The sequence below is a fragment of the Perna viridis genome, chromosome 12, assembly GCF_037379345.1.
Source record: "Perna viridis isolate PV_CMFRI_1.1 ecotype Kerala chromosome 12, ASM3737934v1, whole genome shotgun sequence".
Lineage (NCBI taxonomy): Eukaryota > Metazoa > Mollusca > Bivalvia > Mytilida > Mytilidae > Perna > Perna viridis.
The window spans coordinates 27,963,690-28,077,201 of NC_142456.1; the positions used below are offsets into that span (position 1 = coordinate 27,963,690).

The window sequence follows — 113,512 nt, forward strand, 5'->3', positions numbered from 1 at the left end:
TTTGACAGTATTTCCTGCAGAGTAACATTTATTATTATTTCTTTTGTGCTGTACCAGTAGGTTATCCACATCAAAACTCAAAACATGCTTATTTTCATTAATATAGCCCCTTTGAGAAATACCTTAGCGTATTTGTTTTTTTTGGGGGGGATTTATATCATATTATCAAGCCCTAGCTAGCCCTTAATGACCATACTTCTGTATCAACTAAAGAAATGCTTTTTCAATGCAATTTCAAAAATCATTTTTTAAGACAAAGATGCCATAGGGAGTATATGACAAGGAATTTCCTACAATTTTTTGTCATCTTAGTCCATTATTACAAAATTAAGTATTAAACATAATTTTATAACTCTGTTCAAATATCTTGATGTGTGGCTTACACTAATCCTTTATGAGAAAGTTAGTGAAAATTTTCAATTCATTGACTCCACAAGGAATTTTCACATAGCTAATATGAAAATAATCTAAGAAAATCATTCCACATCTTAGTTTTTTATTTCCATAGGCAATATCTAATAAAACATTACTACTGACAAAAAATGCCTTTTAAGCATATCCAGGTCTTTCCAACTGTAAAAAGTTTATTGATTTAAAAATTAATATGAATGAAATGACATCGTATTATAAGATGGCAAAATATACTGTTTAGAGGGTTATTTTCATGGAGTGCCAATTTTGGTGCATTTAAGTGGTCCTTCTAGAAACACGAAATATTTACTCTGAGTTTATACATACATTGAGCACAACTTAGCATCTGCCAAAAATAAAGAATCTCAAAACTTTTAGCTTATTTTGCCTTAAAATCACCAAGTTTTACATCCATCAAAATAACCCACTATACTCTATAAGTTTAAACATTTGAAGATGACTACAGAAATAGACAATGAATTTTGAAAAACCACTATTCAATCATTCTTTCTCATTAAAAATCTTTCGAATGTATGCAAGTAATTCACAATACCAGTTTCTGTAAAGCAACCAGTTACCCTTTCTATGGGACATGGTTTTCAGTAAAAAAGGAAAACTGTCCATGAGATATTGACTTAGTAAAAAAGGAAAACTGTCCATGAGATTGAAGTATAAAAGTGAAACTTTCTATAAGACACTAAACCAGCAGCAAAAAAGAAAAAATATCCATACAACGACTCAAGCAAATATTATGAAAACTGTCCATGAGATATTTACTTCATTAATTAAAGACAATGACTCCAGCAAAAAGGAGAAATTGTCAAAAGACAAAAAAAAAAGGAAACTGTCCATGAGACAATGACCCAAGCAAAAAAAGGGAAACTTTCTGTAACACAATGACTCCTGCAAAAATCTGTTCACAAGGTAATAGGAAAAAAACTGTTCAGAAGGCAATGACTCCAGCAGGAAAAAAACTGTTCACAAGGCAATGACTCTAGCAGGAAAAGAAACTGTTAACAAGACAATGACTCTAGCAGGAAAAGAAACTGTTCACAAGGCAATGAATCTAGCAGGAAACAAAACTGTCCATGAGACAATGACTACACCAAAAAGGGAAAGTGTCCATGCAACAATGACTCAAACTATATAATTGTAATCAAAATACAACTTGACAAATGTAGGATAAAAAGAAATTCTCAAACTAGAGGGCACAGAATTTCAGATCATTCTTTCTTACAGTAAACCTTAAACAAATGTTTCTTATAAATGTTGGGGTCTGGATTGTCGGTCTTGTCAGCCTTAAAAGGTATGGCATTTTGTGGCACAATTTCAAAGAGATCTATTCACCTATAGTCAAGTCATTGTCAAGATGTAATGAAAATACTTGTTTCAGGCCTTTTTTTGGTCCCTTATTTGTAAGTGGATCAAGTGCCAACCCAAGAAAATCAAATTTAGCCTTCTTTTGTGGTAGGACACCTGGAGGTACGATTTTATGAAGATCCATACAAAACTAAATTGTCTATGGACAACGTCAATGACAGTATGATACCAATATGACCACAACTTTTTGGGGTTGCATCAAAATTACTCACAGTACTGATATGAAACATTCTACTTATAACAAATATAAAACTTTGTTTTACAAACTTTAAAGGGCATTCATGAATGGGTGTTAATATACAGTCAAACATAACATCAACGTGTTTCTTGTACATAAATAAATATAAATTGATCAAACATTGAATTTGAAATAGCCACCCAAGACGCAGCTCATTAGGTTTTCCAAATAATTAAAGCAGTGCAAGTGGTTCAAATTCGCAGAGGTCCATGACCCTCAATTACAGTCATTGAGAATAGGACTAAAAATCAAGAAACATCTGTAGTAGCATGAAACCCAACATTCATATGGTACCAGTATCGCATTGCATATCCCTGAGCGGGTGTACGTCAAAACATGGATGCTATAAAAATATAGTGTATTTTCTTTTTGCCTGACTCTACAAACTAATGTTTTGTCAAAAGATATGAACAATGACTTATAAAATAGAGCAAACATCACACTGTAAGATGAAAAACTTTTTTAAAAGAAAATCTAACATAATAACATAAAAATGTTCCAATGAAAAAGTTTGGTTTGATGAGTACAAACCGAAAGTGAAAGTAGAGAAAATGGCTATTTATAGTTCAAGACTACTTTTCTGTCTGATCTTCGTGGACTCACCCTATTTTCTTTGCGGGAAATTATTTTTTCACATGTCCTTAGAAATGCTACATAAGTGAAAGTTTTATTGAATCAATTTATATATATATATTTTTTTTAAATCCTAAAAATATGCACTTCACTATAGAAGTCTATGGGAAAATTAATATGGTACTGAGACCATATGTTAGCTAATGAGATTCACAATTTAAAAAAAAAAAGAGTTATCTCTCTTTGTCTATTAGTACATGTCCTTGAATATATCATTTTACCCTCCTAACATTAAACAGAAATCTTTTAGTTTTTTCCCCATATTGTATGTATCATGAAAACTTTTCTCAAACAAGAAAATCCTTATCTCAACACCACAAAATCATTTATTTAAATGACTTTTGCACCAGATCATTTTACAACACATTTTTTTCAGAAATATGACATACATGTCCATATATGATGCAATCAACAGACCACTCATAGAAAAATATTTGAAATACATTCAATAACTTAATAATGATTTCAGGTTTTCTACACACTAAAAACTTTATAGGCACAAACTTATCAATGATTAATGGTTAAGGCATAATACAGAAAATTATTACAAATAAAATTAACACATGTAATACTTTGGTACATTATTCAATCAATATGGTAATTGAAACATCATTGATAATATGTATGTATAACTACTGTAAACTCCTAATATTCAAACAGTTTGACATGAAAGAGGAAGTCAATCTGAAAAATTTATATAATTTATGGTTTAATGAAAAATAGAAATATTTACCATATTTCTCTGGTCTATAATGGCAGATATTTTCTCATTAAAAATAACTCTTTGCTCATCAAAAGATTTGCATTTTAGAAGAAAATGTTTCTCATTTTCTATTTCATTTGAGTTCATATGTTGTACATGTACTGCCAGTGATACATTACATTGTTTGCTAGAATTACAACTATCTATCAATAAACACTACAGCCACCAGACGTGTAGCTGAGGCCAAATTGAAGTGTAGGCAAAATTACGTCAGGGGGTCTGGTAGGGGGTCCTGGGGGGTGAAGCCCCCCCAAAGCTCCGCGGAGATAGCATTTTAGAGCATTATTTGTGCCTCTCCTGGATGTATATCTCAAAAAAAAAATTTTTAAAATTGGCAAAATTAAGTGCAGGCAAAAGCTTTTTTGCCTAACGGTAGCTACGTGCCTGGCCGCTGGGTTTTCACAATTCAAGATTTGTTGATAAAGAAATGGTGAAACATCTATGTCTTATTGATTTGGACAGGTTCCTAGTAATTACATTTATTAAGGTTTTGACATATGCTTCACTGTATCTGCATCTAAGTCTTTATATATCTGGCAGAAGGTGATTCATGCATGTCTAAATCCCATCAAATTCACTTTTATTTCTAATCCAAAAACAGTTACAGCCCCACATAACCATTCTTAGGTTGCGAATTATATATACAATACATGAAATTGGTACTATGAAAGAGTTCTTGTTCTTGATGTAGTTAAAATCTGAGATGAATGCATGGTTTTCTCCACAATATAGATCTGTATATAAAGGAGTATAATCATATTAAAATATGACGTTAAGTACAATGTACATGTAGATCAAAAAAGCATTGATTATTCTGAGGATTTTTCTGCACCATGAATCATTTCTACTATTGGCAGTAAATGTATCAGAATTTTATATGGAATGGTACTTAAAATGCTACATTAGTCATGCAAATAATATAAATCATATCATACAGGTATGCTGTTTATATTTCACATGCCACAACAACTGAGATGTCTATATCAACCAGAGAGCTTGTTCCAGGGGGTGTTTTAGCATGTGAAATGGAAAGAGTCCACATCATATCCTGTTTATCATATGTTTCAACCCCTAAACATACAGTGTCAACCATGTAACATTAACCAAGTATTTTTGACAAAACATATGATATAATTACTTCATTAACATGATATGATACAATGTATGTGATCAGAACTACACGTATTAGAGTGGCAATCATACCACATCTTTTCTTACAGTGTTCGTGGTGTTAAAGGGGAAAGGTAAAACCTGTCTTGTAATTCATAAATTCTGAAATATAAGTTGAACAAGTTTGTTTTGGATAACTTGAAGATTCCTCATACAATTATCCAGATCAATAATATGAAATTGATGGTTACAATGTAATGGTATGAGACCTCTGAAGGGGATTTGATAGTCCTGTAATTGTATAAGCCATATACAAAGACATAAATAACAGAATAAGTATCAGTAATATCAAATTTCTTGTTCCTATCTCATCACTAAATTCATGGAAAAAAGTTTTTAAATGTCTATCATCATTATGGTTAGTGGTTCCTTCTTCATACTCTTCAAATTTCTGGATAATATCTTTTGAAACACCTCTTCTAATTGCCATCTCTTTAGGGGTTGCCTCTACACAGTTTCTAAAAATAAATTAAACACCAGATATATTTATCCACTGCTCCTCATTAAGACAGAAAAAACCAAGATTTTTTTTGGTTTTGTAAAAAACTTATGTTAACATATGTTAATAAGGACTTAGAAGAATTTATTCATGAATTTGGTGATAATACATGTATATGTAAATGACAATTTTGGATACATGTACCCACATACAGTGTATATGTTAAAATTCATAGGAGAAACTGATTAGGGTTTAATCCAAATAATAGAACTTGCAGGTGTTTATGAGAAAATTAGTCGATAAGTTATTACTTTGGTTGATAAAGCTAAGATTCTATAGATAAAATGTTCAAAGGGTTGATTTGTATGTAACAAGCAATTGCTTACTTTTAAAGAGAGTCCCTTATTTTGTAGCACATATACAATCCACAGATCTTAAAGAATGGCATATTTCTGAACTAGATTGAATGGAGGAGTGCATCACTTAGCAAGAAAACAAAATGAACACTTTTTACTCATATTATGAAACAGCATTTACAGTGTACGTTCTGTACTTGTAAATAATGGAAAAAAGTAGAAAAAGATTTTAATAAATAAAATGACACATATATGGGTCCATTCAAACTAAATGGATAAATGAAAGATTTGTATCATATATATGGGTCCATTCAAACTAAACGGATAAATGAAAGATTTGTATCATTTTATTTGTTATAAACTTATATTCGTAACTTTTAACAAAAGTTAGAATAAAGAGGAATTCTGAATTCAAAGTGCCTTTCAGCAAAGCATTTCACCAAGGTTTTGAAAACTATAGAAGATGTAATCTCTTAAGACCACATAAAACTGTCATAATATTAGTTACAAAATATAATCCACATTTAAAATGGATAAAAAAAATATGTAACAAAACACTGGCATTTATTACAATTTCATGAAATTTGCAGAGAATTTTTTAAAACCCACCAATTACCACTTACAAAAAGCATAAAACATTGATGACACTATCTGACATCAGCAAAGCTCAAATAAAACTATTCTTGATTTGTAATTGATTGTAAGGCAAAATGAACAACATACTATACAATACACAATTTACATCATAAAGCTATATACTTTTCCAAATGTTACACAATATCTAGCCTTATTCAGACATCAAAGTTAATAAAAAATTCTTGGAGGACCCCTGATGAGAGCAATCCAGAAGATCTTTATTGATAAAACATCTAAATCCATCCCTTTGTACATTTGTTCAATAGGTATACAATTGCCAAAATACTTAATTAGTGTCAGGTCCATTCAAATTTAAGGGATATGTGGATGATTTGTGTCATTTTTTGGTTGAAATCTTCCATTGAGTGACCATCCTGAAAACTCAAGTATTCCTGCTTAAAATATCCTAACATTTCAGGAGATAAATTATATATTTTTTTTCATTTGGTTGATTCTGCTACTGTATTTGATTTCATACCTTACAGTTCAACACCTTTTTAAACTGAAATATTTCCTAAATACTTGTAGATATAAAGTTGATTTTTGTACTTTCAGAGTAAATACATTATATCTTGTATTTATAATGAATTGCATCAAGGATTTCTTACCTGAAACTGCAAGCCTTAGAATTTAAAAAATTTATAAAATACAGCACTTTTGACAGGCTTCTTGTACTCATTGAATTTGGTATTTCAAGTATTCACAATGTATTCACAGTGTGTCATAAACCACTGTTGTGACAATTATAAAATTCAAGTCCACAATATGAGATCTGTCAAGCTTGGATAAAGAAGTTCAAATTAGCATTTGTCCGAGGTCCAGGACCTAAAAATTGTGACCTATGACCTTTCATTTACCCTCACTTGGAACATTCAGCTACATTCATTTATTGGGGAAATTTAATTTTCCTCAAGTTGACCACTGATTTGAAACTTTAAAAAGTCTAGGACCTAGCTTTTTACTCTTGAAAGTAAATTTGGACCCATGTAAAGTCTAAGAATATCAATTTTACTATATTTGATAAGAACTGGTAAATGGTATTGCATTTTAGAAACCATTACTATCCTACATATTGTATACATAAAGAAGAAATAAGCATAAGATGTGTTAAACTGAGATCCATATGAAGTACATTTGTGTACCTATCATTAATATTGGCACCATGTGTAACAAGGAGATCAATAACATCCTCATGACCACACCAATGCAGAGGGGTATTTCCGTTTTTATCTTTAAGATACGGATTTGCTCCTTTTTCTAACAACAGCTGAACAATCTCTACTTTGCTTCTGCATGCTGAGTAGTGAAGTAAAGTTCTTCCCAGTTTATCTCTGGTATTTAGATTTTGATTACCGTTTTCAAGTAAATGTTTGACAAGTTCAGTATCACCATCAAAAACAGCTGCACTTAAATTACTCCCAATTTCCATTACATCAAATATATCAAAGGATTCCATTAAACTGTCTCATGTTTGATGAAATTATTAATTGCGTGTACTTTCACTTTAGCTTACCGCTCATGTCATCAAATATTGGGTCATACTAATATAAGTCCGGAGACGCCCGGAGCCGGAATTTTATATGTACTAGGTTCCACTATATAGATAGGCCACTGCAGAAAACTTTAAGACGATTTTTTAAAATAAAGCTATATTGAGACACTTAAACAAACAAATCCAACATTTGTTTCGGTAAAAAGTATATATTTTTCAAAACCTTACATTATGGAGATCTATAAAAAAGATTTTCTTTTCTATTTTGTCGTGAAAATCTGTAGCCATGGTAACATAGTAAAAAAAGTTATCAGTTTTCATAACAAATTTTGAGTGCCTACCCAAAATTAATTGTTAAGATACAGAATATCAGGCATTTTAAACTTGAACTGCCAGAAAAGTAACCGGGCATGGTTTTATTATATAAAAAAAACAACAAATAAAAAGTGCTCATTTGTTCATGATTTTAATTCTTAAAGTCCGTGCGAAATTTTGCATTCTTATTTTAATTAAAAACAGTCAGTTGGTGCAGGGAAGAGAATCCAATCCGGCGAGGACCTGAATATTTCCAGAAAGCTTAAGGTAGTACAATACAGTTAGGTCATTTCTGAAAATTTGGTCTCATTTTGTTGAAATAAAGCTGTTTTGAGGCAGTCCACACAGAAAATTCTAGCGTTTTGTCATAAAAAATTGCATATTTTTGAAATCTTTGGTGTGTGGACGTTCAAGTCATTTATAATTAATTTAGTGATTATTGTTATAAAATCCAGTAGCCATGGTAACATACTGAAAAAATATGATTTTAGTACAACTCATGGGTGCCTTTCCAAAACTAACAGCCAATTACTATGTTTTATAAAATATCAGGCACTTAGACACTACCACAGGATGAAAGCATGCAAGGAGAAGGTGGAACAAGGGTAAAAATAATAAGACCCTTTTGTACGAATGCTCTACTATCCACAATTAATAATTCCAATAAATTTCACCTTTTATTTTTGAAGCTTTACAAAATCAGACAGGGCCAATATTGTGTACGAAATTGTTGCATCTCAATCCATCTGTATAGTGCAACCTTAAGAGTAAGAATCAGGCAAAATGCGAAAAATCAGAAACATGCATGTCGAAACCCCTCACAATTTGACAATATAATTTCACCCAAGGATGCTTTCTCTTTTTGAAAAGAATGTTATTTGATCTCTGCGTCATTGGATTTTCTCGTAATGTTTTCAAGAGAATGTAAGAAAAGTGAAGTTTTTGATAGAACTATTTGCCCTTTATATTTCCATTTACAGTGCATTTCAATGAAATTATATCTCAGTGCACAAACATGATATGGAAAATCTTGTTTTTGTTTTTGTTTTTTATTGATTCCGATCCTCAATTTATAATAGTTCAATGTACCGTTCGGGATCATCTAAAAATCAATTACTGTAACGTTCAAGACAAGACAAGACAAGACAAGACATTTATTCTCATAAACCAAATATAACAATGGTATAGAGAAAAAAGAAAGGAAAAGGAGAGTGAGAAAAAGAGAGAAAAGTTTATAAAAAGGAAGACAAAGGTTACAAACACACATATACATACACTATTTACAATACATCAGATTATTTAGAGTTCAGCCAAGAGAACAAATTTCTATATTAATTTTACGGATAAATTTACAAACTTTTTTCAAAACAATTTTATTTTCTGATTCCAAAAGGTTTTTGAGTTTTAGCGTATTTGGTCTTTGATATATATTTTGGCTAATATATTTCTTCCTATATTCATTGAAAAAATTACACTCCAGTAGATAGTGATATTCATCCCCAATTGAACCGTTATTACATTTAATACATACATTGTATTCACTACTTGTAAATATTCATAAAACAAATAAACTCCTTATCCTAGGCTGCTTATGGAATACATGTACTTATATTGCCAATTAGTAATGTGTACTAATTACATAAATTCAAGTCATGCATTTCATCTAATTACATTGATTTTATATGGCAAGCCAAAGTGGACAAAAGTCAATATTTTGTAATATTAGAAAATATTTTTTAATATTACAAATTCCTGATTTACTAATATTACAAAATATCACACATTTAGTAATATTACAAAATGAATTTGTAATATTAGAGAATGAATTTATAATATTAGAGAATGAATTTATAATATTAGAAAATGAATTTTAATATTTCAAAATTAGCCACATTTTTTAATATTACAAAATAATTTTCTAATATGAAAAAAAATCGTTATTGAATACAACAAATTCATTTTCTAATATAAGAAAATAAATTTCTAATATTAAAAAGATCATTTTTAATATTAGAAATTCAATTGAATTTTTGTCCCTGAATTACATTCTTTTGATTACCACTATAAACTTGATTTCCTTGATTATTCTTAATATCAAAAAATGATTTTTAATATTAAAAAAGGGTTTTGTAATATTAGAAATCAAATTTGTAATGTTAAAAATGAATTTGTAATATTGAAAATTATTTTTTAATATTAGAAAACACTCATTTTTGTCCACTTTGGCTTGCCATAGATTTAAATCATTATGTGTAATTATAATGTTTGCATATTAACCATGATTATCCAGAATGCTGTCTCATAAATATGTCATTCATACTCGATATAATGTCACAAAACATTCTTTGATCTAAGTTCATATAACGAAGTGTAAAAATAGTTATTCGGGTGCATTTTACCTTCTCCTGGCGTGTATTACATTCCTCCGGTCGTATATTACTTTCTCCTCGCGCAAATTCCCGATCCGGTCATTTGCGGGCGTTTCTAGGCGTTTCCGGGCGTATTTTAGTAAATGCCTAAAATATGCAATTTTACAAGTAAAATTAATCAAAACAAATTCTTACATCACATATTGACTCTTTTGATAAACTGATGCAGAAAATTATATTTTGGTGATATTAAATTCTTTACGAAAATATTGATTTTGTAAGTAACTAAGCGGCATATTTTGATTTTGTAAGTAACTAAGCGGCATATTATGGAGAACCCTGTGGAAATATTTCGTCCTGATTTGTGACAACAACCATACATTTTAATGATGACTGTATAATGAATCTTAAAAACTTTTTCCAGGATTTTAATCCTAGGTCTGGTTTATATTGTAATCGTAAAAAAATTATTTGCTTCTAACTCAATTGAATTGTGTCGTTAATTTTACGACTACGACGTCTACGTGTTTAGTACAAATGTTCATCGTTGTTTCCAACTCAAATGCTTTTATGGCAAAAAAATACTTTCCCTTTCCTTTTTATATTCACACTTGTGTAGAAGTTTAAATGAGATTCCAATCCAGTCCTCTATATAAAAAATCTTTGTCATAGCCATAGGCTAAGCCTTGTATTTGTAATTGTATCATATCAACATGCATTACTATACTACATAATGTTCCCACTAAATGGTGGGTCCCACTGACTGTATCATGGTATGGCTAGATTAATAAGATGCAATGATGCACATTTTCAGTATTTGTTGTGCTTGATCTTTGGACTAAGTGTAAACTATGAAAGCACATATTTGTCAAGTTTTCTCCAGGATAGGTAAGTTAGGGACCAACTCGAAATTTTAATATGATTTTCAGCCATTTTCTAAATTTCAGAGAATTTTCTTTTCATTACAGTCATACCATGGGAACATTTTTTTAAGGACAGAAATTTGCCTATCTTTTTCCAAGCAATTACTGAGTGTTCAAGATGCTGCATCGAAAAAATTGATGTAATGCAATGAAATGTTAGATTTTGTACTAATTTCAGACAAAATAGAAATCCACTTTCAAAGGCCTGTTTTTCCTCAGTGTAGAAAACAGTTAACTACCATGATACAGTGAGCTTGGAATCTTGTGTAATTTAATGCTATTTTAAGTGATTACAACTAAAATCAAAGACAGAAGTCTTCAAAGTCACTAATCATTAAATATTCTCTGTCACTGATTTTGGCGTACATTCAACATCAGAAATGGCACAAATGTGATATGATTGTGTACTCTTTCGTAACCAAGATGACCCAAATGTTTTCAATCACCAGGAACCAGATTAAACAACCGGCAATGGTTATATATAGATATCGGGGTCCTGATAGTATATATGACCTATATATAGTCAATTGTAACAAGCCCCTGTGTTTGAAATGGAAACTGGGTAATATTCCAAAAATTCAATGCTAACCAATCATTACACCTTTTAATGTAAACTTCCTGTTCTCATACAAGTGTAAGCAAAAAAACACACATAGATATTTGTATGATATCTTTAAAAAGAGGTATGTTGTAGCGATCATTTGATCGCTTATGATATTGACTAGGGAACCAGATTAAACAACTCAAAATGAATATTCATAGATATCAGGGCCGTACTAATCTATATGACCTATGTAGTCTTGTAACAAGCACCTGTGCCTGAATCTGAAACTGGATAATGTTCAATGCTAACTGATCATACCATGTAAACTTCCAGTTCTCATACAAGCAAGAAACACATGTATAACATACATGTATGATATTTAAGAGTTTCCTTCTTACATTCCTTCTGACAGAATGATTTTGAGCCATTCATGTTTCAAAGCATCTACAGAAATGATACACCAAGGACATCACTGATACATCAAATTTAAGACTTACCTCTGGGAGGTAGTGATATGTACATAAAGGTTTACACATTTGTACTACACTGAATGTGTCAGCTAGGTCAGTGTGTCCTGGTGTTATGCAATGTCTAAGCTCTCTTTATAAACATGTATATAGAAAGAATCCTTTAGAAAACTATGACTTGATTTACAAATAATAATTGATCATGATTGTACAAAAATGTCATGACACTTTAAAGAGGTAGACCTAGGGTAAGGGAAATAACCCTTAAAAATCATTGGAACGTTTGTATTCAGCATTTTACATCAATCTTAAGTAAGCATCTAATTAACTTGGATTGATTTTACTCTGCTTCAAACAAAAGCTTGAGAGGTTTTGGTGAAATTGAGTATGATGCAAACATATTACAGATTTCATGAGTTATGTCCCTTACCCTAGGTCTACCTCCTTAACAATGTTATTTACCTCGAAAGTTCATAAATGGTGCTACATGTGCATCAAAGAAGAGTACATGCACAGACTGATTCTATGTATCACTGTAGCTCTATATTCCACAAATGACTTCAGTACAGCTCATTATAATGCTACATACTTCTAAGTCTAACTTTAAAAGTCAGTTCCCAATGTCAAGACCTTGTAACGTCATTTAGAATTTTTATGGGTGCCCATGAATTATATTGAAATTAGCAATAAATTATTGAGAAAATCTTTATAATAAAGAGGGTAATCAATTAGTTATTGTGATTAACCAAAATATAGTTACTCATGCCAAAAACTCTTGAAAATTTAACCTGTTAGCTGAGCAAGTTCCTCATACTCTTTGAATCTAGGCGTTCTTCAGCACTAGTGGTTGGTTTTTTTTTTGTTATTCACTCTTTTCAATTTATTATCCTATTATTCCTTTTACTGATACAAACAATTTTGAATAAATGTTACTTGTTATTTTCATTGAAAATGCCTGATTATATGACCTATACATTTTCAAATCCACTGTATTAAGTAACAATAAAAAAAACATCTGAAAATCAATTGCAATTAGTTTTTAGATGTAAAAAAGTGTTTGATTTGAGATATATTTGTGTACAAAATGTATCTAATTCTTATAATTAAGTGATTGCTTTGAAAAAATTATCTTTTTTTCAGTAAATTTCTGGTATTTTCCTGTCTCTTGCTTTTTTCACTGTTATTTGCTCTGCGTCTGGACAATACCATTGAATGGAGCTACTGGGTTATTTTTTTGCCAATATGGATCTGGAAGATTGTTGTTATGGCAGGAGCAGGGGTGGGGAGTTATATCTGGTGGAAAAATCCTCAGTACAGGTGTGTATACTATAAATAATAAAAGTGTGATAAATGTACAGTTTTTTTTTTATTCAAATATACATGTGTCTAGATATGAGAGTAGTAAACATATATACTGGTATACAAGTACACTGTGCTGGATTTTTAGGATACAAACTGACACAGGACATGAAACATACACAGCCAAATGTGCCACATATGATAATCATGGTGCTCGATTCATCATATGATATTTAACATATGATAGTCTTGTGATTATCATATGATTCTCATATGGTAATTTTGGCTTAAAAACATGACAATTATATGTTTGTGAAAAACATATGATTATCATATGATAATCATGCGATAATATATGTACTGAAAGGTATAATTATCATATGGTGCTCAATTTATATGATAATCATATGATGCAAACCATATGATTCTCATGCACAAGCACATTTGCTTGTGTATTGTAAGAACACTGTAGAACATTGTAATCATATAATTTTTGCAGCTGCTAATTTTCATGGATTCTGTCAAATGAACATATTCAGGAGTATCAATTTTCATGGTTTTGATAAATGATTATAAAAATCCTTTTTACAGTTACTATTTTTTGTGCTTATTTGTTCACTGCAAAAATGGAGAAAAACTAGAACACTTAAAAAATTAATACATTAACTGTACTACTTTAAAAATGCAAAACTTCAGCTTTTCATTAGAAGAAGTCATGATAGCTGTTTCAGAAGCATATGAGGATTTCTTTATTGAGATAATCAATGTACTAAGAATGGCTGTTTCAAAAGCTTATTAAGATTTCTGGGATAATCAATGCACTAAGTACATAGATGAAAGTATTCTTCTTCTTACAGCAGTTGGAAATGGTTTAGGTTCATTACTTTACAATGTAATTGTAACAGTACTACTTACATGTACTCGTCTATGGAGTATGAGGAGGGATTTCAGACTCTTGCCCCTCCATTCCCAACCCAGAACTTTTATAGTAATAATTTCATTAAAATGTGTTTATTAACAGGATGGAAGGCAATGGTTATGTACAGTATAAAGCCATGGTGATTTGTACAGGGTTACACTTGTTGTTATTGATGTTTGAGATTTTAGCCTGTGATAATTTAGAATCGGAGCACCATTCATGGATCCTTGTTTTTATACCTTTAATGTTCATGTCAGTTGTGTCGATTGGTATATGTGTGTGGGCTGTGAAAAATGAACGCTCTTTTGAGGTAGGTATTACATTTTGTTAGTTTCATACTGGCTTCATAGAAAGAGGCTCCTTCCATAAGTTTGTCCATTATAACCTTGACTGGCCAACTCACCAAAGGCAAATCAAAACTGCATTTGGCTAGCAAGAATTAGGGTGGCAAGTGATAATTACTGTGTGTACATTTTGTAAATTAAGAAAACAGAATTCAAAGAATTTTCAATACACTTTTTTCCTAACTGCATTGATAGATGTTTATTTTCCAGGTAAAAAAATGTAAAATTTATCTAGTTTTAAAAAATTAAAATCTTACAACCTTACAAAATATTGCATATCTGCACAAAAATTTTTCCTATCATCTTCATTCATGTCAGTGTCGGAAGTGTCATTTTGCAGCTTTATCAAATGCAACATTTACCCATACCTTTTAACCTTCTGGATCATCCTATGTTACAAATTGCAGGAGATTTTGCATGACCACATTTTTGACAGATTATTTGTATATATTACATATGGTGTAACAGTCTTCTTTGTTCATTTGTTATTATGATCATGTGATGCAAAGGATATTCCATTTACGTGAAGCCTTGTTTCTATTTTTAAATATATTGACTCTGTGTTTCTATTTATATGTATATTGACGCTTTACTTCTAAATTTAGATCTGGATATAAATCATTTCGTTCCATAACACCGCAGACGACGCAGACAAAAAGAAAATACATAATCTACATATGCTATATATAAATTGTGGACTTTCACTCAGTCAAAAATTAAATGGACCTGTTCAATTATATTGACCTCAGACTTCGTCCTTGGTCAATATATTCTGAACAGGTCTATATATATCATATTGACTTAGTTAAAAGTCCACAATTGATAAATATTGCATGTGTATTTACAAATCAATATATATCTGTATGAAAAAATGTTTAGTATTTTATGCAGTTTTAACCAGACAAATACAAATACAAATGTGAATCCCAGAAGCATAGCTTGGTAAGAAATTTCTCTTTAATAAAATAAAAATTAGTATCTGGAAACATATTCTACCTTGAGTCCTGTGAAATGAGGGTTAACATGTATACCACAGAAAACTACTTTTTTATAATGTATATTTATGTTATGTTCAAATTTGATATACTGGTCTATTTTATACTTATCTTTTATTAAGGAATTCATGCAGTTCAGGATTTTTTTTCAATTTGTTTTCATGTAACTAGGACAGAATAATTACTGACAATTGATGTTTTTGTTGCAGATGGAGTTGTTTTGTTCAGTCAATATTCTACAGTTTATATTTCTGTCTCTGAGGTTAGATAAAGTCATTCTGTGGAGTTGGGTGGTAAGTATGTCATGCATCACTGAACGAGTGGGTAGTGTATTTGTATCAATTTGTCTGTCGGCCATTCTGTCCCTCTGAATTTCATTGTGATTATCTTGACTTCCATTGCAATTATCTTGACCCCCATTGTGACTATCTTGACTCCCGTTGTGAGGATTTATTTCAAATTTAATTTGTAGCTTGATATAGATGGGACATATGCTGATAATGAGTTGTGTTAATGTCCAGTATCATCTTCATATTTTGTGGGACATTGCTATTTTTATTCTTTTAATAAAATGATTAAGAAAACTTTTGTCACAGAAATTTTGGCTGCGACTTGAGTGACTTGACATATTGATATTAGCTTGGTATGAGACTTTATAAAGATGTTGCATAGGTTGTAAGTGATTTCGGTTATTGTCTGATAGATGTATCAATTTCCTGAGCTATTGCCATTACTTGTCGTCCATCGTCATCGTTAACAATTTTTCAAAACTCTTCTCCTCTGAAACTACTTGATCAATTTAAACCAAACTTAGTATGAATGATTTTTTGGGTATCCTGCATAGAACTGATGTGTGGATTTTTGATCCGTTGAAAAATATGGCTGCTGTTACTAAAAATAGAACATAGGGGTCAGACAATAGTTTTTTGCATATATTTCCTAAACGGTTAGGTTAAGCCCAATCTTGACCAGGTAAAAGTGTTAAGCATGTTATGATATATCTGCGGCTAAATTTTCATTTTAATCTGTTCAGCCATGTTGGAGTTATTGCCCTTTTTCGACATTTTTTTGCTATTTTTAATGTTATTTCTTTCAAAAATCTTCTCCTCTGACACTACTTGACCAATTGGAACCAAACTTGGTATGAATGTTCCTTGGGGTATCCTGCATAGAATTGAACTGGGGTTTTTGATCCATCAAAAAAAATTGCCACTGCTATTTAAAATAGAACATAGGGGTCAGACAATAGTTTTTTGCATATATTTCCTAAACGGTTAGGTTAAGCCCAATCTTGACCAGGTAAAAGTGTTAAGCATGATGAGATCTATCTGTGGCTAAATTTTCATTTTAATCTGTTCAGCCATGTTGGAGTTATTGCCCTTTTTCAACATTTTTTTGCTATTTTTAATGTTATTTCTTTCAAAAATCTTCTCCTCTGACACTACTTGACCAATTGGAACCAAACTTGGTATGAATGTTCCTTGGGGTATCCTGCATAGAATTGAACTGGGGTTTTTGATCTGTCGAAAAAAATTGCCACTGTTATTTAAAATAGAACATAGGGGTCAGACAGTAGTTTTTCGCATATACCTCCAAAACCGTTTGGTTCAGCCAGATTCTTACCAAGCTGAAATGATCCTTATTTTTAGGACTACAAAAGTCTTCAGGCATAAAATTTGTCAGATGCTTATAAGAGTTATTGCCTTTGACGGGAAAATGACAGTTTTTTTGTTTTTTTTTGTTTTTTTTTTTACAGTTTTCAGCCAATGTCTTGAAAACTATGATAGATTTAAACTTTCATTTAATGAAATGATCCTTATGATAAGTCCTATCAAAGTTTTCTTGAGTCAAAATTGTTGGACAACTTCTTGTTTAATTTATTGCCCTTGAAAGGCAAAATTCAACCATTTGAGCAATTCAGGCTCCTGGGAGCCTCTTGTTGGAAAGAATCATATTTCTCAGCTATACATCCCATTTTTAAAGCTATAATTTGAAAGCTTTAGATAAATGTGCTTGTTTTGACTTATTTCTAGTGATTTCAGTAGTAAAATAAGAAAGATAGTTTACACACCAAGTTTTAAATATGAATAGTATGATAGAAAATATTTTGTTTGCATGTTTTTACTGTTATACTTTTCTATCTGTAGCTATACTGTCATAATACCAGAAAATAACTGTAAACACGCAATTCAAATGACAATGTTAGTTCCACTGAAATGGCATCACAAATGAGCATCAAACTCACTGTTTCAAAAACTTTCTCCAAATTTTCATTTTCAAATGATTAGACTGGTCAGTTTCAGTTGAGTAAGAATCAAAGAAATCTCCTACAAAGATATTGTATGAAATAGGGTGATATTGTTGATGTAGAGTGTTACATACTGTATACATTTCAGACCAGTCAGAGTTTCAGTTCAGTAAAAATTGAGGAAATCTCCAATACAGATATTGTATGAAATAGGGTGTTATTGTTGATGTAGAATACTGTATACATTTCAGATCGTCTTCATACCTATATGGATAATGATGTGTACAGCTATGATAGGTGTATTGTATGCCATTATTCTAGCCATAATACTGATCAAATCACCAGATATCATTCCACAACAGAGAAGAGGTAACATCTCCTCGGCAATAGGTTATTCACTTATGGTTGTTCCTCTCCTCGTTTTTGAGGTAGGTATAGATATTTACTACCATTTATAATGAAGATCAGTGTCCAAGAAGAAAATTTTAAGTATCAATATAAAAGAAAGAATATGATTTACACAGAAATTCACCCTATTTCCTATTTGGGTCAATTCCTACTAATCAAGATGAAATTTTGTGTTCAGAAAATCTGAAGTCATTTGATTTTTTTTTAATCCATAGGATATGCTAACTTTCTTTAGACTAGTTAAACTTTTGAATAAAGTTTGAAGTCATATTACACATTCATTTTGTACATTGTATTCTTTAAATATAATGATACATTCCTCTATAGTATCATTGTGTCTTTTCTTCCACTGAATAATAGAAAAAAAAGAAGAGATATTGTGAAATGCTTCCACTGAACAGTATCATACATGCATTAAGTTATCCATTTTTATACATGATTTTGGTCAAGTTCACATGGTGGATATCAAATCATTGAAAACATTCAATTAGAACCATTTTGTTGATTTAGTTTGTGTTTATTTTCAGGTCTTATTAGCCAACCGTTTGGATGGTGATAATCACTTTAAATACACAGCTATAACTGTTCCACTGTTCATTTCCTTAGTCACACTTATCTGTCTCTCGTTTGGTGCCAAGGGAGGAAATCATTGTAAGTCTGGGGTTTATTATGTTTGATGTAAAAGTATGTCATGGATTTGCACCTTATTTTTTTTCTGAAGGTGTAAATGGAAATACAACAGAATTCCAAGCCAGCTTCTTTTTAAATTCCATACATTTATTTTCTTAATAGAATATTGGCAAAAATTAATGACGCGTCAGCAGTGGGATAATTCTAATACATCAAAATCCAACAAACCTGGCCAGAACACAGGAAGACAATTTACATACACAATGCAGTGTACTGAATAAAATATATTACTCATAAAAACTGAAGATAAGGAAAACAAGACATCACACGAAATAAAGCACTAGCTTGGAACACATTCATGACAGCAAGGAAAAAAATTGGTACCTTGGTTAACTGTGTCATTGTAACTTATATGTTTAATTGAGAAATAAAAATCGCCATTGGACTGCAAGATATGAAATAAAGCTATAGTTTACAATACTAGTATAGCGAAAATAAATGATTATGTCAAAGAGAAAATAAAACACCAGGATGAAAAATGTCAGCCCAAGGCTACCCATAGGTCTTCAATGAACGACAAGGAAACCTCATACCACAGGGCAGGCAGCAGCTTGCCCCAAAATATCATTATACACAGGTACAGCCCAAGACCACCCATGGGTCCTCAATGAACGAGGAAACCCTCGCATCACATGGGAGGCTGCAGCTGGCCCCAAAACAATATTATTAGTTGTTAATTTTGTGCATGAATAAAAATCTCTTCATTGTTCACCTTAGAAAATATTTCTGGTGTAAAATATCATTTAGTGTGCATGTTCTTGCCTGATATAATACTTTTGTATTGGGTTATAATTCATATAAAATTCAAACACAGCAAAAAGAAGAGATGATTCATTATGCAGAAAAACCCACTAGACAATGTTTTTGGGGTCTACTTATGCTATACTTTGAAGTAAAGATAGTCTTTTCTGTAGTTTAAAGAAAACCATACATTCATCTCACACTTAAGGAGGTGAACCTGGGGTAAGGGACATAACTCATAAAAATCATTGGAACATTTCTATTCAGCATTTTACATCAATCTTATGTAAGAATCTAATTAACTTGGATTCATTTTATTCCGCTCCAAATGAAAGCTTTGAGAGGCTTTGGTTAAGTTGAATATAATACAAACATATTACTGATTTCGTGAGTTTTGTACCTAACCCTAGGTCTACCTCCTTAACTCAACAAAATCAAGAACAATAACTTGCAAACACAATCTATATAGTTCTCAAAAGTGCAACTTCAAAGTGGTTATGTGGTCTTTTAAGTGTTTCTAAATAAGAAATAAAAGTAAATATGTAAAACATGAATCACCTTCTGTTTGATTTACTTTAAACTTCTAGCATGATATACTGAAATAGTAATTCAGGACAGCTTCAGAAATGTTTTGCTTTGCTTTCAGGGTGGTTTGGGATCAGGAAAGACTTCTGTCAATTTTTATTGGGAGTGTGTCCTTTTCTACAAGAATATGGGAACATTTCATACACCATTCACAATAACTACAGTGAAAATTCACACCAACAGAATTCAGCTCCAAAAGCAGAAAAGCTACCAAAAAAGAAATCACTACACGATGAACAACCCAAACCTGTACTTCCAGTGATCTCCATTGATATGCCTGACTGAGTATTCTACTTGTTATGTGGTCTTGTGTTGAAGCCAGCAATATCAGAAAATGATGAAGTTGCCATGAGAGGAGTAACCTGCTATGTGGATAGTTTCATGTCTACTACTTCTTTGTAGAAATATAACAGTTTTTAATTCCACAAGATTTTGAAATGCTTAGCAATATTTCAAAACTTCAGCTGTTCAGGTTGTGGACAAAATAAATCTTTATTTGACTAAAAAAATCTGCGACTAAAAGCCTGGTCTGTTTTGAAATTAGGAGGAAACACATTTTATAATGATTAACTACTATAAATCATCAGTTTTCATGAACATAACTTATTGTGATTTAGTCATTTAGAATCTGGCTTTAATTTTTGCCATTCTTCTGCATAATATTTGGTATAATGAGTTAAAATTTCATTGAAATGCAATTCAAATGACATTTCCGGGACATATAACTTAAAAAAATATGTATATTTCTAATGACAAATTTCCATTAAAATTATATTGTCTGATTGGTGTTTTTTACATGTACATGTATGTTTAAGATTTTGCCTGATTCTTTCAAAGACATATACAGGTACTTAAACATTTAATCACAATCAAAATTTACAGCTGTAACAAGGTTGAGTTTTGTCTCAACTATTTTGGTAAAGACCTCTTTGGTCATATCAAGTGTTTCCCTGTAAAACAGTTTGATAATGAGTGATCAAAGAATTATTCAGTAATCATTGTATATATCTCATTAAGAGTATTCCTACAGCAGGAAGATGATTTTTCATCCATCTTATGACTTGGTTTAACCTTTAATCAGGAATCATCTATAGCCAGAAAATTTTATTCATATGTTGTATAGCTCTTTGAAATATTCCCAATCTATGACATTAGGAAATATATTTACTAGTATTTTATTTAAATTCTTAAACAGTTTAAATCTGAATAAGTTACAGAACGTTTTTCTGCATGATGTTCTATTCTTCAGCTTTTTCTAGAAATTTCATAATTCCACTTGGCATGGGATACAAAAGTTTTCATTCTTACAATACTACTGTCAATGTTTTAATTTTTTTTGTGTATCAATGGGGAGTCTAGGAGGTAATAGAGGTTAGAACTCCCTCTTTTTGTTAAAATATTTCTATTTTGTGCAAAATTTAGCAAAGATAAACAAATAATATTGCCTTGTATCACCCCTTTCCAAAATCTCTTGGTCTGCACCTGTGTACTTGGTATTGCTATTTTTATGGTGAAGCCCAGGAAAACAGCACTACTGAATAATTTGTATTGTAACTGATAATTTTTTTTCAAACTGAGAATTTGTTCATTCAGCAGATTCAACATATTGTTTATAATAAATAGTTGTAGTGTATATTGTATGTTTACTACTTGTGTTATGTGAATACGTGTAGCATAATGTGAAGGAACAAACCATGTCAATTTTATTATTTATAGATTGTGATTTTGTATGATGCTGGGTAAAATGTGGTAATCATAATTAGATTTGTGATAAAAAGTTTTTCTGTGTTTTTATTTTAGGCCAGTTTAATAAATTTCTTGATCTATGTGTACTAACTATGATCTGTACATGTAGCTATGTATAGTGGATAAGATCTGAATTTCTATAAACTTTGATTAGAAATAAATGGTGTAATTAGGGTTATAAATGATGATTTGATGACATCAATAATTAATCCTTAATATCAGTAATTGGGTTTTTGATCCTTCAATGGACCTTCCCTACTATTTCTGAACACTACACAAAAATATAGTCCGAATGTAATGCATATATATATAATGAAATACAGCTTTTATAACCTGTAAATATGTTTCCTGCAATTGTTCAGCAAGTAATATTATACTATTTCTGCAAATAAAATTCAGATCTAGTCTTCAAATCAACTGAAGATTTGAGGGACTCCTTGTTGGACTTGAAAACCATTTAGTGATAAATTTACATTTATAGAATTTATTTCTTGCAGTAATGTGTCAAGAAGCATAAATGTGTTGAACATGTTCCAGTTCAAATACTCATCCTGTCAGTGATATTTTAGCCTTAATAAACAGGAAGTGAAGATCAGTGATTTTAGCAAAGAAAAATTAGCAGGAAAATTCAAATCGATAAAGGTGTTTTTAGTTTTTGAAAATCTTGTGTTCATCAAGGAAATTATTTTCTGAAGCTGAAATTGGTTTTATTTGAGTATAATCACATTGTAAGATAATACTATGTTAATATAGTTTTTGAATGTAAATGCACATTCTTTTGTACAGGTTTAACAATTTGAGAAAAAAGGTGAAATGGAACAAAATTTGTAAATGTGTGTGAAGTTGGATGGGTAGTATGGATTGACATTCAGTTTATACATATAATTTGGATTAACAAACAGTTCTTGATAACATTTAAAATTTAAATGTATGATTACAATTTTATTTAACACCATGTAATTTTTTAAATTTTGTTCACCTACAATTTTCACAAGAATAAAAAATTGCAGGGCTATCAGCACTTTGATTCATTTATTGATATCAACAAATAGGTAATAAATACCACATCGGCTTGCCATATATCTTTGTTTCAATATAATACAATCAGAGAAAAACTAGGTGTCCGACAAATACTCTCACGTTGTATAGTTTTGTTTTCTGCTTAATTCGTGTCATGTTAGACACTGATAACAGGTCATTTCTTCTCCATTTCGAGAAAGGGATATTAGATGTACCAGTTTCCAACCCTGTTAGTAACTGAAAATTTTAGCTTGTACCCACTGAAAAAATTGTGTTAAAAAGGATGTACGAGCTTTTACAGCATTTTCATGTCAAAAGGATTTCACAGAGTACCCATTTTTTTTTATTTCGTGCTTGCAGGAGGGTTTTAACGTGTTTGCCAAGTGCTCTAACAAACTAAATATTTTGTCATAAGTTGTCTTGATACAAAAGCTCTTTTTTTTTCTTTTTTTTTTTCTTTTTTTTTTTTTTTTAATATTCGAACTGAACTATGATGTTGACAAGGTATAAGTGTTTATTGTTTTTGATAAAATTAGATTAGAAAAAGAAAATGATAATACATGTAGTTTTTATCAAATAAAATGGATGATATTAATTATTCATCTTAAAGATTTCAAATTCTGAATTAAATCATGAATTTGTTGGTATATGTGTGTTCATTGATTTAAAGAATGAGTTTCGAAAATTTAAGATCTTATAATAATAAACAATTAGATGATTGTGAAGTTCGTACGATGTGATGAACACTTTCTATGTTTGTTGATACTCTTACTTAGACCTTAATTGTCAAGTGTTCAACAAATAAAGGTAAATTTCGTGGGTTTTTGACATGCACACCTTCTGTCTGAAATTAAGATGGCTAAATCCCGTTTGTATTATATGGCTCCTGGACTAAAATAGCATTACCAATATTTGTAAGGGTTGCCAACTTTGACCTGTAATACGTGTGCCTCTTTTACTTTTCCTATTTTATAGATATTTTATGCAACAAAGTGAAGCAGTTCCCGGCGAAAGTATGAACGGTGCAATAAATTACATGATGTTTGATTTATTTTATTGCAATCATTACGTAGCATCGTTAGGTAGTTGCCGTTTATTATTACCAAAAATAGTATGATAAATATATATGTCATTCAGATTTTTACTAGTAAACTACACAATTACATTAGGTTTACACATGTACAATTATACCGTCTAATTGAATATGGTATAATGGGTTACATATTACGGCATGAACTATTCACATACATTGTATAATATAAATGTATGATGTTACATGTTGAATGCACCATTAAATATCACTTGTAACGTTTGGACGGAATACAGCCTATAAAAATTAAGCAAATGGCCAAAATAGTCCCAGTTAATATGATAGTTATATAATAAAGTTGTCAACTGATGTATCAGTCTTAGACATTGTTACTGCGGAAGGTGCAGCTGAGAAATGAGACGGTTATCAGACAAGACAAGACATGTGATGAATAGAAAATGGCTTGGGACATATTTTAAAAATAATTCCCAAATTGTCCATTCATGCAATAAGCTCTCTCATCAGGTTTGATTCCGCACTTTTTGTATCTAATTTTAAATATAAGATGAAGAGAACAAGAAAGTAAGCAGGAAATGCACATGGATTACATGTCATAGATTGATACGAACGACTATTGTCTCGAGTTCGGTAATTTTGTGATTAACATTTATGCTTATTGAGTTCGTTTTTAAGAATAGAAAAAAAATTAATTACAAAATTGAGAACACAGAAGTATCAATCTAACAGAAAGAGTAATCAAATGAACCAAGATATTTGACACCTTTATGTTATTGGCTATATTCCCCATACAAAAGACTGGGTTAAGGATATCCTTGTCAAACGCACGTATTATTATTTTTTTAATTGTCTTCTTGTTTTTATTATAGTGAAATTAAAAAAAAGACCGAGACAATTCTGAAAAAAATGGTAAGTCACATCAAAGTCGGTAATACTTCTTAAACATAATTCTGATACAGGAAACCTTTATGTAGACTACGTGTCTTTTTTTCTGTGTGTAGTGAACGATAGATTATGTAAATGGACGAAGCAGAATACAGTTGCAACTCTGATCTATAAATGACTTAAAATGAAGATAACATGATAATAGTAAAACGAAATGGAATTGAAACATTGAGACTCAGAAAGGAAGAACAAATTACCATATCATCACTTGATATACACAAAACAACTGAGTTTTATTGCAAAAATCATAAAAAGTCATAACGTGTATTGTTTCATGTCTTCTGTCAACGCCATTTGTCAATCAATTGTTCTTTTTTGTCACAAAATATCGTCATTTCCACATACGCCGGCTAAGGTCAGGCGCAACACTAAGGTCAAAATCGGTCATTTATTATTTTATCATTGGACCGTGCAGATATACTTTGTGTCAATAATTCTCCTGTCATATTTTCTATTCAAGGTGTTTGCCCTGGAGCAAATATCATCACGACTTAAGCCATCCTCTTGTACTCGCATTATTATAGAAATAGGTACTGAGGAAGCATGTACGAAATCGGAATTTTGATTTTAAGTTTTATACATGTGATATTTGGATATCCCGATGGTGCTCCAGAAAGAGCGTGTTTTTATATGACACCAAGACACACGCATCCACACACAGGACTGCCGTGCTTAAAGCAACCAGGGCCATCCCCATACAGGATAACAGTAGATAACACAACTTTTAGAACTAATAGTCCCATTAGAGGTATGTAATAATGTTTTTTTCTAGAATGAAATCCTTACGTGTTCACAATAGAAGCAGCAGTATTAAATTGGGAGTCTATGTTTGGAAATAAATGGCAAACGACCAGCTCACATAAATAATGTTCTTCGATTTAAAAAAAAGTTAAGGTAATGAGAAATGAATTATGAAATGCTCACATTCAAAGAGTGCATATGCTTCGTGTCAATCTTTTAATGCCCATTTTTATTGGTAACTTAAATTCTACAAAACGAAAACTTGCCGATTCAAAGACATTTTGGGAGAGTACATAATCTTCCCAATTCTACAGATTGTGATATATAATCTATGAGAAATATTTTCTTAATTGCCCAGCATCAAATCAACAATAATTTTTATCTTTGCAAGACTTACATAATGTATAGCGCATTATATATATGTGCGTAGATAAGACAATAGAGGAGAAGGTCATGTCTTTACTACTTTCAATGTTGTAAAAATTGACTAAACATGTTTACACAATTAATTTATTTACTCTTATGTAATATAAAAAAAAAACGTTGTTTCCGTTAATTTATTAATCTTGTTTTTCGTTTTAAAATGTCTCCCATATTTTTTTTTTTTAGAAAAGTCCCCTCGTAAAGTGTCCGAACGAACCTTTTCTCTTCTGTCGATGTTTCTGTGTTTGTTTTGATTATATCACGGAATAACGTTTTATTTTGTATGGTTTTTGTTTTTGTTTTTTTATTATTATTATTTGTTTATTTTTTTATCTCTAACGTGATCTGCACTGCCAACGCGGCCAAAGCCGGTCATGTTTTTAATTTTTTTTCACCCACCATGCACTATCAAATTAGACGATACCTCAAATAAGACGCGTGCACAGTGAGGGTATATCGCTGTTTGAAAGGAACTGGCGCCAACTAGGCATGAGAATGGCTACACATGGAGTGAGAGCACGACTTGCTGTAAAAAGAGAATGACATTGAATGTAGACCAAACGTTCACATAAGTTATTGGCAGACAATGAAAAGATTTACTTGACTGGATTTTATTCCTCACACCGTTGTCCTCTTATTCTTTAGTTCTTTTGGGTAATATCTCTTTTCTCGAAACAAAAACGGGTTGTTCAGGCGTTTTGAAATCTCTTAATGCTGAATCTCCTGAAAATTAAAAAATAATAATGGACAAAAATATTTGCTCATGCACTCATACGGAATGGGTAAATAGTCCCCAGGGTGCTTGGCTTTATATTCTTGTTTCTGTAATTTGACATCGACAGCAATATCATGATGAAGTCTAGGAACCATAATCTGCAATACACATTTATGAGTTCGCTGTAGTTATTTTTTTTGTCAAACAATTCGTTTGGTATATACATGTAGATTTTATATACCTGACACTTTAGACCACATTTACCCTATTATTAAACATGTTAACAGATTTTTTTCCCCTTTATACTGGTTATTAGTTATTGATGAGAATTCTTGGGTTTATTGCCCTATTGTGTGTTATTTCCTTGACGTATAAAATAACGGACCACCATATGTAACGCTAAACAAGCAATCCATTTGTTTAACAATGTAGGTTTACAACAAGGATGTGCTTTCAACGTTCTTTGTTTAAATAGTCTATAAAGTCAATAAAGTCTTGTTACTACATTTTTGGGGTTTTATAATAGAAGATAACAAAATTCACCCATTTAATACTATTTTCTGTAAGAATTGGACAGTAGGTGAATCATGGTCGAAAAAAATCCCTTCAACTTCTTATACACACAACCGCCTATGTTTTCACAAACTAGCTGAATAAGTTTTTGTATTCGACCACTTCGAATTATGTAATGACAGTGAAATTTTAAAGTTCTTAATTCGAATTAAAAAAAAAGACTATCATTTAGTATATGTATTTACAATATAGAAACACATTATTTAACCCTTGCTTTAATTGATTAAAACAAGTACATATGCCATTATTATATCTGACAGAAGTTACTTTTTTTCTTGATAAGCAATTCATTTTTATGATTATGTTTGACTAGTGTAATGACGTGGATGTTATTTATAGTAAAATATTTACTACTTAAACAAGACAAATGAATTATTTTCACTTAACTGATTGCTCTACTGCTTTCTCTGATATTAGGTATTATAGATTTTTTCTAATTACTTGACTTACATCTGTTTATAACCCTATGTCCGCGAATGTGTCAAAACAAAACTTGGTCATTTTTTTTTCGTTTAAATTTGGCCAATATATGTGGTAGCTTGGTCTCCTTTATAAATATCTGGATCGGAAATTTCAAAATAAAATATTTAAGCATATTTCATCTGTAGTATCCTTGTTTCAATATTTTTACCCAAGAAAAAAACGTGTTAGATAATCTTCACTGACAAATGTTATTAACACGCGAATGCGACATAAGAGATAAAATAAGTGCTACACGACCCGGGTTAGACAAGACAAGACAGCATAACCTATCTGTTTTGGCTTTAGGTACGTGATGTATTGTACAATGACTAATTATTTTCAGAAAAAAATGTATGTCTATTTGCCAAAAAACATTGGTCTACTCAACCCAATGTGCTGATATTAATTAAGAATAGAAGGGTCGAGTATATAAGACCACATTTAATGCTTATTGTACTTAGATAGACCACCATTTTTTCGAATTTCATTTATATGTTTATCATTAGAAATGATGTTATGTTTTCCATTTAGTGCCTAGAGCATTTACCCCTTAGCTGCCAAATCGTAGCTACTATCCTTTTTTTGTTGTTGTTGTTTTTTGTTGTTTTTTTTTTTTTTTTTAACATTAACCAGTAAATTTTAAAACAAAATAATCCAGCGACCTCAATGGCTACTCAATCCCTGTCCAAAAACATTCTCGTAGTGTCCAGATCTGTCACTTAAACCTGTTGTGTCTGATTTATTTATGTTTTGTAAAGTAATATACAAATTTGCCTGCCAATTAAATACGAGTATGATATAAAATGTTGTCTTGTCCGTCGTGCGAGACCTGAAATAAAGCCCCCTCAATCAATATTACCATAACATATAACATTTTTTATACGAGATTTACGTTGAACCATATGAACAGGATTGGTCTTAGCCCCCTTCTTTCCGATATATATCTTCATGTTAGACATTAAGAAGAAGAAAAAGAACCGTTTCTATTTCCTAAGTCAAATCGTAGTTCTTAGATTTCAAATATTTGATAAGCTTCAGAAATAATTTTTTTATTAAAAAATTGATGTAGTCAAATCAGCCAACACTGCTTTAATTATTAGTATCATATATTGCAGGCACGTACCAGAAATTTTGGAAAAAGGGGTGTTCCGTGCATCTATTGGACAATTTTGGTCCAAACAATGCACAATATCAAAACGAAAACATGGGGTTTTTCTGATCATCGGAACACCCTCTCCAGACCTCCTTTTGTATTTCGGCAACGTTGGTGGTATTGCGAGTTGAATTCACCGATGAATGGACAAATTATCTTTCGAGTTCTTGCATTTCACCATATTAGGTCTCTTTTCGACCTTTTATCAGAGCCAGACTGGGCTACATTACAATGTCAATAAAAATTATAAAAAAAATATAACTGAACTCATTTATTTGAAATATTTATGCATCTCACCACAAATAACAGCCTCTCGTAAAGCTAAAACAAATTTAACAAAGACCGGTTCTTTATACATTTGTACTTCGTTTGATGGAAGTGCACCGAGAGGTGGCACATATACATTATTTTCATTCCAAATAAATGAGTTGAATTACATTGATGCTAAACAGAGCGAAACAACTTTGTCATTTTATGTAAAGTACACTGTTACTTAATAGTTTCCTTAGACTTGGGAATAATATTTCATATAATAGGTAAGAGGGTTCATACTAATAATCTTCCAAAACATTTTACAAAATAACAGTTCAATTTCCTTAATAAATATTCGTTTTTACACTTTAAAGAAAGTCGATCATTTTAACTTGTCTGTTATTCCCCAAAACAAATATAACTCGCTTTTGGAATGTTGTTTTACTATAGCTAGAGGTCATACTGAAAATATCTTAGTTTTCGTATATGTTATTTATTTACGTCAGAATCTTGTTGTTTGTTTGTGCAGTATCGTTTGTCACTTGCTTCAACAGTTTGGTACAAAAATATGCTAAAATTCTAGGGAATAATACGAACAAGGGAATATCGGTTGTTCCTGGTATACTTTAGCAAAAGCATAGTTTTGCCCTTGATTTTAGATGTTTTCGTGAAATGACAAGAATTATACAGAATATTACCAAAATATTAATTCACATACATACATGTAGAAACATGTCTGAAACACTATATATATATTTGATCATGGCCACTTCATTCCATCAGACTGACTACTGTAGTACTACAAGGATGCCCTGTACAGTCTACCTTACATATTTGTTATAAATTTAGTAATAACCTGGAATACTGACTACATCTAGACGTGCATGAGTAAAAATGAAGTATTGTAAAATTCAAACATTTATATTTTTCAAAATCGTTTCCATTTCAGTTACAATTAGTGGTGCACCTTTTAAGGGATTTTTCATAATAGCAGCAGAAGAAGGATCAAAAGATTGGCCAAGTGGTGTATTTTATGTTGAAGATCCATTTAAAGGAAGAACTGTTTGGTGTTCAGCCAGAAATGATGCAGCAACACATTCAAACGACAGATGGAAGGATTCTGTCACACTACTGTGGTATGGTCCCACCTTCACGCCTGCAGATATGATCAGATTTGTGTATGTATGGCTCAATTTTGGATAATTTTTGATGTTATGAATAATTTGTTACTTGTTCATTTAGATAATGTTTTCGTAAAAAAACTACATGCATGTAGGGCATAGTATTTTACTGTAGATTTTTTTTGGGTACGTCTTACTATTAAGCATTCTACCCTTCTAAGTCAATTGATGATACATCCATAAGAGCGCCCAATTCGTGTTATGAATATCGCATGTTTAAAAGGTATAACTCTGAGTACATTAATTGTTCAATCATATAATTCAATACTGCAGAGCTACGGTAGTCACGAACAGAACAACTTACTGGACTGATATTATGGGACCCATCATGACACAAGCTCAGGTTCAAGGTAGATAACACATAAAATATGCTTTCGAGTAGCAAATTAATTGTGAACTTAATATTGACATTCCCACATTATAGTGGCCAAATAATCTTTAACACGTCTCGCAACCTTTTAATTGATTATAATTATGAGTAATATTAAGCTCTATTAGACAATAACTATTGACGGAATGCCTGTACAATGTATTCTTTTCATATTTCGGCCAACTTATCCCTCTAATGTCTAAGATCCTAAATTAGAAGTTGATAACATGTCCAGAAATATACACGGTGTTTGAATTTAAGAGAATTGGGTGTTGCGTAAAGTCTGTTTGATATAAAATTCTACTTGCATATTTCTGGACTGCTTTTAGAAGCGCTTTTAATAACATGTTGCATGTGCATATAACCAAGAGAGTCTAGATTAATTACACCGTCTGTTATTTGCAGAAATTGAAGGACCTGGAGGTATTTTGCATGTTTATACTTATCTTTCTATTATGAGACTAAGGGAGATGACATTTTGATCATTTATCATAATATTTAATCGCGCTGCAATTGTAGCAGTTTGTGTCAATTTACTATAAAATTTACGACCATGCTATCAGAATCTTGTAAATGATCGAGTCGATTTGGGAGTTCATGTTCCCACGAAATCTTTTGTCAGAATTAGCATTGCTTATGGAATCGGGGGTTTATAATACGAGTAAACAAATCACCAAAACTTGTTAGTTTTACAATGCCAAAAAAGATTTGACTACTCCCTTTCACGGTTTCCATTGCAGTCTTAACCTTGCCTTCTGTCATATGGACTTTCCCTTTGTTTACATTTCATTTACTTTGGTACCATTTGTATTTTTCAGATCGAAGTTTCAAACTCTTCCATCTTAAAAATAGTTCCGATGACAATTATAACAGTTTTTTTTCCCAGGTCTTTATTTCATGATTTTTTTTTTCAATTTGGGAAATCTTGAAGATTTAAATCATTAAGGATATAGGTCAGTTATTCAAGTCTCCATATTACCTCTTTTTTTTCCTTTCGACAATTTTGTATTTTTTTTATAAAGAACTTGATAAATAAAGTTTTTGTATTGCGCTTCTCCCATACATGTTTTATTTCAAGTTTTTTTTATTACGGTATGAAACAAGATAAATAAGTACAAAGAGGAAGTAAATTGAAGTTTAACGTAATGCAATTTCTATACGAATATATCATATTAAAGCTTAACTAATGGCGCAAATGATAAATTTGATATTTTTTTATATACATGTATTACTCTTTGTTTATATCCATGTTTGCTTTTCTGAATGCTTCTCTTCCCTAAATCACATCTCAAAAAGGACTTAATTTAATGCATTATAATTCGATATCAAAGTTGTTGGTCCTATTTCAGAATACGAATACGGTAATATAGTCATGTAACTGGCACGCTGTGATGCACAGCTCAACACACTAAATATCCTATTGAGATTTATATCCAAGCGCTAAGACATTATAAGGTATAAGCTTCCAGGTGACCATCTATGATAATTTAGACAGTTGATCTGTTGGAGGGTGAGGCGGAAGCTGAATCCCTCCAACAGATCAACTGACCATCTAAATAATCATGAACGGTTACCGGAGCTTATAACATTTTTGTACGCCTTTGCTTATGTACATTATGGGGAAATACATTAATCATTGTATCGAACTATATTTCTTCGATTTTATTTTGAAAATAATTCAGTGGTTACTAGGTAAAATCTATACTGTGAAAGTTTCATTGTTGGTGGTTTTCGTTAGTTCATTAAACCACGAAAATTATTTCCCGTCGAAAAGGAAATTAACTTCATTTGTATGATGATGTAGTCAAAACCATGAATTCAAGAATCTAAGAACTCACGATTTCCCCTGAATCGCCAAAAATTGGTACACACGAATAAAAGTACTTTCACAGTATTTGTCTAGGCTTCCTGGTCAAATGTACACACTGGTATCATTCAAAATAAAGGTGGTTTTGAGAGGATGACACACTGGGTGGTTCCGTAATTGAACTGTTCAGGTCTAATTGTTTAAAACGTGCGTCGTTTCATTGATATATCAGTCTCAACGTCATTCTGCAACTATTGTTATCATTGGTGGATGGATTTATCTTTTATGGTCATTTGCCTATTTCATTCAAATATTTTCACCAATGGCGGATGGATTTTTCTTAATTTGCATATTGCTGCTTCGGGTTATTTGGATGAACGGTTTTATCCAATCACGAGTAGTCAACACAAAGCAAAATCGTACAGAACTATTTACCCAGTGTGGGTGTATCGAATCTTCTATGGCAGCCATAGGTATTTTTGGACAGGACCTAGTTTTCTCGGCCCTTCCCATTTTTTTTAAAATAAGATTTTTAAGAAGTTTCTTCAGATTCTTGACTATCCACTGCATATTCATTATCCACTGCGGTTATTGATAGTAAATATTAGTCTATAAACTCGGTCTTGTACCCAAGTACCTATGCTCGTAGCAAGATTGAACATACATGTAGATAAACCTCCGCTTACTATAAAGACAGTTTCACTAGTGCATTTTTAAGAGTTTTTCGACTTTATTGATTTGTTTGCTTGAGCCAGTACAACCGAGTCGTCTGAGACAGGGTAACTAATTACAATCTTAATATTGCAATTTGGCATATTATTGTGGAAATTTTCGCTTTAGCAAATGTACATGCGTTTTACATTATAATTGCACCTCAGAAAGGAAATTTATCACTCTGTATAAAGATCAAAGGAAAACGTGAAAGTTGCTATAACGCGTGGACCTTCTAATTTAACTCGCATAGAACTATGTAAACGATTTGGTCTTCGGTCATCCTATCAAGTGTCATACCAATAGATACATGCTAGATATACCTCAATGACTGAAAATCATTTCTTTTTCTTTTTTTTTTTTTTTTTTGTTCATACTATTTCATTTGTTATGTTGTCTGGAAAAAAATATTGGTGCTTTGCATAGACTTTCTCGAAATATCTAAAATTCTAATCTAGTATATATATGACAAGCCGTTCTAGTGTGTAATTCCGACTTTTGAGTTTCTTATTTTGTATTTTGAGTGCGTATTTTCATTCTCTGTGCAATTTAGCCATTTCTGGCGCATGTTTGAAACACTAGTGCGGAATTAAAATTTTGAATGTGTAGTAAAAATATGAAATAATTTTGAGCTAGTGCGGAATTAACATTTTGAATGTATTATTTTATATTGCATTTTGATTAAAATTCCTTTGACGATAACGATACTTGTCAATCTGCGTATGTAATGATTCAAAAGTCTCCTTTATATCTCGTATTATCAAAAATTTGCAACCATGAACTGTGCATGAGTATATATTTCATGTTACGTATACATACGCAGGGAAAGGGATGTTTGCATTGTATGATTGCTTTGAGGTATATGCATAATTTATACACGTTGGGTTTTTTTCCAGAAATAATTTCAATTTTCATTTGGATTTAATATAGAAATGAAATTAAATTAATTTTCACAGACTTATTGATTTTCAGTATTGTAACAATAGCTGAACTAATTCTTCCAAGAAATGACTTTAAGCGTACAATCTTATTGTTATAAAATCTTAAAAATGAAAACTTTTTTTACTTTTTTTTCGTTTTGTGTTTTTCTAAAGAGGGAGCTGGAGTTGGTGAAGGAGGGGCTCCCTTGTTTGCTGCTACTGGCAACGATCCATGGGGATACCCAACAACCGCCTCGTGGATGGGCAGAGGAGGTTCTGGTGGTAGTCGGGGCTTCAGCGGAAATAGTTTTGGCGGAAATGCAGGAGGATTCGACAGATTTTCTTCTGGTGGAAGTGGAGGTGCTGGCGGAGAAAGCCCAACAAAGCCACCTGCCGAAGGAAGTGCCTCATGGAGTGAAGGACGTGGTGGTTCACGTAGAGGTAGCGGTATGGCTCCAGGAGGTGGAAGAATGAATCCATTTATGAAGCTTATTCAATCATTATTTGGATTTTAAGCTGTGATATTCATTATTTTGGTTGGTGCCCGGGGTTGGCGCCTTTAAAGTTTAAATATAAAGGGAAAAAGACGTCGTCAAGGCATCTACATCGAATCTTGATTAAAATGTAATTAATGAGTGATGAACAATGTATCGAATTACATAGATATTTCTTAATTTCTAGGAATGCAGGAATTAAAAAAAAATATATAATTAGATGTAGTGAGCATTCCTTAAATTAATTTTTATTAACTGTGATACTGCCGATCATTTCTTGTGTGTAGATAAGAGAACTGCAACGTGTTAGGACATTTATGTCAACCTAACATGATTTTATTAAACTGCTTGTTTATAGTTAGGTATTACGTAAAAGTCACATTGTTGAAAGCTTAATAATGCCGAAATAAATTATATTGTATTTTATATTCGACCACTTTTCCGATTGTTATTATGATAACATCGTCACCTATCATACTTATAAATACTAGTATCGTGGGTGCATTTGTGTGTTGTATTCATAATCGTTGTGAATAAATAAATATAGTTTATAAAACACAAACGCCATGATAAAAATAATTACTATTTTAATCTTTATTAGATTTACGACGCCCCTATTTCAAGTTTTGAAATCAGAGACTGGTCTTTCTCTTAAATGTTACGTAAATAAAATAATCCCAAAAATGTGTTCCCACAGCACTGCAGTACTTTGAGAGATTTATACACACTAGACCGTGCAGGAATAAGAACAATGCGCATACCCAGCATCTTCTCGAGTTCATTTAGTTAGAAACGGTTTGATCTCACATTAAAAGAAAATATACAAATCATGGAGAGAAAAATCAACTTATTGCAAAACTTCTTGCTTCTCTTTGCATTTTTTATAGTCGAAAAAAGAAATAGTTTCATCGCGCGTTGTGAGTCTTTTTCTCAGATATTAAACTCATGTTGTTTATTTTAAATATGAAGAATAAAGGTCAAGCAAATACATGTCAAATATGAAACATGTGCATTACGAAAAAAATCAAACATTTATTTATTGTGGCTAGCGGCAACAAGTTCACAATTTTCTACCAGACATCGACAGAAGTACTTGGGATCAACACAAATTTGGCGACGTGGTGTACCATATAAATTGTAGCTATACATTTCATATTTTCTGACACAACCGTATTTGTGATACTGCACGTTTGGCGTAGGAATAGTAAGACCCTTTTGTGCTGACGATGGGGTAGTCGGTGAGCATGCGTAGAGCATGCTCCATAAACACTTCCGCGAGGAAAATTCTTATGTTCTACCCAGGCCCTACCTCGCGGAAGTGTATATTGAGCATGCTCACTAACTTACCACAAAAAGGTCTATACAAGTGATATCGCACGACTGTCAATACCAAAATATTTGCTTTAATGATCAAGATGAATAGTTAGATAGAAAGTCTTAAATATATGACAATAGAACCTTTTGTGGTAAGTCCATGTGCTCAGTATACACTTTCGCAAGGTATGGCTTAAGTAGAACATAAGACTTTTTCTCGCGGATGTTTCTATTGAGCATGCAGTACGACTATTCTACAGTTAACACAGAAGTATCTATTGTGGCAGGTCTTTAATGAAGTCACTGAACTGTGAAATTGATTTGACATGGAATATTTGACATATAGTCAGAACTCGTTTGTTATATTACGAATTGGCAATAATAAAAAGTTTGTCTATCGAAAAATAACATAAATTTTCCATGTGCATATTGTTTATTGCGTGAAGTGCAATAAACAAAATATGCACGTGGAAAATTTATATTTTTCGATAGACAAAATTTTTATCATAGCCGATTCTTATAAATTAATTTTAAAACATATTTTTATCTTTAAACATGAGAAAAGTAACTCTGAATTTAACTAAGTAGGGCCGTGTCAATATTTTTTTACCCATTGAGATATTACAAAATTATTTTAACCAATCAGATAACAGTATTTAACTCAAAGTAAATTATTAGAAATTAGAACTGAAGATAATTTTTTTAATTTTGTGTCATCGCTCTCATAAAGATGTTATCAACGGCTTGAAAACTATTCTGCAAGTCACCCACCAAAATCATCTGTTTTTTTCACATGTAACTAAAGAGGACCTTTTAATTGAATTATTTGGTGTTGTTTTTTTTTTGCTTGTTTGTTTTTTTTTGTTTTTTGTTTTTGTTTTGTTTTTAGGTTAGCGACTTCTTGCATTCGTAATTTCATTACTTAACATTCGCATACACTTTACATAAATATGTAGTTATACGCCACGTAATGCGGCAGATCCTCGCCGTGTTTATCGCCATAGCGTCATAGTTATAGCTTCATACGAGATAAAAATGTACCTCTTAAATATCATACACGTGTGTTCTACATGTGTTTCTTGCTTGTACGAGAACGGGTAGTCTACATGAAAAGATCGGTTAGCTTTGAAAATTACAATTTCCGATTCAGGCACTGAGGCTCGTTACAAAATACATTAGCACGCCCCGATATTTATGAATAATCATTTCCAGCTGCTTAATCAGGGGATTGAAAACGATTACGAAAGAGAACGCAATAATATCAAGGGAACCAAGATTTAGCGGAAGTCACCCGATTTTAAAGCATATCGCATTTGTACGATTTCGGATGTTGACAGTAAGCCAAAATCATTGAATACTAGTATTTGACGATAAGCGAATTTAAAGACTTTCGTCTTTGATTTTTTTAGAATTTTCGTCTTATGAACATTTAAATCGATGCGAGGCTACTTTGCGATGCAAATTTTGGTCGCTTCCTCGGCGGGATACAAATCCCTGCTCTGCTCTGACATCGGTCTATGGCAACATCGCCTAATCACTAGCCCACTCGACCAATTAGGCTATATAACAAAATAGCTTTCATTAACCAAGTGAAACTTCCTGATAATTAGAAGGAGTCTGATGGGAGGAGGGAACTTTACCATCCTGCTTTCTAAATGCATTACATGTAGACAAATAGCATATACGACTAGGCTAAGATTGAGGGTTTTTACGGTCTTGAATATTAATTCTTACGGATCTCACACGACGATCCTCTTACAGGGATATTTTAGTAGATGTCCGTTAGTAGTTGGAGGTAGCGGAGCCCAGCCTTCGGGATATCTGACCGAAGAACTCAGAGTATGTCCTACTAACTTTGTTGATGCTCTGACCTACTCCCTGACCCCACGATGGTCCGAGAGCGTTTCTCTATTTGGGAGTATGTCAACGTGTAGAGTGTGCAAGGTTGATGCAAGGATGCATATATATACACACAATAAATGATTCAATAACAATGCCGTATTTGACATAAAAATATGAAATTGTGAACATGAGTATGTTTAAAGTAAGATAAATTATGAATAGACAATGTAATAATTGTGATTCGTCATGGGGTGATAGGCATTTGAATTGTGTACTATTTTTAAACTGTGAAAAAACATGGCCGCCGTTACCAAAAATAGAACACAGGTGTCAGAGGACAGGTTCTGCAAATAACTGTTTGCCTTTAGTAGCAAAGTTTTTGTAGGGGTTATATTGTTCATCATCATAAGACAGACCAATTCCGAAATTTTCGAAACAATTCGTATACTAATGTAGGAGTTATGGTTCCTGAAAAATTTCTTTTTTTTTTTTCACATGTACATGTACAACTTTGAAAATCTTCTTCTCTAAAACCATTTAAGATCATTTGATGGAAATAAAGCATATTAGTTCTTTAGTGTATTTGTGGTCGAAATTACATGTGAATTGTAATCCATGAATATATGTGGCTGCCTATACTAATCAAAGTACTGAAGTACTGAGTCAATGAAGCCTTCATAGTTTGCTCTGTTTTTTACTGCACAATCACATTTTTAATCATAAAAAAGGTTAGTAATATTTTAAACTAGGGAAAGTAATATTTTTGCCATTCTTTCTTTTAGAAGAATTTTTTTTTCAAACACCGTTTATTAGCTGAGCAGCCATGGCTTCTTGAGTTGACAAGTCGAATGGGGGAAAATGACTCACAACCTTTTCTTACCTTTCACACAAACAGTTTTGACGATACACATTTAAAAATATACGTGTTAATATGTTAATTCACTCTTCCATGTTTTTTTTTTTTTATTTATTTTTTTGCTTTTTTGTATCACTTCACTACATAGCTTTTGCTTTTACTTATCATAGAATTGAAGCAAATATTTATACAGCTCCGAGTTCTCCCTTAGTCATACATGGACAAAGCCTCTTTAGTTAAACCACTGTTGAATCCTGTGTTCCCGTGTCAAAGCATGTAAATTTGCCATTTTTGCTGTCTTATTACTTTCAAAATGAATTATGACCATACAATCAGGCCAAAGCATGAACATACAGTGTAGTAGTTCACCTAAAGCCAAGGTTCTTCTAACAGTCATAAAATTGAGCAGTCCTGAGAGACGCAAAAAGGGTATTCAAGACTGTGATAGAAACAATCTGTATTTCCATGTCATTCAAACAACTTGTATCTTTCAGTACTAATGGACCCCATATATTTGTTTATTGGCTAAATCAGATAACTAGCAAGTTCCATCCCTGTTAAATGCAATGCTGTCAGAATATTCTAAATAAACAGAAACTGAAAACTTTTGGTAAATACAATTTTTACTATCTATTCTAAACTTAGACAAAAACAAGTACGTTACAACATGTGTTGTTAATTGTAAAAGTTCTATGGTCGTCATCATGAACTCGTGGATCATTATGGTGTATCTGTCGGCATCATGAAAACTGATTTATTCAACGGGTCATAGTTTTCCTTTCCTCGTTCGTCTACCCCGGGCTTGACTTTTTATGAGCAACTCGGTGGGTGTTTTTGGAAAAGCAGAGGACGCTAAACCTACCGGTGCATCTGGTCCATGCTCCCAGTTTTTTAGTGGAGTCAGAGTTGCTCATTTGCTTTTGTTATTTTGTATGTATGGTTTTGGTTGCTTTGTGTTCTTTGTTGTGTGTGTCTGGTCTTTGTCCCTGGGTCGCATTCTTTTGATTGCCGCTATAGCCTTTGTTCCCTTGATTACTCTTTCATCACGTGATCAACAGTCCGAAGAAACAAGTCACTAAATAGTGCGTAAATATCACACGGATTTTTAAACAAAATGGAAGATGCAAAATTTCCCTTTCATCCTGTTTGATTAACTATTAATTTCATGGTTATTTTTACTCCTTTGCTTTTCATGTTTCACTCTTTTCCATTCACAATGGTATTGATCGCGAGTGAATGTGACTGCTACCGCAATTTATGATATTTAGCAAGATTTTCATGTGATTCCTAAGTCAATTTCAGCCAGTGTCATGGCTTCATTGACAAAAACGGAACATAGGGGTCGGAAGACAGTTTTAAAAAAAAATAAATAAAAAACTTTTTGCCTTCAGCAAAATTCTGGTTCAGGTAAAATGTTAGTAAAAGCATTTCTTGCATTTTACTATTCAGTTATTATTAACTTAGCCTGTCTCATTGTCAAGTTTTTCTAATAAGCAAATGGTAAACCAGGTGAGCGATTCAGGCTCTCTTGAGCCTCTAGTTACCCATTTATAATATTTCTATGATATATTTATAAATGTTGATTTTCCTATTGTTCTTATCTAAATTTCCGCCACCAAATTCCATGTTGAGTAAGTCACAGTATTGTGACATTATGTTTAAACAAAAAAAAAGAATCTACATGTTCATGTTTATAAGAGTAATCAAGAGAACGAAGATTCTAACAGAAATCAAAAGAAATGGGATATCATGTCAGGAGTAGATAAACAAAAACAAGAAATATTATTCTGGGGTCTAATTTAATTCTCTAAATATACAGAAATTAATTAAATAAATTTAGTATCAGTCATACCACATCCGTTCTCATTAACACTAAGTTAAAATTTGGTATGCTATTTGTCCATGAGGTCAAAGGTAAAATTCAAATGTCAACCACTCTAGTACGTGACACCTCGCCTTAATGAAATATAACCCCATACCAAATATCAGATGTCTAAGTAAAAAGACAAAAACAAATATGGCCAAGACAAAATTTTGTATGGTATTTGGCCAAACTTTTGTATGACATTTGACCTAGGAGTCAAAAGTCAAGCTCAAGATCATCCTACCTAGAACATTACACTCTACCTTAATGTGGTTTACTTACATACTAAATATCAGACATCTGGGTAAAAAGACAAACAAAACGTTATGGCCAAGACAAAGTTTTGTATGGTATTTTGCCAATTTTTTATGTTATTTGACCTTGGGGTCAGATGTCAAGGTCATCTACCTAAAACATCACTCTTTGCCTTGATGTGATATACTTAAATGCCAAAGATCCGATATCAAAGTAAAAAGACCAGAAGTAATGGCACAGCTAAAGTTATGTATCGTATTATGCCAAAATTTGTATGTGATTTTAGCTTGAGGTTAAAGGTCAAGGTCAAAGGTCAAAGGTCACCTACTCTGGTACGCAACAACCTGTCCTGAGAGGATATACCATCATACCAAATATTATATCTTTTGACCTAGTTTTTTTTTATAGAAGTCTAGGTCAAGAGACAAAAAAATATGGTGGACAATGTTAGTTTGAAAAGCGTTAAAAAGAAAAGTCTTCAAGGGTGGTGATTTCGGGTCTAGATGAGCAAAAAACAAGATAGGTTACATATTTTTATTTTTGGTATGTTTCAGTGGAGAGATCTTGCTACACATCCAAGCATACATGTGAATAATATCTCTTTTCTAGTGCTGGCAACACGGGTCTGAACATAGTCTATTTTCGTATAATACAAACTGTAAAAAATTAAGAATTTTGGTTGCTATGGTAACCAGATCTAAACCAATCAGATTGCTTTGTACTTTATTGTAAATTGTTTTCTTTAAGACACACTTTTTTAATATAAATATATAGTTTGACAAATTTCCACCATTAGATATATAAAATTACATTCAAAATGTGATGTTTTTGTGTGATAATTAGGCCCTAAATTAGTGGTTACTATGGAGTGGTCTTTGCTATGGTAACGGTGAAAATATTTTTCATTTTTTCATTTCATTTATTGTTTTTCCAAGATATCCAACTGATTTAAAGTCAATTTTGATAAAATATCTGACATCGATGAAACACCCACTGCATGGTTCTTAGGCGGACTGCTACTGAAAGGATGATTTTTACTCTATTTATATAAACCTGCCCATGCCTTGTGCAAATAAACAAGTATGCTGCAAGTCACCAGGGTAGAAACTAAAAGGTTTGTGGGTAATAATTATATTAAATATATTAATCGAAATCAGCAATAATACAATTTGTGTGAGAGGTATACACCTTATGTAAAAACCTCCTCGTGTCTTATGCAAGTAAACACACTCTACACGTTGACGTACTCCCAAACAGTTACAGTGGGGAAACGCTCTCGGACCCACTTGGGGTCCGGGAGTAGACCAAAGCGTCAACAGAAAAGCCCAGCCGCCAGTATGACATACTCTGAGTTCTTCGGTCGAGTATCGAAGACTGGGCTCCGCTATCTCCAACTACTAAAAGACATTTACTAACAGAATCCGTGTAAGGGGTGGTCGTGCGAGATTCGTAAGGATAGTCAAGACCTTAAAACCCCCAATCATCATATGCAAGTAAACAAATACATATGCATATAACCATAGTTATTTTGTTGCAAAAGTTATACTTAAAGGTTTTTTGGTTATTTAATAATGTCAATTACATTAATTACTGAATATATTCACAATATAAGTCCAAGGTCTTGAATCGATGCGAGGCTGTAATTTTGCTTTGCAAATTTCGGTCGCTCCATCAGCGGGATTCGAACCCCTTCTCTGCTCCAAAATCAATGACAACGCTGCCTGCACCAAGTCCAACGCCCAAGAACAAGAACCGCTCGGCCAACCAGGCTATGTAGCTTTCATTAACCAAGTGATGTATGTGTGTGTAATCTAACCATTGTAATAACTCTGCCCCTTGTGAAATGTACTTTTAAAAAACCCACTCTTAAGAAAAGTACATGAAACCACAAACCTGTAGTAGTAGTTGTCTTTTTTTATATATTCATTTGTATAGATCAGGCCATTTTTCGTCCTTTATGAATAGCTCAACATCATTTATTTTGGGGCCTTTAACGTCTTGCTTTAAGGTATAATTTTTAGTGTATGTCCATAGATAGTAAAATAAATCGTTAAAAATGGCATTTTAGTAGAATTATTAAATTTAAACAATTTGAACTCTGTAGAAGTTTCATTATTCGTTGCTTGGCATTGGGTAGATTACTCATATGAAAAAAATAGAGGTAGTATAAATTTTGCACTGGTTGACGAAAATAATGTAGATGTGAACGAATGGAGATTTTGACTTCTATTTACGACAAAAGCGAGGCAACTCGTGTTAGTATAACCAAGAGAAAACGGACAGCCTTAGGTTTCAGTATCGTATTAATTTTCCCATAGACGTCTATAGTGATGTGCATATTTTTAGGATTTTTAAAAAAATATGCAAATTGATTCAATAAAACTTTCACTTATGTAGCATTTCTAAGGACATGCGAAAAAATAATTTCCCGCAAAGAAAATAGGGTGAGTCCACGAAGATCGGACAGAAAAGTAGTCTTGAACTATAAATAGCCATTTTCCCTACTTTCACTTTCGTTTTGCACTCACCAAACCAACCTTTTCAGTGGAACATTTTTATGATATTATGTTAGATTTTCTTTTAAAAAAGTTCTTCATCTTACAGTGTGATGTTTGCTCTATTTTATAAGTCATTGTTCATATCTTTTAACAAAACATCAGTTTGTAGAGTCAGGCAAAAAGAAAATACACTATATTTTTATAGCATCCATGTTTTGACGTACACCCGCTCAGGGATATGCAATGCGATACTGGTACATTAGGTATCAGTCTTGTATTACATATTCCTGAGTGGATGTACGTTCAAAACATGGCGGCTAAAAAAATAAAGTGCGCTTCTTTTTTGCCATTTCCTGTTTTTGTTTCTTGGCAAATGACTATCATTTTCATCATAAGTACAGGGTAAATATCAATCTATGACACCAAAAAATTGTTTTTGAGAAAAAACAGTATTTTCATGAAAAATAATGCTTCAGAAAAGGGGTCTATTTTATGAACTCAAAATAAAAGTGAAAGTAGAAAAGTCTATTTTTAGTTTGACCTGTCCCGGTGTACCAAAGTTCGTGCCTTTTTTCTAAATTGGACCTAAAAATTATTTTTGACATTTCCTTAATTGAAAAACATGGTCAAGAGTTAGATTGAAACTCCTGGTCTATTTTTCTTTTAAAAATTCATGAAAATTTAAGGTATACTATAAAAACCTATGGGGCAAAGAATACAAGAGTGAGACCCTTACCCCTTGGACGTTTTACTGGAAACAGAATTTTATTGAACTTTAAGTGCTGGACATTGTTTATTTTATCGTTTTAAGATTTTCTCCGTATCTATAGTATCTATATTAATTGATTGACATTTATTAATTTGTAATTGACTTTGGTCGTCTAATTGTTCTTTAATCCTCTGTTCATCTTTATGTTTGTCATTGAGCTGAGAAACCGCCCCAAGCAAATTTGTCAATATAGCAATTATCGCTAAATGATGTAATACCTCAAAATTCGGAATGTTTTAAGTGTTTTATGATCCTCTGTAAAAATATTGAATAGGTTTTTGCCTAGTTGAATCGAGGAGTCTGTCCCTGACTTCCGAACTGTACACATGTATTTTCACCAGATGTAAATAAAGTTGTATATAGTGTACTCGGACTTCGCAATTATTGCATCTCATGCCGTAAACCGTCAATTATAGACCATATGTATAAAGACTGTGTAACCCGCCAATTTAAAGGGTTATATTAGCTTGATAAATGCACAGGTTACATGTATTTAGACTTTTCGAAAAGATTTTTTCATGGTAAGCAGTTTGTTCTCGTCATAGGGTGTTATTTTTTTTAAGTCCCCAAATTAATATTTTCTGAAATTTAATTCCAAAACAATCAGGGGCATTTGCATCGCTAATTTGCAATCTCGCATCGATTCTAGAGTTGGGTGTAGTTAAGACTTGATTATATATATGTATGTATCCTTGTATTAATATACTGTGTTGATCCTCGCCGTGCAAAGCAAGCATTATTTTTGTCGTTCCCTCCGCAGGACTTGAACTCGTACCGCTGTGACATCTATGGCAATACTGCCTGCACAAAGTCCAGCGCCCTAGATCACTCGGGTAGCTAGGCTATATATCCAATCAAGTTAATCATCGTATCTACGCGTATAAAATCTAATAATTCGGGGGGAAAGGAAGGCCTATATCCAAAAAGCATCGGTGATATGTTTTCAATCATACTCTTTGAGGCGCTGAATTTGTTACCCTGTCTGAAAACTTTGTTGAAACTGAATCTTATTTGTTCGGTTACCACAGGTTCAACATACATTTAACTTTTGTAACGGACTTCATGAAGTGTCTGGTTAAGACAGATTTTCGGTTAATTTCAGGTTTTACAGCATTATTGTAATTCAAGGAGGTCCTTAAATACTAATGGAGACCTCAATCATTTCAGGACCTCCTCAATATTGAGATGGATCCTCAAATATTTCTCGACTTATATAATTGGGTATCTAGAGCTCATCAAATATTTCTGAACCTCCACATCACGATTTTAGGATCCCGTAAATCAATTTTGGAGGTCTAGAAATATTTGAGCTTATGAAATAGAATAAGTATTCACGGAGGTCCTGAAATTAAATTGCGGAGGTACAAATCTGAAATAATATAGGGTGCTGTAAATAATTTTGAGGACTTCTTTTAATTATAAGAACTTTGATTAATTTCCGGGCCTCATAAAAAATGAAAAATATAGCCGTTACTGGAAATAGAATACAAGGGTAAAACAGTAGTTTTTCGCATGTACCTCGTAAACCGTTAGGTTTAGGCAAATTCTGCTGGGGTTAAAGTGTTGTGCGATCGTGTAAACCTGTTTACTCATGTTACAGTAATTGCCCTATTTGGCGGTTTTTTTCCCTATTTTTAATGTTTTTACTTTAAAAAATCTCCTCCTCTGACACTACAGAATCATGCAATGCGAACCAAACTTTGTTTAAATGTTTCTTCGAGTATTCGTCATAGAACTAAAGTGGGTCGAAAAACATGGCCGTCGTTACTAAATATAGAAAATAGGGGTTACTCGACAGCAGTTTTTGGCAAACATCTCCAAATCGTCGGAGTTATTGCCCTTTTGATATGACGCTATTTTGGTGTTTTAATATGAATACTTTCAAAATATTCTTCTCAGAAACTACTGGACAGAATTCAATGAAAATGTATAATTGTTCCTTAGATATGAGCTTTAGAAATTATTATCCAAGAGAAAAAATATGGTCACCTTTCCAACAAAATAGAATGTAGTTTATCAAGCCAAGTGAATGATGCTCTAGTTATAAAAATAACGTCCACAATATCACGACTCAATTTAAATGAAAGGAAATTGGCTCAGTCTCTGCCGATAAAAGACTTCGATAAGGTTTAAATTCTACACAAAATCAATATAATATAATATAATTCTTAAGTAAATCCTGATATCAGACCATAAAGTAACGAATTAAGCTTTATATCTTGTTCACCACTACATGTATGCAAATCGATAAATTTATTGTCTTGATTAGCAGGGGTGTACGCACACACTTTTTGAATTTTACGGAATATCTTTTCCCGGATTATACCGTATGCGGTGGTGGAAAAAAACAGCCAAATCTCAGAATTTCTATTCCCGACCAAAGAGTATTTGTAATAATAAATCCGTGAATTAATACCTTTACTTACATACCAAATGCATTCAGAACTGTTTAGATAAGAGTGGGGAAAATTACTCCAGCAGTGCTAGAGGTTGTCTGGCAAGCTATATATTTCTGACTTGGTGCCGGTAGAACGATTTACATTGTAACAGTAGGTAAAATGAGAAGTTATTTTGCTGTATTGTTTTGACAATACACATCTTATGATAAAAATGGAAAAAGTGGAGCGCCCTCCCGCTGGAAAAATCATGGATACGCACCTGTTGATAATGTTTGTGATAGTGTTGTTTTTTTTCTTTTTTTTGCAATGTCTTTTTTTTGAGGGGGGTTATAGGATTTTACTGATCTCTGATTTTTTTTCCTCGGAATACATGGAAAGAAAATGTAAATAAACCCTTTGGATGCTAATTGTTTGGCAGACTCTGTAAGTACTTCCGCCGCGAGGTAATTGTTACACTAACCGGTAAAAAAATACCTGGAACACTGTTCGATTTTTTACGGGAAAGTGTTGCATTAACCACAAGAAACTATACTGACAGGCCCTGTTTAGATAAAGAGAGCACGAAAATGTTCATATCGAATCTTAAAATTATAAAGGAATTCCACAGACAGAACAACGAAGCGGGAAACATAAAAAGAAGTACAAAACCCATATAAAGAAAAACACCGGTGATGAAGCAGTATCTGTTTCTTGTAAGACAATCGTCGCCATTGAAGGAAAAGATCGATGAAACTAATACGACATATCAAGAATTTGGGATTTAAATTGCACTAAACTCAGTGAAAACGATGTCGTTGATCGGATTAATTGGGTATATCTTAATGCATACCATGAATTAAAATAATAAAATAAGTTGCAGTAGTGAAGCTTATGACATGTTATACAAGTACTATGTTTAAAAAAGATAGCCGACGCATTTTCTCGCTTTGTTAATACCAAATCTGATTAGGATTTTATTTGGTAAACTGTGTGATCACTGTACTATGTTTCGTATCTTAATTATTTCACTGGTTCAACAAGGCTTAAGTAAATTGATAAAGTCTTGACATATTTGTAAATTTAGCCGAAAGAAAGAAATATTTGTAATATTGAATAATACACAATCTGTGACAAGAGACTAAATAGGTTTGAATTTTGGTACTTGGTTAATTGTCTTGCAAATAATTTATGTAAACAACTGACACTTTATAGAGATTGGTAAAATGTATTTAACTGCTTTAGGTAATAGTTTCCATTGTTTAAAGATAAATAAATTAAAACAATATTAGACATAAAAGATAAAGTAAGTTTGAGTAAACGTAATTTTACATAACCTTGAACATTTCAAATACTCAGGCGTTATGAATATTCATCTTTGGTCATTAAATATAATTAAGAGATGCCATTGGTAAATAAAGACAGGTCCAACAACATTTGATACTGGGTTTTTAATGGAGCTCAACCCAGCCCAGGTATCACTGTGTACGTTTAGGACAATAAAGAGTAAAAACTTGATATCTTTCTTTACCAGGTACGTGAACAATTTAAAATCGATATTTTATTTCTAACTTTTATAATTAGAATATTAGAAGTAAAATTTTTAGTTGAAGTTTCATTTAAAGCAACTAAGTAAATAATTAAATTCTTATTTATCAAAATAAATAAACGAAAAAGTATATTAATCAAATAAAGAAAAGTATAAATAGTATTAAGCTTAAATTATAAGAACAATATATTTTGATCACTGCGTACGTTTAGGACAATAAAGAGTAAAAAACTTGATATCTTTATTTACCAGGCCAGCCTCGAAAGCATGCAGTGTCTGATAGGCCAGGGACACAAAACAAAACTACACGTATGCCAGTCATAGCAAGAAAACACCATAACTCCACCAAGAATCTACCATGAGCGAGTCCCCCCCCCCAAAAAAAAATAAAAATAACAGTCAAAAAGATCGTTCCATAAAAACGTGTCGGACGGGGAGGCAGTCGACATCTCGAGGAGCCGAGTCATGCCATGCCCTCGACCTCTCCGATCCGACCGCGTATTTTACGACATTACAGTAAGCTTCATCGGTTAGGTTGCCATGGTTAAGCATCATGGATGCTACGAGATGTCAAATCGAACTCAATACCGACTACGTCGGAAGAAAAAAAACGAAATTAGACATACACTGCCTCAAGGGAAATAACTCATGATTGACAAACATCATTTGTACGATTACCACACTCAAAGGATTGAATATATCACCAAAGGCATGAATGAAAATTATAAAGCCTCGTTTGGGCATGTTTCTTACTCAAGCGAATCGTTCGTAGTATAGTAACCACAGCGGGGATACAGGAGGGATCTCACGAAAACTATATCTGAATATTTTACTTTTTTAATTCAATATTTTTCCTTCGAACATTTTAAACAAATGTCACATATACACACTGCTGGAATGAGACGGGTGTTGAAACTTAACTAATTACGATACATTTTGTGCTACTATGTAAAAGTCAACTGCCACACCTAAATTCCCATTTCAGTTTTAACTTGTTTAATTGTGCATTGATTGGCCGGTTTATTAATGCAAATTTTAGTGACAATTTAGTACAAACGGCTATTCACATTTACTAGTATAGGACATTGATTTTTTTAAAGATTTTTTTTTAAATAATGTTTTTTTTTATGATTCGTCAGCATTTATCTTTAAAGCGAAACTCTTTTATCCTCGATTGCTTGAAAAGCAGGCAGTGTACAGAATGAACCTTGTTCACCCCTTTTACAGATTTTAAGTGTTTGAGTTTGACACAGTCTTAATATCAAATGTTTACAGTTTTTGCATATCATTAATGAGCTTTTTTGTATTTGTCTACGGTGTGTAGCGACATTATGAATTCTTGACTTCAAAACTTTTTCACACCCTACGTGCGCGGGATAACCCCCTTTTATGCTCGGGAAGAAATGTATGGTTTATTCAGAAGTTTGGTTTTGAGATAATTTTATGTCCACACTTAATGCTTCCAATAGTCTAAGAGCAGAAATGCGGTACTTTGAATCTTGCAAGAAGTATAATTTTGAGAGAGTTCGTTCATTTTTTTTAATGCTAGGTTTTGAGATGACAGTCTTTAACATACGTGTTAGCACTGAGCTTGGGAGGTTTTCTTTGGACTTTTTCATCAAAACTCAATACATTTTGCACTTTTTTAGAACAAATTATGAAGAATTTAGCTAATCCTCTCATAAACGAGGAATTTCATGTCAAAAAAGATTTGAAATCCTCTAGAATTTATTTATGTTTCTTTTTATGTCAACATGGATGCCACAAACGTTGATGTTTCTCTTTATTATGATTCTGGTTTACTTTTTTATAAGTTAAAGCAGAGCCTAAAAATAATGTTAAGAAAGTTTTATTCATCAAAGCTTCATCTTTATAGTAAAGTAACAAAAATGCATGTGATGAAGCGAAGCATTTGAAAAGTGATAATTTTTCAGTTAGACAGTTATTCTCTAAATTTAGACTTGGTGATCATTCTCTGGGTATTGATATTGTATAGATATTAAAAAATACCTGGTGAGCTTAGACTTTGTACCAGATGAAAAGTGTTAGATGATGAATATCCTTTCATTCTTGTTTGCTCAATTAATTCTGAAATTGCATTTTCTTGACGTTATCAATTTAAAAATTAGATAAAAAGGAAAAAGTATTATTTTTTTTTATTCTTAGCCCAACTCTTGAACTTGTAAGTCATGTTAGAGTCTTCTTTAAAAAGTCATTAGAATTGGGGACAGTGGACAGTTTATAATAGTGATATCGATATTCTGTTGAGTTTTAGCTTATTTCGTTCATATATGTGGTTGTATTGTCCTTTCTGTATTGTATTTTGTGTTGCTTGACCTTGAAGTCTGTAATTAATAAAGATTGTTATAAACGTTTTTAATTGTAAAATATTAATGGAAATCGATCACGTCAAAACGATCTCCCTTTTAGGTGAGTCGTCGCATCACCCCACCCCTTTGCAGAATTCAGACATTTCTGGATTCGCCACTGCTGTAAATTAAAATCGTTAGTATTAGTGGAAAAAGCGTAGTATATAATAATACTGTCTATTTTAGCATGGGTTACAGTCTGTTTCGAGAGTCGTTAACATTTTTATCAAGAATCAATTGCAAATGGCCTATATGTACTTAATATGTAAATGTACTATATGCGACTTAAAAAGTTCGGCAATATCAAGACGCGAAGTTTCCATTACTCATAAAATGCATAATTACACGATTATGGATTTTTTTTTCATTTTTAATTCAATTTAACTTTTTCACCATTAGGGCACTGGTTTATGATATTTCTCAAAAGAGAAAAAACCAGCCGTCATAAACAGCTCTTTGAGGTGGGGAAATACCAAAACTAAAAAAATAAGGAGTTTCATGCATTTTTTTCTTTAAATAGTCGAGTCTGCCCTTTGAATGGTGTATTAAATCTTTATTGGAGCTGAATCTCGATGCACTGGATTAATATTAAAGGATGTTCGACAGTTTTTAATAAAAAAAAATGTTATTCAAACGATTTAATTGTTGAAATTAACATCACAATACGTTCTTGACAGCGAAAGATAAAACAAAATTTAACAGTGTAACTGGGAAACTGTATGTTTAGGACATCCTTGTTATTGACCTCGATCTATACACAGCTGTTTTGTTGTCTATTTCAGGAAGTGATTAATGTATCTCTCACGGACGTGATATAATCTGCTAAAATTAGTGTGATTTCTACAAATTAGTAATACATATGACTACTTTTACCACAAATCGATACTAAAGTCTTGATCGGGTTTAAATCATAAGGTAAACCCGTGACGGTCCTCAGTTACCTGTAGTTTTTACATTCCATAAATATTTACAACACCTCGTAGCGGATAATAGTACAACTACAAACAAGACCTCGCCTGTCGTTGTGTAGCGGTTCAACCAGGGTGACCGATTTGTATTATGCTTAAATAGTTCGAACCAATCGGTCGTATCTACAATTATTCTGTTGAGACACTAAGGACTTGCTTCAATACGCGTAAAGTTTACAGAAAAACTAATATCGTACCTTTTGTGTATGTGAACTCAACGGAGAAGTATTTCCTTGTCGTGCGGCCATTTTGGGAGTATTACCGGTTAAGACTCGGTGACAAAGTTTTGTGATTTTCTGGACATTGCTACGCAAAACGAAAAGTTAGCACCATGAGTAATCGTGACGACAGATTGTTACAGGCTAAAATTGCCGAACAAATTGAGAGATATGAGGATATGTCTTCCGAAATGAGAGCTATCGTGGAGAGTGACGATAAACCCCTTTCGGACGAAGAACGGAACCTGCTCTCCGTTGCTTATAAAAATGTGGTCGGGACACGGCGCTCCGCTTGGAGAGTTATAGCATCTCTTGAACAGAAAACTAAAGATAAAAATGAAGAAGAGTTAAAGCAAAGGATGACGAAAACGTACCGAGAGAAAATTGAAGAGGAACTGAACAAGATTTGCGATGAAGTTATTCAATTGCTCAACAATAAGCTTATACCAAAGGCTGATACTAAGGAATCAGAAGTGTTCTACCAAAAGATGAAAGGAGATTACTTCCGATACAAAGTGGAAGTTGCGTCAGCAGATGCACGTAAAGATCTTGCTGAAAAATCTAAGGATGCTTACGAAGAAGCATTCAAAATAGCTAAAGATAACATGCCACCTACGAATCCAATCAGACTTGGACTTGCTCTTAACTATTCTGTATTCTACTATGAAATTATGAATGAGTCCTCTACGGCTTGTGATTTAGCGAAAGGTGCGTTCGATGAAGCTATTCCAGTTATAGAAAGTTCTTCCTCAGATGACTCTTTAAAAGACAGTATGTTGATTATGCAATTATTGAGGGACAATCTCACGTTGTGGACCTCCGAAATGGAAGACGAGGGTCAGGATGGGGAACAAGCGCAGGAATAAAACAATCTAACGTGCACTGAACGATCTGATTAAAGAATGGACACGATGTAACACTCGAGTGACATCGGCCTTGTATGTTTTCTTTCCGTGACAAACTGTGCGTGAATTTTGCTATATTAATCGTCATAACCAACCAATTTTAACAAAGGGCTATGGCCTCGAGCTTAACACTAGAACAAGGTACATTGATCCTATGTTGTAAAATGTTACGGTTATGAATAACTGTTAACCATGCTTGTTGAGACGATTAAGTGCTAGGTCCATATAGGGTTTGCTAAATTTTCATTTAGGTTGGTTTTCATATCTTTCAATAGATTAGTTGAATGGTAGATATTTAAGAGAGTGTGAATTGGGAATATTCTCGCAATTTCATGAATGGGTGTGGATGTCTCAATTTTTTTTGGTCTTGAAATCCCTATATGGATCTCATAAGGTTCACAATGATATATTACACAGTTCATATAATTCTCTTATTTTATGATATTTAGGATGAATAACAAATTGGTATTTTAAAGATTTATAAAGTACGAAATCACATGGTTCTTCTTGAATTTATTAAAGCCATGAAGTTTATATATCAGTTTCACTATGATCTGAAACCCTTTTTTGGTCCTCTGTTAGTCTCATGATTTAAATTAATTCACCGTCTTGTAAGTGAGACTAGGCAACTTTACTTCTGTTCATGTTTTTTTTAAATATTGTACAATTCGATTGGAATATATGCAAAACTTATCGAGTGGGTATGGTGAATTTATTATTCCGCTGTTTTCCTGTCATAAGTGTGGCGTTTAAATGAAACTATATCAACATGTGTATTAGTGTCAATCTTACCCAAAGCAGAGTCTGATCTTATACCACTGATTTTGGCTTGCTTTAAAAAAACAATACCCGAAATGGCACGAATTAAGCACCGATCAGAGCTTAATGTGGAGTTGTAATATATAATTATGCAAATCATATGCAAATGTAAAGTACTGAAATTACGAGAGAAAGAAGTCGCTAATATTGTTAGCGTCTTCTTGCACTCGTATTTTCAGTTCTTTACCTCCTACAGCCGAATACCGCTTGAAAAGGCCTTCAAATAATCTTTCAATTACTCATATACCTCACACCTCGCATAAAATACGGATTAAGTTACTGCTGTCTGGACTTGGTATTTCAACTTTTAATGTTGAATAATAAAAGGTCCTTTTATCCGATTATACTGCAGATTTAAGTAGACCCTCACTACATTTTTTTCTCACAAATATTGATTAACTCAGTAGGAAAAATATATGTACTTACTAATACTCTTGTGTGAGGTACATGTACTAGCTATGCAAGTTACATGTATGGGACATTGGTAATCAAAACCAAAATGTAATTTTACTAGAAATCACGAATCCGCCGCCCAAATTTCTCCATCTCCATTCTGTGGATTTTTTTTAATTCTTCCAAATTACTTCGCCAATCGAACAGTCTCGTATTAATAACTTGAGACTATGTTGTAAACAGGAGATTTTCACTAGTTCGTTTGGAATTTTATTATATACGTGTAATAAGAGTTCAGATTTATTAAATGTTTGTACAATGTAAACTTTTCGAATTTTAGTCTACGCAACCCTCCTTTTTAAAACCGAACGGTTGCACCCTGTAAATAGACATTCGACAAGACTGGCGATCGATGGTTGTTAATTTTTTTTAATACGTAGACTGAGTGACAGCAGTTTTCACTTTCCTCCCCGCTCCTGTATCCGCATTCAATTGTTAGAAACTTAACATATCTTTATGATATTGAAGGCAGGGATATGAACCTGTCACTGGATATATTCAATTCAGGTGCGTGTTTCAACGCCATTGTTGAAATGTTGGCTATATCATAAACACCTCTTCATAAATCCTAAATAGATTGAAAGAGTAATCAATTAAAGGGAATCAAGGTTATAGCGGGAATAAACAGAACGCAATCCAGGGACAAAGACCAGTCATTGAAAACAGACATACACAACAAAGAACATAAAGTAACTAAAATCATACATACAAAGTAACAAAAGTAAATGAGCAACTCGGACTCCACTAAAAACTTGGAGCATGGACCAGGTGTACCGGTAGGGTAAGCGTCCTCTGCTTTTCTAGAAACACCCGCCGAGTTGCTCATAAAAAGTCAAGTCCGGGGTAGACGAACGAGGAAAGGAAAACTATGACACATTGAACAAATCAGTTTTCATGGCGCAGATGGATACACCGTAACGATCCACGAGTTCATGATGACGACCATAAAACTTCTGTAGTGATGACTTCAATCTTGTAGCGACGTAACCCTGTTCCAGAAGCCTAGCGCGATACAAAAAGTCTGCATAGTTTCGGCAAGCTGTGGCATAACCTACGAGCTGTGATATTAACACTCCATACGCAGGTGCTGAAGGGATGTTGCCACAGATGAAAGGAAAGTTGACAATTCTGAATGAAAAGTCATCACGTTTGTCGTAAAGTTTGGTCAATAGTTTTCCTTTATCATCGATTTCTAAGTGTAGGTCAAGATATGAGGCTGACCTCACAGTGTCTGTAGTATCCTTTATCTCAAGTTCTTTGGGGTAGATGCGATGTATCAAATACCCGAAATTAGGATTGTTTAAAGATAATACGTCATCTATATAGCGGAAACTGAGATTAAAGGATCTAGCTAAACGATATTCTTTCTTTCGGATCAGATTAGTTATAAAGTCAGCCTCATAAGAGCGAAGGAAAAAGGTAGGCAAGTAGGGGAGCACAATTTGTTCCCATTGGAATGCCGACCGTTTGTTGAAAAATGCGCCCACCACACTGGACAAATATGTTGTCGATTCAAAATTCCAGCATTTTGCAAACATCTTCTTCTCTCTATTTGAAAGATGATTTGGAATTATTTTTTGTTTACAAATATGAGGAATCTCTACCAAGAACTATATATTTGTATCTAGGTGTACCATCTTTTTGGGAAAAACAGTTTTAAGTCGGGATTTTAACTGAGTATGGGGAATAGAAGTATACAGTGTTGAAAAGTCATAGGTTTTAATGCTATTATATTCTATAATAGTCTTGAACAGATTGTCTCCAAAAGATCTTTCGAATATTTCAGGATCCACATTGAATTAATACCACTACGGGAGTAACAAGTGTTGTGATAGGATTGCAGATCCTCTTTGACAGTTGTGAGTATAGAAGTTAAAAGTTTAGACAGAGGTTTAGTGGTAGATTTTGCAGATCCAGCTATGTACCGTTTGGATTCTTGTGGAGTTTAGGAATCCAGTACATAGATGATAAATCATAATCATCGTCCTTGGTAGAGAGACCAAAAGAGGATAGCTTAGATTTATGGTTTTCCACAATTTCTTCTTTGGAGAGTGTGGTAGCAGTGTAGGTCTTATCACTGCTATTATTTTCTACGTCTACCTCTGATAATAAACATTGGATGTTAAACGTTTTGCAGACAAAAAAAAACAATGTTGTTTTGGGCTTTGTCTGCTGGTACGACAACATATTTGTCATGTATAGCAGACAATGTTTTTGCTACATCGGGGTCTTTGAAAACTGATGTAGCATTTGCACTCATTGATCTACTTAAAACTTTCATTCGTTTCAAATTTAAAGACCTCACGGCCTTTAACCACTCTGACAGAGAATCAATGTCTTCATGTTCTCGTTTTATCCATTTTCTTGCGTAGTCCCCGACGGCATCCATGAGAACTTTAAAGTTATAAATTTGGGTAAAACAATCGTAAGTTCGGGGGATAGGTTTCTGAGCATTATTTAGAGCAAATGGGATGTGTGCCCAGGTGATGGAATGGGGTAACCCTGGTGTGTTACATGCTGGGGTTGTCAGGCTATAATACGGAAAACCTGACCGCAAACCCTAGTGGTGCTCCGTGTTGGGAAAGAATGCCACGTTCCTCGCACGTTAAAGAACCCTGCTGTGGTATTTGATAGGAGTAGAAACCTTTACGTTCCGCCACAGGAGGCTAAATTGCCCGACCCTGCCCATCCCTCCCTCCCTTTTATCTTGTGACAATCAAAATTTGTCGACCCTACTATCCTTGTGTCCCATTCCTTTTTTTCATTTCATCATTACATTTCATGTTCATTTTATCATCCCTTTCATGTTTATCGCCTAAATATAGCTGGAATATTGCTGCTCGGGCTTAAAACCCCAACAATCAATCATATATTTTCGTTCCAAACTGGTTTATATATCTTGTTTCGGTCCTCGTATGTTTGCTCTTGGCAATGGAATCTTAATTTTGTTAAATAGTGGTTTTAATTTCACTTTCATATTTAATATCTGTAAACTCCCCTCTTTATATTGATCTAATCTTGTACAGAGACTTGGCACTTTTTGCGGCAATAGTCAGGGTTAAACTTGTAATAGTGCAAAGGTCCCATTGGTATTTGTAAGATAAAGAGCGAAGCAGTGAAAGTATGGAGAAGTTAATCGAAACATACGAAAGATTTCAATTTCTACATAATCTATATTGACAAGAATTTTGTGGTTGTTTCTTTTTTCGATCCATTCTACTGTACAAATCTAGAATATCCAAAGACTTTTTAATGCAAACTTTAAGCAGAGCATGTATTTGTTATACATGCCCACAATTAATGCCTGCATGTATTAGAAAATGTATTTGTGCCCACATTGCTTGCGTGTATTGGAGATCGTATCGAGGACCACCTTGCTTTTGTATATTGGGGGACGTATCGACAACAATATTGCCTGCATATATTCAACCGAACGTTTCTACGACCACATTGCCTATATGTATGAGAAAACGTTCCGACTCTCACATTGCCCGAGTGTATTGGATAACGTATCGATAACCACCTTTAAAACTCCCTGCGTACATTGGAGAGCATATCGACTCCTACATTGCCTACGTGAATTGTAGAACGCATCGACGACCACATTGCTTGCGTGTATAATATTGGAGGACGTATCGACGACCACATTGCTTGCATGTATTTAAAAACGTTCCGACACCTATATTACCTGCGTGTATTGGAGAACGTATCGACGACCACACTGCCTCCATGTTTTTAAAAGTCTACCATAGTACACACTGCCTACATGATTTAGACAATACATCGACGTCCATGTTGTCTAGAAAACTTTGTTCTATGAACAGTTTTGAAACCTAAAATGGTTTTCTTTTTTTTTTTATTTCTAGGACTATGTATTATGTTTCTTCACAGACATGTTGAATGTCAAACAACACACAACTCTGCAAGATTATGTCAGACAGCCAAGTAATGCAATTTAGTCATGACTATGAATATATCGTAGTAGTGAGATTGTTCTTAAGAATAAATGCAAGATTGGGTTTTAATAAAGATTAAAGAAAACGATACTTCGGGTGTTTTAGAGGTTAATGAAGTGAAATGGGTCGAATTACATGCGTTATGGTGTACCGTATTGAAAAGTACAAATCAGATAAATTCTAACCTCTCAGGGGAACTTTCAGAAGAGCCGGTTCTAGGTCAGTTCTAGAAGTGTCATAGAACAGTTCTATAGAGCCGGCTTTTCTGACAGTTCTGCTACTATAGCCAGCTCTTCTGACAGTTCTGCTACTAGAGCCAGATTTTCTGACAGTTCTGCTACTAGAGTTAGCTCTTCTGACAGTTCTGCTACTAGAGCCATCTCTTCTGACAGTTCTGGCAGTGCCAGCTCTACGAGAACAGTTCTACTAATGGAGCCGGCTCTACTGCTAGAACTATCAGAACAGCTGGCTATAGAACTGTTCTACATCTTTCATAGAACTGTTCTTCAGACAGTTCTAGGACAGTTTTGTGAAAGGTTAGAACTGGTCTCATCTGTACTTATGAACAAATGTACTTTAACACCAGCATGTGCTCAAGAATGAAAGGGATAAACCACGTCGACTTAATGTTACTCTAAAATTCATTTCGAATAATGTCGACGGTTAAAGCAGTAAGTCGTCAAAATGATACGATGGCTTAAGAGGGTGTCCATACAAAAACCAGGCAGGGGTTGGCACACGAAAATGTTTTGTTTCCAGAATATTTTCATCCATTTCATATCACAAATGCATCCTTTTTCAAAGTTGAATGTTGGTTTTTTATTTACTGCAACGGCTAAAGAGAAAATAAAACTACGTATAAAGCATTGAAATTTATTTTAATTTAATTTTAGGGAGATAACTCTTTAATTTTGTGCAAAATTTGGTTGCTTTGTTAGGGAACTTTTCCGAGCCATCCAATGTCGCTTTGAAAAAAAAATCTTTTATTATTTGGCATAGATACATATGATAAAAACATATTGAAACGAAAAATTCAGTGGGATTAATTTACTCTGTGCCAACCACATTATAGAATCTGGCCAATTTTTACATGGACAGCCTCTTAATAGTATCTGAAATCTCTGTCACTCACTGAAATTACATCTATCAATACCATTGACATTTTTACCGTATACAATACCTTGCCACATAACAAATTAAAACATTGAAACCTCGACCTTAAACCTTTTAATTACAACAAAGGCAACTCTAATCGTTACTATACAAACGTTTCAAGCAGTATGACTAAATATAAAATGTGCTACACCGAGGAAGAGGTTATCAGGCTAAAAACCACTAATTCCACTTCCCATAGGCTTCTATGCTAATTTCACAATATTCAATGGCTTCTCTGGACTTTACCTTAACTTTAACCTGCAGAGGACTATATATCAGCATGATTCTACATATGTCAGCTCACAATCCTCAGAATGGCATGTGGGGTTAGCAGACTTGCAGTGCAGTACTGGTCACCGGAAGTGAAGGGTCTATAAATAGCATGGGAAATCCCAGTGTTTTCACAAGATAGGGGTATATTTAAAAATCATTATGGAGATTAGGCTTCACATCACAAGAAGCAAAATGCACCTATAAAATGTACAGAAATGTTTTTCCTTTCAGAAACTGTTTAAATTTTTTAAATAAGATGAGAACTTTTTTTCACAGCACTATGAGGAACAGGGGTAATTTCTGCGTAGGACTATTTTTGCGTACATTCCAAATGCTCATTGGTTGAATTGGTGGTCTGTAACCTATCAGTATGATGTAGTTCCTCATCGACAATATATATGTCTCGTTTGGATGTAAACGCTTCAGCAGGTTGTCAATATTCCAACGAGCACCAATCCCGCCCCTCTCCTTGTCGATTTATTCCTTTACTTTGAATATTTCTTGTCCTCATATATCAGAAAACCCCATGTAGATAGTATGAAGACCAAAAATAAATCCCGACCCCAAGTATCTGACTGTTGCCGCTGTGTTTGCGTTTGTCACAGTAATTAGTTTTAACTTCCCGCTTTATGTCAATTTCTCAGCAGAATCAAAATGGAGGTCAGGGGAGGTAGACTTCAGCGTGTAGGATAGTGTCTACAATCCGATGACAGGTTCGAAGCGAAGAATATCTCCAGGATTCTGACCACAAGTAGGACCAAGTTTTCAAAAAATGCTTAGATGTCCGAAATTTTCATTAGAATTTGTAGAAAAAAATTCCCTTAACTCTTTAGCAATTCGTAAATTTTAACACTTTTGTGAAGTTTCTGTATTGCAATTTTAATTACCTTGGTAGGCTAAACCGTTTTTTTAAAAATAAATCTTATCTAACATCAAGACACTTCACTAAACGGGACCTATCAATTCACAATATTTGTTTGTGTTTCCATGGCAACAATGCGCGTGGCCTATGGGTAAAATATCGAAATTGGGAAAAAAGTTGGGTTTATCAATCATATTTTTTTCGAAGTTTCAGAAGTTTTATATCATTTATAAGTGGAAATAGATGATACTGAAGACCGTTTCTTATTGCTAAGGTTCCTTGGAAAAATTACAAGAAGTATCTTCTAAACACTGAAGTGACTTTTAAAGGAACACTGGAGATCACTAGTTGGACATCGATACGTTAAAACGTTGAAGTCTTCAAAGTCGCTAATCGTCAAATATTCACTGTCACTGATTTTGGCTTACTTTCAACACCCGAAATGGAGAAAACCAGAAATGAAGCTAGAATTATGACGCTATGGCGGTAAACACGGCGAGGATCTGCAGCATTACGTGACGTATAACTACATATTTATGTAAACTTATTAGACAAATTTTGGCATGTAGTGTGCGAAGCCCAGCTGACTTCAGTTGGCCCCCACCCCTGGGGGCCTGGGTTAATATTAATTTTAGAAGGGAGGTTTTAGTTCGAGCCCGAATGACCCTGGCATATTTTTATCTTGTGTGTGTGTGTGTGTGTTTCTTTAATAACACCTATCATCCGGGGGTTGCCCAATTGGCCAAATACTTCTCGTAAGTAGTTTTCTATGTTCAAAAGAAAATTGGTCCAAATCCTTATTGGACTGCACCCGTATACAAAGCGGTAATTTTCAGATTTGCGACTTTAGACAACGTCGATCATTGCTGATGGTTCTGATACCCACTAAAAACAAACACTCCTAGCTTAGTGTCGGCAAAAAATATATAAATGAGAAAATAAGAAATACCGAAGCGTCAGCACTGGGATGATTCGAATACGTTAAAAACTAAAAAAAGAACATCCTAAACGTGTACACATGAAACAGGGACGATCTACATACACAATGTAACGATCCCAATAAAATAACCGAAGGAAAATACCTAATATGAACTCCCACAAAAAAAGGGAGTGATATCAGGTGCTCCGGAATGGTAAAAATGTCCTGTTCCGCCAGCGGCATCCGTCATATTGCAAGTGAACACTAGAACACGGATTTTTTTCGTGATTCCGATACGGAGTAGATATTATAAATATTCAACATGTCGGCGCCCAGTGAATGGAGCGGGAAGTTCATTATCTTTCAAAAATCATCTTAAAATGTAAGTCATCGACTTTAAATTGTCATTTGTACCACCCGGAAGAGATGAATATTATTCGCATCAATTAGAAAACACAGATATCACCACTTCATTGACATAGACATTTGCATTCCTAAATACGATCATGATCTATTTTATTGAAGTTTTTTAAAGTAAACATCTATGTGTTACATATATGTGATAAAGTGGTTCCTTCAAAACTGGAGATAAGTCATTTTTCAGCTAGAGATTTGGTTTGAAAATTGGAGATTTTTCATCTGTATTATTTCTCCTAGCATATCAGTAAGTTTAGTTCTATAACATAAAACCACACATTTTATGTTTATCCTTCATGTTTTCATTGGATATTTTCATTTTTTGTTTATAGTCAAAATGCAAGGTTTTATCATTGGACGCCATGTTGCGGGAGTAACATTCCGTGACCTGTGGGATGTTTTTGTCTAGATATGACGTAATATAAATTTAAATTTTTATTTAAATAAAAATATTTAAGAATGATTGAAGTACAAAGTGAAAAGACATGGTTGTAAAATAAATTTCTTACCATATGCAGAAATCCCATTAAAAACATCTAAATTTGTTTTTAAATCTGCTGATGTCAGATTCTATATACACCAGAATCGATAAGTCCCAAGAAGCACATTTTCGAATAGTGATCAGCAAATATTTAGGATTTTTAATGGCACAAAGAAATTTATTCACACATCATTGTGTCAGAGATAAATTATATTTGAAAATAATGTGGTCAGTATGAAAGTAATCAAGGGAACCAAAGTTATAGTGGTAATCAAAAGAATGTAATCCAGGGACAAAGACCAGACATGGAAAACAGACATACACAACAAAGAACATAAAGTAACTAAAATCATATATACAAAGTAACAAAAGTAAATGAGCAACTCAGACTCCACTAAAAACTGGGAGCATGGACCAGGTGCACCGGTAGGATAAGCGTCCTCTGCTTTTCTAGAAACACCTGCCGAGTTGCTCATAAAAAGTCAAGTCCGGGGTGAAGAAAGAGGAAAGGAAAACTGTGACACATTGAACAAATCAGTATTCATTGCACAGATGGATACACTGTAGCGATCCACGAATCTTGATACGACCATAAAACTTCTGTAGTGATGACTTCAATCTTGTAGCAACATAACCTAGTTCCAGAAGCCTATTTTTTAGAATTCTAGTGCAATACAAAAAGTCTACTCAGTTATGGCAAACTCTGGCATAACATATGAACTGTGATTTGTGAAAACCTTTATCATTTATAATATAAGGGATAAAAAAGAAAAAGGCAAGTTATGAATTCTTAATCAGTGTGATTTTTAACCGAAACACAATATCCAGCATTTTGACTAAACAATTAGAGAATTGGAATTTTTTTAAGGCTTTATTTTGTTGGAAAATTGGTAAACTTTCATTAAAGTAAGCAACCTAATTTTGAGGTAATGTAAGGCAAACCGCATCACTTTTTTTGGACACGGCAACGTTTGTAGTTTCAGTTGTTCAGTATCACTGTAATACTGTTTGATTAATTTTAGTTGGCATATGTTAGACAAAAATCTGGATAATTTATATACCGGTAAATTTTGTACATGTATCTTGATAATTTTATTTAAAGGGCATGTCCAAATGCAGAAAGGAAGAAAGTATTTGAGAAGATTCGGCCATTATGTGTACAATTAACTCGAGAACACACTAGATCTAATGTAAGAGCAGTAACCACTGCCCTGAGAGATGTAGACAAGAATGTTATACAAGACCTTCAAGAATATCTGCTGTTTCCATTTAGACTTATCCTGAAACAGGATCAGGAATAGTAAGTTATTTTAGCCTTCTGTTAATGTTACATTCATTTTAATAATACTTATTTCTGGAGTGACACCTGCTTTTTTATTCATAAAAATGATGAGATAAAGAAAGTTGTTAATTTATATTATCCCCGGCTGGGTATCAATACTGAAATTTGATTGGTTAGCTACTCGTCGCTCAAGATCCCATATCCTTGGACATTGCTAAGCCATATTCAAAATCCCATATCCTTGGACGTTGCCAAGCCATATTCATGGTGGTTGCTAGACATTTCCCCGGGGGGATGTCACACGCACTGCTGACAGTGTCCAAGATGGCAAAACCATTTGCTTCACAGACAGTGAGTGAAATCCTCGATAAAAGAGCCAAGAGCATTGCACCAAACACCGGAAAGGCAAACAAAAGAGCAACAAACTTGCTACAACAATATCTAGTCGAAAAAAATGAAGATTCACAGTTTGAACACTTTAGCCCGAAAGATTAAATGAGGTTCACAACCACTTCTATCTCGATGCTTGTATAAATCTGATGGTGAAATGTACAAAGTTAAATTATTAGAATCATTCCGATACTCTATTAACAGATACCTGAAAGCCCCACCTTTCTTAAAGACTTTTTATATTTTGAAAAATTCAGCTTTTGATGAATTAAATGAAACTTTCAAAGCTCTCATTGAACTAAAAGCAGAAGGAAAGGGGGCCACACAGCACAGAATTCCTGCCCTAATTTAGTTTCGACTTCACATCTCTAACCCATGAACTTTTGACGTCTGTGACATAGCGCTCGAGAAGTTGACTGGCAAAAACAATATTGTCTGATAAAAAACACTCAAAATTTGCATATTTAACTATATTTTTCAAAAATACTTGCAAAAATGTCACATTTGTGTTACATGTTGTGTTGAAAATCCCTAGAAAAACGCCAGTTTAAGCTTGAAACCAGAGATAAAATCATCATCTACATTTGTATCCATAGATATGGAGATTTTAAACCCTTCAGTACTACTGACACCCTTCGGCTTTGCCTCAGGATATTCTAATGTACTTCAGGGATTTAAAATCTCCATATCTATGGATACTAACGTAGATAACTTATAGTATTGTGCATGATCTTTATTTTTACACACAAAATACACTATTGAAAAAAGAACATAATGTTATAATGTTCAAGCACATGTATATAGAGTTATACAGTGAAACCTGTGTAAATTGAACTCTTTGGATGATAAAATTGGTTTTGTTTAGACAGGTGTTTGGTGTATCAAGGTAAAAAAAAAGGTACATTGAAGTTGACATAAAGGGACTTTAAAAGAGTCTTGTTAGATAAATTTTCAGATTATGCAGGGTTCGGTTAGACAGGTTTCTTTATAGTTGGTAACTGATAAGAATCAACTGAAGTGCGTTGGTTTATAATTAATTACTATTTCAGCCCAGATGAGTTATATGTGGATGTATTTGCTAGTATAGAAAAGGTGTTGTCCCAGACCAGAGTCAGTCAATGGGAAATGTTTCAGGATATCTTCAACATTTGCTGCCTTACAATTAGTTCCCCAGCAGAAGTGGGGCAAGGTAAGTTAAAATTTTGTAGGATTGTTTGTCATCATTTGTACATGTAGTTGATCACAGTGTAATTTTGAACATTTTGCAGTCCTTCTTTTTATCCAACATGATGCGTCGCGAGGGGACATGGAAATGCCAGGCATCCATTCACATTTTCCACACTTTTTTTTTGTTATGCCTGTACCAAATAAGTCTGTTTTTGGTATGTGGCCCTATTATGAAGAGTTACAGATTAAGTTCGACTTTGGTTATGGTTGAATGATTTTTACGGAATTATGGCCCTTAGACTGAGAAAATTTCAGTAAATTTACAGTTTTCTGCACTTTTTTAACTCACCTGGCCAAAGGCCATGTTAGCTATTGCCATCACTTGGCGTCCGTCGTCATCGTTAACAATTTTTCAAAACTCTTCTCCTCTGAAACTACGTGACCAATTGGAACCAAAGTTGGTATGATTGTTCCTTGGAGTATCCTGCATAGAACTGAAGTGGGGATTTTTGATCTGTCGAAAAACATGGCCACTGTTACCAAAAATAGAACATAAGGGTCAGACAATAGTTTTTCGCATATATCTCCAAAACGGTTTGGTTTAGCCAAATTTTGAAAGAGTAAAAGTGTTCAGCGTGATGAGATATATGTGTGGTCAAATTTTCATTATAATCTATTAAGCCATGTTGGAGTTAATGCCCTTTTTCAAGATTTTTTTGCTATTTTTTATGTTATTTCTTTCAGAAATCTTCTACTCTGACACTACTAGACCAATTGGAACCACACTTGGTATGAATGTTCCTTGGGGTATTATGCATAGAACTGATGTGGGGCTTTTTGATCCGCCAAAAAGCATGGGCACTGTTACTAAAAATAGAACATAGGGGTCAGACAATAGTTTTTTGCATATTTATCTCCAAAACAGTTAGGTTTAGTCCATTCTGAAAGGAGTAAAAGTGTTCAGCATGACGAGATCTATCTATGGTCAAATTTTCATTTTAATCTATTAAGCCACGTTGGAGTTATTGCCCTTTTTCAAAGTTTTTTGCTATTTTTAATGTTATTTCTTTCAAAAATTTTTAATGTTATTTCTTTCAAAAAGCCCAGTGCAGGTCCGGGTGTTAAAAGAATAGGCCTGCAGCAGCGCTAAGCTTGTCGTATAAAGCGACTAAATAGTGCTCAGAAACCTAGCTGGGGGCTAGGCGCTCTGCCCACAGAGCAACTGGGATGTGTGCCCCAGGTGGTGGAATGGGGTACCCCTGGTGTGTTACATGCTGGGGTTGTCAGGCTATAATACGGAAACCTGACCGCAAACCATAGTGGTGCACCGTGTTGGGAAAGACGCCACGTTCCTCGCACGTTAAAGAACCCTGCTGTGGTATTCGATAGGAGTAGGAACCTTTGCGCTCCGCCACAGGAGGCTAAATTGCCGACCTTACCCATCCCCCCTTTTTCCAGTGGCAATCAAAATTTGTCGACCCTATTATCCTTGTGTCCTATCCTTTTTTTCCATTTCATGTTCATTTAATCATCCATTTCATGTTCATCGTCTGAATATAGCTGAAATATTGCTGCTCGGACGTTAAACCCCAACAAACAAACAAACAATTTCTTTCAAAAATCTTCTCTGACACTATTTTACCAATTGAAACAAAAATTGGTATACATGTTTCTTGGGGTATCCTGCATAGAATTGAAGTGTTTTTTTTTATCTGTCAAAAAACATGTCCACTGTTACTAAAAATAGAACATAAGGGTCAGCAGCCCTCAAAGTACCTTTTGAAACTAGGTGGTCTTTTGGCCACCAACCTTGAAATTTTAGTGGCCAACACAAATTTTAGGTGCCAGAAAAAAGTTCAAGTAATACCATGTATTTTCATTTTGGACCCAGTCCCTGATGCACTGCTTTCTATATGTACAAGCTCAGGCTCAATGTTGATTAATGACGATGTCTGATGATCATCAATATTTATTTCATCATTGTCCTTGTTCGTTAAAAAACTTGTCAAAAGTGTTTGTTTTACTTTCTCCGCCATTACGGGGAATTAGAAACAATCGATGACACGCTTGAAATCGTTTTCAAAATCTTGTTACTTTCAAACGTACTGGTGACAATTGAGTAACATATGAAAAATACCGGCTCGGACATGATTTTTTTCCGGATTTTTTGGTCGCCAGTCAATATTATTTCAAGTCGCCATTTGGCAACTTTAATATTGTTTTCACTCGCAAAAACGTTATTTAAGTCACCAATGCAACCATTTCACTAGACTAAATTGAGGGCTGGCCAGACAATAGTTTTTCACATATATCTCCAAAACCGTTAGGTTTAGCCAAATTCTTTCAATTGTTGAAATGATCCTTATTTTTAGGACTACAAAAGTCTTTAAGCATAAAATTTGTCAGACGCCTTCTTATAAGAGTTATTGTCCTTGACAGGGGAAAATGACAGGCTTTTTTTTTTTTTTTTTACAGTTGTCAGCCAATGTCTTGAAAACTATGATAGATTTAGACTTTCATTTATTGAAATGATCCTTATGATAAGTCCTATCAAAGTTTTCTTGATTGAAAATTGTTGGACAACTTCTCGTTTAATTCATTGCACTTGAAAGGCAAAATTCAAACAGGTGATCGATTCAGGCTCCTGGGAGCTTGTTGTTTTGTCATGCTTTCACCAGTTGATTTTAAATTTTGTATGTAGTCTTACTATGAGAAGTTAAAGATTAAGTTCGACCTCGGTCAAGGTTGATTGATTTTTGTGGAAATTACGGCCCTTGGACTTAGAAAATTTCAGTGAATTTAAAGTTTTCCTCACTTTTTTTTTCGCGAGGGACATTGGAACACTTCTTTTATTTATCTTTATGTAGCAATTCCATTAATGCTTGTTTTTTTTTTTAGTGAAGGCATTATCAGAAGAACTAAAATTGGCAATAGTACAGACCATACAAATCCTTGTAAGGAAATCTGAATACAGGTACTTGTATAATACACATCCTTGTCGGGAAATCTAGATACAGGTTTGAAGAACACTCCATTGCAACTCATATACATTTAATGAAACTCCAGCTACCTGTGGAGATATGAGGCATACATAACATAAATACATAAGTATAACATATTCCTCTGTCTCTCTTAGAGTGAAAGTGTGAGTATTGTCAATGATGTAGTAAAAATAAAAGAAATCAAACAGAAAAAGAAAAAAATAATGAAAGAAATTTAAGCACAGTTAGTGTTTACATTTATTGTCTCAGTATATCCCACTACAGTCCAACTCCCATCCTAAGAATTTCAATCAGTCGATGATAATTTGCTCCTGTTTTGTTAAACAATCTGCAACCTGTTTATCAGTGCCTATCCAAGAAATTAAAACATCTCCATGATTCACACTCTCTAAAACATCTCTATGATTCACACTCTCTAAAACATCTCCATGATTCACACTCTCCTTTACAATTGTAATGTCTAAACCCAAGCGCTTTTCAGATACTAATACGGTAGATTGAATGTTTTGACACAAGGATTTATTGTCAGTAAAGCTTTTTTCAGAATCATCTCATGAAGTATACTTCTGATGAAATAGCACTAATCAAGTCCATTATCAAAAGATAATGCTTCATCTGCAAAAGTACTTTTCACTGTTCTCCTGATTTTCTTTGTAGACCATGCTGTTGGACACAATTAGTCTTCTTTATTTTGAATGAAAATGATATAACACATGATCTGACAAGTTACCATAAGTCTAATAAGAAGCATCAGTGTATAACACTATTTCTAAATCTTCAAGATTTCCAAGACAGGGAAACATCATGTCCTATGTATTATTTTTAGCTTTCCATATGACCTTGTTGAGTTTATTCAAAGCTTGGATTCATTTGAATTGGATACAGTCGCAAGATGTAGTACATCAAACGACAGGTCTGGTCTCGACTGTGTGGCTAGCCAATGTAGTTGACCAACTGTTTCCTGAAACACTTAAGTTTTGAAATCTTTTGCTTTGATTTGAGGCAACTCCTCAGTATATTCCTTCTGTTGTAGATTTATTTGACCTTCCTGGTGTTATATTTCAAGACCAATGTACATATACTTAAAATTACTGTGACATTCTTTCCCGCAAGCACTTCTCAAGTGTAAAATTACATGGTCTTGAGGCAGAAGGCTTTCTGCCTACAAAAATCATCTATGTGCAAGAGGAAAATACCTTTTAGGTTCTTATCATTATGCCAACAGAAGAGGGCTGGATCCAGTTGAGACTGTGAGCATCCAAATTGAAGAAAAAGTTTTTTAACATTGAGAAACCAGTTTGTAAATGTGTCTGAGAGTCCATAAAGACATTTATTTAACTTTCATACTACATTTTTGTCATGTTGTTTAGGTGCCTATTCTATAGGTGGCTGTACAAACACCAACCTATCAATCTCTCTTCCTTGGAGGAAAGTGGCTTTTATTGTTTATGGTTAGGGATCAGATTTGACATCACTTTCTTCCTCAAATCCTCTAACAACAAGTCCTGCTTTTATAATTGACTCTACTTTTTTTTCTTTTTCAGTAATTACCCATAATGTTGAAAGCAATTTTTGGTTACCTTTAGGTACTTCATCATATACTTGAAACATTGTCCAGTTATCCGGTTTATTTTGCATCACAGAATTAACTCTTTCCTCACTGTGTTTGGAAAAAGGTACAGTAATAACATTTACATTTTCAGTTTTTTTACTCACTTTCCTGTCTTGAACATCTTTAGCAAAATCTAAACCAAGTGAGGTATCATTATCATCCTTTAAACTGAGGTAAGCCCAATTTTTTTCCACTTACTTTTCCACCTTTGCTGACAACTTTAGCTTCCAAGCATCACTTCTATTACTTTTGTACAAAATGTCCTGTCCTACCATTTGTATTCCTTTATTTTAAGACTTGTCATTTGGTCTAAAAGATCACGGAAAATTGCTAAGTGGATTTAATATTTTAACTGTAGCATCAATGTTTTGCCTATCAACTTGCAAATCAGCAATGGCATTTCCTACATTGTTGTTATCATTTTTAACATTAGGATTTGGTGATTTTCTTCTGGCAGTTATTGCAATCATTACATTATTTTGATTGCAATCTTATCGTCGACTTTACTTCATTGAACTCCTTTCCACATCTTACGAGTCTGCAAGGGTGTGCCCTAACATACGTGATCCCATGCATCACAAACACTTCTTTTCCGTCTTGACCTATGACATATCCTGGACCTTTCTACCTAATATCATCATCTCTCTTATAGTAAACCTTGTCTCCATGCTGATAACACTCTCCAGAAGCTGGGTAGGAAACTCACTCAAAGTCTAGCCAGTCCTGAATACAATTTTCAATATATTGACTATATGGCCATATAAATTTTTGCTAAAATTAGCCAGCCCTGCCAAAAAATACCTGGTCTCAGGCTTGTGGGCAGGCTACTATTTGTAACTCTGCCGGAAGCTCTTATTTTATGACGCAATGCTCTCCTGATTCTTTCTGATAATTCAGCTTGAATGAAAGCACGTCTACCAGCATGAAGACCATTAAGGTGTTTAGCAAAAGTGTTGTCATTGGTTATATTTCCAAGAGCTGGTGGTTTATCCTATACAACGTTTGGTAGATTTTGGTTTGCCCCAAATACAAGTTGGTAAGGACTCCACCCATAGACCATTGCTAGACTGTTTTTAGCATTCACAGCCCATGCTAATGCTACATCTAGTATTAGATTTGGTTGATCTTCTAGTGTCTTTGCTACACAATCATCTACAACTGCATGGTTTTGCTTACATATATCATTTTCCAAGGGCTGTAAGCTGCTGTATTCAACATTTCAATATTCAGGTTTTCACACATATCTTTAAATACCTCATTTGTAAACTCTCCACCATTGACAGCAAGAAGATTTGTGGTTCACCCATCCCACTGCCTACCCATAGAACCATGATTTTGTCTGCTATAATCTCAGGTGCTTTCTTTCTGACAACACATGCTAGGCTGAATCTTGTGGCAAGATCAGTCATATGAAGGAAATAAACATTTGGTTTCCATTATTTTAGGTCAACAGCAACTACTTGTGGCTAGAGGTAGACCTTCAACTTTCCTAGCTGGAGTCTTCCTGTAATTCTTACATACACAGAAATGATTTTTTCCACTTTTTAGCGGAATTTCGCTATTTCAAATCCGGATTTTATTCTTTTACTGAAGAACATGGTATCACTAGACTTATCAATTACTTTTCTCTGAATGGTGTTATTAAGATAATCTTAATAACAATTTATCCATGTTTCTCCTGCAACAGTTGATGTGCACATACTATCTAGTACAGCAGAGTTAGCAGCTTTATTCAATAATAGTTTCTTGAGTCCTGTTTCCAATAAATGGTACAACATTTTCAAAGGTTTGTTTAGCCATGATTTCATGAATGAGGACCTTGCTGAACTAGATGTCTAACTGAGTCGTAACTTGAATTTCTCAGAGTTAAACCATCTGGTCCTTTTGGATTAATGGTTTTGTTGAAGGATTTGTTATTTTGTTTTGCCTACTATATTTGCATGTACCAGTATTATAATTTCCTCTCAAACCAGAGTTTCTTCAAAAACGATTTCTGCAATAATTAACATTTTCAGATGCTAGAAATGCTGATTGTCTTTTGATTCCACAATCCATTTCCTTACTTGAGGCTGCCTGTTGACCAAAGAACTTTTTAAGTGGTGTAACCTTTAAGTTAAAAAGTGTATCTACAGCAGAATAATCAACACCAGTCAATACCAATTTTCCTGTCTTTCATTTCTAGATCTGAACCTTCTAGCAGTTTAACTGGTTGATGAAGTTCCATTTTAAAATTCTTAGTTTTGTTGTACTGTTTTTCATTAGCATTAAAATCTTCATTAAGATCATACATGCTTAACTCACTGAACACTTTATCTCTGATTGAGTTTTGTCCTTCCTCATGAAGTGACAAAGCTATAGCTATACCTCTCTTTTTAGCATCAAGATCAGTTAACTTTTCCCATGCTTTTAACTCTTCAAGCCACCTACTGTATGGCCTTTGCACTATAAACACTGATGGAACTTTGTAGTTCACCATGATTAACTAGGAACAATACGAAATACTATCCAACTCTGATATAGTCAAGGGGAATAACTGTTAGTTGCTGACCTATTTTTTTTTTTTTTTTTTTTTATAAATACCACTTGTGTCTTTCAACACTACAATACTATGGCACCAACACTTACATTTTACTGACACCAGTCACAACACCAAACTTTATCCACTTAATGTACCACACTCTGCTGCCATGAAGAACACTCCAATGTAACTCATATACATTAAATGAAGACTCCAGCTACCTGTGGAGACATGAGACTTATACATGTATAACATAAATACATAAGTATAACAAGGTACTTGTATAATACAAATCCTTGTCAGGAATTCTGAACACAGATTCTTATATTATATATCCTTGTCAGGAAATCTGAACACAAGTATTTGTGTAATACAAATCCATTGGTCAGGAAGTCTGAACACAGGTACTTGTGTAATACTAACCCTCTTCAGGAAATCTGAACACAGGTACTTTAGCAATACAAATTCTTGCCAGGAAATCTGCACACAGGTTCTTGTGTAATACAGATCCTTATCAGGTAATCTGAACAAAGGTATTTATATTGTATATGATATATTTGTCCTGAATCGACCAGTAGCTTGAGCCCTGTATCGGCTTGCTTATGTTGATGTTTGTATAATATAGCCTTCTATACATATACAAAATGTACGATCATACATAATCAATATAGAGAACAGAATAAAAAAGTGTACACAAAAAACTGAAGATAAGGGAAACAAGACATCACACAAAAAAACTGAAGATAAGAGAAACAAGACGTCACACAAAAAAACTGAAGATAAGGGAAACAAGACGTCACACAAAAAAACTGAAGATAAGGGAAACAAGACGTCACACAAAAAAACTAAAGATAAGGGAAACAAGACGTCACACAAAAAAACTGAAGATAAGGGAAACAAGACATCACAAAAAAAAATTGAAGATAAGGGAAACAAGACATCACACAAAAAAACTAAACCACTAGCAGTATGAACTCCCACAAAAAACTAGGAGTGATATCAGGTGCTCTAGAAGGATGAGCCTGTCCTGTTCTGCGAGTGGTACCCCCCATGTTGCATGTGAGTATAATTTGGTTATAATTTAGCAACAATAATGCAGTTCTGTGTCAAGTGTCAAACATTTATTGACATTAGAGCGAAATAATTCATTTTTAACTAGGTACCATGTTGTAAACGTTGTGTATAACTTGTAAAATAGTGGACTTATATCTGAAATTGACAAAATTGATTAACGTAATGAAAAATCACCATAAAACATACACTATTATCAATTTTTATATTTAAATTTGAGAATTTGATCTTGAACTTGATATAAATGTATCACAAAGCAATAAATCATGCAATAAAAATTAACATAGGACCAAAAATTTACTTGGAGATTTAAAGAAAATGAAATCCATACTTAGTATCTCTCTTAACACACTAACATGATAGCACAACATTTCCAAATGATAGACAAAATGAATTTAATCAAGAATATTTAATATTTATTTTAGCTGGACTTGTGAATGGACATTCGTGTACCTTCAATATTGGACATATTTTAAGAACATTTGATTTAATTAAGTATAGACTAAAACTCAAAATAAATAGTGCTTTGAAAACTCAAAGCCATGGCATTGAAACAAGAGCACAGTCATTATCATATTGAAGTGTGCTAGAAAAAAATCAATATCAAACACCTCCACTTCTGGTAGGGGATAAAATAAGTCTTTTTTCTCCAGAAATGAGCATGTGGACTTTAATGAAAACTTTGGTAATTTTAACATACACTCAGGATAGTTGTGTAATTAAATATTGTAGTGAATCCTATGACATAGCCACTTTGACATGGCTAGAAGGTGTCAAGTTTGGTGGGTAGTCAATCCAGTAAGAATTCAAGTCTAATTGAAGATATCTTGTCTCATCTGGGAGATAAAAACTTCATATTTGTCAATCAGATTGTGATGTTGACTGTAAAACTTATGTAGTGATGGTATTAACAAAGGCTGAATATACCCCTGACTGAGAAGTTTATTTGACAATATCACACTCTACTGGGAAAGTCTGTATACTGATCACAGGCTCAACAGTAATGGATCAACTGTGAAACATGTCACAACTAAACAAATATTGTTATTTCTACACCTATGACTAGTTTAAAACTCTCAACATAAATTTCTGAAATCATCTAGCTATTCAAAATGATATTTTCAGCATCAAGATTTGCATGTCTGAATTTCTGTATGAGCACTTTCTCAATCTTATTTCAGTATCATACAGAGTCTATTTTCCCCATGGAGTTTACCATTCCTAGGACATGCTGTATCTATACTCCTAAATCTTGCTGAGAAGGAAAAGTCAAGAGCACTGAAGGTCAAGGCCATGGAGTGTTTAGTTGAAATAAGTCAAGTAGATGGAAAATGTAAGATTTTTTGCAATACAGGGATATGAACCAGTCTGTATATTCTCTTTATTTTGATGTTTTTTTTTCAACCCAAAAGGGATATTGATCTTAGTTTTTTTTTAAGATTTATGTTTGCATTAAGTAATAAATATCTTCCTTCAATTTTTTTTTTTCTTTTTCTTGTATGTTTGTATATTTATTGCATACCTGCCAACGTTTGAAAATGAAGGTGGGACAATGTGTGAATGGACAGTGTTGTGTCATATTCTGCAATTAAACTGAATAAGTTTTACTGCATTAATATACATGTATGTATGACACCCTTATTGTATTAAAAGATCAGATAACCAAGTACTTTATGAAAACATATACATATTAATAAATAAATGTGATTAAGCAATAAATGAATTAAAGAAGTTCAAAGTTCCCCACCTAAAACACAATTTGCTTATAATGTGAATCTTATAATGTTTTTGACCCGTCCGTCTGTCAGTCAGTCCATCAGATATTGACATGATTTTTGGTATATAAGTTCACCATGATAAGTTACAGGTCAGGTTTACGTTTTATTCTGCTCTGATGATTTTTACTGAAATTATGGGCCTTGAACTTAGCAAAATTCACAGAAATAACAGTTTTCCTGACTTTTTTTGTAAACGTTTGCAGATATTGACATGATTTTTAGTATAGAAATTCTCCATGGTAAGTTACAGGACAAGTTTGTAGTTGGTTCCTCTTCTATGATTTTTACCAAAATCACAGGCCTTGATGTTCGCTAAATTCACAGAAATAACAGTTTTTCTGACATTTGTTTTCTAAACGCTTGCAGATTATGACATGATTTTTGGTATGTAAGTTCAACATAATAAGTTACAGGTCAAGTGCATGTTTTAATCAGCTACGATGATATTTACTTTGGATTAACTAAAACTCAAAGAAATGACAGTCTGGAGTTTGAAACTACCATTCTGAGTAATATAATTAGAAGGATTTTTTAATAGAAGAATTAATTAATGGTTAGAAGATAAAGGTCTAAAGCCTAAAAAAACATTCTTATTCCTCTTTTTATCGGGTCCTTCTACATATTTATCTCTCACAAACAAATTTACTTGAGTATCCAAGTATAACTTGAGTACTTGAGTAGCACGCTCACTAAGATTCTTGATTTCTGTTAGTAGTTGGAAGTAGTAGAGCCCAGTCTTAGATACACCTTTACCGAAGAACTCAGGCAGAGTATGTCCTACTAGTGAGTGGCCTGCTTTGTTGATGTTCTGGCCTATTCCGAGACCCCATGTGGGTCTGAGAGCATTTCCCCACTCTTTATGGCTAGTTCTGGCACAATGTATGAGTTGTGATATGAAAACTCAATATGCAGGTGTTGAAGGGATGGTGCTACTGAAAGTAAAGTTTACAATTCTGAATGAAAAGTCATCACATATGTCTTAAAGTTCGATCAATAGTTTTCCTTTACTATCGATCTCTTAGTGTAGGTCAAGATATGAGGCTGACTTCACAGTGTCTGTAGTATCCTTTATTTCAAGTTCTTTTGGGTAGATGCAATGTATCAAATCCCAGAAACTAGGATTGTTTAAAGATAATACGTCATCTAGAATTGACTTGGGTTAATTTATTAACAAGAGTGTAATCTTAAAGGGACATTCAGATAATTGTAAATGGGCACTAAGGGGGTACTAAGTAGGGAAAGAGGGGCACAGGCATGATTGGGGTGCAGCACGGTACCATTCCCCTCCATTTTGCCCAAGCTTGGACATTGTACATGTATCATATTTATTACAAGATGACATATTTTTTCATATTTTTTAGATTGTTCTAAAGTGAGAACTATGTTAGGAGATACTTTTGCCTCATTTTTGCCTGGAGTTTCTATCACCCTGTGTTCAGTGATTACTGGAGATTCTAAACAGGGACAGACAGTAATCATTGTAGGTATCTTTTTTCTGAATTAAGGTTTGTCTATTTCTATCATATCACTGAAGATGAAAGCTGGTCTTGACACTGATTGACATGTCTGACGGTCCCACTTAGAGGGTACTTACGTAGTGTAGTCTGTATTTCAACTAAAAAGGTATTGAACCAACATTAAAGAGTATCTGAACCGATCTGTGGTACAAAAATTGCACTCTGTCATCAAGTCATATCAGATCTGACATTGATCTGTGGAACCAATCCATTAAACTGGTGATATTTCCATTTTGCACCAAATGACAAAGTTCCTGTCTGATGAAATCTATCTTACAACCATTTTTATGTCATTCTTACCATTATGGCATTTTTTGTTTTAAATTTGAAAAGACTAAGTGTTAGTTTTAACAGGCTATTTCTCCATCATGATGAGGACATGACCTTTCATCAGATAGAATTTTAGAAAAATTGCATGTTGTTATATAGAGTTAAGGGCCCTGAATTTGCCATTTTGGAAGTTTTTTGCTATTTTCTGGATATTATTTCTAAACTTCTTCTCGGAAACCACTTGAACAATTGGAACTGATGTGGTGGGTTTTTGTTCAATCGACAAACATTACCACTGTTAAATTAGATGTAAGGGGTGCAGGCCCATAAATTGTATGTAGGCATGAAGGCAACTGCCTCCTATTGCAAATTTCCAAAAAAAAATAGTCAAGAAAAAAAAATAAAAAGGTAGAAAGAAAAGGAGATTAAAGGACGAAAAAAGTTCAATAATACATCTCATATTGGTGTGTGCATGAGTAATCAGTTACCCTGAATAACGCTAATGGTACATAATTATCTATTTTTCAGGCAATAACGCGGTAAATTTTGGAGTCGAATAACGGTAAATGGTAAAATCTGTGCCAATATTACGCTTACGGTAGCGAAAAAGTCAAAATAATGCTAACAATAAAACCCCATCCGCAGCCTCTTATATCATCCATACTGTAACACGAGTTTAAAGTCAGCAATCGTTTGATGTTACTTGACTTCTTTTGATGTAAGTTTCCGAGCACGGACCTTTCGCAAACCGACAGAAAATCAATAAAATGCATTGCTTTGAAGTTCTGTGAGAGGACGCCGAGATGATCAGGTGACTTAATGTCATACCATAGTATGAAGGCATGTCTTGGTACAAGAGCCGCTGAATTTCCGTTGCAGTTGCTATTTTGTCATACATCGCAGCCATTGCAGAGTTCAGTAAATAAATCATTGCCAACATGTAAGTATTTTCAAACCAAAAAAAATGTGTCGCAATTATACTCTTACAATTACACTCTTTTTTGTTAAAAATCCTTACTTTACCCATCTGAATATGACAGTTTTACATTTACACATCCCGGAATAAAATTATTTATCATTGTCAATGTACTGATCTGTATACTGATAGAACCAAGTGTTTGTCAGTCCGTCTAAAAAGTTCAGTATGAATTCATTTGCGTTGTGATAACGATGTATAAAATCATAATTGGAAAAACTTTTTCCAATCCTCTTTTACGAATATGCTGGTAGAAAATAAAGGATATGGGTATATCATATATACATTTTGTAAAAGTAGACAACAACTCTTTCGGATAAACATGCAAATTAAAACCAATTTTTCTTTTACAATGGCGACGATACCGTCCGTCGTCTTGATCGGGAGGGGGTTAACCCCCAAACGTGAAAAAAAGCCAATTCTTTGATATACTAGAAATACAATGTCATTGACTGTTAGTCCTATACGAGTGGGTTAAGTGATTTTTCATATATATTTTCAGGTCGAAAGGTCAAAAAAGTGAACAAGCCAGTCTGCAATCGTTCAGCTTCAAAGTAATTAGGAAAGAAAATGTAGAGACATCAAGAGTCGATGCTGGTGAAATGTCTGAGGCGTCAAACACAGGAACAGAAATGTCAGAAATTAGTTTTGATGATAAAGCACAGGACGATGAGGATGAACCTGCATGTTCCAAATCTACTGAAATGACATCTATATCTGGCACTGATGAGAGTGATCCTACTTCACCAACATCTGGCATAGATGAAATTGACCCTACTAACTTCAATAAACGTTCTTCATCGGATGACGATAGAACCAAACTCATCAAGATTAAATGGAATCCTCCAAATAGTTCCTACAAATTTCCAAAAAACCATCAGGGACGTCAATACAATAAATCATGGGAAAGTGATTATTCGTGGCTTCGATATTCACCTGCACTCGACGGCGCTTTTTGCATAGCATTTCAGGATAACCCTGGTGAAACTCAGCGTTATGCAGAATTTGTAACAGAGCCATTCAAAGATTGGAAGAATGCTACAGGGTCGGAGAGAGGTCGACTTTCGAATCATTCAAAGAGTGAACGACATCAGAAATGCCTTGAAAAAACAAATCTATTACTTTCAGTCTCGGATCAAACGAAGCCATCCATTGTTCAGTCTATAAGTAAGGCCTATAGTGACAAAGTAGAAAAGAATCGGGCAAAACTACTTTCTCTGATAGACGTAATTATTACTTTAGCAAAATGTAACATTGCCTTTCGTGGGTCCTGGAACAAGGACACTTCAGAAGAAGATGGGAATTTCGTGTTCTTCATACATTGGAAATCTAATTTCGACAAAGTATTAAAAGAACATTTAGAACAGGAGAGGTCGTATGGCAAATATTTGTCACCAATGGCCCAAAATGAATTTATTCAATGTTGTGAACTGGAAATTAGATCTCAAATCGTTACAAGATGTAATAAGTCGGACTTCTTCAGTGTTATGGCAGATGAATGTGCTGACTGTGCGAACCAAGCACAACTCTCAATTTGTGTTCGTTATTGTTATACCGAAAACGATACATGCTTTGTCACAGAAGATTTCTGTGGATTTGTGGAGCTCGTGAAAACAGACGCAGAGACAATATCGACGTCCATTCTGAATAAACTTTGTGAATGGGGATTCAACCTTGCACGCCTCAGAGGTCAGGGATACGACGGGTGTTCAATGATGTCCGGGGAGGTATCAGGTGTTAAAACAAGGATAATGGAAGAAATCCCGCAGGTGAAATATTTTGTGCATTGCCGATCTCATTGCCTTAACCTCGTAGTGGTGAACAGTTGCCAATCAGTCGTTGTAGTCAGAAATTTCATGGCAATTTTAGGCAAAATAACTTCATAAGTGCCTCTAGTAAACGCAAAAATATAATCAAAACATCTAAACGACAGATTTCCTGATAGCATTAAGCCAATGCTCTATGGATTTTATCTTTTACCTTGTAACTTTCAAAAGCTTACAGATGAAGTGATAGAATCTATAACCAAGGAATACAACAACGATATCCCACATCCCGACGACCTCCCGCAGGAGATACACAGGTGGAAAACGTTGTCAGACATTCAAGGATTAGGTTCCAAGTGTTCCCTAGATGAAATTTTGAAACATACGCAGTTCTATCCGAACATTAAAACAATTTTCCTTCTTCTGTTGGCATTGCCCGTTGGATCATGTAGTTGCGAAAGATGGTTTTCCGCACTAAGACGTTTAAAAACTTGGAACCGTTCAACAATGACGGAAGCTCGTTTGTGCGGTCTATCCATGATTCACATTCATAGGGATGATAGTGTTGGCAAAATTGATCCTCTTGAAGTTCTCAAGAGATGGGACTCTTCTGGACACAGGAAAATCTTTCTAGCATTTGAAAAAGAATAATTTCAAAGCATTTATTTGAATATTTAGTGCCCAATTTACCCTTATGTTTGATCTATACAGAAATAATGGTTTGGTTGCCCTTTCGCCCAGTCCCTTCGTCCATAACATGTTCGAACAAGTGCCTATTATAGATGCCAAAATATTTATTAATATAAAAACGGGTTATAGTATGATGAATGCGCGGTAAAGGGTAGCTTACGTGGAAATATTTTAAAGTTTTCTTAGAAACTTACATTATGGTGGGTTTGTTAGGTTTTGTATGCAACACCAGATTAGCACCTCAGAAATGGCCAGAAAGCAGGATTTCGCATCAAAATGTGTTCAGCTTCTGGGGGGCTAAGTGCCCCCCAGACCCCCGCCTCCTATTAAATCCAAATCAATTTACAGCCCTAGGGGGGAAACTACAGTCTTGTCTATAAAACCATTAAGTTTGACAAATTCTGATCTCAGTAAAAGTATTCTGTAAGTTGAAATCTATCCATGGTGAAATTTGGGGAAAATTATGTTGACCCATGTTGGCGTTATTACCCATTTTGATGTTTTTATAGCTATTTTTATGTTATTATTTCAAAATCTACTTCTCTGAAACTACAATACAGATTCTACAATACAGCCAACTTTGTAAGCGTGTTTCTTTGGGTATTGTGCACAGGATATTTTCATGAACATCTGCTTACCCTTGGAGTTTCTGTCCTTTTTGATGTTTTGAAACTTTATAGGTGAGGTTAGCCTCAATGCTGATTATTAGTGATCCAATTTTTGTGTTGCTCAAATGGATCAGTGGATAGCAAGAATGATATAAGTATAGCAGCCTCTAATTGATGAACTTTTTGTTCAAAATGATATATATAAATGATTTCAGTTCTTCAGGTGAGCAATGCAGACTTTTAAGAGACTCTTGTTGTCCTATAGGTCTGCTACTGCTAAGCCATTGGTATCTAAATTTGGAGGAAATGATGAAAAGAAAGATTCTAGCAAGTGATTAAATTTTGGTTTTGCTTGTTGAAACAAGATGGCTGCCTGAGGCTTCTGATTGGCCAATTTAAAAAGGTCCTCTATAAATAATAATAATCTACATTTTGTATGGCTAATTATTGTGATCAAATGATATCACCACATGATTTCAAATTTTCCAGGTTACTGATTTTCAGGCTCTTTGAAGTTTGTAGTCATCACGCATGCCAAAATTTATGGAATAGGACTAAGTGAAGCTAGTTGTTCAAAAGACACATTTGATTTTCAAAAACAGTTTATTTGATTAATATTTATGTATATTTAAACTTGCAGACAGCTTTGAAAACATGGACAAGTATTGTTGCCATGGTAATGGATGACAAACTAATAGAGGAGGCTCAGCTAAGGAGTTGTATCAACCCTAATTGTAAGTAAATGTTTCCCTCTTCTTATTGTTTTGCTGGTATTGAGATAATTACATATAACATTTAGGACATGATTTTTCTTCCCTCGATCATGTTCATGAAAGACATCTGTTGTTAGCCACCATAAAAATGTTTTTTTATTAGCAATACCACTATCCTGTAATTTTCATTGATGATGGATGTATCAAGCATGTATGTAGTGAAGGAAGCATTACAGTGTGTTGTTATATCTTTCACACTTTTAGAGAAGATAGTATTCAATCCTGGTATCTTTATGCTTTGTAACTTCAGACTATGAAAACAAATTTTGGGTAACAAATGGTATTTGTGTTTTTGAACTCTTCATTACATGATCGTTAAATGATTGCGTAAACCTTCCATATTCATTTTAAGATATAAAATATTCAACTGTGCTACAAACACTGCATTTTTATGTTTATAGTAAATATAAGGGAAAATTATATTTCGGTAATAATACTCTGATAATTGCTAAATGTTACCTGAATAATGCTTCTGAACCTAGTGGTTCATGTGCATGAAGCAGATTCAGCTAAGGAATGGTGGTTTGATAATGTTCATACACGAAATGTTTCTAAACGAGGTAAAAACCAGAAGTCATTGCTTATAATATGCATTACTGCAGGGAAAATTAATTTGTATGAATTGTATTTAATCACATTTTTCTGGAAAATACACAAATCAGTGTTATTTAACACATGTTTTGTACATCACAATGATATGAAAAACACAAAAATATTTAAGTTGACAGAAAATGAGGTTTCAAGATATATTACCATATCCGGAAAAATGTGTAAAAATAAAAAATTTTGGGGGCACTGCAAGGGACACTTAAATTAATCTGTAACTTGCAGTGATTGGGATTAACGTGCGCCAGACGCCATAGTCACATTTCCTCTTACAATGGTGCATTGAGTGACTAATGTGCCGCATCATGTGCACGCATTAAGTTTCCATAATTGATGATGGAGTGTTGTCCACTACTTGTGACAGTAAAAAAGGCGTGAATGTGTCTTATAACAATGTTTTTATTAGCTGCAGGCGGATGTTTTGATCGCCACATTTTCGAGGGGATTTGAAAAACGGGAATGAAATGGTACTTAGTCGAGTTTTTAGATTACATATTCTTGATCGCTTACGTGTTTGAAAGAACAATAAACATTGTTTTAAAGACGTACAAAATGTAATAAAATAAATAAGAATAAAATTAATTTGATAATATCAGAAAAGCGTGGACTGGTGGTCCCATTTAAAATTGAAAATGCCACCAAAGACATTTATTTTTAAGCTACACCAAAAACAAAAAATTATCTTTTTCAAAGCCTAAAAAAAATTTAATGATAGTAATTACTAGAATCAAACTGTAATTGTTGTAGAAACTAAGTTGGCAGCTGGACACCCCCTATTGCGAATATTGATAATGGTGGAGTCATATTATCTGGTCCTGAACTTGATTTTTTTTATCTAATTCAGTACATGTACTTATATTTAGCTAATTAGGGTGTCATTATGTTTTTCAAGTAAACTATTTGCTTTTGGAGGTATACTTTATTAAGACAAAGACCTGAGGTGAAGGTAGATATTATATTTTAACTTCAATTTCTTAATGAACTCCTTTTTGAAAGATCTATAACGTGAATTGATATGATAAATATGTCAAACAGACGACAACCCCGCCAGGACAAAAAAGTTCAGCTCAAGGCCACACATGGATGATGAGATCTTCGCACCACAGGGCAGGCTGTAGCTGACCCCAAAACAACATTATACATAGGTACAGCCATATAGTTGCCCCCATTTACCGGTAATCCAGCATCATAAAAGTAAACTGAAGTGAAAACAATACATACAGAGGCCAGAAGTTCCTGACTTGGGACAGGTGCAAAATATGTGTTGGGGTTAAATTACTGTGGGATGATCACAACCCTTCAAAACCTCTTTTAAATCTGGCCACTGTGAAAAAAAATATTACACAATTAAATACACACCTAAATTTCAGTAAAAAAAACTTCAATGCAGACACTCCAACTTTGCCTTGTCCTATTTAAGCATATTTATGTACTGGTAACCGCAAACAAAACGTAAATTAGACACAATTGAAAAAAAAAAACTGATATACTGTACTTTAAGAACATGTTTAGCATGTATGTATTGAGCAGTAATTTAAAGATAATGATGTATACAGTGTTGATAAATTGGTCATTTACAGCATTTTTTTTTATTAGACATTCAAGATTTTATTTCAGCTTCAGTGGTCCTATGACCCATGACCTTGGTCTTTCCAGTCACTGGTATAGCATATGTATTTGGAAGGAAAAAGCATGAAATGCTATTTTTTAGTTGGGTTCTATTTAAATGATTTGCTGATAATTGTATTTCATTGTTTCAGCGAAATTAGATGGTAAATTACAAAGTTTGGTTGTAAAAAGAAATAAAGAGTGGATGGAGCTAACAGGTTCAAAGTTCACAGTCCTTGTAAAACAAATTGCAAAGGTGAAAGGTCATGCTAATTGGAAAGTTAGACAAGCTATGGTTGACTGGGCAGCAAGGCTACTTGAGCACTGTTCAAAGTTAGTAGAATTTTCAGAGTATTTTCATCTGCTTCAAAGGGGAATTTGGTTTTTGCAAATTCCGATTTCACCATTATTATTTTTTCTCCTACAATAATTTAATTTGATTGTTTATTTCTCATCTAGGCAAGATACATGTAGATTTTTTCCATAAACTTGGTACTGTGATATCATAAATGTCAATCGGGCCGCAGCGTGCAATTAAAATAATTCCTAACTAAATAAGGCCTTGATGAAGGCACAAATCTTCATTTTGACTAATTAAATCATAAGGATTGTTCTTTTTGCTCACATAACCAACTTTGGGGAAGGTTATGCTTGTTCATGAACTGCTTGGCTTGCACTCAAAGGAGATGACCCAGTTCACTTCTTTAAAAAGGGAGGTAAAACTGGCAGTTTACCTTAAGGTATAAATATAGTAAATATTCATGACATCACAAGGAGTGCCCTTTTTTTTTAGAATAATCTGTCATGAAGTGAAGGCCAGTGGCCATGGAGTTGAATAATATCTTTTTTCAATTTAATATAATTTGAAAGATATTTCATTTTGGCACTTAAAATATGCCAGTTCTTTACTTTGCTTTTCAGATTTTTTCCACTGCACTTTAAATGGTGGTGGGGGCTAGGGTAAAAATTTATCACATTTTTACATTGTATGTGAACAAGCCACTGAAATGGCAAAAAATGCCACATTACCCTTTTTAGCTCACATGGTCAAAGGCCATGTGAGCTTTTGCCATCACGTGGTGTCTGTCATCGTCCTCTGTCGTTAACACTTTTTCAAAACTCTTCTCCTCTGACACTACTTGACCAATTGCAACCAAACTTTGTATGAATGTACCTTGGGGTATCTTGATGTGGGGATTTTTGGTCTGTCTAAAAATATGGCTGCTGTTACTAAAAATAGAACATAGGGATCAGACAGTAGTTTCTTGCAGATATTTCCAAAACCGTTTGGTTTAGCCAAATTTTGATGAGGTTAAAGTGTTCAGCATGATGATATCTATCTGTGGTCAAAGTTTCGTTTTAATCCATTTAGGTCTCATTAACCACTTCTAACATTTACATTACTTTTTATATGTTAAACAAGTAATTTTCAATGTTTCATTGTGAATTCCCAGGACAAATGACACCTTAAAAGTGCATACCATTGCAAAGCTTAGAAAATAAGGCTTTCAAAATCATTACTCTAATTGTGCAATGTCCATAGTATTTCTTCACAAAATTTACTTGAATAAAAAATACTGAAAATCAACATTTTTACCTTTTTTGCTAACTGACAGCATGGAGGCAAATTACTCACACATGTAAACAATATTCATACACTTTTGATAAATTATATATATGATTTTAAAGTACGCATTCTCAGCTTTATTCTGACTACTTTTAATCAGAATAAACACAAAAATGCACTTATAATGCATAGGTCTATGTTCAGTGTTTTTTTGGTACTACATAGGGGGTGGCCATTTGACCCAAAAGTGGTTAGTGAGACCGTAACCATGTTGGAGTCATTGCCCTTTTTCATCATTTTTTTTTTGCTATTTTTAATGTAATTTCTTTCAAAAATCTTCTCCTCTGACACTACTTGACCAATTGGAACCAAACTTGGTATGAATGGTCCTTGATGTGTCCTGCTTAGAATTGATGTGGGGATATTTGATTCATTGAAAAACATGGCGGCCATTTCTAAAAATAAAACATTGGGGTTAGACGGTAGTTTTTCGCATATATCTCCAAAAATGTTAGGTTAAGTCAAATTCTTTCCATTGATGAAATGATCCTCATTGTAAGGCTTAGAAAGTCTCCATGGGATCAGTTGTCAGACAACTCCTTGACAGGATTATTGCCCTTGAAGGATGAAAAAAAGATGGTTTTTTTTCTCAGTTTTTAGCCATTATCTTAAGAACTATGATAGATAGAAAGAAACAATCAGTTGCTGAAATGATCCTTATGATAAGTACTACCAAAATCTTTTTGAGTCAAAATTTCTTGCCTTTGAAAGGCAAAATTTATCGAGGTGAGCAATTCAGGCTCCTGGGAGCCTCTTGTTTATGCGTAATATAACTATATATTTGGAGCCAAAAAGCCCTGTATTTTAAATCCATGTTTCCTGGTTAGTCCTTTACCAGCTTTACCCAAAGGGGACTTTAGATTCACACTCGGTTTGTAAGTCTGTCTATCCCTCTGTTAACCTGTTAGTCAGGAAAAGTTTTCCACACTTTTTTTTCTAAATGCTGGCAGATATTTGGCAGATTTTCAGTTTGTGAGTCTAACTTGATGAGTTGCAGGTCAAGGTCATTTTTCATTCTGCTCCACTGATTTTTGTTTAAATTATGGCCCTTGAACCTGGAAAAAATTACTGAAATTTAAGTTTTCTTCTTATTTTTTCTAAATGCCAGGGATTGATTTTCCCATTTTTTACCACTTGCTGAAAAAAGCGAGTGCTAATTTTTTCTACATGCTAAAATAAATTGTCACTTGCTAAATTCTTTTAATATGTAGTAATATTAAACAATTTAAACAGCTAAAATACAAAATACAACAAGCAACTATTGGTTAGGGCCATAAGGGACAGAAGGGACAGTATTTTGCCTCTTTGATTTCTGTCCATTATACCATCAGCGTGTAACCAATGGCCTTGACTCGAAACTGTCCAGTGCCTTCCCACTAATGTCAATTCTCATTAAATGATTTGAAATTTCTTCCCCCATTTCCTAACAGTCTTTAAAGAAGCAGTAACAGCTTGATTTATGACAATGCTATTGTTATTGTCCAGGTGGCTTGTGGTGCCACTATCTGCATGATCTAAGCCTACTTCTGAGAGTTTCTGTTTGTTAGTTATTAAAAAAAGCTATAATTTGTCGACTTATGCTGGTATACTAAATATTGACCTTTCAAGGCCATTTAATTTTCTTGTGTATTACCTGGTCAGTAAAATGCTTTAAGCCAGGATAAATAACCCTCTTATCAAGTGTCTAATGATCCAGATGCTCGAAAGTGAAACTTGGCAATAAAAAAAACACTCGCTAAAATTTGCCGGCATGATGTAGCTTCAACTTGCTTAATTGAAATTCCACACGCATTTAGTATGTATTTCCAGTAAAATTTGATCCCTGAATGCTTGAAGATATTGAGCTGATTTTTGTTATGTGACTCTAACTTGATGAGTTACAGATTAAGTTATGTTTTGTTTCGCTCTGCTGATGTTTGTCCAAGTTATGGTCTTTTGTTTTTCACACTTTTTTAGCTCACCTGGCCGTAGGCCATTTGAGCTATTGCCATCACTTGGCGTCCGTCGTCTTCGTCCTCGACGTTAACAATTTCTTCAAACTTCTTCTCCTCTGAAACTACTGAATAGATTTATGAAACTTATAATGACTGTTCCTTAGAGTATCCTGCACAAAGTGACTGGATTTTTGATTGGTTAAAAAACATGGCTGCCATTACTAAAAATAGAAAATAGGGGTCAGACAGCAGATTTTTGCATATATTTCCAAAATTGTTAGGTTTAGCTGAATTCTGACTGGATAAAAGTATTTAGCATAATGAAATCTATATGTGGTAAAATTTTGGTGAAAATCTGTTGACCCATGTTGGAGTTATTGCCCTTTTTGGATGTTTTTTTTCTGTTTTTGATGTATTACTTTCAAAAATCTTCTCAAAAACTACTATACAGAATTCAATGAAAGTTAGTAGTTTTGTTGTGTACCGTATCCTTAACAAAATGACATTTTTGGATTTATGATTGGTTAAAAAAAATTGCTGCCTTTACTAAAAATAGAACATAGGGGTCATACAGTAGTTTTTTTGCATATATCTCCTAAACTATTAAGTTTGGCCAATATCTTTTAATTGCTGAAATATCCTTATTATAAGGCCTACTAAAGTCTTCAGGGATCAGAGTTGTCACATGACTCCATATAAGAGTTATTGCCCTTGAAAGGCAAAAAATTACTTTTTTTGCAGTTTTCAGTCAATATCTTGAAAATTATAATAGATAGAATGAAACTTTTTATTGATGAAATGTTCCTCATGATAAGTCCTACCAAAGTCTTCATGGAGGCAAAATTGTCGGACAATTTCTTGCTAGAGTTATTGCCCTTGAAAAGGAAAAAAATAACAAGGTGAGCGATCCAGGCTCATGGGAGCCTCTTGTTTCTAAACACTTGCAGATATTTCAATAAATTTAAACATATAAATGTTCTTATATTTCTTTCACTTGAAGAATTGTATTAGTCCATCTTATAGGCCTATGATGGCAAAAATTCACTAGAAAATTGGTCTCCCCTTGATATAAGAAATTACCTCTCAATAAATTTGACCAAAATCACTGTTTAATCTCTTTAATTATGCTGAATATAATGTATGTTGTCAAATCATGTGAAAATAAATGCCTCAAAATCCAATTTTGGGTATTTTCAGGCAAATTTTATGGATTTTTGTTTCTGGACTCAATATTTCAAGTATTCTAATGGTAGGAAAGTTGGATGTTTCTGCTTTTATTTCTTTTCATGTTGCTAATATAGGTCACATTAACACATTTCCATGCTATATGGGTAACATACTCTGCAAATATAACTTCAGTGAACTAAAAGCATATTTGAATGTTGCATACTTGAACATGGAATGTATTACCTCATCTGGTTCTGTACTTTTGTAATACCATTTCTAAAAGTATTTTTAGGAAGGTTTTCTTTTATAATTCATCACATTTAATAGAATTTCTTTTTGTTGAATGGCATTGAGTTTGAATGAGTTTGTATCCATTTCTTGGGTATGCAATAACCCGACACAAAAAACCACCCCATTTCCAGATTGGGGTATCCATTGTAACAAAACAAACAACACAAAGTTTTATAATACTGTATTTAATATGAATATACATTTTTAAGTAGATTTACTGGTATGCAACATTTGAAATCATTGGATGATTTGGCTTATCTTGTAGATAACTACTATATATCAATTTTACTTTGATGATCTGTTTATAAAAGCAAACTAGATTTACTTTCCCTGTGACACGTCATGAGGGAACATGGAAATGCCGGACGTCCGTCTGTCAGGGTTTTCTGCACTTTTTTTTGTAATGCTCCTACCAAATAAGTTTGTTTTTGGTATGTAGCCTTATTATGAAAAGTTACAGATTTACTTCAACCTTGGTTATGGTTGAATGAATTTTACAGAAGTTACGGCCCTTGGGACATAAAAAATTACTGTGAATTTGGTTTTACAAGATTAATAATAAATCTGCTTTAGAGGTTTTAATAAACCTAAAATTATGTTCGTTTTGTAATACTAAAATGAATACTTATCTTGCAAATAAGAAATCAGTGTTACAACATTACAATGACACTGATAAAGAAGGCAGTTTGTTGGTTGAAATGTATCTTTTTACGTGGGGGACATTGGAACGCTGTTCTTTTATCTTTTATTTCAATGTCAACTATAAAAAGCTATGGTCTTGACCCTTCAAAGATCTGAATATTAATAAGATACATGTGGTGGTCTTGAGGAATACAATTGCTTCCTATATGGTTATTTTGTAACTACATGTAGTTCATTCTGTAGACCAGATACAGACAACATAAACAGTCTTACTTTGTCATTCAATTGTTGTAAATTTGAGATGAAAATCTTACAGAAAGGTCTGTTGTCACATAAAACTATAACATAGACAGAAAATCATAATTTTTTTTGGATATAAAATAATTTTGCACCATGAATCACCTCTCTACAGGCAGTGTCTGAATTTTATATGGATTGGTACTTTAAAATGCATTGAGGAAAATGGTTTTTCTGCTATCAATGTATTTTTTTTAAACAGATCACTGAAGGATTGTATTCCCACAATTCTAGAAGTACTTGTCAGTCTCATTGGAGATGAATATTCACATGTGGCTCTCTACAGCAGGAAGGTTCTAGAATTGTTCAGCAGTACACATCTTGGTCATGAATGTCGCCCTCTAGTGGAGATGCTTGAGGAGAATCTTCACCAACTGACTGTATCCCTGCCTAGATTGATAAGATCATCAGGTATGTTATGTCATTTAAAGGATATTGTTGTTAAAATCAGTGATTTTCCTACTGTTTTTTGGGAATGGATGGAGGGCCCATGCAATTGTGAATATGTATTTTAACAAGGATCCTCACAGTTTCCTTTATAAAGAAGTGCTGGAGATGCCCTTTGAATGGATACAAGAGAGATCGGAGAAGTATTAGTATATGTTACATCATATATATTGGTTTTAATAATGCATATTCTTTCCTTTTTTTCATTAGTTTCAAATTATAAAGTCACATTTGAATTCTTAATCATTTTATACTGTAATTAAAATCCAAGTTTTCTTTAATGTTGATTTTCTAAACTTTCAATTTCCATATCAAACAGTTGGTCTTTTCCTCATTTGTTGAGTCTAAATCTTATTGAGTTATTCTGTTTTGAAAGATCTCTCTACCATTGCTTTAGAACACATTATTTTAAATAGTAGTTTGAATTATGAACATTGTGGCATCATGGGAATTTTAGTATATAGGAAGGAGAGTTTATTGTTTGTTTTTCTTGTAATTATGTTTGCATCAAGTGCAACACAGTCCTAGAAATGGATAGATTGCAGTGCAATTGTAATGGTCCTGAAAGAGTAAATATATTTTTTGATACACCCTGAACAATGCAGGATTTCCAAGATTTGTAAATAAAAATTCAGTATGAAAAAACAACACGAATTTGGGACATTCTCTACTGACAATTTGGAAATTTACAACCTAAAATTCTGAATTATAGCATTTTTCCCAATGGGAATCGAGTCGAAATTCGGACCCAATAATAAGAGTTGGAAAATCACTGGAAATTATTTTTAAGTAAAGAAATAAGGCTAATGTTCAAGGACAGTATGATGATGAATAGAACAATGAAAGACTTGTGAGTTACAAGGCATTGCCAGTAAATTATGTTATACCAAGTTATGCAATGTATTCAATTTTGGGGCTGTTCATGCTTCATGAACCACAAAGTTCCAAAGTTGGTTATACTCCTACTTAGTTCAAAAATTAAATTTCTTAATATAGGTATTGACTGACAAGAATCTACCATACCGTGAGTGGTAAACTATTGCTAGAATCCAGAATTCTATTTCTTTTTGATTTATTATAGAAAATAAGCTTACAAATAAAAAAAAATGTTGGAACTGTACCCCGCCAAAAATATGTAAATATTTGTTTTATGCACCTATAAACACATTTTCTTGTCCTTTGTGTTTTTTTTTTTTTTTTTTTTTTTTTTTTTTTTTTTTTTTATAAATCTGACATTGTTAATCATTTTTACTTCAATTTACAGATGAAAGTCAGAAATTAAGCACTGTGTTTTTATTGTCTGGTTACATAGCATTATTAGGTGAGTAGTTACAGGTTACAAGTAAGTCGTTATTTGGGCATTATTGTATAAATAGTATTGATTTATTAAAAGTTTGCTGTGGTATAAATTTCAGTAATTCATAATAAATTAATTTGAGATAAATGCTGTAATCTGATAGGTTAAAATAATTTTGTTATATCTCAATGGATAAAAAATATTGACATGCCTCTATTCAGTTAAATTCAGAGCTACTTTTCTCATGTTTAAAGATAAAAATATATTTTAAAATTAGTTTATAAGAATTGGCTATGATAAAAATTTTGTCTATTGAAAAGTTACATAAATTTTCCACGTGCATAATTTGTGTATTGCACTTCAATATGCACATGGAAAATTTATGTTATTTTTCAATAGACAAAAATGTTATCATAGCCAATCATTAATTGTGAAATAAGTTCTGAAATTCGCTATCGAACTTTGTGAACACTTGAAGATTTGACCATTTAGGGAACTTCAATAGTTTTCTGTGCATTCTCATGATAATATTTTGGTTATTCACTTTTTCCAGTTGATTATTCTATTGTACTCTAAATGGTCTTGTTCAGCTATAATGGCAAACAGATGTCTGAAAGGTTTATGCTATATTTCATTTCCAAATTTTAGTCCCTGATCCAAACTACTGTAAAGTGGAAAAATTTTGTTTTCTCTTTTTGTGGTGTCTTTGATCAATTTTCTTTTTGTGCAGTTTTAAATTCACAATTATTCCTCAAATCAATTTATAATGGTCTTCATTGGAAATATTTAGTATAGTTTAATTTCCATGTTACTGGTCTTACTATGAAAATATCAAAAATAAAATGCCGTAAAAATTTCATTTCACAGTGTACACTATCCTGTATCAATTGTAGAGTCTGTTAACTAATGATATGCACATTTAACCCTCAAGTACATGCATGTACTTTTTATACACCTACTAAACAAGTGGGTGGTTTATTAGAATCACCTTTTCCACCTTCTGTCCAAATTTTGTTGCAATTATTATTCAAATTTGGCATTTAGCTTTATATAGATGGGGCGTATGTTGTATGCTATTTTGATTGTGATCCCATTTCAACTTCCTGTTTCTTGGGACATTCCCATTTTTCACTATATGGAATGATAGAAAAAATTTTCCTAACAAAAATTGCTGATCCCACAGGGCAGATTGATTTCAAATGTGGTATATTGCTTTATATTGATTGGTCATACATTGATTTTGGTTTGATGATAACTTCCTGTATGAGTATTGGTATAGTTAACATGATAACTCATGTAACTTCATGTTACTATTCTTTTCAAAAACCATGTTTATAACTCTAATTTTCTTCCAGGTTCCAATGTTAACAGTCTTTTGAGATCGTCATCTCATCTTAAAAGGTTGTCAATGTCCCTGGTACAGGTACTAGAGCTTGACTGTACTGATGTCAAAATTGTCGAAGAGAGAACACATTTGATTGGTCATGGTATGATTTGATATTTATACCCATCACATGAAGTAGCATAGTATTATGTGATACCGTCTGAAAAGTTGCATGTACATCCTTCCGTCTGTCTATACACCGGATGGTTTCCAGAAGATAACTTGAGAACAGATCAATGAATCTTTGCATAGTTGTTGAGTACCGCGAAATGCACGTTCCATTAAAGACTAATTTTTTATATATCTGATAGGTCATGGTATGATTTGGTTTTTAAGGGAATGATTAGGGATAGTACAAGACATGGGTATTTAAGGCGGTATAAAGGTTTAAAAAAGATGTTTCCCTCCCTTATTCAGAGGTGTTTACCTGTACAGGATCTCTGAATTTTCTATCCAACTGTTTGATATGGAAATTTTCTATTCAACTACAAATTAAGCTCTATAGATTGTCTCCATATTGCATATGCTAAAAATCACAAAATTTGGGATTTTATAGATATTTTCAATAAAATACAACCAGAAATGTGATTTATCATTAAGTAGTATAAACAGATCTGCTCACAGATTTTCATGAAAAAATTAGTAAATTTACTTTTAACAGACTCATAATAGGTTTTTAAGTAGCCATATAGACTTTATAAGGATTGATAATTTAGATGTATATTCATTTTCTAGGTTCCAGTGCAGTGAGTTCCACTTCAGTACCTGAAATTATACAACCCAAGAAATATTTCCGACATTTTCATGACAGGAAAATTTACCATGAGTTTAAGAATGTGTGTAGATTATTGGGATATTATGGTAATGTATTTTAGATCTATTGCATATTATGTACCATGAATTTATAAAGAGAACTTGAAATACAATACCTGACCAAGAAACATGTTAAATATCTAATCAAAATTTAAAGCTGTATCAAGTTTGAATGGTGAGGCCATATTCGCCCCAACTGTTCAGATGCCATATCAAGCTGCGCATCATATGAAGCTGCACACTGCATAGCATTTTACTTTAAAAATTCAAATTTTTCATTTTTTGGAGTTATCCAGCGAACTAAATTCCCCTGCCATATTAACTGCACACTTTTTGTTTTATAAAAAAAAAAAAACTCATTCTAAAACTCAATTCTGTTTGGCTGGTTGCCGACTATTAGTCCATGAAATTATTGTAGAAAAAATTAAATTTATAACATAAAGAGAGTGTATGTTAGATTGTAATGTTCTTGATCAAAGTTTTTTTAAATTGATGTCACTATAATAAATCTGTCAAAAACTTTAAAAGTGACAACAGTACTATGTATGGAATCTTTATTTATTATGTTTAATTGTTCTTTACTAGATGAAATGAAGCTTCATGAAGCCAAGATTCAGCTTGGTTGCCATAACTTACTTTGGATACTTTGGATTCATTTTTAGCTCACCTGGCCAAAGGCCATGTGAGCTGTTAACATCACTTGGCGTCCGTCATCGTTGTTAACAATTTCTTCTCCTCTGACACTCCTTGACCGATTGGAACCAAACTTGTATGAATGTCCCTTGGGGTATCTTGCATAGAACTGATGTGGGGATTTTTGATCTGACGAAAAGACATGGCCGCCATTACTAAAAATATAACATAGGAGTCAGACAGTAGTTTTTTGCATACATCTCACCATTAGGCTTAGCAAAATTATTTCAATTGCTGAAATGACTCTTATAGGGCCTTCAAAAGTCTTCAGGGATCAAAGTTGTCAAGCAACTCCTTGTAAGAGTCGCTGAAATGATCCTTATGATAGTCCTACCAAAGTCTTCTTGAGTCAAAATTGTTGGACAACTCCTTGTTAAATTTATTGTCCTTGAAAGACAAACTTTAACAAAGTGAGTGCTCAGGCCCCTTGGACTTTTTTTATTTGTTTGGTACTAATTTTTGTGGTTTTCATGGGTAGTGTAGAATCACAAAATAAGATTCATAAGAACAGTAATTTCCATGGATGAATGTTTGCTCAGATAGTTAAAACCTGGTATCATTCAAGTGACATGGGGGAAGTAACCATACTGAGTTGTTGCCATCCTATCACCCATAATTATTCAGTTAAATGAAATAAAAACTGTTTACTAGCCCCATGTAATCTCAGGGCTACCTAAGTTATATAACGTTAGTGTTAATCTCAAATGGTAAGAGTGATGTTCTTGGCTTTCCTCATCCTTCCACTTATAACAGTTGTAATAAAAGTTACATTTTGTAAACTGGGTATTGCCACTTCCGTCTTACTAAACAACTATCAATGGCACCACAAGTTTCATTCCCAAGAATTTTGACTCATTTGAACTTTTACTTATTTTTTTTAGTCCAGGAAATGAACATGAGAGTCTTGATTCCCTGACTGATAATTCATACATATTTCAATTATAATTAAAATAACTTAAGTATCAAGCAACACCTTTTGGATTTCAGTGTTGCGAAACAAGTATCCATAAAAAAAAAATTTAAATCCTTACAAAGTTTTCAATTTCAGTCTGATCAAAATCAACTTTACTTCAGTGATAATTTACCAGAAATGCAGAGAAAATTGTGTATTTTTTTAAATTATTTTATTGATCAAAATTCAAGAAGTCAAGTATCCAAGAGAATGTCTTTTCTCCTCTAACCACAAAAATTGATACCCATGAAAATACATTGAAAATAAAACCAAAGTATTTAAGAAATTCATCCTCTCCTGAGCATCCTGTTGTGCAATGCTTCAAATTTTTCACTAGATCATAACAACAAAGTGTTTCAATAAGATTGTTCTATGAATAAATGTATCAATCAATTGCATAAAGAATTATTTATTTTGCAGTTGATAACTACTGGTTATTACTGGTATTATTTTTATCGTGATTTTGTTTCATCAGGATGACCCTTTCACTCTAATATTTAGGAATTTATCCATTTTTTGTTGTTGCTTAAATTGTGCACTTATTTGCGATAATCAGACATGATTTTTTTCTGCTATTTAGCAGAATTCTGCTATTTCAAATCCAGATTTTACCATTGTAATCCTTTTTTTTACTTTATATTACTTTCGATTTTGCCACTTTTCGCTATGTTGACCTCGTAAAATTATTCCTGGATGATGGGTAAGCTGTTTATGGGGTCATATCTGTAACATGAAAACAAAGCTATCACACATAATTTCCTTAAAGGAAATCTATTTGACGATCACTCATCAATGAAAGTAGAATACCATAATAGGAAAATCCATGAACAAATTTTAAACAAATTTCACTGTTCATAGAACTGTATCAAAAGTAATCCAAAAATATTGTTGATACAACATGACAAAGGATAATAATTTGATTTCATAGAAAATCAAATCATCATAAGCAGTTGTTCACATCCTTTTTAAGTGAGCACAGTCCTATACAAAAATGCCTTTCATACAGTAACCATGTGAAAGAGTAATTAAGGGAACCAAGGTTATAGCGGTAATCAAAAGAATATAATCCAGGGACAAAGACCAGACATGGAAAACAGACATACACAACAAAGAACGTACAGTAACTAAAGTGATACAAACAAAGTAACAAAAGCAAATGAGCAACTCGGATTCCTTGAAAATTTCACAATTCCTTTAAGTTTTCTTTTAAATTCCAAAGAAAAATCAAAAACGCAGTTACCTAGTTCCAGAACAGGCGTTTTATATTTGTTGGTCCTCTAATGAATTCAGTGCTGCTTTTCAGGTGACATTAACTTATTAACAGACTACTTCTTGGACATTTTTCATGATACTATTCTACACAAGATGCAGGCAACACTGATCATCAATGAGATGTTATTGGGTGCTGCAGGACATGGAGGTAGATCTGTTATTAAGTCAACTCCTGTCTTATGAAGTCAATTTTCTTTTTCTTTTTCTAGTTGCTGTTTTATCTTTGTAAATCAATACCATCTAATTAGCATGTGTCTTTTTGTGCAATATGATTGGTTGTTCACCTTCAACAGCCTAATGTGATGCCCTCCAAAAAGGTTTGTGTGTCCGTCCATCCCTTTGTTTATCCCTTGACAGTTTTCAAATATTAACTTGGGAACGGTTCAATGAATTTTTTTAAACATTGCACAGTTTTTAAGTATCATTAAATACTGGTTAAGTTCAGTTTTCAGCAAAATGCAAGATGTATTCAAGATGGACAATTTTTGCAAACTTTTTTGAGGGGTATTACTTAATGTTCCAATGCCTTGCCGTGATATGGCCCTGGTCGCTGAAATGGCATTAAAAACAACAATCAATCACTCAGTCATAATGTTTCATTAATGTCCTATATTTAAGTATTTAATTATTTTAAGTCAGTTTTCTAGTTTTCCTAGGCTGACCTCTTTACAGGTGTAATTATATGTAAAAATAGGAGATGTGTTATGATTGCCAATGAGACAGTCATACACCAAGAAATGAAAATTACACTTCTATAGGTCATGACATGGTCTTCAATGATGGGCAAAACCCATACCATAAAGCAAGGTGTAAAAGGCCCCAAAATAAATAAAGTGAAACTGTTCATGAAAGACGAAAAATAGACCTAATGTGTACAAGAATGTAAAATGAATAACAATGAACATAAAAACAACAACAACCAATAGACTACTGGTTCCTGTTTTGGTACAGGCACATAAAGTATGTGGCAGGGTTAAACATGTTTGTGAGTGCTCAACCCTCCCCTAACCTGGGACAGTGGTGGGAAAATACAACAATTAAGTGAACTATAAAATTCTATTGAATTCAGATTTAACTCTAGAGACCAATATAGAATACTGATACTTTAACAAATAGGACAAAAGATAACAAGCTGTATCTACCTCAAACTCCCTTTTTTGTAAGCTAGTTCAAAATCCAAAAGCAACTGATAGCACACCTTGTTTACTTAAACAAAAATATAAAAAAAAAAACATGCCACATATGTTCTGATATTTGTATTTCATTTTCAGTTTTAAAAATTTTTTTTAACCATTTGAACAGATACTCTTTTAAATGTAGCAACTTGCAACAAATCTTTATCAGTCTAAAACTTGTCTTCAAGTGATAGAAGCTTTTACATGTAGCTTAGTTTGAAAAATACAGATTGTAAATTAATATTCATATAACAAAATAGCTTTATAAGAAATGACACTGAATATTGCAGACATGGTTTTCTTTCATTGTAATAAGGAACTTCACCCTTGGTTTTTTTACTGTATATTGACTTCCAGTTTTGCCGATTTCTTTGTTGCGCCTGTTATTAACACCAGATTCACAATTCTAACTAGATTATAAGATGGGTAAATTTCTACTTAAATAACTTTAAAGATTTTCTTTTTGTGCAGTTCACCTTGGTATAACTAAGAAGAAAGAAAGAGAAGTTCAACATAAAGTTGGTGTTCTAGAGGATATTATAAGGTATTGCTGCAGAATCACACATATATATATATATATATTATCCTTTGCACAAATTCTAATATACATGTAAATGTAATTTGCACCAACCCAAAAATCCCACATTTCAGACCCTCTAAATAGACACTTTATTTTCATGTTAGTGATCTAATTAGGTTTGAAAAAGTGTTACTTGTTGGTCATGTAGAACACTGTGAAAGTATTATTGTTTTTGGGTACCAATTTTCGTGGTTTTTCGTTGGTTTGCTAAACCCCAAAATTTTGTTACCAATGGAAAGAAAAATAACATTTTGTTTGTATCGTAAATTTGTCAAATCCGTGAATTCAAGAATCTGTGAACTGATCTTTTTCAAACTTCAAAGATTAGGAATCAGCTGTAACTCTTATATTTTAGGATGCTGGTAGACGAGTACTTATCACCAATAAATTTTAACCTGATCACTAGTCCTTCCCAGGATAACCCAATGTCTACCCCAGAGACTCGCCTTCTTGCCATAAACCTGGTATCCCATGACAACACTGTCAATAGCTTTAACAGGAATATCATACAGATTTGTCTTTATCTGGAAGGCATTGGATTTTTTGCTAAGGTTGGTATTATTGATACTGTTAAGAGTATTTACAACTTCAGACAGGTAATGTGTCAGTTGGTTTATTTAGACGTAGCTTGCACTGAAGCAATTTCCTGTAAAGACCTTTTTTTTTCATAAAACTTTGTACACACAAACCCATTGGTACTTACATTTTACTTTGTATAAAATTTTATTGTGATATATAGGAGATACAGTTACAGCTGAGTTTGAATAATGTGTCTGAGTTGGATGACATGTCCAACTGTAGACTGTAGTTTCTATGAGCTAGCACAATAACCTCTGGTCCAGAATGTCAGACGAATACAAAGCCAGTTCTGTTCATATTGATCTAACCTAATATCCTGAAATTTCATCGATGTATCGTCCACTTTGACTTATATAAGGATTTTTCAAGAAAAAATGTTCATCTTGCAATGCATTTCATTAGATTTGTTTAGTTCACTTTCAATTGCTCTAATTCAAAATTTTTGGTAAATTGTAATCAACAAAAGCCGTCACTCAAACAGTCAAATAGGTGATTGAACTCAGAAGATTATTGATCAGTACTGTTATCCTTTATGAATGAATATGATGATGTTAATAAAAACTTTGAATCTTTGAAACCGTTAAAATATATAAAAACTCTAGAAGATACATTAGCAAAACTTTTTAACTTGGAGGACATTATCGAGTGTTCTTGAGTTATCGGTCCTTTAATATGCAAATATATACCTATTTAATGTATGTCGTAACTCATTTGCACATGGCTCAAATTATATTCAGTGAAGGTGTTATCTAAATGGTCAAATGCAACCAAATTTGCAGGTAACAATTATTTTTTATTGTATTTCGTAATACCAGGTAATATTGTTTATTAATTACCACTCGTAATTATGACGAAGTCATCAAACTAATTTCCCTCTTATTTCACACATGAGTGCCCACGTTTGATATGTTTACGATTTCGTACACCTGATGATCTAAGCCTCCAGAGCCATTGACACACCATTCAATAAAAATAATTGAACTCACGGACAAATTACACTTTAACAAAAGCACAATTATTAATTTAATCCAGAAGTATTATACTTAGCAACATAGCTGGAATAAATATGCTGGGATTTAGGAATGCCTGACTATCTGTCACACTATGCATCTCTCACAGAAATTAAAAATATCAGTGAAAATAATTTTGATTGCATTTATGTCATTTTGTATAAAAAAAAACTAGTGTGTGCTGGACATGAACGCTTTTCATTTTTGTCATAATAGAAAAGAAATGTTTATTTCTTAATACACCAACAGATACCTATCAACTAGAGTCAATGATTATCATATAATGTAGTACTACAACATTTGTAATTCTAGATTCTTGGTGAAAGATTTTGCCCATATTTAATACAGACACTATATCCCCTGTTAGAGAAGTTAGGAGATGAGACATCTTACATTAGTAGTACAGCATACCTAAGTCTTTGTGATATCTGCTCTGCTTGCAAATACAAGTATGTTTATTAAACTTTTATGAACACACTCATTATTACTGTATAGCTGGAAACTTTCACAAGGTTTTTATTTTCAATATTTGAGCGAGGATTTTGGAAACTCGCTAAATTTAAGTTTAGTTACTGTACATATAATTTCCACTCCATTAAATCTTAAGCTGCAATAAATAAAAACCACAAAAATTTAATATTCCTATTCTATGAACAAATCTTGAAATTGGTACTCGTGAAAATTACCCACTATACAGTAGTTTAACTTATTAGGGTTAGTGAAAATGCACTTTGTAGATTTAGAGATGAAACTGGGAAAAAAGTAAACAAACCAACCAAGCTTTGAAAAAAAAACAGCTGAAGATTTAATAGCCTTATGATTTATATCATAGATTTAGATTGAAGTATACATTTTTGTACATGCATTATTATTGAATGTTTAAATCCTATATTGTTTACCCTATATCACACCCCTAGACCTATATAGCATACCCTATATCACACCCCTAGACCTATATAGCATATCCTATATTACACCCGTAGACCTATATAGCATACCCTATATCACACCCCTAGACCTATATAGCATATCCTATATTACACCCGTAGACCTATATAGCATATCCTATATCACACCCCTAGACCTATATAGCTTACCCTATATCACACCCCTAGACCTATATAGCATACCCTATATCACACCCGTAGACCTATATAGCATACCCTATATCACACCCGTAGACCTATATAGCATACCCTATATCACACCCCTAGACCTATATAGCATACCCTATATCACACCCCTAGACCTATATAGCATATCCTATATTACACCCGTAGACCTATATAGCATGTCCTATATTACACCTGTAGACCTATATAGCATGTCCTACATTACACCCCTAGACCTATATAGCATATCCTATATCACAACCCTACACAGAATACACTTGCAGTATAGTTATAATATATGATATAATGAACATGACTGTCAAAATCTGCATCATATGCAGTATCAATCCTCAACCCTTATCACCCCATGGGCTGTTGGCCCTTGGGTTGATGTAGGGGGTAAGGATCCACCAGTACATCTATACATCACAATCATTTAAGTTATGATCTGGATATGAATACTGGGACTGGTATTCAATTTGATCCAATTAGTCATTTAGCTTTACTGGAAGTCAAAAATTGAGAAATGACAACTAAAAATTGTGTTTCTCAATCAAAAACCGATTTATCTGGTGTTTAAAGCACTTAAGATTTGCTTTAACTGTAAGGGATAAATGCTAGTCATTACTTACCGAAGTCACTAGGTGTAATTTTTTTCGTAAAATGTTAATGAAATAACACAAACAAGACAATTCTGTAAAATCATGATACAAATCAAATCATGAGCTAAGAATCATGATATGTATCAGAATGAGGCAGGATGGAATCATTACACCCCTATTTGATATAGGAATCACATGTTCATACGGCATGTGATACAGATTTTGGCATGGAACATTCAGTATGTGTGTAACATTTCTTTAACTGAATTCTCAGCTTCTATTGGAGGGAATACTTAAATAAATGTATTTGGTAAATTGCCATTGCTTGTCGACTTTTCAAGTTTTTCACTTATCTGCTTCCTGTTTTCTGTAGGACTTAGTAATTATTAAGGTGATGCGTAATGGACATTTTTGTAACAGATTTCTTAGTATCTTTTGAAGGGAATGCTTAGATATTTTGTGTAATGCTTTTGCATGATGACTTGTACCATGTCTCTCCTTTCCAGGTTCATTGCTATTCTACTTCCTGTTTACCCTAGATGGTTGAGTGGGGGTATTCTTAGCATGACATAGTGGGCATCATCTTGATAAATTTTGGCTGTATATATAATGGTTTGATACTACTTTGGCAAACTAGTCCTAGGGACAAGTTTGGAAAGGGGAAGTAAACAGCTACCCCTTTCATTACTTAGGCATACCAATTCACAGGACTAGTTGGGTAGAAAGCAACCAGACCTTCACTAAGATCATCATTGTAGTGTTTATGTTATATCAAAATATCTTCATGTTTTTAGTTATGGTAAATTCGAGGAAATCCTCCAAAAGCCTTAATTTTTTTCATGTCCATTCATATTTTTTTATATTTCTTCTCTAGCAATTTTGAAAATGCATTCATTGGTGTTTTTATTCGGATAGAATCCCCAAAAATGCCATTAAAGTTATTTTTGGTGAGTTTCTTTATTGTTAAATTTGCAACAGTATGTCCATTTGAATGTCTAAAACTGTCCTAATTCAGCCATAAAATTAGTCCTAATTTTTTATCGAAATGTGTTGGACGGACTGTTGGATGATGAAGCATGAGTATAACATGTATCTTGTTTCTTGGTAGAACACTGGATGAACTGCTTCAGAAAAATTCTGATTACCTTGTGAATGCCATATCCTTACGATTACGCCATTACGATCAAAATAAGCAGTGCCCCCTGGTATTAAAAGTTATTTTGCAGTACAGTAGTGTTGAAATACTACCACTGATAGAGGACACCATTCAAGAGGTATGTTAAAGCAATTTTTTGGACACTGTCTTTTAAGTTTGAATAGCTGTCATTAACTTGGTGAATTTACCAGGAAAAAATCATGAATGGCTATTCAAAATTGATAGACAGTGTCCAAAAGCTGTGGCAATAAAGTAGGACATGTTGATATAATTTATGACAGATTTCTACCTAGTTAAAAAACCTAATTAAATCTCTCATGGCCTAGCAAATTTGTTATGAAATCTGTATCGCTACTTCAAATTGTTTTAAAAAAAAATGGTGATTTTACACCTATAGTGCAGTGCTTTCATTAAGAGCTGGTACTAGTACTTTTACCCTGCTAGGGTAGCGTCTGGTACTTGCAAAATAAAATAAAAGCAAAATAAAATTATGAGAAGAAATCTAGTAAATGGATATCTAAAATCATTCCATCTGTAGGCTAAGGGTATGTCTCCAAAATCGTGATCTTTAGTGTTTATTATTGTTCATATTGCAGTGTGAGAAACCATTTTTTCCTTCAACTTGCCATTCTGGCTAGTGGAATATTGACCTTGCTAGCCAAATATAAATTCAACTAGCCACATTTTTTGTTTTTTTTTTCTGTACTATCATCTGTTTTCTCTTGGATTTGACTATTTTTGCCTTTCTTCAACTATCTTTTCATTTGTTTTTAAATTTATCAAAAACTTTTCCATACTCGAATATTCCCTCCCATTTAAGTTTTTCATGTACTTTACAGTAACAAAATAAGTACTTCATTTCTGAACTCATATTTTAAAAATAAAATTATATTTCAACAGTTTCATCATTATGAAGCAAGAAAATCATTTGCTTCTTGTTCATTTTTATTTTGACAATAAACAACTAATTTGCAAGGTAACAAATCTTAAATTACCAAGATAATTTCGTTTGAATACTAAAACGAGATCAGGACCGTCGCCTAGGTTTTGGCACATCCCGTTTATTGGAAATTAAAATGGCAGATTGTAAACAATGCTTTACAAGTCAATAAAATTGTGCATATCATGCCAAAATTCACTTGACATATTCAAGCTAAACTTCTTCAAATGTAGGGAACATATTTTTAATATATGATGTTAAGGGATGTTTTACTAAATAACCTGTTGGCTGGTTAACTTTCCTTGGAACTTACCAGTCAAATAACAGTCGCCAAATTGACGAGTGTAAGCAAATGAGAACTCGCCAAAATACAAATCTACTCGTATTTGGGGAGCTGGCGAGCAGTGGTTTCCCACACTGTATTGGTGTCTTCGTCGAGGTCCGCGTCAGAATCTAATCGGTAAAGCGCTTAAACCCACAGGCGCTTGCGGACAATTTGTGGTTTCTAGGTATTTTTCCTTGAAACCTGCATATTTTATAGTGTTCCCTCATATTTGGCCATTATTCGCATGTCTGACCTGTTTTTAGCTTGTTTTTACCATCTCTGACATTTTCCCTTCTCAGAGGGTTTTGGTAAAAATATTTTGGCAACCCTAAGTTTGAAAAGAATATGTCTGGCCTTTGATCACAAGAACATAAAAAAAAAGATATTGGCTCAGAGATTCAAACCTCTACAGATAATAATAGAAAATAAATACATTGTAATGTTTAAACAATTCTGTCCCTCTAAAAGTCAACTAGACTAAAACTGCCAGCCTTGTTCTTTTTCAGAAGCAAAGAATTTCTTATCAGACTTTGATTTTTAGACCAACATTTCACAATAAGACACATGCAATTGCTCTTCATGTCACAGTAATAATTAGGCAATTAACAACAACAAAGTTTAATTTTATTATGAAAATAATCAGCACTAGGAACCACTACATGTTATGGAATTTCATTTAATAAATAAATGTTCAGTTTTGTTTCTATGCTTTTATTTGTATGTGTTCAAATTTTGCAACAAGTAAATAAAAGGATAAGAACAAACTATGACATTTATCAAAATTTCATATAAACTTGCAGAGTATTAAACAGTCAACAAAGTATATCAGCATTAGTCTAGAAATGGATCTGGTGGGAATCATAGGGAGCTCTTGGATTTCAGGGTTTTGAGACTAAATCAGTTATGATTCATCATATATCTTGATTTCAAATTCATATATTTTAAACAAAACTGAAGCAATATTGCAGACTTAATCCCATATTTTCAAGTCAAAATTTAAATCTCAAAAAGGTTAACATCCAGGTGCTCCCGTACCTCCCGTGGACCCACTGGGGGCTGCTAAAGGCCCCCAGACCCCTTGCCAAATTTATTTGGTACCTCCTACTTTCTGTAAAGTACTTCCTGCCTGAAAAATTAATGAAACCTGCAGATGGTCATTTGTTTGATCCAAAATAAAGTTGTTTCTCATCCAAAACATTTCATGCTGCAATTGAAAATATGACAAATTGTAATGTTAAAATTATGCATCAGAAAAGTTGATATAATAAAGTTCAGACAAGGGGATATTTCTGTGAGATACCTACTCCATCAGGCAGTTCATGTTTGAAATACATGAAGAGGGTACCAATAAGACTTCCACATTGAATCTTTTTAATGTTTCTTGTGCAAACAGCCTATGTGTATTTGTCTGTATATACTTTTTTGAGCATGTTAAGACAATTGCAAAAAGTATTATTACACCTGAGAATATGTGTGCAACTGCGGAAATAAATGGTTTATTGCAAATTGATATGATTTTTTTTGTTTTATTATAAAAAGGCTCAGTGAATTAATGGACATGAAGGATTCATGAGGAAGTTAAACAGTTTAAGTTTCTAACCTCAACTAAAAATAAATGGTTTTCATCTTCTATGTCCTTCAGGTGCTATCCTCATTAGATGATCATTATGATAACCAAGCAGAACTGTTTGTTGGTGTATTGAATGAATTAGTGAAAGCTGTCAGAAGATGGTTCCCTTGTCAAGTAGATCATGTTAGAATTATTTGTGGAAACAATATGTTTTAAAAACACATTTTTTAAATGTGAAGTTGGCAAAAAACAAAAACAAAAAAAGTCATGTTCTTGGTCTTTTTTTCTTTGTTGTAAATAATGGTAACTTTTGTTATTTGATAAAGGTTTATTAGTAGTAGTGTGTATATTTTTATTTTTTTTCTGTACCTAAATCTAGTATAAATTAAACATATATTTACTGTCTTTTATGTAATTTCACAGTTCCTCTATTTTTGCAGAAGGTTCAGTTTCTTTGTGCACAGTTGTTCAATAATGGTAATATACATGTATATTTATTTCTTTTATTTAGAAATCCAAATCAAGTAAGAATTTAGTATATTCTTTGACAAAGGAATCTTCCAAAGTCTCACTACTCGATGATCTTCTAGATTATTGTAAAACATTGCGGGTTTCAGAAGGACAGGAAGAGGAAGTGGAAGAACCATTTGAACAGCCAGAACCTGAAGGGGGGAGTTTAACAGATCCTGATATAAAACCACTACTGCCAAAACATATAATACTAGTCAAAGAGGTACTGTCTGGTTCTTTATAAACTTGTCAAATCTGATTTGTTTTTTACCTAGCTTAACATCAGGTGAATGTGCTGTTAAAAATCATAAATAAATTGAAGTGGATTATGGTTTTCAGAAAAAACAAAGTAGGAAAGGGGAAATTGCAAAAAAAGTCTGTCTATGATCTTCTATCTAATACTGACAAGACTTATTTTTTTTATTTATTCATTTATAATAAAAGAATTGTTTTGACTTTTAACCAGTTTTTTTTCTGTCAAAGAAAAACCAAGCATTTTTTGATTTTGTGATGCATGATTGTAATGGGTAGGCTGCTGCCAAAACTTGCCTGTGCTGTAACTAACACAGCATTTGACAGAATCTTTTCAAAATTATATACGGATTTCCTAAAACATGGGGAGGTCTGCATTGCTTTCATATTTTTCACTTATATCATTTTAGAGTTTTGGACGTTTGTATAGTGAAGAATGGGACTTGCAAGAAAATTAGGTCTGCTGTCAATTTGGCAACCTCTTGCATAACTGTAAATTCATTTCGCTTCTATTAATCATAAAATCAAGCTACTTATAATGAAAAATCAGATTGTATAATGCAACAAACAGGAATTGTTGTCAAAATTAACAAATATATTAACAACTGTATTGTGAACTAATGGACTGGCAAGCTTCATTAGTTTCATAAATTGTGCCCGGGTATACAGTGAAACCTGTAAAACTGAACCTGTTTTTGGATGAAAATTTTCTTCCTTAAGGAAGATGTTCAGTTGACACAGGTTCAAAATACATTGAAAATGACATAAAGGGATTTTTATATCTGATTTACATAAGTTAGTGGTTTATCCAAGGTTCAGTTTATGTAAGTTTAATTGTATTAATATTTAGCTTTTTTTAGGTAATGTCGAGAAGTAAACATTTACTTTCATCAAAGAGTGTTAGGCTGAGGCTCCTGGTACTAGACACTGTTGGTTTTTGTTGCAAGGCTCTTTCTTCATACACAGGTAGGAAGGTTAAATCTAAGATATAAACAGATTCAGTTGATTTATTAGATTTATATTAATAGCATTTTAAAATAAATTAATTTGAGATAAATACTGAAATCTGATTGGTTAAAATAATTTTGTTATATCTCAATGGATAAGAAAAATATTGACACACCCCTATTCAGTTAAATTCAGAGCTACTTTTCTCATGTTTAAAGATAAAATATGTTTTAAAATTAATTTATAAGAATTAGCTATGATAAAAATTTTGTCTATTGAAAAATAACATAAATTTTCCATGTGCATATTTTGTTTATTGCACTTCAATATGCACATGGAAAATTTATGTTATTTTTCAATAGACTAATTTAAAATCAGTTGAACCAATGAATTATCAATGTTGACCTCCCTTTCTATTTTTCTAGATGAGTTACTTCCATTGATACATGAAATATGGCCTGCATACAGACAGAGGTTTATTGATGAGGAAAAACTGGTCATCAAAAAGGTGGGTTTCAGTATTTAGAGACAGTGCAATATTGAAGTCTTTCTTCAAGATTAAATTTGCAAAATGAAAAATGTGATACCTAGACCTTTTTTTGACTTATTAAGATTATTTTCAACAGTCCAAGGTTTCATTATATATACCTATGTATATAAATGCAAATATCAGAATTAAAACCATATACAAATTAATTTTCAGTTCTATCAACCACATTTTCAGGCTTTGGAAACATTAGTGACAATGTCAGAATGTACTGGCGATTTTATAAGACGAAGGACAGTAACTGATGTCATCCCCAAGCTAATTCTCTTTCTAGACAAGCAAGGCCTTATCAGGTTTGTGTGTAGATTCTTTGTCATTAGACAAGCAAGGCCTTATCAGATTTGTGTGTAGAATTTGTCAGCAGTTTGACAAGCATATTTATATACATTTAGTCAGTTATCTATTAAAGATATTATCCTATTGACCTGTCTAAGTTTCTTTGGTAAAATTAATTACGTGTCTTGTAATTTATCATATTGGCAAAGCAAAGATGTGGATGGAAATGTCCATGAAACAAATTCCCAAGCAATCATTTACAAATAAAACAATCACTTAAGTCTAGCATTCAGTATGGAGTAAAACAAATGACATTTTGTTAGGACCATTCATTTACCGTCCTGAAATATATGAGATTTGAGTTTATGATCATCCTTAATCAATCTTTAGTACTTATTTACTTATTTTACAGTGTTCAGACAGGGAAAGCCTATTTACATACAGTAGCTTTCAAACTACAGCATTCTATTTTGATGAATATTGGAAGTATTTGTTGTAGCGTAAGTATAGCCTATATTAAGTTGAAGAAGTTTATTCTTAACAAGACTGAATGAATTCAGTTAAGCACTGTTTTTGTTGTCTGTAATAGATTAATAAAATTGGTTTTGTTTACTTTAAACATATTAATTTTCACAGATTCTGTCAAGTGAACATATTCAAAGGTATCAATGTTCATGGTTTCAAAAAGATGATTAGCGTTATATAGCTTTAAAAATCAATTACGTAGGTATTATTTTTCACGTTTTTCAGTCCAATGTGAAAATAGCAAAATTAAGTGTTTTCAGTATTTAGTTCTGTTTTAATCCAAAATGTAACTTTCCTAATGCTATTGATTGTATGTAATGTAATGAAATGCTGACCGTGTCAAGAACATGAAAAAGGTAGTCCTAGCAGAGCATGTCATGAAGCTTATGATTGACATTTGATATCCCTACTCATCGTTGTGGGGGCTATATGACATTTTATACCCCTTCTCATTGGTGTAGGGGCCTATATGACATTTTATACCCCTTCTCATTGGTGTAGGGGGCTATATGACATTTTATTCCTCTACTCGTGGGTGTAGGGGCTATATGACATTTTATTCCCCTACTCATCAGTGTAGGGGCAATATGACATTTTATTCCCCTACTCGTTGGTGTAAGGGCTATGTGACATTTTATACCCCTACTTGTCGGTGTAGGGGGCTATATGACATTTTATACCCCTATTCATTGGTGTAGGGGCTATGTGACATTTTATTCCCCTACACATTGGTGAAGGGGCTATATGACATTTTATACCCCTACTCATCGGTGTAGGGGGCTATATGACATTTTATACCCCTACCTATTGGTGTAGGGGCTATGACATTTTATACCCCTACTCATTGGTGTGTGGGGGGGGGGGGCTATCTGACATTTTATACCCCTACTTGTCGGTGTAGGGGCTATATGACATTTTATACCCCTACTTGTTGTTGTAGGGGCTATATGACATTTTATACCCCTACTCATCGGTGTAGGGGGCTATATGACATTTTATACCCCTATTCATCGGTGTAGGGGCAATGTGACATTTTATTCCCCTACACATTGGTGAAGGGGCTATATGACATTTTATACCCCTATTGTTGGTGTAAGGGGCTATATGACATTTTATACCCCTACTTATTGGTGTAGGGGCTATGATATTTTATACCCCTACTCATTGGTGTGGGGGGCTATATGACATTTTATTCCCCTACTCGTTGGTGTAGGGGCAATATGACATTTTATACCCCAACTTGTTGGTGTAGGGAGCTATATGTCATTTTATTCCTCTACTAATCAGTGTAGGGGCTATATAACATTTTATACCCCTACTTGTTGGTGTAGAGGCTGTATGACATTTTATACTCCTACTTGTCAGTGTAGAGGCTATATGACATTTTATTCCCCTACTCTTTGGTGTAGGGGGCTATATGACATTTTATACACCAACTCATTGGTATAGGACTATATTGCCATCCTCTTGTCTGTCCATTACACTTTAGGAGATTTCTCTGCTTCTTTTTGAGGGAATATTTAGATATTTAGTATACTGTGTTGCAATCATTTATATTTTTGTTACAGTTAATGATAAAAGAGAATGAGATAGAAGAGATTATGACCACTAGTATCAAGTATCTTAGTGCCAGACAGTCTGGTCCTTTACAACAGGTATATTACAATCTCAACCTTTAATTTTTGACACATGGAGAAAACTGTTGAAAATCTTTATACATATTTTGCATATTTTTAATGGAAATTATCTCCATTGATAAAATCAAAGATTTTTTTGTGATCCATCATACTTTACTGTATGTTATTCAAATCAAAACAAAAAAAATCAATCTACATGTATTTGATTTGCCTTCAATAAATAGATTGAAAATATATTGGAATCAAGTCATGTGACCTCTGTCCTCATTAATCTTAAAAAACCTAAATTTAAGTAGCTGGTTTGGCCAAATTTGGTTATGTCATTGAGTTCTTGAATGCACTTTAACTGTCAATTTCTTTTACTTTTATTTAATACTGGCATTCGAGGTTTGGCCAACCCACAAATATCATAAAAATTGGTGCATATTATTATTAATACTTTGAGATACAGATTTCTTGTTTTATATGTTGTAATTTTGTTTTGATTTGGGATTTAGTAGTTAATAGATATTCTTAATCTTTGTATAACTCCTCCTTAAGTGTTCTTTAAAGATTTAACCAGAATATCTCATCATTTTTAAATTAGCTGTCACCATGGGGTATCTTTTTTATGTGTTTTCTTACAATAGTTTTAGGTAAGTTATTTCTCCATAAACATGTACTTACAATAAAACAGAATGTTTTCTAAGATTATACACTTTCTTAATTCCCCAAAAATCTGCACAATTCACTTTTTGACGATGTTGCTTTTGACAGCTATTTAATAAAAAAAAATAAGCAACAAAGACTAGAGTTATTCTAATTTTTTTCAGGCTGCCATGCTGTTATGTAAGGTATTTCACTGCTTAGCTTCTGACAGACTCTGGTTAATGCTTTGTGATATGTCCTGTCCTAAAGACTTTGTCCTTCCTAATCCTTGCTTCAGACCAGTTAAGGTGAGTTGACAAGTCCTGTCCTAAAACTGCCCTTTCTTATCATTGCTTCAGAAAAGTTAAAGTGAGTTGATATGTCCTATCTTAAAAGCTTTTTTTTCCTTTCTAATCCAAGATTCAGACCAGATACTTATTTTCTTTGAAATCATAGTTTTGGGGTAAAGAATAATGATAGAAATTCTGTTTTGCTTGTACATATTTACACAAATAGTGCATGACTGCGAAATTCATGCAAATAAGTACCATGCAAAATTAAGTACAATTACAGTATTACAAAAGCAACAAATTTGCAGAGGGAATAATGTTTATGACTGGACCATCCATTTATCATTCTGTTGGTCATCACTTACCTTGTGAATACAACTCTTCTGAAACCGCTTGACAGATTCCTTTCATATTTGGTAGGAGTTATTTGCCTAAGACTATTTTCAGCAATTCATAATGGCAAAAGACCTTTGAAACCACTGGACATATTCCTGTCATATTTGGTAGGAGGTATTGTTAAAAGGTGAAGATGTATATACTATACCTCCATTTTGATTTGAAAAAAAACTTTGTATGAGTTATGGGACTTAGACTTTTTTCAGCTGTTCATAATGGCAAATGACCTTGTGAGCACAACTATTATGAAACCTTCTAACGTCTTGCCAAAAAAGGTAAATAAATAAGGACTTCAGGGGCAGGGTTCAGATTTCCCAGATTAGCAAATCAGACTTGAAATTTAATTTGAGAGACCTGTAAAACACAAGATCTGTGTCAAATAGCCTTCACTATTAAAGGTGCTTTCATTTCAAGAAGACTTAAACTTCAATAAGTATACAAATGATTTACACAATACAAAGTGTTAAAAGGTGATAACTGAAAAAAAAAAGGACTGATGTTTGTAATTTTACAGCATGTATCTCTATATTTTGACAGTCTTAACAAAGTTTATCCCTTTACAGTGACTTCCCCACAACTATGACACTCTTTTGTTGTCAATCTGCTGAACAATACAAATGATTGACAAATCTATTGGGACATTTGAACTGACAATAGCAACTGGTCAGTTTAAATGTTCCAATAGCTTTGTCAATCCTTTTTATTGTTCAGCAGATTGATAACAAAAGAGTACTATGGTTGTAGGAAAGCCTCTGTAACATCCAGCTGTAGATAGGCTTTGAGGTTGTGTCAGATGGGTTTATAATGTATTAGTATAACATTAATCCTGATGCAACCTCCATAGGGAAGCTGTTTGATCTTAGAAGAATCAGTTATTTTTTCAATGAAAATATGAACTTAATTTTATTTTTTTTCTCTTTACAGTTTGCCACCCAGTCATTAGTGAGGAATGAATACACAGATAATGTGAAGACTGTTTTTGTTACTTTGTTTGATAATACATGAGTTTTATTTTTATGCTTGTATTTTGTCATTTGTTTTGTATGGCCCACCTTTAGGTGTCTTAATTGTTTTGTTTTGTATGGCCCAGTCTTTAGGTGTCTTGATTATTTTGTTCTGTATGGCCCCACCTTTAGTTGTCTTTATTGTTTTGTTTTGCATGGCCCCACCTTTAGGTGTCTTTATTGTTTTGTTTTGTGTGGCCCAATCTTTAGGTGTTTTGATTATTTTGTTCTGTATGGCCCCACCTTTAGGTGTCTTTATTGTTTTGTTCTGTATGGCCCCACCTTTAGGTGTCTTGATTATTTTGTTTTGTATGGCCCCACCTTTAGGTGTCTTGATTATTTTGTTTTGTATGGCCCCACCTTTAGGTGTCTTGATTATTTTGTTTTGTATGGCCCCACCTTTAGGTGTCCTTATTGTTTTGTTTTGTATGGCCCCCACCTTTAGGTGTCTTCATTATTTTGTTTTGTTGCTGTCTTTAAGGGTATATGTTCATCTTATAAAGTTTCTTCACACAAAGCTTGGCAACCATTCATGGAAATAATTTGAAATTTGATGTGGAGTAAGTTTGATAGATTGTACCTGTTGAATCTTAAAGACTACCATAACAATTTCTGTTACATTTTTTGTCCCTTTGCTTGGCAACAATTCATTGAATTGAAAATGATAGGTCAGTGTCAGATTTGTCTGAAACTTCAGTATGATTTATCATATTGCTTGTAAGATTTCAGCTCAATGCCACATAAACCTATTTCAAGAGGGTGTCAGGGACATCTCTGGCCTATGAGTTCATTCCTTTTTGTTTCATTATACATTTCTCTTTCAACTGATACAGCTGTATGGTAAATCACCTTCTATTCTTCCATCTACATGTCATAAGATAACTCAAAAAAGCATTAAGAGATTTCAAAATATTTTGGTACAATGTTCTTTCACTTGAATGGTTTTCCAATTTTTATA

General features: G+C 33.2%; 4 protein-coding genes and 1 pseudogene across 14 annotated transcripts; 4 read left to right on the forward strand and 1 right to left on the reverse strand.

The window, feature by feature from the left end:
- Nucleotides 1-479: 479 nt before the first annotated feature.
- LOC148601893 (ankyrin repeat domain-containing protein 46-like) lies at nucleotides 480-7,556 on the reverse strand. The gene is made up of 2 exons (XM_088555388.1): nucleotides 7,169-7,556; nucleotides 480-5,053 (listed from the first exon to the last, which is right to left on the reverse strand). The coding sequence occupies exons 1-2, from the start codon at nucleotides 7,480-7,482 to the stop codon at nucleotides 4,783-4,785; spliced, it is 585 nt and encodes a 194-aa protein (XP_088411514.1). The 5' UTR covers nucleotides 7,483-7,556; the 3' UTR covers nucleotides 480-4,782.
- A 2,940-nt stretch (nucleotides 7,557-10,496) lies between these two features.
- LOC148601894 (transmembrane protein 185B-like) lies at nucleotides 10,497-22,143 on the forward strand. Its single transcript, XM_088555132.1, has 7 exons — nucleotides 10,497-10,640; nucleotides 13,277-13,453; nucleotides 14,457-14,664; nucleotides 15,903-15,986; nucleotides 18,193-18,369; nucleotides 18,877-19,000; nucleotides 20,427-22,143. The coding sequence occupies exons 1-7, from the start codon at nucleotides 10,603-10,605 to the stop codon at nucleotides 20,648-20,650; spliced, it is 1,032 nt and encodes a 343-aa protein (XP_088411258.1). The 5' UTR covers nucleotides 10,497-10,602; the 3' UTR covers nucleotides 20,651-22,143.
- Nucleotides 22,144-25,528: 3,385 nt separating this feature from the next.
- Nucleotides 25,529-35,352, forward strand: LOC148601895 (putative defense protein 3). Of its 3 annotated transcripts, XM_088556083.1 has the most exons (6): nucleotides 25,529-25,872; nucleotides 30,393-30,621; nucleotides 30,898-30,974; nucleotides 31,400-31,417; nucleotides 32,344-32,355; nucleotides 34,607-35,352. In XM_088556083.1, exons 1-6 carry the CDS (start codon nucleotides 25,668-25,670, stop codon nucleotides 34,945-34,947), a joined length of 882 nt encoding a protein of 293 aa, XP_088412209.1. In that variant the 5' UTR covers nucleotides 25,529-25,667; the 3' UTR covers nucleotides 34,948-35,352. The 3 variants fall into 3 exon arrangements, with proteins under 3 accessions (XP_088412209.1, XP_088412210.1, XP_088412213.1); XM_088556084.1 differs by lacking the exon at nucleotides 32,344-32,355; XM_088556087.1 differs by lacking the exons at nucleotides 31,400-31,417; nucleotides 32,344-32,355 and having other exon boundaries at nucleotides 25,530-25,872.
- A 16,113-nt stretch (nucleotides 35,353-51,465) lies between these two features.
- LOC148601896 (14-3-3 protein beta/alpha-1 pseudogene) lies at nucleotides 51,466-53,206 on the forward strand (annotated as a pseudogene). Its single transcript, XR_015917142.1, has one exon. The product of XR_015917142.1 is annotated as a 14-3-3 protein beta/alpha-1 pseudogene (transcript).
- An 8,192-nt stretch (nucleotides 53,207-61,398) lies between these two features.
- Nucleotides 61,399-112,567, forward strand: LOC148601897 (TELO2-interacting protein 1 homolog). 8 transcript variants are annotated; one of them, XM_088556941.1, is made up of 27 exons: nucleotides 61,463-61,527; nucleotides 61,895-61,978; nucleotides 63,146-63,343; nucleotides 64,765-64,904; nucleotides 67,781-67,856; nucleotides 74,267-74,418; nucleotides 76,225-76,343; nucleotides 81,331-81,424; nucleotides 83,830-84,010; nucleotides 89,838-90,046; nucleotides 91,347-91,403; nucleotides 92,735-92,866; nucleotides 93,499-93,624; nucleotides 96,525-96,641; nucleotides 98,140-98,212; nucleotides 98,604-98,799; nucleotides 100,150-100,286; nucleotides 102,660-102,825; nucleotides 105,615-105,725; nucleotides 106,054-106,275; nucleotides 107,165-107,270; nucleotides 107,678-107,760; nucleotides 107,956-108,092; nucleotides 108,488-108,575; nucleotides 110,169-110,255; nucleotides 111,050-111,172; nucleotides 112,475-112,567. In XM_088556941.1, the coding sequence occupies exons 2-27, from the start codon at nucleotides 61,974-61,976 to the stop codon at nucleotides 112,553-112,555; spliced, it is 3,216 nt and encodes a 1,071-aa protein (XP_088413067.1). In that variant the 5' UTR covers nucleotides 61,463-61,527; nucleotides 61,895-61,973; the 3' UTR covers nucleotides 112,556-112,567. The 8 variants fall into 8 exon arrangements, with proteins under 8 accessions (XP_088413068.1, XP_088413070.1, XP_088413067.1 ...); XM_088556945.1 differs by having other exon boundaries at nucleotides 61,464-61,527; nucleotides 105,615-105,716; nucleotides 107,977-108,092; XM_088556942.1 differs by lacking the exon at nucleotides 61,895-61,978 and having other exon boundaries at nucleotides 61,399-61,527.
- Nucleotides 112,568-113,512: the final 945 nt, after the last annotated feature.

Coding starts and splice junctions, on each gene's coding strand:
- LOC148601895 (XM_088556083.1), top strand. CDS start 25,668: ATGTACGAAATCGGAATTTTGATTTTAAGTTTTATACATGTGATATTT. Junction 25,873..30,392: donor AACTAATAGTCCCATTAGAG/GTATGTAATAAT, acceptor TTTCCATTTCAG/TTACAATTAGTGGTGCACCT. Junction 30,622..30,897: donor GCAGATATGATCAGATTTGT/GTATGTATGGCT, acceptor TCAATACTGCAG/AGCTACGGTAGTCACGAACA.
- LOC148601894 (XM_088555132.1), top strand. CDS start 10,603: ATGAATCTTAAAAACTTTTTCCAGGATTTTAATCCTAG. Junction 15,987..18,192: donor TCATTCTGTGGAGTTGGGTG/GTAAGTATGTCA, acceptor TATACATTTCAG/ATCGTCTTCATACCTATATG. Junction 18,370..18,876: donor TTCCTCTCCTCGTTTTTGAG/GTAGGTATAGAT, acceptor GTTTATTTTCAG/GTCTTATTAGCCAACCGTTT.
- LOC148601893 (XM_088555388.1), bottom strand. CDS start 7,482: ATGGAATCCTTTGATATATTTGATGTAATGGAAATTGGGAGTAATTTA. Junction 5,054..7,168: donor GGTGCCAATATTAATGATAG/GTACACAAATGT, acceptor ATTTATTTTTAG/AAACTGTGTAGAGGCAACCC.
- LOC148601897 (XM_088556938.1), top strand. Junction 105,726..106,053: donor TCCCTTGTCAAGTAGATCAT/GTTAGAATTATT, acceptor TCTTTTATTTAG/AAATCCAAATCAAGTAAGAA. Junction 107,271..107,677: donor GGCTCTTTCTTCATACACAG/GTAGGAAGGTTA, acceptor CTATTTTTCTAG/ATGAGTTACTTCCATTGATA.